Here is a 143,585-nt window from a genome sequence, read left to right as displayed (position 1 = left end):
TTTGTGTATGTGGCCACGTCAGGTGCTGGCAGGAGAGGCTGGTTAGCTTCCATTAGGCTCCTTATAAAGCCACCTTTACCTGGGAAGTCACCTTGGCACAAAGCCTTGTTCCCAGCCTAGTGGTCTTAAAAAGTGATTTTGTCAACGCTGAGAGTGCCCTTATTTCACTCACAATGAGCTTTCAATGTCCAAACTTGCAACAGCTTGTTTTGCAAGCTATTTGCCAGCTGTTCATTGGCAAAGAGAAAATAGACCTCCTTGGGGACTGGACCTTTGCTTCTAGTCAGTGTCCCCTCTTTTTCTCTAGAAAAACCATCAGGGAATCCAGGTTGTAATCAGAAGGTTGCTTGGTGAGCTTGGAATCAGAAGAAGGAGAGGTTGATTTATGATGGTGGGGTTTGATGGCAACAGGTCTGATCAGCCATTCCTCTCATGTTCAAGAAGGAGGAAAACCGGCCACTGGAGCTGGTTAGGTTTAGGCTTTGGATCAAGGAACTGACTCTCTTTTGGGTGCCTCTGAAAGCAAACCCTGAAAAGAGGATTTGCATGCAAGTAGTTTATTTGGGAAGTGGTTACAGGAAACAATGGTGGCAGAATAGGGAGGTGAAACAGAGAAGGGAGGAAAGCCAATACAAGTGTCTTTCCAAAGAAGTTATCATCATGGGCAACTGGAACTTAACCTCACAGTGTACAATATGCATCTCAGTGTTAACCTAATGCACCTACCCCCCGGCAAGAGAGCTTGACTCTTTATCTACCAACCTTCATAAATCACTGGCTGAGTGTTGATGCTGACCACAGTCTTGGGTTGAGTAGTTAATTTGCCAACATATCCATCCCACTGCCTATGTAGGCAGAATGGACTCCAGTGGTCAGAAAAAGTCCTTGGGTCAAGAGACACAGGTATACTGGTTAGAAGACAGTCTGGTGGACACCAAAATGAATAGGGTTGAGGGGATAGATTTGGGGTCCCAGGGAGCATATGATACACCCTCTGTCTGTCCTCATATTGTGGATACTATCTTTGTTTCTTTTCATGTTCATCCTTTTTGACGGTACTTGCATCACTGACCAATACCCTTTATGATTGCTTCATTCTTTTTATCTTTAAAGTAAGTTTGTTAAATCCAATAAATTAGATTTTGCTTTCCCTACTTCTGACCCCAGGAATAGTCTAGGAGTATTGCCTTTTATATGTTTCTATTTTTATTTAGAATGTGGGAGTTTTAATAGTTTGGTTAGAATTTTGGGAGTGCCTTGCTAATGACCGTATGTACTGCTTCCAGGAGGTGGAGGTGGGGTCGAGGAGAAGTGCATCAGCAATCAGAAAAAGAGGAACATTTAGAAACAGATTATTTGATGTGTTCTGAACTTTTTATGGAAGTTGACCGCTAACTCTTGAGTTCATCTGGAAGAGAAAGAACACAAGCCTAGCCAAGAACATTTTGGAAAAAACAATGGTGAAAAATTTGCCCTATCAAATATCAAAATATACTATAAAGCTACAATGATTAAAACATTGTGTTTTGGGCACAAGAATAGTCAATTCAGTGGAACAGAATACAGTCCAGAAATAGAGTCATCTCTGTGTGGGAGTTTAGTAAGTATATGATGGAAATGGTATTTCAAATGAGAAGCTAATGGGAAGGGAATAAGTGTGAATTATAAAATGATGTTATTAGATAGTCCAAAGATAATTCTTTGGAAAAGAATTGAGTTAGATTTTTATCCCACACATATATGAAAATAAAATTCAAATAGATTTAATACTGAAGAACAAACTAAAACAACTTGGAACTAAATATATGAAAGTTTTTTTAATCTCATGGGGGGAAGGCCATTTTAAGTAAGATGCAAAAATTTAAAAGTCTGATAGAGGCTTGGAGATTTGATTGCCTAATATTTTTGTGCAAGCCAAAACAGCATTAATGAGTTACAAACACAAAAGAAACTCTCTGGAATTCTGTCCCCCTCTCTCGAGTTCTTGTCTTTCGATACTTCCTAGTCCCTGGCCACCTTCCCGAGTCCTGGGCTCTTCCTCTCCAAGGCTCTCCCTCTTCCTCCTTGGGTCCCCCTGCACCCTTCCCCACTTCTCGTCTCTGAGTTTGTCTCTTAGTCCATTTCCTTGAGAAACACCAACAGGTCCCAGACAGACAAACAGTAAAAGCATAGACTGAGAAAGCAATAAGAAAAAAAAAGTTGGGTGGGGGAAAGATTTGCAGTAAATACATAACAAAATATTAAAATTTTCAAAGTACTATGGCAACCATAAATCTATAAGAAAAGCTAAGGTGTTAGAAAATCAGGATACAAAGGAAAGGATCTTCATAGGCAATTAAAAGTTAGTAGCTTGGGGGTTGCACTGGTGCACCACCTATCCCTCCTTCAGAGCAGGACACCCACCTTCCAGATTTTGGGACTCTTGGCGCCTTGTGGCTTTCAGCTGATTTCCCCTACAGGAATTGTCATGTATTTGGAACAACAAGACATTCTGTGGTTCCTAGGACAGCAGTGACACAGAAGTCTGACATACATGAAAAATGGTGTCATTGCCCGTCATTTATAAATAAAAGTGGTCTTCACAGCTGCCACCACCATTGTCGATTTCCTAAATGTAACTTCAGTCTTTTTAATTTAAACACTGAATTCTCTCCCCAAATAAAAATGTGAATGACCTAATTAACATTTATGTGGATTACATTTTATTGTCTTAAATGAAGCCCCATATTGGTATCTGCTGGCTTTTATGTCAGCCTGTGAGATGATTGGGAGATTTGCCCTGCTTTCCCTATTCTCTTGGCAGGAGATCTGATCCCCGTCTGGGCTACTACATGCTATCATACATGTGGGTACCTGAGGGCCAGGAGTGTGTGGCAGCCAAATGCTTCTCTGGGGTCTGACTGTCCTCAGAACACAACAGCACCCTGGGGACTGGAGCAGAACTGCAGTGATGTGAGTTGGTCAGAGGGAAACGTCCCTGACAACAACAACAGCTGGGGTTGTCATTGTGACTCCTCTGGCTGCCCTTGGGATCCGTGTTCTCATCCTCCCACATCGCCTCCCCCATTCGCAATGTGATAGGATGTTTACTGCCCACCTTAGGCAGTTGAAGTCCAGAAAGGCCAAAGATCTCAGCAAGGAGGGACAATAGCAGGGCTTGAACCCCAATGTCAGACTACACATATTCCTGAAGGAGGGCACGCGCCCCCCTAAAAAGCCCTCCCTTCCTCTGTGCTCCTAAATGCTCTTGTACATTTCCAGTAATTTCAGATCGGAAGTGTTGCTGTAACACTTGGATTATTCCTGTGGCGCATGGGTGGATGTGGGGTGGTTACAGTCCACCACCAGGCTTAACTCTTACTGTCAGGGGGTCATGGACACCTGTAGAGTCCATAACATGCAGCAAAATATTTGCTAATTTTCTCATCAAAGAATTCATGGGTCCAAGCAGAAGTAGCCTTAGATATGGAAATGGGCCTTCCCTTTGCTCTCTTCCCTTCCCTTATGGTCTTGATTCTTTTTTCCACTTCTTGACCTCCTCCAGGGTCTGAACTCCATTCTAGAACTGTTGGCATCCTACCCCAAGATCTTTGGGTTTTAATGTCTTTCCAAATTATTAGATAGAAGCATCCATAAAACAAATGATCCTCTTCCTTGTGTTGATTGTCTTCCATAACCTGGGTTTTTTTTTTTTTAAGATTTTATTTATTTATTTGACAGAGAGAGAGATCACAAGCAGGCAGAGAGGCAGGCAGAGAGAGAGGAGGAAGCAGGCTCCCCGCCGAGCAGAGAGCCCGATTCGGGGATCGATCCCAGGACCTGAGATCATGACCTGAGCTGAAAGCAGAGGCATTAACCCACTGAGCCACCCAGGTGTCCCTAACCTGGGGTTTTTATGCTAGCAGAGTTTCTGTTCCTCTACTGGGACTATAACCAGCTTTCCCCACAAGAGATGGTGGGGTTATGTGTACGTAAGAAGTGGAGGAGGGGGAAGGAAAACCTCATGCTGCTACTATATCCCTTGGGGTGGTCTCCCCGCCGGATGGTGGGCTTCTTGAGGGCAGGGATGTGTCACAATCTCTCCTATTCTGCACGAGTCATGGAATCTGCTGCAAAGTGAAAAGTTCAACGAACATTGGATGGCTAGAGAGAAGCAGACCCCAACAACATTCTGGAACCCACACCTCCTCCACATGTGGCTGAGTTGGCTCCTTTTTCTTCACCCATTCAGCAACATTAATAACGCTCTTCACCAGCTCAGGGTCAGAGAGAACAAGGCTCCATCCTTTACCTCTAGGAGCTTCTGAGCTGCCCTGGCAGGAACCAGGTTCCAAAGTCAAACAATCACAATGCTATTTTATTATTCCCAGGACTGGGGTTGACACAGGACATGATGGGAGCTCAGAGGAAGGGTCTCCATCCAGATGGGGCAGGGGGAATTGGGGAAGGTTTGACATTCTTTCTAGAAGCTAAGATCCTGGCCAGAGATGGGGAGGGCGAGGGGAGTCAGCAGAGAGGGAGCTGGCCAGCAATGGGGCCAACAAAAAACTTGGCTAGTCCAGGAAGGGGAGTGAGAAGCCTCAAATGTAGCTTTGACACTGTTTTTCTTTCTTCTGGAGAGCTGCCACGTGCCGCCACAGAGAGAGCATTTCACGGGTAGATGCATATTATTGCAATGTGTTTATCTAGGAAACCAGAGCCCAGCTCCAGCATCTGGTTTTCAGCACAATCCTGAATGAAGTCCAACTTTCCAGTTGGGTTAATGAAAATAAAACTTGGGAAGTTGTGGGCTGGCTGCAGCAGGGGCCGAGTCCCGGGCTCACGCAGGGTCACGGGTTGCAGTGCCGGAAGGGCTTGGGCAGGTCATGGATTGGTTGCGGGTTGGCCCTGAGGCCGGCACCGGAGACAACCTTGCGCAGGGAGGGAGAGCTGCCTGGACTGGCCCCGAGGAACACGCCTCGTGCAGGAATGGCTGTTTGTGGATTCTATCTGTCCTAACCCAACAGAAGTGGACAGATTGGGGCCAAAGGACTGGGCTGGGTGGTGCAGTGGGGGTGAGATGCCCACGTGAACTTGAGCCTGACTCTATGCTGCTGGAGCACAGAACAGTGGGGGAGAGGCCCGAGCAGACAGAGCAGATGGAGCTGACCGAGGAGAAGGATCTGACGACAGCCCCCGTCAGCGCTCACCACTTGGAAGTTGTCAGGAGGCTTGGGCTCAAAGAGGGACCTGTTTTTAAAAGCCAGCTTCGAAAGAGATACAGCCAGGCTTCAGAGAAACCTGGAACCCACCCCTGAACGTCCCCGGGCTCTGCCGGCCTCTCCTGTCAGCAGGCTTGCCCATTTGCTTCCTTGTCCTGTCTCGCTGCAGACTGGGTTTCTCTGCTCTCCAAACTGTGTGGCAAGGAAACATGATTTCTCCATCACTCCTGGATTCCCATGAGCCTCCTCCTCTCTTGCTCTCTATTCCTTCCCCAATTTCAAATTCCCTGGTTATGAGAGGCTCACTCTTGGTAAAAATCCGCTGTGGCTAGGGAGCAGCGTCACATCTGTAAATGTTGCCAAGGGGAGCCCAACCTGAGATCCCACGCCCATGGCTCTTTATCGTGGCAAAGTCCTTACAGTAAGAAACAAATCACAAAGAGCTTCTCCTCTGACCCCAACTCTACCTTCGTGAGGGAGACAGGGCAGGGAAATGGAAGCTCTCCTGTTAGTGTCAGCAACAGGGCTGGACCCATAGCTCCTAACTCCCAGCCGTGCTCTTTCCACTACACACTGTTCCTTCGGTCCTGATGTCAAGCCAGCAATTGTGAAATAGACTTTGCCTATGCAGTTTCCCCTCGGGAACAACTGCAGAATGAGCAGTGTTGATTAGAGAGAATGTTGTTGGCGGATCTTGGAGGGAGCTTGGAGCCAAACACCAGTGGTATGGCTAGTTGTGACCCAGAAGGTGTGTGTGTGTGTCATGGGTTCTTGATAGGGTGACCTCACACAAGGATGGCCCCTTGCTCTTATCTTCTTTACCTGGACACTGCTTCTGCAGACAGAATGTAGGAAAGGCCAGGGCAAGACATGGAGGAGGGGCCTCTTTCTCCTGAGTCCTGGCTCAAACTAGGGCATCAGAGAGTCATAACATGGCCTTTGGTGGACAAGCTTTTTCCTGAGGCTACAGAAGAAAGTCTTCAAGCCAAGCCTGAGAGCTAGCTCCTGAAGGACCCCAAGGGGAAGGAAATTTGATGTCTCCTCATCGTCCTTCAAACCTCCCGGCAACATTTTTTTTTTTTTTATTTCACCTCTTGCTGTGAGAAGTAATGCTCAGGTTCTCAAGGAAGCTGTCAGTTTTCGTGTACATCTCGCTGCTCCTGCTTGGATCTCTCCAGAATGTCATGATTGCAGCCATTGATGTTACCATTTCCAGGCCCGAGCCCATCCCAGGGCCCAAGCCAACACTGATGGGAGCCTCGGTTCTCATTCATGGGGCTTGAAATCATTTTCTTATCAGTGGCCTGGGTGTGGGGAGCACCAGGCTGCGCCCCTGGTTGGGTTGTTCCAGCCTTACGGTGTTGGTATCTCCATAGACTGGTCTGCTCCCTTGGTCCCTTCTTCCTAATTCACTTGGTTGTACTTTCCTGAGCCCAAACTGCCTGGGGTGTATACTCACTTACAAACTTAGAACCTGCTGTCCATTCCTCTGACCACTGATGAATGAACTTCTGTGAGCCACGAGGCAGCTCTGCCTGGTTCCATGTTCCTCTCATCTCTGGCATCTCTGCCTACTGGACAGGCTGTCTTTGATGCTAGGGCCAAGTAGCAATGCCCTCTGAACTGTGCAGTCACCCATTTCGTAGCTGGGCTGGAACCTCCCGCCTCAGCATTAATGAGGAGGCTCTTTCCCTTTTCTCCTGTTCCTCCCCGTGGCCCTGCATACTTCAGTGTGTCCATTCTAGTGACACTTGGCATGGGCTGTGCTTCCTCTCCCACTGGTTCCTGCACTGATCATCTCTCCTTTCCATTCATTTCTCTTCTGCTGGTGGCAAGGGTTGCTGGGAGTCAGTGGATAGCAGACCTTCTCCATGAGACAGATCTCCTAGTGAACCAAGGATCAAGACTGTCATATAAATATGTCCCAGGGTATTATGGCTCATCCTACATCAGCTCATCGACTAACAGGATTAGCCTGAATATGAGTAGCTCTGCTCAAGGAGAAGAAGGAGAAAAGCAGGCTATATTCTTCATTCTTTTGATTTTAATTCTTCCCATGATGTGGGCAGGTATCACCTGAGCACACTCACGGTTGACCTTTCCTAGCCTCTTTCTCATTGCAGGTACTAAAATGACATTGTTTACATCTTTGAACTTGGGTCTAATTAAGTTTCCTGCAGGTGCAGGGTCTGTTCTGGGTAATTACTTCCCCTTTCTTAGACATGGTTTCTATAGCTTTTGCCCAAGGCTGAAAATCCTTCATTCACCTACCCATCCACCAACCCATCCATCCAGTCTTTCAATAACTGCTTCTTGCAAATTCTGTGCAAGACAATGAGAACACAGCAACAAACAAGCCATTGTTTCTTCCTTCTGGGTGCCCTGCCTCTGTCTCCCCAGGGCCTCTCAGCTGGAGTCACTGATGTGTCTACCTCCAGGCCTGGGCTCATTCTTCTGGGGATGAGAGACAAAGGTCAGAGAGATGGATTATAAACATGTACACAGAGAATTAACTGCTAATTGGGGAAGCATTGTGTAGGAAATAAACGGGACAGCGAAAGAAAATAACAGAGAACGAGAGGGAGGACCTATTTAGAAAGGATGTAGAGAGTAAGCCTCCTGAGGAAGTGACCTTTAAGCTGAGATCTGAAGGATATTGTAGAGGGATAAAAATGTACATGCAGCAGGATATAAAAAAATGCCAGGGCCATGAGGTGGGAAAGAAAATGTGTTCCAGAAATGGAAAGGCTGTGTGGTCCAAGTGTGCCCTACAAATGAGAAAGTGGCATGAAATGAAACTAAGGGGCCAGGGAGGAGGCATATCTTTTTGGCTATGGTGAGGAAGCTGGAGAGAGAAATGGCTTAGATGAGGATTGATATGATCTGGTTTACATTTTTAAAATGTAAATTACAAAATATGAATATAAAATATAAATTAAAATATAAATTACTCTAACTGCTATATGGAAAATAGATTGGAGAGGGATCCTGTGGCAACAAGAGACTAAGTAGGAACAACCATAGTCTTTTAGCCGAGAGGTGATGGTGCCTTGATCTGATGTCCTGCATTGAAGACGCATTTTGGATACAGAATAAGAAGATCAGATGCGGTAGGTGAGGGAGACTCCACATACGGCTCCTATGTTTCTGGCTTCAGAAACTGGGTGGATAGTGGTGCCATTAACTGGGAGATATGGAGACAGCATATGGAGACAGGAGAGAAGCTTCAGAGACTCGGGGAGGAAATCCAGAGTTCAGACCTGGGCATGTTGAGATGTATTTATTTATTATTTGATGGGAGGAGGGACAGAAGGAGTAGGAGAGAGAGAGAATCTCAAGCTGACTCCCTGCTGAACGCAGAACCCAATGAGGACCTTGATGTGGGGCTTGATCTCATGGCCCTGAGCCAAAATCAATAGTCAGATGCTTAACTGACTGAACGACCCAGGTGCTCCAGATTTGGGCATGTTAAGTTAAGATCTCCAATAGATATCCAAGTGGGTCAAGTAAGCAGTTAGATAAATGAGACCATCACTCACTCAAGAGTTAAATAAATCATAATTGTCAGAATATGGAGAATAGACAAAACAGGAGGGACACTTTCTGATCTGCTTTCCTGGGAGCTTTGCTCCAGAGCAAATATCTTTCACGCTGTCTTGAGGAAAGAGGTCAGGGGTGGGGGTCCCAGAAGACCCTTCTAATAGAAGTAAGAGCTTCTGGGTCCCTGCAGGGCCAGGACTATGCAGAATGATGATTCAATTGGGGCAGAGGAATGTTCTCTTCTCCACTGGGATAAGCCTTTCCTAGGATTGTTCTAAATTCCATTGATTATTTTTTTGCTTTGCCCTGGAAACAACACTTTTTATGTAAGCCCTCTCAGAAAGTGACAAATCATGGAAAAATTCTCTTGAATTTGGATTCAGCCAAGGCAGAGATGGCACATCTCACTCTGTGGTGTGGAGGACATCCCGAGGATGGGCCACAGGCAAGAGAGCTGGGAAGTGGATGCAGGTGGCCGGGCTGAGTCATCGAAATTCTTCACCCCTGAGAAACCCGTGCATAGCTTCACGCAATGTGGAGGGATGGCGGGGTGGGGGTGGGGGGCACTCGGACATGTCTGATATTCAAGGCAGGAAGGAAAGAACTAGAAAGGAAGGAGAAAATGTTTTCTGTGGGACAGAAGGACATGGTGTGCTTCTCTAGCCTCCAGGAGGAATGTTTCCTGGCTGGGGCTCTCGTCTCTCCCTATGGCTGAGCCCTCTGGGACAGAAGACTGCCTGGACCTCGGGGAACCTCTAGTAGAGGTTCCTGCTGCCATCCTTTTTTTTTTTTTTTTTTTTTTTTAAAGATTTTATTTATTTACTTGACACAGAGAGAGAGCAGGAGAGGGAGTCCGATGTGGGATTCCATCCCAGGACTCTGGGATCATGACCCAAACCGAAGGCAGATGCTTAATCAACGGAGCCACCCAGGCGCCCCCTGCTGCCATCATTCTTAACTTTAGAGGTCACATTTGGGAAAGCAGAGGTTCCCGAGCGACCTCTTCGGGGTGAAGTCTTTAACTCCTCCCTCCTGCTCTTGCTCCTAATTTCTTTGATTTATTTCATCCTTTCTTTCTGTTTCTTATCCCTTCTTATTGTTTCCTGACTCTTCACCTCATAACGGAATGAAGTAGTGTGTAGGGGGTGATAGAATGACCATAGCTATAGAATATTGACAGTGGGAACCGAAAGGGAGGAAGGAGAGAAGCTTCTGTGTGCCCTGACCGAGGAGGAACTTACTCAAGCCTAGAGGCTGTGCGATACTCAGTCATCAAGGAGGAGACGCAGGGTGGAGAGGAACACTCTTGGTGAGCAGGGAGAAGGGGAACAGCTGTCTCTCTGGCCACATTTGCTACAAGACAGTTTTTGTTTTTAAAGATCTTATTTATTAGAGAGAGAGAGAGAGAGAGAGAGCGAGCGCATGAGTGTGGGTGGAGAGAGAGAGCAGACTCTTGCTGAGCAGGGAGCCCGATGTGGGGCTCGATCCCAGGACCCCAGGATCACGACCTGAGCCGAAGGAGATGCTTGACTGACTGAGCCAACCAGGTGCCCCTGGAAGAGAGTTTTCAAGGTGGGATGTTGACATGACAAGATTATAATGAAGAAAGTTAGTGGAAGCAATGTTGAAAGCAGTGGTGTAACCTTGTAGAGAGGATGGTCAATGTGTGGCCCCCTGGTGGTCCTTCTCCCTCACTACCCTTCTCCAGTTGCCAAGTGGTTCTCCCTAAGGTGGAACCAGGTCCCATTTCTGAGAATAACCAGGTCCCATTTCTGAGTCACTGGAGGCAAAGCAATGGGGCGTCGAGAATTCAGTCACAGAGGTGCCCAGGAAATGCTGGCACAGAGCTCTGGACAGTAAAACCAGCTCTCCCCTTTCCTTTATTGTCCACCTCTTCTGGATTTTATGGAGTTAATACTATCAACTCTGGACAAACATTCCACTGGCTTCTTCTTCTTTCTCAGAGTAAAGTTTAAAGTTCTTATCACAGACTTATGATCCTATCTGACTTGGCCTCCCACTACTTCTACTATACTCTCTCTCGTTCCCTTTACTGAGCCAGACTGGCCTTCTTGCTGCTCAAGGATGTCAGCACGCCGTGCCTCAAGGTCTTTGCATTTGCTGTTCCCTCTGCTTGGAAAGCTCTTCTTTCAAAGATCTGCCTGGATCACTCCCTCACTTCCTTCAGGCCTCTGTTCAAATGCTACCCTCACGAAAAGACTTTCTACAAGCATTCTACATAAATCAGACACCTCCCTCCTGGGCTTCTCCACTATCCATCCTCTTACCATGCTTCATTTTTCTTGCTAGCTCTTGATCTTCCTGTAAAATATTATACCTATCTGTTCCTTGTCTGTTTTTCTATCCTTGAATGTAATTTTTTTAAAATTGTTTTTTGGTTCACTGCTGCATTCCCAAAGCCTAAAATAGTGTCTGGAATGTGTAGAAATTCAATAAATATTTGTGGAGTGAGTGCATGAGTGACTAAATCTGATGAGACCAGAGGTTTGGTGACTCTTCAGCATTGATATGTAATCTGCAGAGGGAATGTTTGTTACACTTATCAACATTTTCTTTAAATTAGATCCATTTTCTCATAATCTTGTCTCATCAGTACAAGGGACCTCCTCAGTGTTGGGTCACGAGCCAGTCTATTCCTGGAAGGATTGCATGGAGCAGGCCAGGCCAGGAGGGTGATGCTCAAGTTGGATCCTTGGTGCCAGAGAAGAAGGCCACAGCACCGCCAGGATCTCCACAATGATCTCACACTTACTTGAATTTCCCCAGGAAGGCAGCCTGGGCCATGTCCCTCCCTGGATGAACTGGAGAGAAGGGTTGTATTAGTCAGGGTTTTCTAGAGAACAGAGAGTCAAGAGGATACACACACACACACACACACACACACACACACACACACCTGTATGAGTCTATCTGTCCATCTGGATCAGAAAGCTGGGTGAAGCAGGCACAAGACCTGGCTAAGACTGGACAGGGGGAATCACTTATGGGGGAAAGAATGGGGGATGAGAGAGGTACAGATTTGAAGGAAGAGAAATTGACAGAGTGCCTGTAGATTGACCGCCCCATCCGTGGAGGAGGTGGAGAGGATATTCATAATACTGAGATTGGCAAAGGATGATTTGGGGGCTTGAGGGGAGAAGTGAAGGGCTGCTATTTGGCTAGAAAACTGGGGAGACCTTGGAGGCTGAATGAGGGTTTTCAGGAAGGCTCCCTGGTTAATGGAGATCCTGACTCCACAGTGGAGCTGAACTTCTGTAAGTGACCTTCTTGCAGTCCTCACTGGCAAAGGGTCTGAGATCAGGGAAGAGGGGACTAAAAGTCAGGCAAGCCAGAGGGTGCATGACGGACCTGCCCTGGGAGAACTGGGAGAGGTCCAGAGCCTGGAGTTCACCGGGACGCTCAGGGGCAGGCTGGTAGAAATAAAAAGTAGGGCTGGAGGCTGTGTTCTGGAAGGAGGACTCCAGAGCCGGTGGACATGGCAGGTTTTCTCATGGTGACTGTGTCCCCTCTCCCTGTCTGTGCTCTTTCTCAAGCTGAAACACCCCTGGCACTGACATATCCTGGCAGGAGTGATGTCATGCTCCCCTTCTTCCCTGAACTCTCAAGGTGCATCCAGTCACCTTGACTTGTCCCCTCCTGGCACTTTTCAGGCTGGGTTGAAGGTGACCTTGTCTTGTCTACGCACCCCCCCATTCCTCATGGCCCCCAGCCTCGAGATCTGTGACTTTTTGGGGGGACAGGCGTGAATCTTGCTCATCTGTGGGGCTTCTGAACCTGCACAGCTTGTCTCCCACAGCCCTCTGTGGGTGTTAAATAACTGTGTTCTGAGGGGGTTCCCCCGACCATGGATTTATGAAGGGGCTCCCAGACTGGACAGACTGAGGGGGAGGGGAGGGGCTGTGCTGTGGGGCTGGGTGTCTCTTCACCGCCTCCTGCTTTCCCTTTTCTTTCTTTCCTGCCTTCCTGGTCTGGCTTTTCCATTCTCTGTTCTAGGGAAAGGTGATAGAAAGATCTAGACAGGATAGTGGCCTCAGACATGCCCAGGCAATCCCTGATGCCCAGCACCCGGGCACATTCAAGCCTGGAAAGGCCTGCAGTGAGGGGACCCGAGGATCCCCGAGGAGGTGGCAGTGGCAAGCAGCCCAAGGGCCCACATGGGATGCCTCTACCCCAGGAGGTCCAGGACTGTGTTCAGAGTCCTCAGCATCACGGTTGGGAAGTGGACCCCAGAGGACAAAGAAGCTGCCTATGGTCAGTTCACAGGATGAGAGGAGTCCCCGTGGCTTGTGCTGCCACTCCTCAGCTGTGTGATCCAGCTACCCACAATCTTACTTGTCACATTCATAAAATGGGGATAATAGTAAGATGATTAAATGTAAAAATGTTCTGAAAGTGCTTTTTCGTATCTGTCCCTGAGAGATCCTGAGCTGTCCCTAGGAGTTAAACTTCCTGATTTCCAGCCTGTTACCCTTTGCATCCATCCAACGTGTTTGGTGGAGCTAAGGTACATGTTCTACTTGGGGCGGGCTACCGCTCATATGGTAAGTTCTCAATGAACCACTGTAAATGCCGTGGACTTGACTCCTGCCAGGCCTTTGTATCAGGTGGTGGGGGTGTGGTAGAGAGGGGATTGTAGGCAGCAAAAAGGGAGAAAAATTACTTCCCCCAAACCTTATGGAGTCCATTATTTACTCAACAAATATTTATTGAGCATCTATTATGTGGTCAGGCTCTGTTCCAGGCACTAGGGAGTACGGTGGTGAGATAGATGCTACGTTCTTACTCTTATGGAAATTTTGGATCTCTTTTCACCTTTGAAGTCTAGATTTATCCTGCCTTAGATTAGTTTCAGGCTCCTCTACACCAGGGGCCAGTAGGCTCTTCCCACCACCCGAAATCCCAGTCCCTGGCCTCTTTAATGGCAGCCTGTGGGGAGCTCTGTGCCTGGTGGAAAAGGCCAGGCTCAGCAGGAGAAATGCCTGCCCCCCATCTCTCCCAAAGCTTCTTCAGATATTGTACCCCTGTAAGGGTGTGTGGTCTGAGCTTCGTCAGACATGGGCTGTTCTCAGAGTCTGGACTCACTCAGAACAAAATGTAGCTGAGCTGTGGGCTGGTTCTCTGCCCATCCTCTATTTCACACCCAGAGAATTCACTCACTCAAATTCCCTAGCCTAAGCGTTAAGTGCCAGCTTGTGCCTTCCTGAAGTTTCCCAGTTGCTGGTTCCTGCTGACTGTGTCCAAGTTTCCAATCCCTAGGCTCCTGCTCTCGTTCCAAGGTCAGGAGCACAGGTCTAGGGCCCCTGAGACATGAAACTGTTGGCTGATAATCTTCAGGCTTTCCAAAAGGCCCTGCTGGGATGGAGGCAGCTTGGACCCCAGGATGGACAGAAGGAGGCCTGGAGTTTGGTTCTTTTCCTCCTACTTGTTTGCTGTGTGATGTAGGGCAAGTCACTTTCCATCTCTGGGCTAGGTTACTTGTTTGTTCACCTATCCATTATCCACTCAACAAAAACTTTTGAATATTGTCTATCTGCTGGGATGGTTGGATAAAGTCTCAGCTCCTTCAGCATGGCCTTTGAGACCCTCCATAGTCTGAGCCATCTGGAAGGAAGCTGAGTGCTTCTTGTACTGCTCTTATTTGTCCCTGAATTCCCAGTCCTTCACCTACCACACCTGGAGCTGTAGCTGGTCTCCTGGGCCAGGGGGCATCTCAGGGCATGGAGAAGCTCTGTCTTTCCCAGAATTTCCTGGGAATTCTGGCTGCCTGCTGCTAAAAGACCCAAGTGTTTTAAAAAAAGTGCTCCCAGTCCCCAGTCTAAATTTGGAGGTGGTGAAGCAGGTACAGAGAAGTAGATAATGAAAAGCAAGGAGGTTCAGCTGACCTGGACAGGCTTCCTGGGGTAGGCCCCTGGGTGGATAGCCCAGCAAAGAGAAGGAAAGATAAGAGGATAAAGAATTCTGTAGAAATGGGGACTTGACCCCAGGAAGTAGTCATGGACAGGTTGTCTTGACCCAGAATTTGGGACTTGAGTTTGCTGCCGCCTTAGAATCCATATTTCAGGGGGGGAAAATAACCTAGACATCCTGAGCTCATGTTTGGTTCCATCACCTGATGATAGTGTGCAGCTCAGGAGGGCTCCACAGCTATCTAGCGAGGTGGGATTCCAGGACTGGAGCAGGAGCTTTGGGGAAGAGACTTGTTCTTTCCCCACTGGCCTTTGATCTGGGAAGATGAAGAGCTAAAGTTGCTAGCAGTCATTCTCCCTTAGATGTGAAATCTGAGATTGAAGTCAGCAAGGAGAGCAGAGCAGAGGCAGAGGAGACTGGATAATGCCATCATTTGAGCCCTGCGATGAGATGCCTTGCCTGAAGTTAGCCATTCCTGGACTTTTCAGCTTCATGGGCCTTCTTAATGCTTGAGTTAGTTAGAAATGTGTGTGTGTCTGTGTGTGTGTATATGTATGTGTGTGTGTGTGTGTGTGTGTGTAGGCCTAGCGGGTCCCCGCTAATCCACAGACTGGCAGCCAGTATGTGTGTGGGGTTCTCAGGAGAGCTGCTTTATGGCTTCAAGTGAGTTATGCCCAGAGCCAGCCCACCTGGACACAGTTGTACCTGCCTTGTTGTGCCATATGTATTTGTGACTAGGAAGAGATGGGGCTGATTACTGTCCACCTGCACAGCCCAAGGCAATTCTGCTCACAAAGTCTGGGGCAAAGGGAATTATTAGACATCAAGACTGGGATTTAATCTCCTGGAAAGAGCACTTGGGTAGGGAATGTGTGCTTCTGAAGGTCCCACTAAGAAGCAGAGGCTGGGCAAGAAAGCCTGTGGCCTTCTGATGCCCTTCCTCACAGCAGTTGTGAAATTAACACTCCCTCTTCTTTTTCTTCTTCTTCTTTTTTTTTTTTTTATAGATTTTATTTGTTTATTTGACACAGAGAGAGAGATCACAAGTAGGCAGAGAGGCAGGCAGAGAGAGAGAGGGGGAAGAAGGCTCCCCGCTGAGCAGAGAGCCCGATGTGGGGCTCGATCCTAGGACCCTGGGACCATGACCCGAGCTGAAGGCAGAGGCTTAACCCACTGAGCCACCCAGGCGCCCCAACACTCCATCTTCTGACAACACTTCCCAAGATGGACTTCTGGGTCTCAGCCTGGAATATGGGGGCGCTGGGAAAGACAAGGAGCCAGGGCCTCTGGACTTCAGAGGTCTCCAAATGGATCGGAGACTAAAGATGGCTCCAAAGACGGAGTTGGGCTGGAACCAAATACCAGTATGTGTTATGTGGAATTTGTAGTTTGCTGGATTTTGCGTTCACAGTATAACTGAAATAACCCCAGCAGTCAATGGTAGTTCTCATTTTATTTTATTTATTTATTTATTTAAAATTTTTAAAAAGATTATTTATTTATTTATTTGACAGACAGAGATCACAAGTAGGCAGAGAGGCAGGCAGAGAGAGAGGAGGAAGCAGGCTCCCCGCTGAGCAGAGAGCCCTATGCGGGGCTCGATCCCAGCACCCCGAGATCATGACCTGAGCCGAAGGCAGAGGCTTAACCCACTGAGCCACCCAGGAGCCCCTCATTTTATTTTTTTTAAACTTACTTTATTTTGGGTGCCTGGGTGGCTCAGTGAGTTGGGCCGCTGCCTTCGGCTCAGGTCGTGATCCCAAGATCCTAGGATCGACTTCTGCTCCGGCAGGGAGCCTGCTTCCTCCTTTCTCTCTCTGCCTGCCTCTCTGCCTACCTGTGCTCTCTGTCAAATAAATAAATAAAATATTTTTTAAAAAAACTTACTTTATTTTTTATTTTATGTTATGTTATTTTATTTTTTCAGAGAGAGAGACAGAGATAGCAATAGAACTAGCAAGAGAGAGGAAGAGTGAGGAGGAGAAGGAGATGCAGCATCCCCACCGAGCAGGGAGCCTGAAATGGGGCTTGATCCCAGGATCCTGGTATCATGACCCGAGCCCCAAAGGCAGATGCTCAACACTCTGAGCCACCCAAGTGCCCTGGTAGTTCTCAATTCAGATGAGCTCTGCTGTCCTCAACAAAGTTTTTGCTACTTGCAAAAATTATCCTCAACTTTTATATGCTCCAACTTTCATAGAAGTTTTATGTAACTTACCTTGATATCTTAAAACTGGTACTTTATGTATCAGTTGATGGATGATGATTCTGTGCTTTTTCTTGGTGACCACTTGCTACCTGCTGCTGCTAGGGCATAAAAGGCCAGGTCTCCACTTAGGCGATGGGGTGGGCGTGCAGGAGTGTTATGGTGGAACTGGCCGCTTTTTCCTCAGTGTGCTGAGGGGATCCATGAATCCTCTGGCTACCTGACCCCAGGAGCTTGCTTGTAGCTATCAGACTGCTGGACAGAGTGGGTGCTATCTGTGGGAGTGGGGATCTGGGGGATGGGAAGGGGTCCCGAGGCTGGTGGTTCTAGGTGATGGTAAGAGGGGGTCTTCTTGCCAGCGAAGGTAGAGATATTCCTTATGCTGTAGTAGTGGAGGAGATGAAGACAGAGGGAATGGAAGCATCATGGAATACGAGACCTCTCCTGGCCCCATGCAGCACCAGGGGAATGCCATGAAGGCTTTCACCTGCCAGGACCCAAGGCAGGCATACTGTCTGCATGATAGGGATGATATCTTTGCAAATATAAAGCCATATATTGAATAACCCTTTACGTCACTGTTTTACTGTGGAGACCCAGCCATAAAGATCATCACTAGAGGGCAGTAGAGACTGCTTTAGCAAAACAAAGGCTTCCAACCCAGGCCACCAGAGTCCGGGGCTGTGCTGCCTAATCATTTTTTTCCGGTCACAGCTCTCCTGGAAGATGAGAGTATGTGTACGGAACCTGGAATAAACTGAAGGGGACTCGGGGACACGTATATGGGGCTTAGCGAATGCATAACATTTCTTCATGTTATGTGATTACAGTAAGGTACGAAGTAAAAGAAAATATTAACATTGAATTTGTGTAAAATCCTAAATAAAATAATTTCAAATATTTTGTTGGCAAACATAAACTTCCTTGCATTAACATAGCATTTTTTAAAAAAGTTTTTATTTATTTATTTGCCAGAGAGAGAGAGAGAGTGTGTGTGCACAAGCAGAGGGAGTGGCAGACAGAAGGAGAAGCAGGTTCCCTGCTGAACAGGGAGCTCGATGCAGGACTCCATCCCCGGAACCTGGCAACCACTTAACGGAGTGGTTAAGTCTGAGCCATCTAGACGAATTTCAGACTGAAACGGCAACATAAAACTTCTGATCAAGATTTTCAATAATTTCTTCAAATTCTTGCTACCTGCTGCAAGATGATTGCTGGAGGGAAAAATTTTATTAGTACAAGTTGGTGATAAAAAATAAAAAAAATTCTTTATAACCACTCAAAAATGTATAGTAGTTGAAGATAATATATTTAAAGAATATGTTTCTTTATTTGTCCTTTGACACATGCAGTGTTGAAGTCTCTTGTGATAAGGCACTGGCTTTAGCATTCATCACCCTCCCCCCTTTTTTTTAAAAGGATTTTACTTGTTTATTTGAGTCAGAGAGAGAGAAAAAGGTGGGGAGGAGGAGCAGAGGGAGAGAGAGAAGTGGACTCTGCGCCGAGCGTGGAGCCAGATGTGGGGCTCAACTTCTAGGACCCTGAGGATCATAACCTCAGCCAAAATCAAGAGTTGGATGCTTGACCGACTGAGTCACCCAAGCAACCCACAACCAGCTTAATTTTGACTCAAAAAGTTTCCATCTTTTTGCAGAAAAGATAGAAACTGCGCACATACATAGAGTGGCCATTGTCCTGACCTGTCCTGAAGGTTCTGACTTACGCCTTATGACGTGACATGACTATTCACAGCACCTTTCACTCAAAAAAAAAAAAAAAAAAAAAAAAAAAAGTACATCAGTTTGGTGTTGACACATAACATGGATGAATCTTAAAAACATTATCCGGAGTGAAAGAACCCAGATGCAAAAAAGTACATGCTGTATGATTGATTCATTTGTTTGAAATTCTAGAACAGACACAACTAATTTGTAGTGATGGAAAGCAGATGAGTAGTTGTCTGGGGCAGTTGGGGGCGCTGGAGGGATGACCACAAAGGGGTACACAGGAACTTTGGGGGGTCATGGCAATGCTTTTTACCTTAGTTATAGCCATGGTATACTGGTAGATAACTCACTCATCGTACACTTTATTTAAAATGGGTACATTCTACTCTATGTAAATAATACCTCATTCAAGTTGATTTGGACAGAAAAGACTGCACCCATTTGGACAATAAATTGTATGGTTCTATACATATGTGTGAGGAGAGAGCTTTAGGACTGCCGTCTGATGCTGCCCTCCCCCTCCCCCCAGGAGCTCCTTCCAGCTCTCTCTCTCTTGCTTTACCCCTCTGGGTCCGTGCTCTGCCCTACCTGGAGAACACAGAACACACATATGCCTCCTTGTCCACAATGGGATGGAGGGAGCTCATTGCAGCTGGCTGCTGAAAGACATGTCCCGGGGTGGGGGCCTTCCTCACTGCTTGGGGGAAGATCATTGTCCTGGCTGCCAGAGAGGTCACCTTCTAAGGAGCTGTAGGTGAGGTTTCCCTCAGGAGTCAGAAGCTCTTGTGCTCCAGTTGCCCCCTGGGGGAATGGGGAGGGGAGGGCCTCACCACACCGCCTTGCTGCAAACCGGTGACCCTTGGAGGCACGCCCGTGAGAAAGCTCTGACTTTGGGAGGGTTCTTCTGCCTGTCCCTCCGCTTACTCGTGAGGCTGGAGTCAGAAAGGGGCAAGATCTTACGTAAAGGAAATGACTAAACACCCACTCCTTGGTCCCAAACAACTGCAGGAGGAATAAGGAGAGGGAGAGGGGAAATGAGGTGGGGAGGAAGGGGAAGAGGGAAAGAAGACAGATCTAGGGGTCGTAAATTTCTTTTCTGGACTTTGGTCTACAGTAGGTGTTGGCATACCTTTCTGCAAAGGGCTGGAGAGGGAATATTTTAGGCTTTTGGGTAGTCCCTCTCTCTTACACTTAACTCTGCATCTTAGTGTGAAAGCAGCTGTGGGCGATACAGGGGAATGAAGGGTCTTGTATTCCAATACAACTTCATTTTTGGATGCTGGAGTTTGAATTCATGTAATTTTCATGTGTCACAAAATATAATTCTTCTTTAGGCTTTTTTACCTAACCACTTAAAAATGTAAAAACCATTCTTAGCTCCCAGGCTCCCAGTTACAAAACTGGTAGTGGGCTGGGTTTGGCTGGCTGGGCATAGCTTGCCAACTTTCTAGGGATCCTAGGGGCGGGGCAGGACTTTTGGAAAAGGATGACCTTTGGATTTCTGAGTTTCAATGTAATTAAAGAAGCCATACCCTTCAGCTTTACTGAGATGGTATTCATTTCTATTTTTTTTTTTTTTTAAAGAGAGAGAGAGATCACAAGTAGCCAGAGAGTCAGGCAGGGAGAGGGGGGAAGCAGGCTCCCTGCTGAGCACAGAGCCCGACTCGGAGCTCGATCCCAGGACCCTGAGATCATGACCCAAGACCCTGAGATCATGACCCGAGCCGAAGGCAGCGGCTTAATCCACTGAGCCACCCAGGCGCCCCTCTATTTGTTTTTTGCTCGGAACCCAGAAGTTCTCCCAGTCCCTGAAGGGGCTAATATATTTTAACTTCCTGTGTTTAACCCCCATCAGTAATATACAAACCTGTTATTTGATTATCAGTAATTTGAGTTTGACTTTGAAATCCTTCAGCATGACATCAGATAAAATAATGAATGAAGGCCATACACTGATATAAAAATGCAGTAAGGACCGAAGGTTATGAGTAATCAAATTCTGTGTTTTGAGGTCTATAAAAAGGTATGTGTGAAGTGAGTACCTGAGCAAAGTCTAGGGCGGGAGCCTCTTCAGAGCCCACTTGACCTTGGTTGAGTGCTCACTCGACCTTGGGTGGAGAGTCCATTGCAGCCACTCTGGTGGTCCCCAGGGGAGGGAGGCCGAGTAAGCAGCATCCCCCACCCCCCATCGGGAAGGGCTGAGGAGGCCTCTTTCAGGGCACGTGTGATGCTCAGCCCCTGCAAACCTGTAGCGCACGCTGTGTTCAGTTATCCCCGGCAGCTCAGCCTTTGCTTCCTGTCTCCTCCCCCCAGACCCGTGTCACACCCTCCTCTGTACCTGGCCTCCTCTCCTGATTCTCTCTTCTTCCTCCTTGTCACCATGCACAGTCTTGTTGGTTTTACTCCTGGGGCTTTGTGCTGAAATCTGGAATCGGTACCCCAGGATGGGGTTGTGCAGAGGTTTTGGCCCTCCCACCCTGGACACTTGGGGGACTCTCCTGGGCCCACTGTTTGTGAATTGAACAGGGAATATGGCTGTTGAGCTTGGGGAATAGTGAAGCTGGAGAGTCTCCTTGGTTCCCTTCACTAGCACCCCTCTCGGAAGGCAGGCTTCAGGGTCCTACTCCTGGGGTGGGGTGGCTACCCTGATTTCTTCTCTGTTCCCTTCCCTTGCCTCTTCTGCCCTTCCCACTCATTAGATGTCTTCCCTGTGTGGTCAACAGATTGTAACTATGGGTTCTTATGCCTTCCTCCCTTCAGGGGCTTGGCTGGGCTGTGTGTGTCCCTCCAGGACCTAGAACAGGGCCCAGACCAGAGTGGGCCTTGATGATATCTGTTGGCTGGAATCGAAGCAGCAGCTCCCTAGTGGGATGAGCTGTCTGGCTGGAGACTGGGAGCTCTAGCCAGCCCCTGCTGCCATGTCCTCAAGGGCCCTTGGCCACTGAGGGTGCCTGCGGGTCACTGTATTCCAGAACACTCTGTGGTGTTTACCAACAGGACATTCAGGGGTGGAGAGGCTGGGGATCAAGGAGGGAGTCCTGGAACAGCACAAGGAGGAGAGGGATGGAGACAGGAAGAGGAACAAGGTTAGAGTTACAGAAAGGGACTTTGGCAGGAATGTTGACATGGGATAGGGACAGAACGAGCAGGAAGGAGAGTGAAGGGGGAGTGTGATTTGGGCCCCAGCCCAGGTTTCCTGCTGGGGACCTGCCCTGCGGGGGAGAGAAGCTAGCCGCCTCTCCTGGGAGAACATGCTTCTCAGTGGGGGCGTGGGAGCTCCTTCAGTTTCCCGGGGGGCCTAGTTATGGAGGCCCAGAAACCCAGGCTTCCCCTCCTCTGGTGCCTGGGCAGAGAAAGAGTTCAATCCCCAGTTTTCTTCTGCTGGGGGCTCCAGAGGGTAACTGTGGTAGGAAAGGGCAATTTTGGGTGGCAGGAAAGGGACTTCTCTAAGGTCCAGTATCTTGTGGATCGAGTGAGGCCCTGTGAGGCCTTGGAAAGTTGGTGGTGGATCCGCACAGCGTGGCCCTCTGTGGCCGCACTGCCCCAGTTGTTGCGGCTGCTTTCCTCTTTAACATGTGTGTTCCTTCCTTCACAGGGGACATGAAAAAGAGATCTTTTAGCATCATATCCGTGTCAGGTGCAGACAGAAAGCTCAAAGCCTGGAAAGTGGATGGGGATAGGGGAGAAAGCAGCTGACGGGTCAGGTGACATACAGTTTAAGAGGGAACTGTACAAAATGATGGGGAGGCATGGGAGGTGCTGTCTGATTCTGCCTGGAGGTGGGGCTCTGGAGGACACTTTCCTAGAGCAACTGGTGCTTTTGTCCGTGCAGGGTGGGAAGGCAGGAAGATGGTCATTTCAAGTAGAGGGAACAGTATTTGCAAAGTCATGGAGGTGACAGAGAGCTCTGGTCCCTCCCTTTGGGCAGGAAGCTTTGACACCAGTGCTTGGGAAGGTTACCCAGCCTGGACTCCCTCCCAATACACACACACACACACACACACACACACACACACACACCCCTTCTGCTTAGAACTCCCAAGAAGCCCACCATGTGAGGTATGGTCAGCATTTCTGAGGTGTGGGGAGGGCCTGAAAATGTTAAATACTATGGCTTTCCACTAGAGCCTCCAGGAAAGGAGGCCACTGGCTGTCATGCCCTAGACATGCATCCCACTATTCCATTCCAGGGGGCCTCTGCACTTCCCCATCTCCCAAAACTCCTCCACCCTAAGTGCAGCCCCTAGAACAAGTCTTGGAGTATGAGAGAGAAGCTCGAAACAAGGTTCTCAGGTGCACCATCATGGTAATGGCTGTCACTAGTCTTTGCTCGTCGTTGTCTCTTGGGAACAGATCAGTCTGAAGGAGTGTGGGCCTGGCTCCTACTTAACTGGTCTGGTCTCACAGCTTCAAAATGGCTGCGTATGCACCAGCATTGACCCTCTGAATCTTGACCACAGCTTCGGTGTTGATTTCTGTTCTAGGAATGGATGGTTTGGGGGATATTGGCTCCCATACCGGCCAAATGGAGTTGGCACTTGTTGAAGTTTGCACCATTTTAAAGAACTTTAAGAGCTGACAATTTTCCTAAGCATTCTTGTCCCAGGCTTCTTGAATCCGGATATGTAATGCTATGCCGAGGACAAGCAATGTGGGAATCAATATGGATCATCTTCCTGAAACATCGGTTTGATGTGAATTATCCGTGGGGGATACTGCTGTTACCCATGTTAATGTTAAAACAAATATACATATAGGAATAAAACCTCCAAATAGCATAAGTGTTTAAATGAATGGGGAGCCCTGTCAGAAGCGTAGTCAGACTATCCTCCCAGGCCCTTGGAATCTGCTCCTAGTACTGTCACTTTCCCCACATTTTACACGTGAAGAAATAGGTCCCGAGAGGTGGTCAGTGACCTGCCTAAGTGATACCACAGAACAAGAGGAGGGGGTGGGACTAGAACTCATCGCTGGACTCTGCACGCGGTGTGTTGTCTTCTACACGATGGGGACCCTAAAGTTTCATGTTTTAGTGGTTTGATTTCAGTCAGGCCATGGGAATAACCAAATCCCACCTGTTACAGTCATCTTTGAGCACCGTGGGAGGGGCCAGTGGGGCCGGACCAAGAGTCAGGGACTGAAAGTCGGGAGCCTATACATTTTACTCCAAGCATTTCCTGCAATTATTAAGCTCTGGGGCTTTAGGCAAATTGTTTAACTCCCCTGTGCTTTACTTTCCACTGTCTGTAAATGGTTGGCTACACAAATATTTTCAACAAGCTGGCCTTTTTAGGAGTGGGGTCACTGCCTGCCTTCCCAGAACAACCAGAGCTGAGCTGGGCAGCTCCTGGCCGCGAGTCCCTGAGGAAGGGGTGGCAAGAGATGGGCACCTCTGAGTGCCAGAGACCAAGGAAGACAACAAATGGAGCTCGGTCAGGGTCTGGAAAAGCAGCCTTATATAGGTGGCCCCTCATCGTGTTGGAGGAGCATCTGGTTACAAGGGGGAGGTCAGGGCTACTCAGGCTGTTGCTGGAAGGCTGTTTGTGGGAAGGACACACTGGGCAGTGTCACAGCCAGGGATGGGAAGAACTGCCTGCTCCTGGCCTCACGATGAAACCCAAAACTCTCCCCATTTCCTGGGGGGGGAGGCAGCATCCGTCATCTCAGCTGCTTTCTCCTCCTCTCATCTTGACCGCCTTCCTTTGCTTGCACACAGCCAGCCTGGCGTGGGCATAGTCCACCGCTGCTCAGCTGGCCGTGGAGAGAGAGCGAGCGAGAGCAAGAGCACCAGCTGTGAGTTCGGCTGGCTGATGAGCCAGGGAGGGTGAGAGCAATCTCACCACTTTCTATGTGAATTTTACCTAGCTGGCTTTCAGGACAATACCTCATTTTTACCTCCCTGGCTTTCAGGACAATACCTCATTTTTACCTCCCCCGTGCCCCTCTGTCTCTTATTCTCAAGTCTCTCTGGATTAATTTCTGCAGACACTAAACCATTGATTTCCCACCAGGTTTTGGGGGCGGGACTCTGGAGGAGTCAGTGCTTCCTCACAAAGACTTTCTTATCCTCCTGTTCTCACCTTTGCTCAAAGTCATGAGCCTTTCTGGGCTTCCGTGATGGGAATCAGCCTGCCTCCTGCTGGTTCCCCTTCCGCCCCACCTTTGCAGTCTCTTGGTTCCGCCTTTTTCTGTGTTGCTAAGTTAGTTACCATTACCCAGCTTCTTACCTCTTCCAGGGGTTTATGGATTTCTCTGGACCTCTGCCACCTTTGCGTCACACGCATTGTTGTGGGCTCGTACCTCTGTATTTCATCATGTTGACTTTAGTGAGTGTTGGGAGGGGATGGAGATACACCTGTGTTTATTTTTAAATTTTTTATTAATCTACTTTTTAAAAGATTTTATTATTATTTCTTAAGATTTTATTATTATCTTTTAAGTAATCTTTACATCCAATGTGGGACTCAAACTTGCAAACCCAAGATCAAGAGTCGCATGCCGTACTGACTGAGCCAGCCAGGCACCCCAGTTACACCTGTTTAAACTTGATGCTCAGCTGGAAGTCCCAGTCACCATTCAACTCATCTTCTCATCTCCATCAGTTCTTTGAGACTCTTCTTGTCAAAGATACATTATTTTCATGTCACCAAATCTAATGATCACTTTGCTGTCCTCACAGGACTGTCTCTCAGCCCAATTTCTCATCTTTGATCACAGCCTTCACCAATAACTTGCTTCTCTCACCTTTATGGTAACCCGTTCTAATGATTGGTCCACTTTGTCTGTGGGCTACCTTCATTTTCTTTTGCTCACTCTGGGAATTCCTGTGAGCGCCTTTCTTGGACCCTCTCTTCTCTTTCCATACACCCCCATTGATCTGAACTAGTCCTGGGCCCTAATTACTTCCTAAAGGTCTCTCACCCCCATATATTCAGCCCTGATATTTTCCTGGGATTCCACCTTCCTGGGTATCCCCATTTGGATACCTAACAGGCATCTTGAACTTAACACCGATAAATCAGAACTCTTGATTTTCTCCTGAATGTTTTCCTTCCTAGTTTTCATCATCAAAGTAAATGACATGTTCATACATCCAGTTGCTCAAGACCAAACCCAAGATCATGCTTCCCTCTGCTCTTTCCTTCTCTGCTCCCATTTACTGTATCAGCAAAATCCCGTCAGAGTCTCCATAGTGTGCTATCCAGTCCACTTCTTTCCAACTCCTCTGCTGATTATCCTAGTCAAGGCTACCCTCATGTCTTGCTTAGGTGATGCCGATTACCTCCTGATTGATTTCCCTGCTTCTGTCATTGCTCCCCACATTCCATGATCCACATGGTAACCCAAATGATCCCATTAACAATGTCTATCAGGGGGGCACCTGGATAGCTCAGTGGGTTAAAGCCTCTGCCTTTGGCTCTGGTCATGATCCCAGGGTCCTGGGTTGAGCCCCGCATCGGACTCTCTGCATGGCAGGGAGCCTGCTTCCCTTCCTCTCTCTCTCTGTGTGCCTCTCTGCCTACTTGTGATCTCTATCAAATAAATAAATAAAATCTTTAAAAACATAAAACAAAAAAATAAAAATGTCTATCAGGCATTTACCGATCTACCAGTTCATCTAAAACAGGAGACCAGAAACTGCAGCCCCTTGGCTTAATCTGGCCTGCTACCTGTTTTTATGTTAACCACAAGCCAGGAATGGTGTTTTCTTCTTGGGAAAAAAAACAAGGAGAAGAATACTTCTTGTCTCTTGAAAATCATATTAAATTCACATTTCTGTGTTTATAAATAAAGGAGTGCTGGAACACACTGTAAGCGGTTGCTTGTGTGTTGTCCACGGCGGCTTTGCACGGCAATGCCCGATTTAAGAGCTTGTGACAGAGAACACCTGGCCTCACAGCCTAAACTATTTACTACCTGGATCTTTACAGAAAAACCTTTTTGACCCCTGACCTAATCATAAATACTGTTCAGTACTTAGATTATTTAAAATGTGGTGTTAGGAATATATGGTCAGCTTGTATTTTCCTCCGGAGAGTTAAGAAATTCTTGAAGTGTTTGTCTTATTGGGAGAAACTCCAGAGTTGGGCTAAATTTACCACAATTCTAATTAAAAAAAAAAAAAAAAAAGGCAAACAGATTCTTTTTTTTTTTTTAAAGACTTATTTATTTATTTGACAGAGAGAGATTACAAGTAGGCAGAGAGGCAGGCAGAGAGAGAGAGGAGGAAGCAGGCTTCCTGCTGAGCAGAGAGCCCGATGCGGGACTCGATCCCAGGACCCTGAGATCATGACCTGAGCCGAAGGCAGCGGCTTAACCCACTGAGCCACCCAGGCACCCAGCAAACAGATTCTTGTATCTCCTTTGAAATCTAGGAGCCAAGATGCACTACTTATCAAAGGTAGCTTGGGGTGCCTGGGTGGCTCAGTCTTTAAGCAGTTGCCTTTGACTCAGGTCATGACCCCAGGGTCCTGGGATGGAGCCTGGCATCCGACTCCTTGCCTTGCTCAGTGGGCAGCCTTCTTCTTCCTCTCCCACTTCCCTTGCTTGTGTTCTCTCTCTCGCTGTGTCTCTCTGTCAAATAAATAAATAAAATCTTAAAAAAAAGGTAACTTAAAAGTTCAAACCCAGGGGCGCCTGGGTGGCTCAGTGGGTTGGGCCACTGCCTTCAGATGGGGTCATGATCTCAGGGTCCTGGGATCGAGTCCCGCATTGGGCTCCCTGCTCAGCAGGGAGCCTGCTTCCCTCTCTCTCTCTCTCTGCCTGCCTCTCCATCTACTTGTGATCTCTCTATCAAATAAATAAAATCTTTAAAAAAAAAAAAAGTTCAAACCTAGTCTTACTAAAGGAGTAGGGTGAATAACTCTAACCTTTCTATATTTCTTTTTTTTTTTAAAAGATTTTATTTATTTATTTGACAGAGAGAGAGAGAGAGATCAAAAGTAGTCAGAGCAGCAGGCAGAGAGAGAGGGGAAAGCAGGCTCCCCGCTGAGCAAAGAGCCCGATGCAGGGCTCAATCCCAGGACCTGGAGATCATGCCCTGAACTGAAGGCAGAGGCTTAACCCAGTGAGCCACCCAGGCACCCCAACCCTAACCTTTCTTGTGAGCATCTTTTAAAAAGGATTAATTAATTAATTAATTATTAAATTAACTAAATATTTATTATATATAGTAAGTACAAGCAGGGGGAGGAGCAGAGGGAGAGTGAGAGAGGAAATCCTCAGGTAGACTTCCTGTGAAGCCTGGAGCCTGATGAGGGGCTCTACCGCAAGACCCCAAGATCATGCCCTGAACCAAAATGAAGAGTTGGATGCTTAACTGACTGAGCCACCCAGGTACCCCATCTTGTAAGCTTCTTCTTAATTTAGAAATATGTGCGCATTAGCAAATAAAATATGAGAGTTTGTATTAGAAAAATGTCTATCGGGTTACGCCATTCCCTTGTTTAGGATTCTGCAGTGATTTCCCATTGCCTTTAAAATAAAACTGGAGCTTCTCACCAAGACTGTGGTCTTGGTAAGACCCCACACTCCCCACCCCACCCTCCCTTGCTATATAGGCTTTAGCCACATTGGCCTTCCTGTTGCTTTCCCGTTTCCACCCAGGACCTACCCACCTGTTCTTCCTCCTGCCCGCAATGGTCATTGTAGCCACAACTCTTCCTTATTCATGCACAAGGCAATTGCGAATGGTCAGTGAGCAGAGGTAGAAGGGTAAAGGTGAAGATGAGGAGTGAGGCGCTGGAAAGGATTGTGTTCTGTTCCTCTGCCCTGCTAAGCAGCAGTTTTTCATTGTGACATTCTGTAATTTTCCATGAAACTTTCCTGCACAGATTTTTTGGGGGTAATTTTCCATAAGGTCAGTCAGCTCTATCAAGGGTAACAGTGCGGAGGGGGACTGAGAATGGCCGGGAGGCGCTGAGACTGTCAGAGGCCCCTAGTGTTGTTGGCGCCTGTGTTGTTGATGCCTAGTACCGACTCCCAGCTCTCCTCAGTGTAGAAGAGTCCAGGAGGGTGACAGGCTGGATGTCCCTTTGTGGCTCTTTTTCAACAGAGTGGTTAAAAGAAGCCCATTCTGCCTTCAACTTAAAACTGAGATCTGTGGGGGCAGTTTTAAGCTGAAGGCAGAATGGGTCAGTCAGTTAAGTATCTGCCTTTGGCTCAGGTCATGATCTGAGGGTCCTGGAATCGAGTCCCGCATTGGGCTCCTTGCTTGGCAAGGAGTGTCCTTCTTCCTCTCCCTTGACTGCTCCCCTTGCTTGTGCTCTCTATCTCTGATAAATAAATAAGATCTTAAACAAACAAACCCCCCAAATCCCCAAACTGAGATCTGTGGTCTGCAACTCAGGACCAGATGTTAAGACAAACTCTTCCCAGGAGTTTGGGCTGTAGTCTGGGAAGTGACTATTTATCACAATTTCCTTTCCTTTGTGTTTCTAGTGGTCCTTGGAGTTTTGGTTTGGGGAAAAACAAAAATAAAAATAGCAACAAATATATTTATTAAAAAAAAAAAGAGAGAGATGGAGAGAGAAAACTTCAACCGTTTGAAGAAGGCAAAGAGAGAAGCCAGGCACCCGAGCGTGCTGCCTTTACGAGTAGTTGAGGCTTGTGACTGAGGCTCGAGAGGGCCGAGAGTGCTCCTGTGGAGTCTCTGCAGAAGCACGGAGTGGGTGGGCCAAGCTCTTGAAGCCTGGGCATCCTCCCCTTGCTGCTCTCAACTTGGGCCAGGCACTCCCCAAAGGTGAACTGAGGGAGCTGCGGGGGCCATGGAGAGCATAACCCATGTGGAGCCCCTGCCCCCCCCGCCCCCGCCCCCGTGGGCTTCCTCAGAGGACGCCCTCCCTCCCACCATGGCTGCTGTCCTGGGGCCATGACGGTCCCTCCCTCAGCAGCACAGGAAGAGGCAGCGAGAGAAAAAGGCTCAGTCATCCTCCAGAGACGGGGCATCTCCCAGCAACGCGTTCTTATTGACTTAACAGCGCAGCTGCCTGGCAGGTTCTCAGGGCATGTTCTCAGTTATCTGAGTACTTGTTGTTTCTTGGGCCCCTTCATGTCTGACCCAGTTCTTAGTCCTGACCTTGCTTCTTAATTAATCCATGTGCTTATGTAATGTGGGGCACACCCACATAGTAATGAGGCCTGTTCAGGCCTTGCTCTCGAATGGCCTGTTCTACAGTTTCTGAGGAGGTGAGGTGGCGAGGGGTTACCTTCTCCTCCATCTGGGCACTAGGATCGAAGTGGCGACTGCCTGTTGGAGTCTCCTTGTCCAAGGTGTCTTTCTATAATAACCAGTGTCTCTTATGTTCCAGCAGTGTCCCGGCAAGGCCTTGCCCTCAGAGTTCTTCAGGGAAATGAGAACACAAAGGCTGGTTGAGCTGACACGAGGGGAGGAAACCCACACAGTCGGACTGAAGCAAATGTACACACACAAGAAACCACAAGGGAGATGGAAGCGTTGTTTGCTTCTTGATGCTAATCCCTCTTTGCTAGGGGACTGTGATAACCAGAGCCAGATGGGGCAGAGGACAACATCTGTGTCCAGAATCTGCTGTCCTCCCCTTCATTTGTTGTCTTACCTTTGCCTGGTTTTCTTTCTTAGTCCTCTTCTGCATCTGAAGCTGTCTGCATACCACATTCCCATACTGAAACCACTTACTTCCTTGAAGTCCAGTATCACAAGCAGAGAATTCCCCGGCTCTCCAACAGTTGCTCAGAGTTCACAGTAAAGGAGTAAATCTTCAGTGACTGTGTTTTTGAGTTTTTTTGTGTTTCATCCAGTCTGCTGACTCTGTGTGAACTCCTTACGATGCCAGCAACTGCCTTTGGGCAGTGGAGTCATCACCACGTTAAAACAGGTCCCTAAAACATGCCTTCTAGTCCATGACTTTGCACACGATCCTCTTCTGACAGCACTGTGTTCTGACTCACTCCTGATCCTTCTCATTCCTGACTTGGCATTTTTTCACCTTTGACCTCATTTTACCTCTTTGCCCCTGCCATTTGGTCCAGGCTTTTGGGCCTCGCCCTGCCAGTGGCCACCTGGGTATAAACTTTCTTTCCAGCCTTGCTTCCAAAGCTCCTCACTGGCCCACATCCCTCTTGGCAGCTTCTGCCAGGCTTGTCCAGTGGAAGAGGAGGACCTAGACCCATCACAGTGTCTGTCAGCTTCCTGCTGTGCCCAAGGTTGCTTCTCCTTGCCAGTGCCTCATGCTGGGCCAGGGCATGAGCACAGGGTCCAGTGACAGAGGTGTATGCTGACTTGCAAAATGCTTCTTACTGCCAAAATCATTGATTCCCCATCCTCTGCTCTCCTACCATTAAGCGTCTCCTCTTTGTAGCCACTTGGGGTTTTGGTGTTTAACCATTTCATGACTATGTGCATGAGCCACGCGTTTACATTACCCTCCCGAGAGCAGCCTTTTGTAGTTAGTAGTCTTTACATTTGTTCAGTGACTTATGGTCAAGAGGGTACTGAGTATATTCACATATTCATTTCCATACTTTTTATTTTCTTTTGCAAACATGACTCAGGTTCATCTCACCTATTTGGCACATTAGGGCCAAAAATTTTTTTTTTCCTTTTCTTTTGAAAGATTTTGTTTACTTATTTGAGAGATAGACACAGTGAGAGAGTCTCAGAGGGAGAGGGAGAAGCCGGGTCCCTGCTAGCCAAGAGCCAGAGGTTGGACTTGATCTCAGGTGCCCTGTTTTAGTTTCTATTAAAACAACAAAAAGGGACACCTGGCTGGCTCAGTCAGTGAAGCATGCCACTCTTGATCTTGGGGTTGTAAGTTTGAGTCCCACATTGGGTGTGGAGAAGACTTAAAGATAATATCTAAAAAAAAAAAGAACAAAAATAAAGAATATAAAAATAATATATAACAAAGAAACCAATCTGGATTATGTTTACCTTATACCAATCCATTCATAAAATGCAATTTTAAATATCATCTTATAGAAGAAGTTGTTCATGAAGGCAGAAGTGTTTGGAACTCATGAAAGGCATAATGTGGGCCTGATAGGACTGCTGTTCTACACTTGGCACCAACATTGACTTCTTATGTAAATTTGAAAAAGTTTCTTAACATATTAGCTTTTTCCTACCAAAAAAATGAACAGAAAAATTTCTGCCGCTAATCACTTTCCAGGGCTTTTATTAAGACAAAGGATATAACTGGGAAAGTATCTAAACTTTTTAAAAGAAAGGCTTATATAATGAAGGACTAACTCAGCTGCAAGTAACAAGTATCCATCTCAAATCAGCATAGGCGGGGTGCCTGGGTGGCTCAGTGGCTTAAAGCCGCTGCCTTCGGCTCAGGTCATGATCCCAGGGTCCTGGAATCGAGCCCCACGCCGGGCTCTCTGCTCAGCAGGGAGCCTGCTTCCTCCTCTCTCTCTGCCTGCCTCTCTGCCTACTTGTGATCTCTGTCAAATAAATAAATAAAAATTAAAAAAGAAAATCAGCATAGGCAAAAAGAGAGCATATGGGCTCCAAGTTTCAGCTTTAGGCATAGGTGGATCAAGAAACCTTCAAATTCACTTTGAATCCATTTCTCTATTTTCCTCTGTCTTTTGGTCTGGCTTCCTTCTATTTTGGGTTTCTTTCCTAGCACATTTTCCCCACATGTTGAAAGAATCTCAGAGATTTCAGGCTTTAATTATCCTTAAGTTTGTGACCTTAAAAGAAGAGAGATTATTCCAGTAACTCAACTAATTCTACAGAAAAACTCTAATTGGTCTTTTTTTTTTTTTTTTAAAGATTTTATTTATTTATTTGACAGACAGAGATCACAAGTAGGCAGAGAGGCAGGCAGGAGTGGGGGAAGCAGGAAGCAGGATCTCCACCGAGCAGAGAGCCTGATGCGGGGCTCAATCCCAGGAACTTGAGATCATGACCTGAGCTGAAAGCAGAGACTCAACTCACTGAGCCACCCAGGCACCCCTCTAATTGGTCTTTGCTTAGGTGTTTCGAGTTTTCTTGTGGCCAGGGAATGGTGGGCTCTTTGACCCACTTAATCAGTTGCCTTTCCATGACTTGATTGACAGTCTTATAAGGCTCCTTTGGGAGAGGGAGAGAGCAGTTTCCAAATGAGGAAACTCAGACAAAATATCTTGACCATGTCTGCACTGTATCAGTCTATGATATTGTTGTTACTGTTGTTGTTTTTAATTTTTAGTAATTTATTTTAATTAATTAATTAACTTTTAAGTAGCCCCCATGCCCATCATGGAGCCCAATGTAGAATTTGAATTCATGCCCCCAAGATCAAGACCCAAACTCAGATTAAGAGTTGGATGCTTAATCAACTTAGCCGCCCAGCACCCCAGTCTGTGGCATTGTTAATATTATCTCTCTTGTAGGACATTAGAACTGGCTGAGATTTACCCAGGTTAACTTTCCAGACCTGAGTCCTATGGGAGCCCATCAAGTTTCATAGAGACCACATGGATTCATTTAATTTTCATAAATTCCGTGGAGCGATTATTCATTCCACTTTTTTTCCACTTTAAAAAAATTAGTAAGCTTCATTTTCTAGAGAGGTTTTAGGTCCACAGAAAAATGAATGGAAAGTGCAGAGAATTCCCATATACCCCCTGCTGCCACCCATTTCTCCCACTATCAACACCCCCCATCAGAGTGGTTCATTTGTTACAACTGATAAACCTACATTGATGCATCATCATCACCCAAGGCCCATAGTTTAGGGTTCACTCTTGGTGAACCCCACTCTATGGGTTTTGACAAATGTATAAAGATAGGTATCCACCATTATAATATCATGCAGAGTAATTTCACTGCCCTGAAATTCTTCTATGTTCTCCCTCTGCCCAAGCCCTGGGAACCACTAATCTTTTCATTGTCTCCATAGTTTTGCCTTTTCCAGAATGTAGTTGAAATTATATAGTGTATAAAGCTTTTTCAGGTTGGCTCCTCCAGTTAATAATATACATTTGAAAAAAATATGCATTTCCAGGGCGCCTGGGTGGCTTAGTGGGTTAAAGCCTCTGCCTTTGACTCAGTTCATGATCCCAGGGTCCTGGGATCGAGTCCCGCATCGGGGTCTCTGCTTGGCAGGGAGCCTGCATCCCTTCCTCTCTCTCTGGCTGCCTTTCTGTCTACTTGTGATCTCTGTCTGTCAAATAAATAAAAATTAAAAAAAATTAAAAAATGCATTCCTCCCATGTCTTTTTATGGCTTAATAGCTTATTTCTTTTTAAAGCTGAATAATATTGCATTGTCTGGATGTATCACAGTTTACTTATACGTTGATCTACTGAAGGACATCTTGGTTGCTTTCTAGTTTTGGCAATTACGAACAAAGCTGCTATAAATGTTTGTGTGCAGGTTTTTGTATGGATAGAAGTTTTCAGCTCACGTGGGAAAATACCCACAACTACTAGATTGTATAGCATGAGTATGTTTAATTTTGTGAAAATCTGTAAACCATCTTCCAAAGTGGCTGTACCATTTGGCATTCTCACTGGCAATGGATGAGAGCCCTGATTGCTCCACGTCTTTATCAGTGTTTAGTGTTTGGATTTTGGCCATTCTACACATGTGTAGTTGTACCTCACTGTTCTTGTTTTTGTTTTTAAAATATTTTATCTATTTATTTGAGGTGAGGGGAGCACAAGGGGGGAGTGAGAAGCATACTTCCAGTCAAGCAGGGAGCTTGATGGGGAACTCGATCCCAGGATCCTGAGATCATGATCTGAACCAAAATCAAAAGTCAGTTGCTTAACTGAGCCACCCAGGCACCCCTCATTGTTGTTCTAATTTGCAATTCCCTGATGAAATGTGACTTTGAACACCTTTTTATATGCTTCTTTGCCATCTGTGTTTGGTGAGGTATTTGTTAACATCTTTTACCCATTTTTAAATTGGGTTCATTTTCTTATTGTTGCTGGGATAACAGTGCTTTATCAGATACGTCTTTTGTAAATATTTTCTCCCAGTCTGTGACTTGTCTTCCCATTCTCTTATTAGTTCCACTTTTATAGATAATAAATGCTACAAATTACTGGGAGCTTGCCATACACTAAGCATTATGCTAACCACGCCACATATATTACCTCATAAAAATTCTATGAGGTATTGTGTTTATTGAGGTTCTTTGGAATATAAGCAGCAGAAACCAACTCAGGCTTGTTAAAGAAGAAGAAATATACTGAGAGGATAGATAATAGGATATCTCATGGGATAGGAGGAAGAGTTGAACAGTCAAAACTTGAAAGGATAGGATCTCACTCTTGCGTGGTTTTGTAGGCTTTTTAGAAGGTGGATTTGGGGATAAACCTAGTGCAATCCTATTGGTTTCTAGTTGCTGCTGTGTTTCAGAAGCCGCATTTTTTTTTGGAGGGAGAATCTAATTGGCCCATCTTGAGTTAGGTGTCTAGCCTTGAACCAGTCGGGTTGAAGGGGACACGTAGTACAAGGTCGACCACATTTGTATATGAACAGTTCTCAAACAGAGAGACTCACTGTGAACCTGTTAGCTGCCCAAAGGTATATCTACTGTAAGCATGTAGTTGTACCAGTCAAGGTCCCGCACTCAAAAGTGGGCAATTGAAGAACACTTAATAAGGGGGTTAAATAGGAAGAGTTTAGGGAAAGCAACAAGGGATGTTAGAGTATCCTGGGGCTAGTGATAGTGGGGAAGTGTTCCCATGCCAGGCCTGAAAAGGAAAGAGGAGGTGGTGGTTTTTGGAACCTGTGGAAACAGCTATAAGGAAAAGGCTTCCTGGTAAGTAGCTGTGGTCTTTGGGAGAGGGTTACAACCGGCCTGCAGCAACCCAGCGGTGTGGGATGTAGGGGAATGATACCAAGATTTCACTCTCCTCCCACCTGCACATTTCTTGGACCCAACCAGAAGCCAGAGAGCAATGGAGTCCCTTGATTCAGTTGTTACGGGCCAGCCTCCTAGGACGTAAGTCAAGGTGTGCCGGGGCAAATAGAAGCCAACCAACAAAATAACATAAATACCCGCTTATGGATAAAAACTTGTAGGTGTAGAGGAGTTAGTGACTAGTTTAGGCTCACACAGCTAATGCAGGGTCGGAGATGGAGTCTGACTCCTGAACCTATGCTTTTAACCACGGGGCTCTACCACCTCGCAGATGAAGACGCTGAATTCAAATATGGGATTGACCACACTCGGCTCAGGTCAGTCCTTTATTTCTCTGGGCTCCTTGAGGATTCACCTCTGCTGCAGCTGCAACAAGAGTCCATAATCCAGCCCCCTCAGAGGGAAGTGGATAGAATCACACTCGCTGGGCTCCCTCTGGTCCCTCATTCCGAGCTTGGCTGAGCCATGGGGTTTGGAGTATCAGAGGTAGTTGAAGTGGAGTCCAAGTTTCTTGCCACTGTGCTGGCAGCTCTGTTCTTCGGGGAGGGTTGCGATGAGATTTAAATTGTACTCCAATTAAGCTTTTCCACTTTAAGTCCTCAGGGAGCATTCACAAGCTTGGACCATGCACTTGTAAGAGCTAATACCATTATCAGACGCCTGTTCATCTCATATAAATAAGCCCACTAGTGCCTCTTCTGTCTGGCCACGTACTTTCCTGCCACTGCGTGGAGCCTTCAGACAAACACATTTCTGATCAGGCAAACAGAGGAAAATATGAACAACAATAACATTCACTGTAAGGTTTTATTTCCTGTCTCATTATTTTCCAGCTTTTTAACTAATAATCGGTAACATCTATTACATACTGACAGCGCTGTTTTACATAGTTTGTCTCATTTCACCTTGACAGTAGATCTTAAAGGTAGGTACTACTTAATCCTCACTTTACAGATGGGCAAACTGAAGTTTACAGGGGTTAATTTGGTGCCTTTGGTGATGTAATTATATTAAGTAGTAGATTTAAGATTTGAACCCAGACATCCTATCCTGACTCTAGAGCCCACACCACATAACCATGATACCAACTTCAGTTCTGGATGGACTAATTTATAAAATAGTGGGTTCTGATCATGCTTCTCCCCTTTCAAAGGTGAAGTTCTGGTATGTTTAGGGAACAGGAGTATGGTAGAGACTACTGGCAATTTTCAAATATCGATGGGTTCCCATCAAATTTTCATCTCTGTTGCAACTGAGTTGGGGACATGTGACTATGTCCGGCCCATTAGGTGTGGGCTGAAGGGATATGTGTTATTTTTCAAGCCTGGCAATAACCCCCACCCCCACCCCGCACTATTAGCCACTCTCTGTGTCTCATAATGGGTCATAATGAGATGGTAAAATTGCCACCTGTAAGTTGCTCCTTGCTCCTTGGAGAAAGCCATGTTGGACAGTTCCCTGACCTGCATTGATTGGATGGTGACATGAGTAAGAAATAAACTTTTGTTAGGTTGGACCACTTAAATTTTGAGGTTTATTATATTGTATCTTATCATACTCCAAATAATGTAATTATTTTACAGAAGGTTCCTGTCTTATGGTGGTTCGACCTAGAATTTTTTGACTTTACGATGGTGTAAAAATACCACCATACTTTGGATTTTGAATTTTGACCTTTTCCCAGGCTAGCAATATGTAGTACAATACTCTCTCATGCCGCTAGGCAGTGGCAATGAACCATAGCTCCCAGTCAGCCATGCAGTCAGAAGGGTGAACAACTGATACACCAACAACCATTCTGTTGTTCACTTTCAGTACAGTATTCATTAAATTATATGAAATATGTAACACTTTACGGTAAAATAGGCTTTGCGTTAGATGATTTTGCCCAGTTGTAGGCTAATGTAAGTGCCGCTAACAGTCGGGGATGAGAGAAGAATTAGGCACGAACCAGTCCGCTGCAAGAGATTAGGAGCAGGGGACAACAGTCGAAAAGGACGGCTGCCCCGAGCATCGCCACAGTCTCACTTTTATTGGATAGAAAACAATAGCCAACAGAAGGATTGATGAAGGTCAAACGTTAGTCCTGTCTTGCAGACAAGCAAGGAGGAGGGTCAAGTTTATGGTTAACCAAGCACATTCAAAGGACTCGTCTAACTAACAGCGGGCACTTCTGGGATGAGAAAGGAGCGATAAGGGATAAGGGAAGCAGGCGGTTTTCGGTTTTCGTTCCACCCTGAGCTGACCGGGCGTTCCCGGGTGCTCGGCTTCCCTGAAGCAGGCGGCGTTCTGCCCTGGGCGGGCCAGGCGTTCCCGGCTGCCCGGCTTCGGTGAAGGGGCGGCCTTCCGCCCTGAGCGAGTCGGGCATCCCCAGCCGCCCAGCTTCACGGTCGTATATCGTCCTTCTCCCCAAAGACCTGTTGCCAGTATATGTATTTCTTAAGGCCATATCTAAATGTGCTTGGTAACTAGTAAAATCCTCCAGGGGTTACAGTTTAAGTAACAAATTGTTCCGAGGGGCAGCAGCATGTAAGTGTTCTGAGCACATTTAAGGCAGGCTAGGCTAAGCTGCGAAGTTTGGTAGGTTACATATAGGACATGCATTTTGACTGATATTTTGAACCTACAATGGGTTTATTGGGACAGAACTCATTGTAAATTGAGGAAGATCTGTAAGAATACACAAAGTGGTATCTCTCAGGCCACTGCTATAACAGCTTATTGGTCTGAGAGGAAAACTAATGTTGGAGACTGGAAATATCTCAATGCATGCTCTGTCTTAATAAATAAATCAAACTACTTTTATAAAAGTAGTTTGATTTATTTATTTATTACAAATATTTTATTTATTTTACAGGAGAGACAGCAAGAGAGGGAACACAAACAGGGGGAGTGGGAGAGGGAGAAGCAGGCTAAGCCACCCAGATACCCCTAAAAAAACTACTTTAAAAAAAGAAGGATAGGGGCACCTGGGTGGCTCAGGTGGTTAAGCATCTGTCCTTGGCTCAGGTCATGATCCCGGAGTCCTGAGATTGAGTCCTGCATTGGGCTACCTGCTCAGCAGGGTGCCTGCTTCTCCCTCTGCCTCTGCCTCTCTCTCTGTCTCTCATGAATTAAAAAAAAAAAAAATCTTTTTTTTTTTTTAAAGAAGATATAGGGACTTGAACAACAGCATAAACAAACTAAGCCTAACATAATAGCAAAATATCTTCCACTCAACAACATCAGAATATACATTCTTATCAAGTGCACATGGAACATTCTCTATAATGGGCCATATGTCAAGCCATAAAACAAGTCTCAATAAATTTAAAGGTTTAGAAGAATACACATTCCCTGGCCACAATAGAATGAGATTAGACATCAGTAACAGAAGGGAATTCGCAAATATGTGGAAATGAAACATATTTCTTCTGAATAGTCAATGGTCAAAGAAGAAATCAAAGGGAAATTAGAAAATGATTTGAGATGAGTAAAAATGAAAACATAGCATACTAAAGTCTTATGGGATATAATGAAAATAGCGCAAGGAAAATTTACAGCTATAAACACCTTTATTGAAAGAGAAAAAAGATGTCAAATCAAGAACCTAAGCTTTCATCTTTAGGAATTAGAAGAAGAGCAAGCTAAACTCAAAGCAAGCATAAGGAAGGAAATAACAAAGATTGGATCAGAAATAAATAAAATATAAATAAGAAAAAAACAATAAAAAGGGGCTCCTGGGTGCTCAGTCATTAAGTGTCTCTGCCTTCAGCTCAGGTCATGATCCCAGCGTCCTGGGATCTAAAAAAAAATAAAGAAAATTAACAGAAAAAAAGGTGGTTTTTTTTTTAAGGTTTTATTTATTTATTTGACAGAGATCACAAGTAGGCAGAGAGGCAGGCAGAGAGAAAGAGGAGGAAGCAGGCTCCCTGCTGAGCAGCAAGCCCGATGCGGGACTCGATCCCAGCACCCCGAGATCATGACCTGAGCCGAAGGCAGCAGCTTAACCCACTGAGCCACCCAGGCACCCTGATTTGTTTTTTAAAGATCAACAAAATCAACAAATTGACAAGCCTCTACCTGGAATGACAAAAAAAAAAAAAAAAAAAAAGAAATAAAACTCAAATTACTAAAGTCAGGAATGAAAGAGGGGTCATTACTGCCCACCTTACAAAAATAAAAAAGAATATAAAGGAACACCATGAACACTTACATGGCAACAAATTAAATTACCTAGATGAAATGAACAAATTTCTAGAAAGGCATAAATTACTGAGAACATCTCAAGAAGAAACAGAAAGCAATTTTTAAAGATTCATTTATTTATTTGAGAGAGAAAGAGCACATTAGCTGTGGGGAAGGGCAGAAGGAGAGGGAGACAATTGCAAGCAGACTCCCCATTGAACACAGAGCCTGATGAGGGTCTTGATCCCAGGCCCTGAGATCATGATGCTGAGCCGAGATTGTGACATGAGCCAAGATCAAGAGTCTTAACCAACTGAGCCACCCAGGTGTCCCAAAAAGAAATAGAACACCATAATAGACTTCAAACAAGTAAAGAGATTGAATTAGTAATTAAAAAACAAAACGAAACAAAACTTGCCACATAGAAAAACAGTGGACAGATGGCTTCACTGGTAAATTCTACCAAATGTTTAAAAAGGGGTTAACTTCAATACTTCACAAATACTTCCAAAAAATATAAGAGGAGGGAATATTTTCAAAGTCATTTGATGAGGCCAGTATTATTCTTAAGGCAAAGGCAGAGTAGAGTAAGGTATTCCAAGCAAAGAAAACTACAGACTAATATCACTTATGAATATAGATGCAAATATCCTGAACAAAATGCCAGCAAACTTAAACCAGCAGTATGTACGAAGTATTATATACCAAGTGGGATTTATCTCAGGGATGCAAGATTGGTTCAACATACCAAATCAATAAATATAATATACCATATTAATAGAATAAAGGACAAAACCCATGTAATCATCTTGATGAGGGAGCAGGAGGCTGGCTGAGGACAAAGCAAAAGCTGGCGCCTTGCACCCCCTCTTCACCCGCTCCCCTCCATATGTGTAGCATTCCTCAGGCACCCCTGATCGCCATAAAACGATAAATAGTTAACTTGCAGGGATCGCAATCCTGCAGAACAGGAATCTCCCTTGCTCTACAAGATGTCCTAGAGACCTAAACAGGGAGGTTACCTTATCAATAGCACAAATTTCCAGAGGCAAATAACTCTTGGCTCCTGAAGCCCTAATGTCCCCCTCCCACCATAAACTGGAGGAGACTGGGGTAGAAGGGAATGTAAATGATAGCCAGATCATAATACCCCACCAAGAATCCCCCAATTATCTTGATGTTAGTGCCTGACCTAAAGATGACATTGATCAAGCCATAAGGGCAAAGACTCCCCCCGGCACCTTGTAGGCCCTCCCTAGGATGTGAGAACTCTGTCGAAATCTCCCATTCCTTCACCACCTCCCCCCAACCGTGGGGTATATAACATGCCCACCCTCACAACCCGGGGCAGCAGCTCTTCCTGCCCACGGGTCCTGTCCCCGTGCTTTAATAAACCACCATTTTGCACCAAAGATGTCTCAAGAATTCTTTCTTGGTCATCGGCTCCGGACCTCAGCCCACCAAACCTCACCTAGGTTCTAGAACTTCATCAATCTCAACAAATGAAGAAAAACATTTGACAAAATCCAACACTTTTACATGATTAAAAATGCTCAACAAACTAAGACTAGAAGGGAATTTCATAATCTGTTCAAAAGCACCTACAACCCCCCCCCCCACTGCTAACACAGTACTTAATGGTAAAAGAATGAAATCTTTATCCTTAAGATCAGGAATTAAAAAAAGAATGTCCACTCTTGTAACTTTTATTCAACACTGTACTGTGGGCTCTAGCCAGGGGACTTAGTCAAGAAAATGAAATGAAATGAAATGCAAAGCATCTAGATTTGAACAAAGGTAAAATGATCTCTGTTTGCAGATGACATATTCTTGAATATAGAAAATCCAAAGGAATCCACAAAAAATCTCTAGAATATAGGGTATAAGATCAATATACAAAATTAGTTTGTATTTCTATATACTAGTAATGAAAAAATGAAGTTAAGAAAAATGAAATTAAGAAAACAATTCTGGGGTACCTGAGCGGTTTTAGTTGGTTAAGCATCGAACTCTTTTTTTTTTTTTTTTTTTAAAGATTTTATTTATTTGGGAGATAGAGAGAGAGAGTGAGCAAGAGAGCTCTTTGGGGCAAAGGGACATAGAAAGAGGGAGAAGCAGGCTCCCTGCTGAGCAGGAAGCCTGATGTGGGGCTTGATCCCAGGACCATGAGATCTTGACCTGAGGTAAAGGCAGATGTTCAAGTGACTGAGCCACCCATGCACCCCAGTTATATTTCTTTTTGGGGTGATGAAAATATTCTGAAATTAGATAGTAGTGATGGTTGCACAACTCTGTGAATGTACTAAAAACCACTGAATTATACATTCTAAAATGGGGAAACATTACTGTATGTATAAGATTCGAGAAGCATATCTCAATTTAAAATGAAAAAAGAATGTATTTGGCTGTTTTGTCAGCAGAAATTAAATGGTATAGACAAAGTTCAGAATACTGAGGTCAGTCAACTTAGAAAAGCTGGCCGTGTCTAGGTCCCAAATAGTAAGAGATGGAAATTTAAAAGGCTTTGCGTGACAAAGGCCCAAGAAGATGTTTCAGCTGATTAAAGTGAATCATGGAAAATATCTGATTAAACGTGTGTTCTTTATTTTAGCTAGCTTCAAGAAAATCACTATCACGTTGAAAGAGAGAGCCTGGGGGCAAGAAGGCATAAGAATAAAGCAAATTCGAAGATTGAGTGTTACAAAAGAACACTGAGTATGGATATGGGCAAATGGAATGGTCTGGATGCCAACAGACTAGAAGCTTTACAAGTTTTTGAGAAAATTGTATTGTTAAAGAAACCCAAGTTTGTGTGAAAAGCCTGAATTTGTTAGTTAAGCCTTAAAACAACCTCTGGCAGGAAGTTGCACAGTCCCTAGGGACAGCATTCTCCCCATCTCTCTCTTTAGATGTAGCCAAGGAGAATAAGGGTCCAGGAAGGAGCCAAGGATCACAAAGGATGAGACAGCTCGTGCCCCAGGCTAGGCAGCTTTGATATCTGCCCATTGGTATTTCAGAATTTTAATACCAGTGTGTCTGTGGAACAGTGACCTCTGTAGGTCTCTCAGGCAACCCCTGCCCTTTTCGTTTTTTTTTCATTTTTTTTAAAGATTTATTTATGGGGTGGGGTGAGAGTACGTGTGCATGAGTTGGGGGGTGGTGGTGGAGGGGCAGAAGGAGAGGGAGAAGATACTAATACTGTACTAATACTGTACTGTATTAGTACAGAAGATAATAGGAAACACTGATAAATTTAACATGCCTCCCCCTCCCTTTCCTAAGGATTTTTTCATTGTCTTTTCAGTCTGACCCTGCCCTGTTGTCAGGTTTTGGGGTTCCCTTCTCTGTTTAGACTCTTCCCATCCCTCCTATTTCAGAGCACCCCAAACTCTCCAACTTTTACATATAGCTTTTCCTTACCTTGGATAAAATAAAATTCCTAGTAATGGTGTCTTTTCTACTGATCAAGGCACACCCAGAGGTCTGGGACAGAAGTGTGGCTGGGGGCCGCCTGACAGAAAATCAGAAAGAGGCACTCTGAGTTGAGAGGACTTTCCCCCAGAACCCAGAGTTGTATTTAAAAAGGTTTTCTTGGGGTGTCTGGGTGGCTAAGTGGGTTAAGCCTCTGCCTTTGGCTCAGGTCATGATCTCAGGGTCCTGGGATCAAGCCCTGCATCAGACTTTCTGCTCAGTGGGGAGCCTGCTTCCTCTTCTCTCTCTCTCTGCCTGCCTTTCTGCCTACTTGTGATCTGTCTGTCAAATAAAGAATAAAATCTTAAAAAAAAAAAGGTCTTCGGGGCGCCTGGGTGGCTCAGTGGGTTAGGCTGCTGCCTTCGGCTCAGGTCATGATCTCAGGGTTCTGGGATCGAGTCCTGCATCGGGATCTCTGCTCAGCAGGGAGCCTGCTTCCCTCTCTCCCTCTGCCTGCCTCTCTGTCTACTGTGAACTCTCTCTGTCAAATAAATAAATAAAATCTTTAAAAAAAAAAAAGGTCTTCTTACCACCTTTTTTTACATGCTCAAGTTTTTACTTATTTCATTTGTTTTATTTTTCACTTAGTTGAAATCCTGCCCTGCACCCTACTTTTATGACTTAATGTTCTATCATGAGTATTTACTGTATTACTATATGATCTTGGTAAACATTATTTTACATTCACATTTTTTTCCCATTTAAAAACCCAATGATCAGTCCTAAAGGGCGTAGGCAGGAATTGCCAACTTCCTGAAATCCCAACCACTGGACAGAGAGCATTTAACAAATTGGGCTGCATGACTTTGGCACTGACAGCTGATCAGAAAGAATATTAGAAAGTCTGTGGGACAGGACACCTGAGTGGCTCAGTTGGCTAAGCCTCTGACTCTTGGTTCCATCTCAGGTCATGATCTGGCAGTTGTGAGATTGAGCCCTCCATCCAGCTCCTGGTGGGACAGCCTGGTGTCCTGAGAACCAGGATTGCCAGATTCAGATGCATCCGGGTATTTCTGGAGCAGTTTTTTTTGGCGGGGTGGGGGGTGGGGTGGGGACCAGGCAGCAGTCTGTTGTCAGAAGGGTTTCCCTAGGAACACCCGGGAAAGGGTCCAGCTTGTGAATGTGTCTTGCATGGCCCTGACCCCGCCTCAGAGGCAGGGGCTCTATAATGGTGAGTGAATAAAAGCAGGGCAGCTTCACTGAAATTTCTGTGGGGGTATCAAAACTTCTTCCTTGGCGTTCTCTGCAAAAGTGACACACAGAGGAGGGAAGGGATGGTGGAAAGATCCTCCACCCCCAACCCCCACCCCCTTGATGGATAAGCCTGGGACACAGGCTTATTGGACACAGCTGCCGAAGCTGTCAACGGAACCAGCCTATGGAAAAGCAGGGTCTCTGAAGAGTTGCCTTAAGAACTGGCAGGATAGGAGTGCCTGGGTGTTTCATTTGGTGAAGCATCTGCCTTTGGATCAGGTCATTATCTCAGGTTCCTGGGATGGAGTTCCCCACTAAGTGGGGGAGTCTGCTTCTCTCTCTCCCTCTACCCTTCCCCCCTAGCTCATGCTCTCCCTCTCTCGTTCTCTCTCTCAAAGAAATAAAATATTTAAAAAAAAATCAACCAATCAAAACCAAAACCAAAACCAAAACAAAAAACCAACTAACCAAACTGGCCATGACTTCCAAGTTCAGTCTGACTGAGAACCAGTCACCAGCTAACCAAAAGGCAAGGGAGGTCAGAGGACCAAAGTGGTAACTTAGCACCATTCCCAGATCCTCAGCTGAGGAGGAGAGAGAACCTGGGAGGGGCAGGTGGGCTCAGCCAGGTGCCTGCGGCCATCAGGTTCATAGGAAGGCCTGAAGTTAGAGGCAGGAAAACCCCCGTGCAGAAGAGGAGGGGTTTAGCGAGGGGTCTGCATACATAGACACGGCTGTGAGGAGGAGAATCTGGCTTGGAGTCTGGCTTTCCTGGAAGCCTGCCATGTAATTAGTGCCTCTGCTCTTCAGACTTGTTTTTTCAGGCCCAGGAAGGTAACACCTCTATTAAATTATCTCTTAAATCAATTATCCCAATATGAATGTACCATCCATTTGCTACTAGGACACTACTGATACAGGGCTATTCTGTTGATGGCACTGGGAAGGCCCCCTGGGACTCTGGTTCTCAGCAACCAGCTCTGGAGACAGGATGAGGCCGAGGTTTAAGTGGTGGACCCCTGCAGGGGAGTTGTGTGAGGAAGACACAGCGGGTAAGGAGAGAGACTGATTTCATTGTCATACTCCAGAGATCCCTGTTAGGAATGGAATTTGGCAGTGCAGTTAGGCAGGACACATCGGGATAGGTAGAGATTAGATAGAACCAGTTGGAAGCAGGGTGAGGTGGTGCTATTAAGAGGCAGTGTAACCGTCCCTCAGAACAACGTACTGCATAAAATATAACCCATGAGAAACTATACTAGCCATCAAGCATGCTTAGATTCAGCCTTAAGAAAAACATGTACTGGCAACAGGCCTCTGGGGGAGAGGACGATAGAAAAGCTAATGAAGCAAGACCACAGCCCAGGATCACTGGTCACCCAGATTTTATTCCACTTGCTCTCTGGAGAAGAGCTGAGCAGAATGCTAGACTTGGGTTGGATGAGTGATTAAAGTTAGAGCTCATGAGGAAGGAGTAGGGTGGGTTGGCAGCTCCCTGACGGGGTCTGGCACTCGTGGGCCCCTCTGCAGATTTGGCAGAAGAAATGAAGATGCTTAGGGACACCTGGTTGACCCAGTTGGTTAAGCATCTGCCTTCGGCTCAGGTCATGGTTCCAGGGTCCTGGGATTGAGCCCTGCATCTGGCTCCCTGCTCAGTAGGGGGTCTGTTTTCCCTCTGGCTGCTGTTCTCCCTTCTTGTGCATGCTCTCTCTCTCTCTCTGACAAATAAACAGATGAAATCTTAAAAAAGAGAGAGAGAAATGAAGATACGTACAAAACAGCATAGGGAGGACATTCTTCTCCACTGACTACAGAATATACTCTCATGGAGGAATGTTTGAGACAGTTACTGGAAATACTCAGAAAACCCAAGGGGTTGGGGAGGGTGGGCATGAGGAATTTTAAGACAGCTTTGTTATAAATTTAATAAATGCTGGAAAAGTGACAGGATTTAGAAAAGTTAATTAAAAAAAACCACCCTGGAGCACTAAATCTGGTTTTATTTACCCAGGCCATGTGGTACTTCCCTTAGTAAACTAAAGTATTTATAGACATTGGAAATTGAGGTTTTATTGTGTAAACTTAGAACATGCCATCATGAATACATGACAGAAATAACATGGGGGGAAATGTCTGCAGTATTATTCCCTTAAATTCTCCCAGGGGCCTTTGCACATGCTGTTCCTAATGTCTGGAACCTTCTCATTCCTCAGGTCAGGGTTTCTTGTTATGCCCTGATATAATTCTTATACTTTTCCTTTACAGAACTAGCACTATTGGAAGTCATGCTTTTTCTTTCTTTTTTTTTTTTTTTAAGGATTTTATTTATTTGCACCCCCCCCACACACACACACAGCACAAGCAGGAGGAGCAGCAGGCAGAGGGAGAAGCAGGCTCCTTGCCGAGGAAGGAGCCCGATGCAGAACTTGAACCCAGGACCCCAGGATCACGACCCGAGCCAAAGGCAGACGCTCAACCAACTGAGTCACCCAGATGCCTGGAAGTCATGCTTTCATGGGGTTGTTTGATCAGTGGCATTTTTTACTCCATAGTCGATAGCCTCCAGGAAGGCAAGGGCTGATCACCATTGTTGCTCTAAAACCCAGAGCCTGACACCTGCCAGATGCTTAATAGGTATTTCACAGATGACTACCTGAAGAACTTTTAAAGCATGCCAAGTTAAGATGGGCTTCCCAAGTAAGAGAAGGTAAAACATAACATAATTTTGGTAACCTGGGCCTATGTTGTCTGCATTTGTCCATGTAAAGACATTCTTCTGACACCATACTAGTAAAATGGGAGCATTTTATACCAGCATGGTAACTGCCTACATTGGGACTTGATGAGGTGAGGGTAGAATCCTGCCCTTGTAGCATGAAACACAAATAACTCCTTTGATTTCCCCCAAATTGCCAAAAGGCTTTCACTTGACTCAGAGGTCTTGGATCTTGGAATGGCTGCCACAACTATGCAAACATCATGGCGTCCTGACTGACCCAGAGAAGTTCTGAGGTGGTGAGGAGATCAAACTGCACTGTGTTGGTACGTTTCCTGCTTTCTTTGATGTGAGATTTTAGGCCTGTTATCATCTAGTTAATCACGAAAGTCTATGGCAGTTATATTTGGAAAGGAAGGCTACGCCTGGGCAGAGTTGTATGTGAAAGAAGAAGCACCAGGGTCATTGGTCAGTGATGCTACGAAGCTGCTCAGTGTGGCCCATGGGAGTTAAGTGGACGTGTGATATGGTGGCTTCATTAAAAGACATTTGGCATATGCCTTCTGACTTTAACTCTCCCTTCCTTCCGTCTCCTTTCTCTTCTCTCCCTCCTTTCCTCCCTCCCTCCCTCTCTCTCTTTCCTTCTTTCAAGAACACTTACCATGAGATTTACAGTCTTGACAGGTTTTTAAGTGTACAGTACTATTATCTATAGGCACAATGTTGAACAGCAGGTCTCTAGAATTCTTCTGACTTGCATGAAATTTTATATATGTAGTATTTGTCCATCTGTGTCTGGCTTATGTCACCCAGCCCAGTGTCCTTAAGGTTCATCCATGTTGTTATCCATTTCAGAATTTCCTTCTTTTAAAGGCTGAGTAATATTCCAGTGGATGTGTATATCATATGTTCTTCACCCATTCATTCCTTGATGGACATTTAGATTTTATCCGTATCTTGGCTATTGTGAGTATTGCTGCAGTGAACATGGGAGTGCTAATATCTCTTGAGATACTGATTTCAATTATTTTGGATAAATATGTAGAAGTGGGATTGTTGGATCATATGGTAAAAAACTTAATAACAACCCCCTCCCTCCTACCAATAACCTGATTTTAAAAAGGGAAGACTTAAATAGACATTTCTCCAAAAAAGACCTCCAAAAGGCCAACTGTAAAATTGCTCAACATCACTAATCATCAAGGAAATGCAAATCAAAACTGGGGGGATTCTCTGGAATGTGATGGAGACATGAAATATGCAGATGGGCCAGTGACTGGGACTTCTCTTTCAGGGACAGTTGACAGATGATAGATACTGGTGACTTCCAGATGATTTATTTTTCTTTCTCAAAGGCTCAATCTTGAGAAAAATCACGAGTGATGGGAACTTCTGCCCACCTTGAGCCGTAAGGGGCTTGTCTAGTAATGTGTCCCAAGATTTCTGAAGGTTTCTGGGAAGAGCTTCTGTATCATAATGACCTTTGGATTCTCTTTCCTTGTTATGTGATAAGCCTTTTTTTCTTCTGACAACTGCCTTCCTTTGTTTTCTGGGTTCTTTCAGGGTGGAACAGAACTCTTCCTTCTTTGTTCCCTCAGAGATTAAGCAGCTTTGCCTGAAGATTTGTGGAGTCAGATAGCTGACTAAGAGCCCTTTGCCTTGTTCACACTTAATGATGCAAAGCTGTGAAGTAACAGTTTTTTTAAAATTCAATTTTTGATTTTTTTGTTCTTTCACCTAGTTTTTCAACTATCTTTTATTGTAGTAAAACATATAGAACATAACATTTGCTATTTTTAACATGTACAATTTGACATGCATAATTCAGTGGCATGAATTAGGTTCACAGTGTTGTGCAACCATCACAATTTTTAAAAATATTTTATTTATTTATTTGACAGAGACACAGTGAGAGAGGGAACACAAGCAGGGGGAGTGGGAGAGGGAGAAACAGGCTTCCCGCTGAGCAGGGAGCCTGATACAGGGCTCAGTCATGGGACGCTGGGATCGTAACCTGAGCTGAAGGCAGAAGCTTAATGACTGAGCCACCCAGGCATCCCAACGATCACCAATTTTTAAGTTATTGATTTCCCAAATCAAATTCTTTTCTTTGGAAGATTTATTTATTTATTTGAGAGAGAGAGAGAGAGAGAGAGAGAGAGCACGCAGACGAGCAGGAGGAGGGGCAGAGGGAGAGAATCTCAGCAGACTTCTTGTCCCACTTGGGGCTTGATCTCATGACCTGAGCTGAAATCAAGAGCCAGTAGCTCAACCAACTGAGCCACCTAGGTGCCCTTCCAATCAAATTCTCATACAGAGTCCTCCTTTCTCACCCAAGGTGTTATTATCCCTAGTGAGATCATAGTTAGGCTCATTCCAATGACAGGAATTCAGGAACTGGAAAAATCCCTATGCTTCCCTCTGATAAAATTTCAGCTACTGCCATTCCTCCAGATGTTCCTGGTAGCACCCACGGAGCTGAGGGTGGATTGGGTGATGAGTACTCTCTGGAGTTTGATGCTTAGCTGGTAAGCAGACATGGAGGGAGAGGATAGCTGCACACTTGTGCTCCCGGCTCAGCCTTTGACCCTGTCACTCACTGAATGGTTGGGCGGGCAGTTCCAAGCCAGGGATTGGGAAGGGGACAGCCTGAGTTAGCAGAATGCTAGAAGCTACAGGCAGGAGGGGTCTTGGGAATGAGTATGACCTAAAGGGTGTGTGTGTGTGTGTGTGTGTGTGTATGCATGTGCAGGGGGCAATGGGGAAGTTGTATCTCTGGGAGACAGAGGTCACAGCCTCATCTGAGACTATTCTGCCCACCACCATCTTATCCTTCCCAGATAATTCTAGAGGACCACAGTCATGCTAGAATTTGACATTTGACTTTCAAATTATAAGGTAAAAGATGAAGGGAGTTGGGGGCAGATGATTTGGGGAGTTCCGACAATGGGTTAAATGTGCAAGGCTGTCTGAGGCTCTGACTTTCACTGTAGAAGTTCAACTGCAGAGTCTCACCAGAATGGTGTTATGGCTCATGGGGGAGTTTTGGAGAGTATGAAAGACACACGACATGGGAATGAGCTAGGGGTGAGCTGGAGCAATTGCTTAGGAGTATCTTGTACAGAGTCTTGGAGAGAAGGCAGAGACAACAGGCCATTCTTAGATGGGGAAGGGAACTGCTAATTGCCAGAGATCATGTGTCTATGAGCACATAGGTGTGTTCTGGGGAGTGTCATCCCCCTGACTACTGAGAGAGAGAGAGAGAGAGCATTCTGTGGCCATATGCTGGGGGCTCGCACCTCAAACATCCACTAACTGACCCTCCTTACTGCAGTGCCAACAGGAGTGACTCTAAGCCCAAGGTCTCCAGTCACCCCCAGACTCAACACCAGTCCCACCCCTGAGCTCTCCTCTCTCCCTCTGCTTCCTGTCACAACAGCTCCATTTCCACGACTGAGTACATGTGCTCTGGGTCCAGGGCCCAGCTCTCATTCACACTAGTTTTTTGAAGTACTCAGTTTTGACTTTCTCCTTTCTAGAAACCCATTTCAGAAAGAAGGAACCAGCTGTTAACTGTAAGGGGACTGTTCTGCCAACTGTCCATCTCCAGCTTGCTCAGGGCTGATTGATGTCCAGAGACTTAAATTCTTGGGGGAAGGATATGAACCTCAAATTGGAGCGAGAGGCACTGGCACGACACTGGCAAGGGGCCACAAGCCCCTTCTGTGCCCAGAGCCAGGAGAACTGCCTTGGGCACTCTTCTTCCAGCCTCCATGTACTCCTGATATACCTATTTCTGTCCGTTGTTAGACCATATGCCATGATTTCAGTCCACTCAATGAGTAGTAGGAATGAGCTAGGGGTGACGCACTTGGTTTGAAAACTGGGTGTATTTGATGAGGCTCTGTTAACACACTCAGAAGCAAAGCCCCTTTCTCACTGTCCCCTGGGGGGAGGTTTTGGCTTCTATAACCCAGGAGACTATAAAATGAGGCAGAGAAATTGGGTATTTGGAGGCTGCTACGGCCATCTTGGATGTGGGTGTACGTTATGTAACAATCACCCAGAGGAGAGCATTAGTGGGGGTGGAGGGTGGAGCCAGATCCCAAACACCTCTGGGTTGCCAAAAATGCTCGAATAACACCCACCCCCCAGTGGTATTAGGACTCAGAGCACTGTTGGAGGTAATCTGCAGCTCTGATCCCAGTGCTCTCCAGGACGTTCAAGTCTGAATGACTGGAGCAGATGGGAAGAGAGCAGGAGAGGACTCCGGATGTCTGCCACTGGTGGCAGAAGCATGGAGAGAGACTGGTGGTGGGTCTGCTAGGGATGGGAGAGGGGGCTGTATGGGCAGCGACTAGTTACGTGGTATTCACATGGAACCGAGGCAATGGCAGGGATGGATTAAATCAATGGTCTTCAAAGTGGGTGTTAGGATGATCCACTGGCATGTAAAAGAAAAATTAAAGCTTCTATTTATATTTATGTTTGAGACTCAAAATAAATAAAGGTTCACCTATACTTACTATGTGGATTGACATAGGGGCCATAACTTATCCCTTGCTTCCGGTGGTGTCCACATCATGTAGTTAAGGTGTCCTCAGGGAAGAGGGGGGTTCTATTCCCCAGGGGAAGAGGTGACTATGGTGCTTTCACTGGTTCAGTTGCTTTTAAGTGAATCCCGAAGTATGATGAATTATTTGTATCCCAGGTGGTAGAAAGATAGATTATGTCATCTAATTATCATTTAACTAAGTTAATTCTCACAAAAGGAACAAGTGGCTTGAGAAGAGTACTGCAAAGACATTCACAGATTGAAAATAACATGAACAGGGCACCTGGGTGGCTCAGTGGGTTAAAGCTTCTGCCTTCGGCTCAGGTCATGATCCCAGGGTTCTGGGATCGAGCCCCGCATTGGGCTCTCTGCTCAGCAGGGCGCCTGCTTCCCTTCCTCTCTCTCTGCCTCTCTGCCTGCCTGTGATCTCTGTCTGTCAAATAAATAAATAAAATTTAAAAAATAAAAAAAAAAAAAAGAAAATAACATGAACAGTGTGAGCGAAATCAAACTCAAAAACATGGCAGGGCTAACAGTTTCCAACTACTCCTATGAGATCCATTATGATATATCAGAGAAGGGAGTAGACCAGAAAAAGCTGAAATTTATGAAAGAGACTGCTTGGAATACTGATCTACATCACTGTGATTAACTAACCTAAGGGTGTATTGGGCCCTGAGGTATCGGCTAATAATATAAATGCTCCATTCATAATCAACAAGATGTGTGAATTCTACGTGACCAGAGCTTGAAGACAAATCTCTACAAATTAAAAAAAATTTTTTTTTTAAATTTATTTATTTGACAGACAGAGATCACAAGTAGGCAGAGAGGCAGACAGAGAGAGAGGAGGAAGCAGGCTCCCTGCTGAACAGAAAGCCCGATGTGGGGCTCGATTCCAGGACCCTGGGATCACGACCTGAGCCAAAGGCAGAGGCCTTTTAACCCACTGAGCCACCCAGATGCACCATAATCTCTACAATTTTTTGAGGAGGAATATTCCAAGTCCTGTGGCACTTAGTTGTGTACTTTGTGAGCTATCATTAAATGCAATAAACATGTCTAAAAATCTCTTTTGAGCAAAATCCCTTTTACTTAATAGTAAAAGGCAAAATGTCAGTTAGTGTCATTGGGAAAAACCTCTGTTGCATTTGCCATTGTTAAGGGGGATGGAATTAGTACAGAGAGAAGAAAGTGATACCAAAAGATGTGTTCTGTTGAAAGACACACAAGAAACACTATTGAAGATTTGAAGAAAAGGTTTAGAACACATGATGTGTGTACACATTGCTGACATGTTTCTCCTTACCCTTTTGCCAGACTTTTCAATGATGATATTCATAAAGAAATAAGTTTTGTAACCTACTAAAGGAAAGATGTTTACAACCTGAATGGCTTAGAACATGCTGTGGGTTTTTTTTTCTTTTAAAGATAATTTCTACCTTTGAGAGAGAGAGAGAGAGAGAGAGAGAGAACCAGCAGGGGGAGGGCCAGAGGGAGAGAATCTTCAAGCAGACTCCCCACTGAGCCCAGAGCTAGAAGCGAGGCTCAATCCCAGGACCCTGAGATCACGACTGAGCCAAAATCAAGAGTCAGATGCTAAACTGACTGAGCCACCCAGACGCCCAACATGCTATGGGTTTTATGTGTAATAGGAACCACTGAGGGAGTGGCTGCCCTGACTGGAATACAAAACTGGGAGTTGGGAGCAGCGAGGGTCTACACACGAAACTCATCCACTGCATTACTCATTCATAAATTCTTGATTGTGGGGACGCCTGGGTGGCTCAGTGGGTTAAAGCCTCTGCCTTCGGCTCAGGTCATGATCCCAGGGTCCTGGGATCGAGCCCTGCCTCGGGCTCTCTGCTTGGCTGGGAGCCTGCTTCCTCTTCTCTCTCTCTCTGCCTGCCTCTCTGCCTACTTGTGATCTCTGTCTGTCAAATAAATAAATAAATAAATAATCTTTTAATAAATAAATAAATAAATAAATAAATTCTTGATTGTAATTGAATTTGAAGGGCACATAATACTATATGATGTCAATCACATGGCTAATTTGAACAAAATATGTATTTTTTAAATTTTATTTATTTATTTGACAGAGAGAGATCACAAGTAGGCAGAGAGGCAGGCAGAGCGAGAGGAAAGGAAGCAGACTCCCTGCTGAGCAGAGAGCCCGAAGCGGGACTCAATCCCAGGACCCTGAGATCAGGACCCGAGCCAAAGGCAGCGGCCTAACCCACTGAGCCACCCAGGCGCCCTGAACAAAATTTTAAGTACAGTAGCATCTTTACAATACTTCGTAATGAAATATGGAATGAGACTATGAAATCCTTCATATTACTCAAAGGTTTACTGATTATCTCAGGGTGAAGAACTTAAACACTGTGGAATTTAAGATGAGCTTAACAGAAGGACCAAGGATTCCAAATGTGCTGACCTTTGACGTGTGCTGGCTTGTGACTGTCACAGATACATGCATACACATACACACACAGAGTGTATCGTTTCAGATAAAGGTGATATTTTTGCCGTGAATATAATTGTGTTTGAAAGGAATCATGTTATAGGGAAAGAGTTTTGAAAACTGATGTTTGGAACTGTTTCCATTGTCATGTGATTTTAGTGCGTCTACTTATCTTTTGAGCTATCTTTTTTGGGGGGGGCAACAACAGCATTAGGACTAAGTATTGACATTAACTGAACTTAAGAACATACTTTGTAGATTCACAAGATATTAAACTAAGATTTATTAAGACCATTTTTAATCACGTTTCTCTCCCTCAACAGATTTTTGCAAATAACTTTAAAGTGAAAGGAAAAAGGTCTATTGTACCATTCATTAAACATGAAGTATTTTTTTTTAAACATGAAGTATTATCTTAACCACATTGTTTGACATCCGTTTTAGGTATGCTGCATAATATTAATACAGTTGTATGTGCATATAATTTATAAATAAGTAAACTGTAAATACCAGTCTGTGGGGGAGAAGGAATAAAACTGGATGTTTAAGGGAGGCCACTTAGTGACAGCAGTTGGCACAGGGAAGACACAGTGGGTGCTAATGACTAATGACTGGTTCCATCTCCTCCCTTGGTGATAGGTTTGATGGGAGAGATGATAAGCAGGGAGTCAAGGATGGCTCCCCGATAGGGCCTGGAGAGGAAGGTGGTGCTATCATTCACTAAGACTGGAAACACAGGAGCAGGAGCAGGTTATGGCACATTCCTGGGCGGAAATTGGGAGTTTGAGTTTGGGACTACAAATCTCCAGTGGAGATGGCCCCCAGGAAGCTGGATTTGCCACCTGCAGCTCTAGGACGTTTTGTGTTGGAGGTGAGGCTCAAAAGTCATTAGGCAGAAGGAGGTTGCTGGGGAGGCCTGCAGAGTGATCGAGGGGACAGGCTGCGCAGGTACCTGGCGGAACACCACAATGAAAAGCTGGGCCACCAAGGCCGAGAAGTGTAGTCACCAAGGTATGTAGGAAATTTGGAGAGAAAGCGGTGGGCGCCAACTCTGGAAACTTTTGTACTTCAAGCGATCCAGAAAGGAAGGCGTGGTCAGCAGGCTCAAACCCTGGAGAGAGCAGAGGGGCTACAAGGCACCCGCTGGATTTAGCAACTAGGAGGTCAGTCGGGACTCGGAGGAGCAGGTGTACAAGCCGGAGAGCAGGGGGAAGGAGTGAGTATGGGAGTGTGAGGGCGTGTGTGTATTCGCGTGTGTGTGTGTGTGTGTGTGTGTGTGTGTGCGCGCGCGCTCCCGGGCGCGCGCGTGTTGGGAGGGGCAAGAAGGTGATCCAAGGAACTAGGCTGACACCCGGCTGATGCTTGCGGGTTCGTTCAGCTACAGGGAGTAAGTCACCTGTTTGGGGGCCGTGACCCCAGACTCTCACCTTGGGAAACGTCATGGTGAGGGAGGAGGCTCGGGCAGGTCCAACCACCGCGGCGAGCGCTCTCTGGGCCCGGCGTGTGGCCGCGGAGGCGAGTTCGAGGAGCCGGGCTGGAGGCTGACCCCGGGCTGCGGCGGGCGCGCTTCCGGCCGGCGGGGGGACAGGGCGGCCACCGCGCCCCCGGCGCTCTCAAGTTTCCTGTTGGCAGCGCCGCCCGGGCGCCTCAGGTAGCGGCGGGCAGGCCTGGTTGGTGGGTGGCGGGCAGGCGGACCTGCGCGGCTGCGGCGGCCCGGCCCGCGCCCTTCTGCTGCCCGCTCGTCGCCTCTCGGCTCCGCGCCCAGGTAGGGCACCGACCCGGGCGGCGCGCGGCTGGCGGGCTTCTTCTGCGAGGAGGCGGCTCACCTCTTCCCGGCGGGCCGGCCGGGGGTTCAGGGGTACGGGGGTGCGGGCGCTCCGGCGCCGCGGCGCTGAGCCGGCAGAACACTGGGTCCCCGCCCCCGCCGCGGTCTGCACGGCCAGCGCCCGCTCAGCTGGCTGGGGGCGCGGCCTGGCCCCGGCCGGGCCCGTACTGGCTGCGGTGCGGGGCAGCCCCTCCGCGGCGCTTGCGGTGCGCCCTGCCCGGCGTGGCCAACTGCCCTCCAGCCCCGCAGGCCGCCCCCTTCAGGCCCACGGCTGGGCCCTGGCCCCGACCCCGGAGCCCATGAGTGCGCGCGATGCTGCATTGCTGACCTTGGGCCAGCGGCCCGCGGCCCCTGCTGCCCAGGACGGGAGCCCGAGCCCCCGAGGTCGGAAACTTGGCTCTGGGTTTCCCAGGCCACCCTGGCGGCGGCGCCAACCCCGGACTCAGCCCTGTCCTGGCCCTTCCCTGTGCTCCTGCTGCTGTCTCTGCGGTGGCCTGGGCTCCAGACGCGTCAGGTGAGCCAGCCTCATCTCAGTTCCCTGGCGGCCTACGTTGGATTTGAGAGGTTTATAGAAATTGAGGGACCTGAGACAAGCTGCCCCTTAAGGTCCGGTACAAGTTTCTAGGTGTTTGACGTTCAGCCAGATGCCCACTGCTGAGGTCGGCTTTCCACCTAAAAGGCAGGGGGATGGACAGAATGACAGGGTGTGGGTTCATTTGAGGCCTTCATCCTTACCTCTTTGGCTGCCTCCCAGCATGGGAGGTGTACTGGCCTATGAAAGTCTGCTTTCTGCCCTTGAACTTCCTGGTAGCTGCTTTGCTAGCAGAGTTCCTAATGGCTCCTCTCCCCTGGCAGAGGCCTCTGGGGGAAGTTTTGAGAGACCCTGGAGTAGGAGAGGCTTGCTAACTACAGTGTCATTACCCCAGACTTTAGGTCCTTGCATGTGTCTGGAAGCTTGGGGGTGACAAGTTAGCAAAGGAGCCAGGTGAAAGCTGGAAGGAAAAGAATTTAGCATGGTCCTGAGCCTATGATGTGGTGGCTGACATTTGGTCAGCTTCAGGGAAAAGCTGATGGTGGCTGAAGCCCTCGCTGTGAAGCATTTTGGCTGAGTGGTAGTTGAGCTACTGAGTCAGAAAGACAGAGCTCCTATTAGCTCTCACCTCTCCGAGTGTTGGCTGCAGGTTTGGAGTCATAAGCCTGGGCTGGCTACTTCCCTGGGTGAAACTCTGAGGGGCTGGCTTGCTGTGTAGTTAATGGAACTGGGCTGCCCTAAGAATCACGGAGTTTGCATGAATGGGTTCCTGGGAGCCTCTTGGATCTCTTGGCCCCAGCCTCAGCACACCTTTAGTCCTTTTAAGATCCGAGATGATGGATGAGTAGCTTTCAGCTAGGTCAAAAAGTTCTTTGAGAGGTGAGGCCTCTTTTTCTTGTCCTGACACTAGGTAAATACATAGCTCTTCAAATGGCCTCAAAGTCAAACCCAGATCGTGAAAATATCACGGGCAGATAAAATATAGATAAAATATAACCATGGGATGAAGCAGGAAGATACCTTTTCTCCCCTAAAGCTCATTGGCCTTTCTGGTTCTTCTCCCAAATATATTAATCCCTTAGATCTTCTGTGTGCTGGCTGCATATGGAGGAGAGGAGACCCTGTCTTTGGGCTTTGATATATAAGGGGCCTGGGGCGTAGAAAGAGGGGCTCATGGCCGGAACACTGGCCATGCAGAGTCAGCAAGAAGTATCAATCATGGAGGAGAAGGCTGTTTCTCCTGATCTGGTTTCACATTTAAATATGGTTTCTCTCTCTTTGCTCCCAAATAGGAGCTTGAGAGAGTGCCTGGCACATAATAGTGCTCCATAAGTAATATTGAATAGAAGGATTCAGTGCCTAGATGAAACTTCACTTTTGGTTACTTGTACCTGAAACCATGATGACGATGACGTTGATAAATGATACTTATAAAACATATACTATGTGCCAGGTACTATTCTAAGCCTATTCTAGCATATTTGCACATGCTAACTAACTTAATTGCCATGGCAACCTACAAGGTTGGTACTGTTATTATCCCCATTTTATAGGGAATAAAACCGAGCCAGAGAAACTGAGTAACTTGCTCAAGGTCATGCAACTAAGCCGTAAGATAGGACTCAAACCTGGGTAGTCTGGCTTGAGCCTATATACTTAACCATATACTGTACTGACTCTTGAGATTGCTATAGATAGATTAATCACTTAACTCATTCACTCATTCATTCATTCAATGATTATATTGATACCTACTGTTTTCTAGGCAACAGAGAGATATAATAGTGAATGAGGTGGTCAGGGTCTGCCATGAAGCTGGTATTTGGCCATTAAGCCCCTTTGTCCCATTCCCATGAGAGTCATGCACACCTCAGAAAGATGAGAAGGAAAAATGAACCCTTAGAGGCAAGCCCAAAGCATCCTTTCAGAGGAAGGGAGAGTACTATCTTTCTCGGTGAGACACAATTCGATTCCAGCCTTTCCTGTCCTGGTGTTTGTAAGGGGTACGTAAGCGGTAAAAGTGAATGCAGTCTGGTTTCCTGGGCAGGAGAATACAGGCCCTGGGCCTGGTTATCACATCTTGCCTTAATTTTTGTTCAAAAAGGAAATAAGGCTTTGAGCTTGGGACCCGTGCTCCTTAGTCCAAGGAGACTTCTAGGCCACATGTTGGGCTCAAGATGGACTTGTGAGGTCATGAGCGTAGTTTGCCCTCCCAAGGCAGAGAGTCACAGTTGGCGCCTACATTGCCACAGTTCTGGAAGCTCTTCTATCTCTTTGGCTCTAGCAGGACCCTTGGCCATTGTCCCAACCTCTATTATCTTTTTTTTTCTTTTAAGATTTTGTTTATTTATTTGGCAGACAGAGATCACAAGTAGGCAGAGAAGTAGGCAGAGAGAGAGGAGGAGGGTGGCTCCCTGCTGAGCAGAGAGTCTGATGCGGGGCTTGGGATCATGACCCCAGCCGAAGGCAGAGGCTTTAACCCACTGAGCCACCCAGGCGCACCCTAACCTCTATTATCTTGACTGAGCTGCTGCCCATCTCTGTCCAGACCTGATGGTGTGGATCGCACATCCATACCTGAGTGTCAGGAAGGCAGCTTTCTCTATGCCGGAAAATGAAGGCTCAGGTGGAAAGCATTTTCCAAAGTCTGTGCCACAGATATTAATAGGTCTTTTTTCCTATGGTGGCAGTAGTGAGAGGCTCAAGTAAGTATGTTGGGCTCAACAGAGTCAAACAGCTTGCTTTACTAAAGGACTTCTGATGTTCAGAATCTGCTAGTAGAAATTGTGCATGAATCCCAATAAGTGATCATGGTATGCAGTATTTTCTAAGCCTTCTGACCTTATATGTTCTACACACCACACTTTGGAAAGTGCTTGTTTAGACTGAGGCTGTCCACGGTCTGGTTACAGGTGCAGAATAGAATTCCCTGAACTGAATCCAGGTAGATTCTCAGATGCATGGGCTAGAATGCTCCCACTGCAGACCCCTGTTGTACCTTCCCCTCCCCAAAACATTTCAGCAGAAGGACTCACTTGCCCTTCTTCCCTTCTGGCAGAACCGTACTAAGGACCTGGATGTTTTTCCCATATGCTTTAAGTTCGTTTAATTATCTAATGAATAAATATTACCCTCCCTCTAGGTTGCTTGTAGCTTGCTGATCTCACTGTTTGTGAAACAGCTGTGAGGACAGGTGGGTTGTAATCTCTGGGTAGCTAAAGCCCAGCGGCAGCCCGAGGATCATGTGTCAACCCTGTAATCCCACTCTGCACACACAGGAATCATTATGTGGGCTCAGGAAGGCGCAATCTCAGGATTGGACACGAGGAGGTGACTCAGGTCCAAGTCAGGGCTAGCACTAGCCTCCTGGTAAACAACTGACCCATCCTTTCTGGGCTCTTGTCCCCAGGATGTCAACAGCATCACAGAAATAGCTGTTTTGCTCACGGTTACTTCTCAGACCCACACCATTTGTCTAAGTCACGGTACCGTTCTAAGCCTTGCTTTCAGGGGACTGCTTCTGTGGCTTGCCTGAGGCCACACCACCGTCCCCAGGGAGAGTAGCAGCCACGGTGGCCAGGGGGTCGAGGGCAGCCAGTGCCCAGAAGGCTCCTCAGAGCTGGAGGCCCACGTGGGAGTCAAGAGTGGCAGTAAGAGGAGGAGGACGGGGTGGGGGAAGCAGGTGGGTCAGGAAGGATGGCCTTCCGTTCTGGTGCGTGCGTATGTGTGTGTGTGTATGTGCGTGTGTATGTGTGCGTGTGTGTGTGCCTGTGCACACGTGCGCTGCTGCACTCATGCTCTGGTAGAGCCTGTTAGGCTGCCCAGTCACCTGGGACGTCAGGTCCTTTCAGGGAAGAAAGGAAGCAGAGGGACAAGGCATGCCAGCCTTTCATCCTAAGCCTGCTCCTGTACTGAGAAGTCTCCTCTCCCAGAGTCCCTGTCCTTTCCCGGGAACCAGGGAGCAGGTCAGAGTCCTCGGCTCTTTTAGAGGAGCAGGGGAAGGAGGAACTCTGTTGGCAGCTGGGCTCAGCACCTCCCCGTCAGTCCTGGGGTGCTTTCTGGGAGGTTCCCTGGGGGGGCCTTCTGAGGGAAGGCGGGGCAGGTTGTGGCCTAGGCCATCCCTTGGGTAAAATGAACCTGGTGGCCAGGCCAGGCCTGCCGCGGGGTTCGAATGGAATCAGCCGAGGGGACGGTACGGCCGGTTCCTGCCGGGCTGTCAGGGGTCTGGTCCGCAGAGGGAAGCTGTGGCTTCTGTGCTTGGTCAGGAAGGCCAAATGTTCAGCTGGGTCGGGCAGCAGCGGCTTTAGCTTCTGGCTCCGGAGAGGGGCACGAACCCCGCCAGGATGCCGCACGCCGCACGCAGCCGCTGAGGAGAGTTGGCATCACTTGGGCCCTTTAGGACCTTTGGAAATTTTCCACTTACATTTCGTATTCATGGAAGAATTTCCAGCCCGGATGTTTCCTGCTCTTGCTCAAGGCTGCGCACAGATATGCAAAGCAGAGACCTCCCACCCCAGCCGCGGCAGGCAGGATAGGCTAGCTGCTGTCACACTGACTCAGCTCAGCCTCCCGGGTGCACACGGCCCATGGCCCGAGCGTGTCGCCCGTGTGGCATCCTTGGGGCCAGCCATGGAGACTCCAGCAGCAGGCTCAGGTCTGTGTCATGGGTGCTGACAGTGGGAATATGGCAAGAGCAAGAGACGGCTTCTTTTGTCAGGAGGGGACTTAAGGGGTCCTGTGCTTCCTTTCTGAAGGGGTTGTAGAGCCATGAAAAAGCTGTTTCTTGACACTGGTGGCATTCTATAGCTTTCTAACCTTGGGCCACTTCTCCAAGCCCATCAGAGGGTGTCATTTGTAACAACGGGATAAGCTATACCCTAGCTGATTGACTTCACAGTTAAGCCTTCCAAGCCGGTGGCTTCAGCTGACAAATGGTTGACAAACGGTTGAAAACCAGGCTTGAAGAAGCAGCTGTAGCTGAGCCTCTGCTTAGCATCAACACAGCTGGCTTTTCTGGGCATGTCTGCCCTGCCAGGTGTCTCTGGGTCTGCGAAGAGAACGAGCCATGGAGGGAGGGGTCAGCAGGTGGGAGCTGTCTGCCCAGGATGTCCAGAAGACAGGGTTATAACTGGCTCCTGAGGCCCACTGACTTAGCCTGGCACCCCAGCTGGGTTCCTCGGTCCATACTGTGGTACAGAATGAAGTCTCCCCCACTTATTTAAGACACTGGTAGTAATTCTTCAGGAGATGGTTATGGGTTCTGCGACAAAAGGGATCTAGATGGGGAAGTGTCCTCGGGCCTTTGATGTGTCTTGGGAATCCAGGGTCAGGAACTATGGGATGGAGCATCTCCCTGATAATTGACCACAAGACCTGTTTCACCAGCAACAAGTATCGACTTTTCATGGGACCCACTTTGGAAAAGGCTGATTTAAACTATTTAAAGAAAAAAGAAGATCTTTTGTAGAAAGCTGCCTCCAGGAAAGTATGTTTAATTGACTTCAGCAAAGTCAATTTTGTGTAAAGACATGGCAGGATCTGGCAGAAGAGTCCTCAGACACGAAGAACCACCCCCACCCTAACCCCATTTCTGAGGAGGCCTGGTACGCTGTGGCTGGTTCATGCCTGGGTGTGTTTATAGGGTAAGGGTTAGGGGTAGGAAGGTGGTGGTGGGCAGGTTCTGTCCAGGGAAGAGATGGGTCTCAATGGTATAATTCCCTTAGCTGGCCTGTTTCTGATGTGGGTTAAGTGGGAGAAGACCTTAATTACCAAAACCTGGGATGGAGAAGTTCACAATTTTTTTCCTATTTTCCTTTCTCTTTAAGAAACTCTTTAGGCTATTTTCTCTCTATCTTCTTTGTGTTCGTTAAAATGACATTATAACAGTGTTAGGGGCACCTGGGTGGCTCAGTCGGTTAAGCCTCTGACTCTTGATTTTGGCTCGGGTCAAGATCTCAGGGTCCTGAGACAGAACCCCCTCATCAGGCTCCCTGCTCAGCAGGGGTTCTGCCTCTCCCCAGCCCTCCCCACCCCCTCTCATGCACACACTCTCTTTCTAAAATAAATAAGTAAATCTTTTTAAGAAACGGCATTATAACAACATTAGTGATAAAAATCAGATATTGCCTCACACACAGGCAATCCTGCCATCTGGTCATTTGAGTGTCTCTCCTGCAGCCCTTTATCCTTAAGGGGAGGCATTTTCATATCACTGTACTCAAAGCATGGGTACAGTTTTATGTATTAATTTTTTCATGTACTGTCATTTCATGGCACTTTTTTATGTGATTGCATTTTCCTCATAGTTATAATTTTGGTTGTTTAACTTTTTTTTTTTTCCCAAGTGAGCATGCTCTCATTTGGACATTTTTTTTTTTTAAAGATTTTATTTATTTATTTGACAGCGAGAGATCACAAGTAGGCAGAGAGGCAGGCAGAGAGAGAGGAAGGGAAGCAGGTTCCCTGCTGAGCAGAGAGCCCGATGTGGGACTCGATCCCAGGACCCTGAGATCATGACCTGAGCCGAAGGCAGCGGCTTAACTCACTGAGCCACCCAGGCGCCCTCTCATTTGGACATTTTAAAGCTACATACGAATAGTGCAGGTAAACGTCTTTGCACTTTCCTTCCTGCAGATTCTTTTCTTAGAAGCCATTTCTGGACGTGGGTTTACTCTATCAAATGGCGTAGATACTTGATGGCCCTTGCTGCCCCTTGCCTGGGGCCTGTTTGATGTCTACTTCGGAGATGCCCTGTGAGGTTTTGGAATTCTGTAGTTGACCCGCAGCCTTAGGGTAGGGGGGACAGGGGTCCAGCTTTGTTCTCACCTACCAGTTCCTCCTGGCTCTAGTTCTTTCTCTTCGTCTCTATTTCTCTCCCGTCACCTTCCTCTCCAAGCCCCGTTCTGATGGTTTCCAGCTTCCCTTTCTGTCTGCTATCAGGATGTGGACATCTTCACAGTTAGCTCTGGTCCCCTTCCTCCGTGCAGGTCAGGCCTTTGCTGTTTTGCTTTCTGCCCCCACAGACCGATACAGTTGTGTGCCAACTTCCTTCCTCCTCAGCAGTGCCCTCTCACTGAACCCGCTGGAGGGGAGAGAGGCCCAGGAAAGGCATGGCCCTGTGGGTGGAAGGAAGGAGGAAATTGGCTTCGCAATCAAGGGACCACAGATGTACTTTGACAGGTGTTGCTAGCCTGCTTTCTTCTTCCTGTCTGTATAATGAATGAGGCCCAGTGGCCACAGAGAAGACCAGAGCAGCAAGCCTCCCTGAGCTTTGGAAACCCCTCTGGTACCTAGAAATTACAGCACTTAGAACTGAGAGGGCCTGGGAGACTGCTTAGTCTTTATCTCACAGTGGAGAAAACTGTGAGGCCCAGAGAGTGACTGTCCTAAGGTTGCTCAGTGAGCCCCTCCTCCCCCGTAATTGCTTCCCCTCCTGGCCACACAGCATCTGGGTCCTGCCTTACCCTCAGCTTCCTCTCTCACTAACTAAGCCACCTCTCTCTTTAAACCATCCTCAGAGAAACTGTGGTAATAGGTAGACAGGACACTCCTTGTCCAGAGCTGCTCCTAGTGAAGGGGGCTCGTTGACGGGATGCAGTATTCACCCATTCCATAAATGTGATGCTGGGGACAGTGAGGAGACCTCCCTGACGCCCAGGTGGACAAGGAGAAGCTCCAGGGTGCAGTGGTTAAGAAGACAGACGTGGGAACCAGGTGCCTGGGTTCAAATCCCTGAGCAGAGGCTCAGAGAAGAAAGGGGGCGCGGGGCGTGGCAAAGGCTGAGAACAGCACAAGTCCGCCGGCTTAATGAAAGTGTGACCCGGGCACATTAGCTCTCTGTGCCTTCACTTTCTCATCTGTAAAATGTGAATAATAGGATTAACCGAATGAATAAATAGAAAGCGTTTGGCAGAGTGTACTTAATACGTCCTATGTACCCGTTGAAAGAAAGGAACCACCCAGGTAATTTAGGCCACCTACTGATAGTAAGGAAGTAGTAGGCAGATAAGGCAAGCTTCTTTGAGGAAGTGAGTTTTCAGTTGGGCTGTGAAAGGTAAAGAGTATTCCTGACTCGAGAACTTTCTTTTATTTGCTGTGTCTTCTTCAAAGTTCCACAAAGTCTCGGAGATGGTAGACCCATGGCAGTAGACTGCTGCTTTTCAAAAAAAAGGCCTTTTTGCATGTGAGGAAGAATGAAGCTATGGATTCCCCTGAGCACTGTGGTCATCTAGTAGGACCTTAGGCTAGTCATTAGACCTTTGGGTTTAGTCCTCCCCTCTGTGTAGGAGGGAGTGAAGTTTGGTCATTGCTGTTCCCAGATGGCCTCTGGACCGTCTGCAGGAGGGAGCCTAAACTCTCTTCTCCCTTCCCCGTCGTGGAAACAAAGCCGGGAAAGGTGGGACTGCCCAGGTGCTGTGGGTTCCTTGAGTTCTGGAAAAAAGAAGCGCACATAGACAATTCATTCTTGGACTTCTGAATTTGCTTTCTCATGAAATGTGAGTGGGGCTACCCTCTTCACATCCAATGACTTATGAAGCTAGTTTTTTTTTTTTTTTTTTAAAGATTTATGTGTTTATTTGATAGAGACAGAGAGTGGGTGGAAGGACAGAGGGACAGGGAGAGAGAATCTTAAGCAGATTCCTTGCTAAGCGTAGAGCCCAATGCGGAGCTCAGTCTCATGACCCTGAGATCAGGACCTGAGCCAAAACCAAGGCTCAGAAGTTTAACGGGATGTGCCACCGAGGCGCCCTATGGAGCTAGTTGTTAAAATTGGGCTGTTGAGTTTGTTCTGGGGAATTCCTGAGCAAGACAACTGACCTTAAGGGTCAGGCCCTTATTTTAGTACCTTCTCCTCCCCCACCCCGCTGACTCAGGCCACCCAGGAATTCAGGAAGGTTAACGCTTGTTTCTTTTTCTGCTAGCCGAGATGCCGCGCCAGTTTCCCAAGCTGAACATCTCTGAGGTGGATGAGCAGGTTCGGCTTCTGGCGGAGAAGGTCTTTGCTAAAGTGCTCCGGGAAGAGGACAGCAAAGATGCCCTGTCCCTTTTCACCGTCCCTGAGGACTGCCCCATCGGGCAGAAGGAGGCCAAGGAGAGGGAGCTGCAGAAGGAGCTCGCGGAGCAGAAGTCTGTGGAGACGGCGAAAAGGTCTGTCCCCATGGCCCAGTGCCCGTATGCACAGTTGTGCAGGCCCCTGCAGGCTGTGGGTGTGTGTCCTGAGATGAGCTGGCCACTCCCTGGGAGCTGAGTTTGTTTCTAACCAAGACCACTCAATTTACCACCCATTTCTTGAAGAAAGTTTCAGTGCCTGGGTTAAGTTGGAAAGATCAAAACCGCCATTTTCTCTGCTGCTGTTTGAATAACAAATCAAGTGCCTAAACACACATCATTTGCAGATGATATTTCCACATTCTTACTGGAATTTGAGGATTTCTTGGGAAACACCAATTTCACTTCTTTTCATCACTTGACAAGTGCTGGGCGTTTTTAAATGAGTCCATTTGCTATTTGCCAAGTGCTGTGCTGGGCACTGGGGATCACTAAAGAACAAAATAGATACAGTCCCTGCCCTGTAGAGCTTACAGTTAGTTGGTCTAGACCATAATTAAGTAAGGGGACAAATTAGATAAAATATAGCAAGTTCTGATAAGGGCTGTATCAGTGAGGGTCTAACCAGAAAAAACAGAAGCCATGGAAGTACTGGAAATAGGATTTTAATGCAGGGGATGGGTACGGAGGGGGTAGAGACATGAGATGCTTCCAAGATGGAAGCAGGAGATGCCTGGCTTTAATCCTTCTGGCATCTTCCAGTTTCTCCCAGTGGTTACCATCAGTCAGATCAAGCCAGAAGCCAGCTGACACAATGCTGGAAACACAGGGGAAGATGAGGAGTGGATCTGAGGACAAACAGGCCTAGTGTGGGTGCTATGATGTGGATGAATAAGGAGTTTAAGGATAGAGAGAGACAGACAGACAGACAGAGAGAAGGAGGGAGGAATCTCACGCTGGAGGGAGTGTCAGGACTCAGGTCAGGCTGGCCTTGGGCTCCCTGAGAAGAAGTTTGGATCTTAGTTCAAGGGAGATGTGAAGTCCTCATTCTTTTAGTTTATCTCACCCAGCAGAGTGCGATTGAGGAAGAAAAGAGCTCTGAGAAAGCGTCTGGTGGGGTTATAGCTGGGCGCTTGCCCAGCCAGCAATGGCAGACCCCAGAGCTAACGAACATAGTGGATATTGAGCCCTACCTGGGACCTCATAGCAATCAGGTCCTTCCTAAGATGCCTCCTTATTTTCAAAGGCAAGCCCCTTGCTTTCTTGGTAGCTGAGAATTTCAGTCTTACCTTAATGTGTTGGGAAAGAAGTGAAAAGCTGAGTACTGGTATAAAGGCAAGAACAGAGCTTCACCGTGCAAAAGAAGTGCTTTCCTTCCTCTGAGGGGCTCTGAGCCCCCGAAGTGAAGGGGTAGAGGGTGCCATCTGTCAGCTGTGAGTGCCAGCCGGTGCTGGGTGAGGGGGTGTGGCTGTTGGCCCCGCAGTGTGCGCATCCCAGGAGGGTCAAGAAGAGCAGGACTGTGGAGATCCCCTCCCCCCCTGCACTGGCTTAACAGAGGGCTGGCTCTAGGAACTGAATGGTGTGCAGGGCCCTCTGTGTTTTATGAATCGTGCATTTTAGACCCTTAATAATGAGAAGAGACTAAGTCCTGGCATTTTTTTGTTACTAGGAATAGTGGGTTTCTTTTTTTTTTTTTTAATCTTTTTTTTTTTTTTAAAGATTTTATTTATTTATTTGACAGAGAGAAATCACAAGTAGATGGAGAGGCGGGCAGAGAGAGAGAGAGAGAGAGGGAAGCAGGCTCCCTGCCAAGCAGAGAGCTGGATGCAGGACTCGATCCCAGGACCCTGAGATCATGACCTGAGCCGAAGGCAGTGGCTTAACCCACTGAGCCACCCAGGCGCCCCGAATAGTGGGTTTCTGAGGCCGCTTTCCATTACAGGGTGACATCTGCAAAATGAGGTGGTTCTCTTCTTATGGATGCCCAGCCTAACAGCAAAATGGAAACCTTCTTACTCCGGTCCCCATGGTGCTCCGAAGTTTCCAGAAATTCTTCTGTAGGCTCCTCTCCAGAAATCATGTTCTGTGCCTCCTTACTAGGATCGGTGGTCTCAGTTTGCATCTCTCTGGAAGCTCCTTGAGATTGGCCTCTGGCTCCCACTGTATCCCCAGGATCTACCCCGGGACTTAGCCATGGTGGCGAGCAGTGGAGGGTGGCAGAGAAAAGATGTCCTATTCCTTCACTGCTGCTGCAGATACCACATGAGAGCAGCTACAGCTCTCTGGACTGCTGTGTTCTACCACTCACTAGAATTTTCTGTGACCTTGGAAAATTAGGAAAACTCTCTGTGCTCTAGTCCCTTCCTCTCCTATAAAGTGGGAATGGTAACAGTAGCTACTTCTGTAGGGTATTGTGAGGAATGAGGGGATTGACATGGAAGGGGCTTAGGACAGTGCCTGGGTCACACACAGCAAGCCCCATGTCGCTGTTCACGGCTTGCCTGATTCCCTACCGAGGAGATGATGGCAGTAGATGCTCGGTCCTGGGTTGCTCAGTGGGCTTTGCCTTCTTTAACCCCCACATCAAGCTGATTAGCTGGATGTTCTTACTGACTTCATTTTATAGATGAGGAAACTAGGGCTCAGAGAGGTGAAATTAACCTGCATGAGGATGTATAGCAAGGAAGTGACAGAGCAGGGACTAGAACTTGTGTCTTTGGAATCTAGAACCCCAAATTCGATCACGAGGTTCTTCCATCCTCGGCCAGGGGTGAGGTCTTTGTTTCCACCTATAGGTGCTGGAATGACACTGGGTACCCCTCACCAGGGTCTAATTGCTGGGTTTTGAATGAAAGGAGGGGAAGCTGGGCCAAAGCTCTTCACTGCCCACTGGCTTTTCTCCCAAAGGTTAGACTGGTCCCTGCACTTACCGGTGGGAGAGCCCAGTGGTGTTCAGAGTTGTATGGCCCTAATTCATCTTTCAGCTTGGCTGCTCAGTACAGGCACCGTTATGCAAATACTCATAGGCGAGCCGTCCCTGGAGGAGCTCTCTCCCCAGCTTCCTCTTTCTTTCTGGTGCCTCCCTGACATTCTGGGATATTAATGGTCATATGGAGCCATTCTGCAAGGAGCCCACAGGCCCAGAGCCAGCAGCACATCTCCAGATACCCGGAGTCTGTGGCTCTGTGTTTCGAACTGCGGCATGAGAAAGGGCATCCAGTTCGGAAGAAGCCCTTCCCCATCCTGGCTCCTCCGACAAGCCTGAATATTTCTGGCACTTGAGAAGGCCTTTCTTTACAACCATTGCCTTTTTCTCTCTTATTTAAAAAAGAAAAGAAAAGAAAACAGAAGAAAAGAAAAAAAAAGGACTAATTGTAGGTCTCATGTGAGGGCACAAACTAAAACCAAGACGTAAACCAGCTTCTTGTAAAAGAAGAAAAACTGGACGGTGAGTAGGAAAGATGAGGTGCTGCGGCCTGGAGGCTGACTGTCCAGGATGGCAGCGGCTCTTAAGAGCCGAGCTGGGTTCAGGCATCTCCCTTCTAGGAGGGGGCCGACTCCAGGAGCCAGTGCTCTGGGCTGCTCAGAGAAGCTCTCCTTTTGCCGGCTGGACCGGATGAGGAGAACAATGAGGGCAGCTTGCCACCGGCCCTGCCTCCTCAGGAAGATGACATTGGGACTGTTGGGAGTCCCAGGTCCCTGTTGGGTCTTGGGGGCAGGTCAAGGTGAGATGGTGGGGCGGGCAATCTATGGAATCAAAGTGGGGGGGGCAGAGAAAAGCAGACAGGAGAAGCAAGAGGTACCCGGAAGCTGTCCCTTTGTCCACACGGAATCCTATCATCTCCCTAGTCAGAGCTCACCTACTCAGCGGAAGTACAAAGTTGCAACTTAGGGCAATACTGATGGCCACAGGAAGAATATGCAGCCAAAATGTACATTAGTGCTCCCTAGCTCTCCTGTTTCTTCCTTTTACGCAGCTTTATTGAGATATAATTCCCATACCATACAATCTACCCATTTAACGTGTACAATTCATGCGTTTTATTATATTTGCAGACTTAGGCAGCCATCCCCACAATCCACTGTAGATCATTTTTATCAGCCCCCAAAGAAACCCTGTGGTTTTCAGCCGTGATCGCCCCAATACTCCCATCCCTTCTCCTATTTGTTCTTTACAGAGAGTTCTAATAACCGTGGTTGTCCTGTTTCTTATCTTGTGACAGATTTAAGGGGGGAGATTAGAAGTGGGGAGAGGGATCTCCATGGGCAGGGGCGCAGAAGGGGCATGTGGGGATTGTGAGCTCAGGCGTGGCAGTCAGGCCTGGGAGTTCAGATGACGGCCCTTCTCTGACTACGGAGTGGCCTTGGGGCGAGGCTCTTAACTGCCAGGCCCCAGTTTCCTGATCTGCACAATGAGGATAATAAAGCACCTACTTTGCAAGAATTAAGTGAGCTAATACGCATGACTACTTAGGACAGTGCTTGGAACATCATCAGCGTTCTTGGTTTGGTTTTGTCATTGTTATTACCTGACAGTCAATAGTGAAGGAGGAAGTCATGAAAAGCCACACAAGAATTCGAAGCACAGTAGTCTTGGGACAAAATGCCTCTAAGCTCATGACTAGGTAACACAACGATGACTATGAGTCATCGAGAGAATTTTAAATTGTGTTTAGCATGCACTGATTAAAATATAGGAAATATGAATTTCATTTAAAAAAAAAACCCACACCATAACTGGCTTTTTTTTTTTTAATTGAGTATAAGGGGACTAGATTTCGTTTGAAAAATATAGCTTTCTAGAACAGCTACTTTCCCAAGTCAAATAGATAAACCAGTATTTGTTAGGAATTGAGCGTAGTACAGCTATGGTGTTATTAAATCATTCTGTTTAATGAAATTTCTAAAATCAGGGGTAGGTAACTTTTTAAATTCAGGGCTGTTAACAAAGGAGCTTCATTTATTTTTTTAAAAAGTTTTTTTTTAATTAAATTTTTTATTTTTTATAAACATACATTTTTATCGCCCAGGGTACAGGTATGTGAATCACCAGGTTTACACACTTCACAGCACTCACCTTTCTAAAAATGTATTTATTTGAGAGAGAGAGAATCTTAAGCAGGCTCCATGCCCAGCATGGTTCCCAACATGGGGCTCTATCTCAGGATCCTGAGATCAAGACCTGAGCTGAAATCAAGAGTCCAGTGCTCAAATGACAGAACCACCCAGGTGGCCCAAAGAGCTTCATTTAAAACAGTTTGATTCATTTGTTTTTGACGTTAGGAATAGAGAGTATTAGGCCTGTTGTAAAAGATAGCAAAGATTGTACTTCATTTTGACCTCTGAGGTCTTTTGGGAGGAAAGGCAGCTGGGAAGGACTGGGGAGAGGGAAGAAGGGAGCAGGCAGGCAATGGAGACCCACATTTGGTCAGGAGGGAGCCAAGGGAGACAGTGACAGTTGAGGGCAGGTTATCAGAGGGAAGTGAAGGGAGAGACCGTCTTTATGCCTGACAGGCTTCAAGTGTGCAAACCAAAGCTACGCCACTTGGGCAGGCCACTGGCCATTTGGTGTGTGCAAAGAGTAAGAGCTGTCCACGGGGCCCAAGGGCCTGGCATCCCTTCTCAGAGTGCTCGCCCTCCTGGGCATGCACCAGTATAGTCAACTGTATCAGCTTTCTCTTTTCTGGATAGACCGTGACCTCAGGTCCCAATCATTGCTCCCCTTTTTAGACCATGGGTCCCCACTTCCCCAGGAATCAGTGCAGTGATGGTGGAAGCAATGGGGGACAGTGGGAGATGCCTGTCCACCTAATGGCATTCAGATTCACACTGTTAATAAATCTCCATGTTGTTTGGGACTAAAGGTTTGGGGCCAAACCTTTAAAAGGGTAATTCTCATCTGGAGGGGTAGAGGCTGCCAGAGTGATCTGAGTGTGTGTGGGGAGGGGTGGGGGGGTGGTTCAAACAAGCCTGCGCATTCTGAGTACTCTCCTCTCCCTTTGAGAATGAGGTAGGGAGACTTCTCTGTCCCTGCTGCTTTACTGCTCTCACCCCCGGTCTGACCAGGTGTCTCCTCTGGGACCCCCAGGTCTCCAGCGCATCTCACACACCAGCCATGTTGTGTGATGACAGCCTGTTGAGTGGTCTGGCCATCTATGCCATCATCAGCCAGCCCCCTGGAGTCCAGGGTAGAGTTTCTCTCTGTTTACCCCTGGGGCCTGGCACTTGGTACTTGATTGAGTAAAGTGAGGTCTGCATGTCGCCCTCTGACTCACTGTACACAATTGAGAGCCTTCGGGGAAAGGTTTGTTCTGCTGACTGGCCCTCCCCGGAAGCCCTCTGGACAGACCACACAGGGCATGTGCTTCAGAGGGTCCCTGGAAAAACACTGGCTGTTCTCTAGAAGATTGAGGAGGGCCTTGAGTTCTTAACTTGGGTTTAGCATATGAACCAAATGTTGTTATAGAAAGGTTTTGGGGTGCCCCGAGCTAAGGAGGTCTGGAGAGTGGCGCAGGGTAAGGGATGGGAACACTGTGAACGGCAGGGGCAGCGAAGGGCCATAGAGCTGGGATAGGAATGGTACCAGATAGGTGCTGAGAGGTGCTGTCATAACAGCCCATGTGACCGGTTCACGTCCTTGTGTTGAGGGCCTGTTTGGGCAAGAAGGTCTCTGTGGCCCAGGAGGATCATCCATTTCCAAGAGGACAAAGCTGCTCCTGGCCCTTTGGGCCCTCAGGCCTGGCCTGGAGCTGGTGTCCTCCCAGTCCCACACCCTGCCAGCTCTTTGGTAGGACTGAGTCTCTGCCAGGTGGATATGTGGGTGGGGGAAGGAGGGGGCCTGCCAGCTGTGACAGAGCTGGCTGGCTCTGGTGCCCCAAGGGCTAGCACGAGGTACAACAGATGGGACTGTGGACAGACAGATCTTGGCCCATCGTAAGGAAGTGCTTTCTAACAGTGACAACAGATCATGTTTTGTTCACCTTGTTTGCGTGCTTAGCACTGGCCTGACCCAGAGTGAGTGCTTGGTGAATATATTTTGAATAAATGATTGATGGCTGATGTCTTGTTCAGAAATGTAATGAGCTGTTTGTCAGTGGAGGTGTTTAAGCAGAGGCTGCCTTAGTGAAGAGACTGGGATGTGTAGTTTAAAATCCTTTTCAGCCCAGACCATGGTTCTCTACTTCAGATAAAGCTTATGCCTCCTTCTTTTATTATTGTTATGCATGTGGGGCTTCAGATGGTCTTGAGAGGGAGAGAAAGACAGGTGTGGGGACACACACACACACACACACACACATTCAGTCACACAGTTGCTGCTCTCCACCTTTGTTGGCTGAGCCTTGGTTGGCTGGAATGGATGTTACATATGGGCCTATGGAACAGAATTTCTGAAATGCCCCCGCCATAGATGGTCTTCTCTAATCTTCAGACCCTCTGAACATGATTAGGCTATAGAATACAGCACAGCAGCCTTACAGCCGCACAGAGCTGGTTTCTGCCAACCCCGTGCGTGAGCAGGGAAGTGGCTTCTTTCCTCGAGTCTCCAGATAAGAGCTCAGTGAAGCCAGAATCTTGACTTTGGCCTTTTGATACCCCAAGCACGGAGCCCAGCCAAACCCACCCAAACTTCTCACCTACAGAACTGTGGAGCCAATTAAGGCTTGTGGCGATTTGTCATGCAACAATAGAAAATAAATACAGGTCCTCTCCTTGGTCTCCATTTAGCTTTTCCAGTTTGCTGAGATACAAGCTTTGTGCGTGGCTCTGGTTACTCTAAGCCCTTGCCCCATCCATTGACAAACCCGTCCCTTGCACCTATACAGTCGGGGCTCTCAGCCCAGGGATGTTCACGTGTGACAATCTGGTACCACTTGAAGGCCTAGCGGAGCCATAATGATGTCTTCAAGAAGAGTTCTTTGGGCAGCTAGGGGGTAATGGCTTCCCCACTATGGCAGAAAAATATGGATATTCCTAGGACAAGCCTGGTGGGCTCCTGGCTTAGGCAGCCTTCCAACTTCCTGAACGCAGCAGGCTTTATTACTTTTCTTACCTGTTACTCACCTCAGACGTCATCTTGCTTCTGCTTGGTGAGACCAGCCCTCGGGCGGTGTTGGCTGAGGCATGGGGGTGGGTGGTAGGGGAATGTTGGCAAAGAGATAAAAACCATGAGCTGGCAGGCATGTGCGTGACACAAATGCCAGAGTCTCATGGGATCCAGCTGAACAGGTCAGAATGTTAGAGGGGGCCCAGAGGAATAGCTCTTCCTGTAGGTATGAACGTCCAGAAGTTGCCAAAATGAGAACTTTATTGCTCAAGGTGAATCTTGAGGAAACCACTGAGGAATGATTGACTGGCAAGAGTGGACATCTTCCTTGGGGCAGGATGCTTAGCTCAGCTCTGTGGAATGCGTGGATGGCAGGCTGGAGAGAGCCTGAGCTGGAGGCTCCTGGAGTTAGGCAGAGTTTCTGGAATGACTCAGTGCCTCTGTTGTGCAGGGCCATGGGATGGGCAAAGTACAACTCCGGAAAAGGGGCTGCCTCTACTTTCCAGGTATAAACAGCCTGGCCGCAAACGAGGGATGACAACAGGTGGGAATATAAGGACCAGGGAGCCATGGCAAGTGGTAGGTGTGTAGACAGAGGAGGGCAGTGTGGTTCCTGAAAAATTGGCAGTGGGCCTGTGAGGAGAACTGGCCAAGTGTCAGGAGGTAGATAACTGCTTCCAGGTGACTCATAAGGCCTCTTGGGAGATCAGGCAGTTTCCCCACCCCTTCTGGGTAATCATGGTGTCTGGAGAAGAGAGTGGTTCTATGGGCTCTGATGGGTGTTTGGGTCCTTTTCTGGTGGCTATGGGCCCTGGTTCTCCTGCTGGGCCCTTAGCTCATTCCTGGCATTGGATACTCCTGGGTGGCAGTGTTAGGGGACCGGGGTCATTAAAGACAGAGAAAAAGACAGGGAGAGGGAGTGCTCATGGCTTCGCCTCATTCCTTCACTTTTAACTCCCTTCCTGGGGATCCTAGGGCTTGGGGTGATGTCTTTAGTTAATGAAGAAGGTGAGTTTCATGAATCACTGCAAATAAGCATAAGCTTGTGGCCTTGTAAACCACCTGTGCCCACTTCCCCAAGAGTTGGTGAAATCGTCTTTTTGTGCTAAGGTGACAGGTCCAGAGGGCCCTGAACTTGATGCTGACCACTCTCTTTCCCATAATAGAGATACAGGTCTGTGCCTGCCCGGCAGTGGGAGTGGCTAGGATGGCCCATGTCAGGCTTGAGGAAGGAGCGACAGAAGTGACAGGATGGAGCAAGGTCCTTGGGAGGCTGAGGGCTAGCTGCCACCTTGCCATATGACCTTGAGCAAGCTCTCTTCTATTTCTGGGCCCCTAACTCCTTCATGAAAAAAAGAGGTGGGACTAGTGGGTGGTCATGCTCTCTCCGGGTTGCAGTTTCAAACTTTGTGAACTACAGGGTGGGTGTCACCTGTGACCCTATTCACTGTCCTTCCTGGGGCTGTTCATGTGCTGGGACTTAGAGAGTTTGGGTGACTTGACCTGGTTGTTTGGTGTGAGACCCTGGCAGTGTGGTCTGTCCTCTGTCTCCCAAGACAGTTGCTTTCTCCAGGGTTCTGTGTGCTGTCCAAACAGGCCAGGGCCATGCTCAGTGATCCCAGGGAGGGGTGTCTGGAGGGCTGCTCTATATCTCAGGCGGTGATGTGTATGAGAGGAAGGCATAATTAGCAACTTCTTCATGGTAGGGCCAGCAACCAATGACGAATCAGAGGAAATTCTGCCATGTACATAACAAAGACTATAACTTGCCCCAATTCCTGGCTGATGTTTCCCACTTTTCCTTGTCCTTGGCTTTTAGAAAGAAAAGTTTCAAGATGATTCGGTCCCAGTCCCTGTCTCTGCAAATGCCGACGCAGCAAGATTGGAAGGGCCCCCCGACAGCCAGTCCGGTCATGTCTCCCACGACTCCTGTGTTCCCTGGTGCCACTTCCCAGCCCACGCCGGCGCCCTATGCCATGCCCGAGTTCCAGCGGGTCACCATCAGTGGAGATTACTGTGCCGGGGTAAGGCATCTCCCGCTCCCCACTCTCTCCCTGCGCATGAAGGCCAGTGTGCCTGTGCAGAGGCCAGGGTCCTTGGGCCACCGGGGACATCCCTTGTGCTGAAGCCTGGTCCGCCTGCGGGGGCCTGGGAGGTGGTGGGCAGGAGGCACAGGAGTCTGAAGACAAGGAGGGTCTTAGTGGAGGTTGTGAGGTGCAGGTGTGGCTAGGGCACTGCTCATCCCTGTGAGGGGGGCTGAGGGCTGTGGGCTGGCATGCTGTGCCCGTGGCCTGCAGGTTCCTTGTGTTCTGTGGGTCCAGAAGGCTGCTCTCTGTCCCTGCAAGCCATGGAGGAAGATGCCAGCTTGGACCCTTGAGTGTTTCCAAATGTTGAGTGGACTCCACGTCCAGGCGTTGGCTTGTTCGCGTGGAATCAGTCATTGCCGGTTCAGCTCCTCCATGAGATTCGGCTCAGTATCCTTAAATACAGGCTAGACCCTCCCAACCAGGAAGAGGGCTCCTGATGAGAAAGTGAACATGTAACCAAGTTGGTTAGCTCAGTCACTGAAAATGTGCTAATTTTCCTGGTTGGATGATGCATTTTTATTGCTTCCTTCTTGAAGAGAAGTATCTCTTGGTACAGTTGTAAGTTTGGTTCTCTCTTCCTGGCCCTCAGCCTGCTACCTGCACCTCCCCCTCCCCCCTCCTTCTTCTCCTGCTTCTTCTTCCTCTTCCCCTCCTCCCCGTCCTCCCCTCCCCCTCCCTACCCTCCCCCTCCTCTCCTTCTTCCCCTCCTCCCCCTCCTCCTCTCTTCTCTCCCCCCTCCTCCCCCTCTCCTTCCCCCTCCCCCTCCCCCTCCTCCTCTTTTCTTCTTCTTCTTCAGAGAGGGTGCACACACATGAAAGGTGGGGAGAGGGGCAGAGGGAGAGGGAGAGAGAGTTCCAAGCAGACTCCCTGCTGAGCGTGGAGCCCATCGTGATGCGGGACTCCATCTCACATCCCTGAGATCATGACCTGAGCTGAAGTCAAGAGTTGGACACTTAACTGACCATGCCACGAAGGCGCCCCTGAAATATTTTATTGTTTGAGGCTACCCTTGGTTTTGGTTTTCTTATGTGTATCTACAATTAATTGGGCATGTATAATTTGTTTATCTTTACATAGATGGTAGTTTACTATACACATCATACTGAGTCTAGCTTTTTTCACTTAACAGTACATCTGGGAGATAATGCCATATCAATAGATAAAGAACATCCTTGTTCTTGTTCTTTCTTTCTTTTTTTTTTTTTCACAAGTGCCTAATATTCCACTGTGTGGGTATACCACACTTGAAGTTCCTATCGATGGGAATTTTGTTGGATTGGACACAATGCAGGCCTTCTCTGAAGTCACAGCCTCCTGACCAGGAGTCCTTGGTGTCTATCTGGCCCCTGACATGTGGGCAGGATGGGAGAAGGGGGAAATAGAGGCAGGCTAGCAGCCAGCTGAATGGGATGATGTTGGCCTGGTGCAGTAACTAGCTTCTTTCCATCGGTCCCCTGGCACAGAGCCCCTGAAATGGACAGTTGGCCCCAGAGAGCTATGAGCAATGAGAGATAGGCTGACCTTGCAGATCACCTTGACTCCCAGTGGGCTTACTTCCAGGCATGGGGCCCGTGTATCTATGAGCTAGCTGGTGGCTGCTGGTCCACTGGGATCCTGAGCACCTTTTCTGATGCCTTCAGCCATGGTCTGAGCCCCTTGCCCTGCTGAGTCCATTGGCTCTGCCAAGTGTTTGGCTTTGTCATCGGCAGGGACATATTTTTGTCTAAGGTTCTAAGATGTGTGTGTCTATTCACCTATTCCTGCTGCTCTCAGAAGTCATCCACCAGAAGGTCTAAAATGGAATTAACACGCCCTCATGGGGATACTTGGAAACAGGAAAGGAAAAGCTACTTTCTTTCTTTTTTTTTTTCTTTAAAGATTTTACTTATTTACTTATTTGATAGAGATCTCAGGTAGGCAGAGAGGCAGGTGGGGGAGGGCAGGAAGCAGGCTCCCTGCTGAGCAGAGATACTGATGCGGGGCTTTATCCCAGGACCCTAAGATCATGACCTGAGCCCAAGGCAGAGACTTAACCCACTGAGCCACCCAGGCAATCCAGGAAAAGCTACTTTTTTAACAAAAGCTAGGAGCAACGCTGAGTGAAAGTATAGAAACATGCATGGGAAAGCTATGTACCAACTTCCTTCCTCTGAGCCCGGAGCGGAGTGAAAGAGCGGGGAGGGGAGTGTTTTAGCTGTATCTGTGGTGATTTATTTATTCAAATATATAAGAGGTCTGGAACAGTCATGAAAAACATTAAAAGTTTTAGCACTGGAAGGTAGACACATGGGTGTCTGTTGTATTATCTTCAGTGCTTGTTTGTGTATTTAAAATATTTTCAAACTAAAAGTGATTTTTAATTAAAGCAGTGAGGAAACTGCCAGGAACCCCTCTCCCCCGCCCTGTGCTCCACCCGCATCTTGGACCTCCCTCTGCTGTGGGTCGCTTGTGTCCTGTTATGTCTGTCTGTTTAGCTTCTTGTCTCCCCAGACATGTTTGGGTTTCTGCCACATACCTCCTTCCCAGACAGACGGGGACGAAGGAGCCCACTAGAAGGTGGGCATGTATCTCTCTCTTCCTTCATTGAGAAACAGGCAGCTCCGGGGAGACAGAACATGCTTAGGTGCTGGGAGCCAGTCAGATCAGAATCTGAAGTCTGACTTTGTAACTTCCGGCGAGTGATTTATCCTTGCTGGCTCACAGTTTCCCCCTCAGTAGGATGGGTTGCCGTGAGGACCCAAACGAAATCCAACACTTAGCCATAAGTGCTTGTGGACTGGGTGAATTGGTGATTCACAGACGAAGCAGAGGCCAGGGGATGGCAAAGCAGCAGACTGAGCCCTGCAGAGTTTTTATTTTCATGTCTGGGGGACCCCTGGTTTTTCGCAGATGAAAGTGGTGAGCCTCACCCTCATCAGGGATGTGGTCCAGGCCCTTTTCATGCTCAGGGTGCATCAGCGGGTGGCTTAACCAGCGGGTGGCTTAATCATCTGTGGCTTAACCAGTTGCATTTGATGCCCGTCCTGGGGTTGCAGGCCGGAGCACTTCTGGGTCTCCAGCAGCCCTCATTCTCCACCTGGGCCGGGAGTCCCCGGGCTCAGTCATTCACTAGGAGGACACCTCGGACCCAGCCCAGAGGTGCTCAGGACTAGGATTTATTACAGTGATCAGATGCAGAGTGAAGTCAGCACAGGGAAAAGGTACAGAAAAGGTACAGACAGGAGAGTCTGGAGGAGCCCAGGCGCCTCTCCCGGTGGCATCAATAGAACACACTTCATTCCTTCACCATAGCCGTGTGACATGTTTGAAGTGTCGTCTACCCTGGAAGCTCATCAGAGACTCAGCACCCAAGGTTAATAACCTTGTCTTCCAGACTCCCAGAAAAAACCAGGTGTTTGGCATAAACCGTAGTGTTTGTGCAAACCACTGAGGCCAGATGAGCCGCTCCTGTTAGTCAGTGAGTGGTGGGCATACACCTGAAACGCAAGTTCTCAGCCGTCAGCTGAAAGCCAACTTAGCAGGAGATCTTGCTATGGACAGTCATCTCAGTCCTACTATGTGGACTCTTCTCTGCCCACCCCCTTATGCAGATCACTGTGGAGGACTATGAGCAGGCTGCCAAGAGCCTGGCCAAGGCCTTGATGATACGGGAGAAGTATGCCAGGCTTGCCTACCACCGCTTCCCACGGACCACTGCCCGCTACCTGGGTCATCGGCGGGGAGACACTGTGCCTCCGGAAGAAGGCCTCCCAGGTAGGGCACTGTGGGTGTGGGGCATGGGGGTCCTAAGTGGGGCACAGCTCAAGAGTTGGTCAGGACTTCTTACTGGCTGTATGTATTTGGCCCAGATGGTGTTTTAAGGAGAGGGCCCTGGCTTGGGCTTCCTACACCCATGTTTGCTGGTTTCCCCCAGCATTGCGTCTGCACGCACTGTGTGCTCTGCTCTGGGTAGAACTGAGCTATAGAAGTTCAGAGAGAGGTGAAGGACAGTCCCTGAGCTTGATAGTCCCCCAGAGAGAGGCAGTCTCATCCTGGATATTTACAACAACACCATTAGACAGTAAATGCTGAATTTGCCGACGGAGTGGGATAGAGTGGGGGGGTAGATGCAGAGTGCATGTTCTGGGAGCAGGGAAAGTAGGCTCTGGAGTCGAACACACCTGCATTCTGGTCTTAGCTCCACAACTTTCTTGGGCAAGGTATTTCTCCAAACCTCAGTTTCTCAGTCTGTAAAATGGGACTGATATCTCTGTCCTGGGTCTGTTCTGAGGATTGAATGAGAGAGTGCACGTGAAGTACTTAGTGCAGTACTGGCATGACTGAACACTCTGAGTGAGTGTTGAGTCAATGGTAGCTGCATTTATGCTAAAGAATTTGGAGAAAGAAGAGATCAGAGATAGGCAGAGTGGTTGCTGGGGGACTCTGGCCTGAGAAGGACCTAGGAGCAGTAGAGGCTGTAAGTTGGGTAAGATGAATGAAGACAACAAAAAGCCACCATCTACAAAGTTGGCACCAGAGGACCAGGCAAGGGCCTGCTGGTCTGTGCCTGTGCCCAGGACTCTGGCTGCCCTCTGGGTGTAATAGGTGCCAAGGGGTCTCCCGTCTGGGTTTTCCTTGAAGCTCTGAGACCTGGATGTTGAGCATGTGTGACTTCCTGGGACCCTGATTAAATCTCAGCCCTTCTGGTTCCATTTCCCTGAGGCAAGTCGATGTCGCCTGCCTCAGTCTTGACAAGGGCCAACAGAGTACCCAGGGGGCCTGGGAATGAGTCTGGTGAGGCCGAGGCTGTGTCTTCCTGCAGGATCCTGGTTCACTTTAGGGACTCCTGAGCTGGCCGGGGGCTGTGCCTAATGTGGGCACATGCTTTAGCCCCTGTGATGCCTCACATCTGCTCTGGGGTGGTCTGTTCCGAGCAGTGCCCGGGGGGATACCCAAGCAGGTCACTCGGCCTTGGCTGCTTTCTTTGATGAAGAGTCCCAGGCTTCCCCCTGCCTGGGCTGGCAGCTGAGCAGCTGGACCCTGTGGAGGGTTGGCTGGTGTGCAGAGTCGGAGCCCCCAGATCTATTGCCATCTAGCATAACCTCTGTTCCTTGGCCAAAGGCAGAGCTCATCTAGAGTCAGGAGAAATCATAGGAAGAGTGATGAGAATAATGTTGTCTAATTGATGGGTCAGGAATTACTGTTACAAAGCCCCTCTTATACCGACTTTTGTAGCCTTCACAACAGCTGGTGAAGGCAGGGGGTGTTAGTCTCAGGGGTGGGACCAGAGAGGTGAAGTGCTTTGTTGAGTCTCATAGCTGGCAAATGGCCAAGGGCATTTTTGGTTTCCCATGGGCTAACAGCCCTGGGGACTGAGAGCTCTGTCCTTGCCATTCCCCGCTCTGGGGGGGGGGGGTGGGCTGCCTAGTCTGTGCTTATCTGGGGAGGAGGGGGACCCCCCTTCTATTTAGCCCCGTGGCTGCCCCGGGCTCAGGAAGATGTGGGAGGACAGAGACAATTATTCCCACTGGGCAGTCCCAGGTGCTGCCTGGGACTATTTTATTACGAGACACAGCGGCCCTTTCTAATGTGCCTGGTGTCCCTCTCATCCCCAGGAGGCTGAAGCTCATTTCAGTTAAATTAAAAACATTTATTGCCGTGCCAGCCATGTGCCAGGGACTGTTCTAGGAAATGGGGATACAGTACTAAACCAGACAAACAGATAGGTCCCAGGATAAGTAAGTGGAATTATTGCCCATAGCGGCAAATGCCACAGAGACGATACAGAGGAGCGAGGGCTACAGGTGATGTCAGGGCAGGTAGGGGTGGCTGGGGTGATGAGGTTTTAGCTGAGATGATGAGGATAGCCCTCCCTGAGTAGGTGACTTCTGAGCTCACGTGAGCTCATGAGGTCAAGGGCACGTTGCCATCACTCAATCCTGTTTTGCAGATTTCCACCCTCCCCCTCTGCCCCAGGAAGATCCTTACTGTCTGGACAATGCTCCCCCCAACCTGGGCTACCTGGTTCGCATGCGGGGGGGCATCCTCTTCGTGTATGATAACAAGAAGATGCTGGAGCGCCAGGAGCCCCACAGCCTGCCCTACCCTGACCTGGAGACCTACACCGTGGACATGAGCCACATCCTGGCTCTCATCACGGATGGCCCCACGTAAGCCCGCTCTCCCTGAGTCCACCTCTCTGCATGGCGGCTGTCCTATAGGAAGGGGCTGTCAAAGGCCAATCAGGTCCCCCTTTTACTCCTGGCTTTCCTGCACTTAAATCACCCGCTTTCCCCCGTGCTTTGTGGGTTCCTGTAACAGTTTTCCATCATAAGCTGGCATGTTCTTAGAGTCGGTACTACCTGTCTCTTCTGCATCCTGGAGTTGGAGCTTCTGCTCATCAGGGCCAACCTGTGCACCTTACAGTGACGGTTCTCCCTCTCCCCAGGCAGGGCGGCATCCTTGCCAGGATCCAGCCTAGGGCATCATAGACGGTGGAGGAGAGAAGACTGTTGCTTTGGTTGTTGGGTTTTCTGTGTTTCTGGAGGGGAGAGTGCAGGGAGCCTGGGAGCTTTGTGCCTTGACCCCCAGGATGCTTGCAGGCTCGGCTTGAGCTAAGCTGGCCGGCTGTTGTCTCCCTACATTGGGCCCCTCCCTTCTTGGTGAGCACTTCAGCTCATCAGTAAATGAGGTTTGGCAGGCCTGGCCCCTGAGCCAGGGTGTGGCTGTGCTGAGTGCTGGGCTGAGTGCTGGGTCAAGTGCTGGGCCAGGAGCGGGAAGGGGGCAGGGAAAGGGTGCGGTCACTGCCCAGGAACCTCTCTTGCCCTGCCTTCAGGGTTTGCTGGGAAAGCAGTGATGCCAGTTTCCAAGCGAGGAGAGTGGGTCCCAGGGGGGTGGGCAGAATGGGTCTCAGGCCTCACTGATCTGAGGGCAGAGCTAAGAACCAGGGAGGAAAGAACAGTTTTCTGGAGGCTTGCCTCTGCCATGTGAGGAGGAGCTTTGCTGGGAAGCTTGGGGAGGGATAGGAGGGGCAGGACCCCGGCTATTCCAGGAGGTTTGGTGTGTGTTTGGTGGGGGGGAAGGGTTGTTCTATCCAGGAGGTTGTCCAGGCCAGTCCAGCAGGGAAAGGGACTAGGTGAGATGGCCTTTGAAATCCCTTCTGACTGCATCTTCCTGCTTCCTCTGAGCTCTGCACTGGGGCTTGGCTTGGTCACCATGACGACACTGTCCCAGGGTGGGCAGCTGCTCCTTATGAAAGGCTGAGTGATTTCATGCCAAGAAAGCTGCTGTTTGTTTGGGGGTCACAGGAAGGAGGGTGGCGTGACTTGTGGTTGAAGGTTCCGTGTGGCTGTGGCACATGGCCAGGCCCCTGGGCTGGGTGTGGGCCTGGAGCTGGCCAGGAGCCGTGAGCCTTCCCACCTTTGGCGGCCTTTGCTGGCTGGCAGGAGCATTAGTCCCTGCAGAGGTTTCCATCCTAGTAACAAACATCTGTACGTTCCTCATCTGCTCAGGATACAAACACCTCCTCCGCTTGTCCTGAAACCTCAGAGCTGAAGGGTCTTCAGGTCTCGGGTTTGGGGAAGGCATTAGGTCACAGGATGCTTCCTCCCCATGCCAAGGTGGGACTCGCCTCACAGTTTGGCTGTATTACTGAGGTTCTGGCAGAGGTGGAATTCCTTTTAAGGACTTAAAGGTGGCTGAGGATTGGTGGGAAGACAGAAGGAAGGAAGTTGGATAAGGAGGGAAACCTTTATCGAGCATCCTCTCTGCTCAGTCCTGGGTACTGCCATTTCCATATGTGTTCATGGGAAACAGAGGTTTGGGATAAACTGCCGAAGCTGGAAGTCAGAGAACCTGGATGAGGTCGCAAGGTCAGCTTTGCGATGCCCCGAATGGACTGTCCACTCCTGTCATAGGGCACGTCCAGCTGGGTCTGCCGAAAGTTGGAATGGCCACACCCCTCCCTGCTGCCCCCTAACCTTCCACCTGAGGGCCCGTCCCCACAGCCACCGGAGATCTCCGAACTGAAGAGCTCCGTGAGACTTCTCCTCAGCTGTGGTTTCTCCCCCTTCCCCACCCGCAGGAAAACATACTGTCACCGGCGACTGAACTTTCTGGAATCCAAGTTCAGCCTGCATGAGATGTTAAATGAAATGTCTGAGTTCAAAGAGTTGAAGAGTAACCCACACCGAGACTTCTATAACGTGAGAAAGGTGCGTCAGTAGCCCACTACTGAGAGCCACCCCTCCCGGGTGCCCTCCCAATCCAGTGGGATGCCCTGAGTCAGTCTGGGGCTGGTCCCCTATGTGGCCTTCCTTGGCCAGAAGATTGTGACGTATACGTGTGGAAGCTAGACTGGTGGGTTGCCTGCCTGCTGTCAGGCCATGCCTCAGACCGTACTTGGTATGACTCTAGGTGGGAACTTTTGTCCGTGTTCTGTATCTGTTGCAGTGCACCCTGTGACTTGAAAAATATGGTACAGTCTGTTAATTGCTCGTAAGACTTGAGGCCAGGCTCCTTTTAAGGTGGAGGATGTATTCATCATGGAGAGAAAAGGCTGTTAAAATATCTTTGGATTTGGGAACTTGTGGTTTAGGAGTAGGGAAGGATCCCATGTGCTCCTGTCTTGCCCCTCTGCTAGGGTGCGTGAGCCGTAGCCTGGGCTCGGGTGTGTGTGTTAAATAGTCCTGGCCTCCAGCTTTTCCATTTTCTTACACTTAACTAATATCACTGATAAGCCTGGGGTGTTTGATGTTGAACGGGAGTCACTGCCTGTTCCTGAGAAGTTCCCAGCCCAGTCCTGTCAGTGTGAAGTATTGTGGCAGGAGTGGCTTCCAGGAAGAGCCTAGAACTGAGCCAACTTGAAGAGTGCATAAGACTCAGCCTGGGCAGGGGCGGAGGGCAAGGGAATGGAAGGGATGGCGTTCCAGGCAGAGGGCACAGCCAAAGACTGAGAGGAGAGAGTGCTGTGCCATGGGAGAGGACAGACTATGTCCAGTGGTGTCACAGGAACTCAGGTGTGAGTGACAGTGTGGTGCTGGGCAGTGGGGAGAGCGAAGTGAGAGGTATGTGAGGTTCTGGACCATGTGGGGGCCCCTGGGTTTCTCAGAGGAAGCAGGGAGGGGCCATGGTCATACTCCGGGAGAGAAGCTCAGGGTGAAGGGTAGGGATTAGGCTTTGCCTCATGGTCCAACCTGAGCTGACTCACAGTGGGCTCCTCATCTCTGGAGGGGCCTCTGTTCAAGATGTGACCCTTTGATGACTGCCCCTCCCCAGGGTCAGCTTTGAGAGGCGGGCGTTAGGGGAGGATATGGCTCATCTGTGGAACCCAGGCCTCCCTGACCTGATTGAGAACACTCTGCAGTAATGAATAGACAGCCTCCCCGAGGTAGGCCCCAGGGTCACTTCTGTTAAGCATCATGGGGTCTGGCATGGACTCCCACTTGGAAGGGACCTTAAGAGGGGGAGGTGGCTTCAGCACATGGGCTGACCCTTATGGAAATGTCTCAGGCGTTCCAGGTAGAAGTGAGGGGTTGTGTTAGAAATCAGCCACCTGGCATTCTCACCCCTGAGCACTGTTTGCTCCTTCTCTGTGAGGCTTAGGTACTCAGACAGGTAGGTGCTTCAGGCACTATGCCAACTCCTCTCAGCTCTGCTGAAATGCACTACAGGCCCAGGTGGGTGCCTGGGGAAGCTCCTTGCCTGGCCTGTGCAACCCCGCCCTCTGCATGAACACTCTGGTCCTGGTAGCTTCCTGCTTTCTGGGGCTAAAGGGCTCCTTGCTAACTGCACTGGCTCAGACACTGTTTGCTTCTGAGGTGGGGCCCCCGTGGGTGTTCCTAGGCCCACTAGCTACTTTCTGGCTGTGATACAGGAGTGAGTCCTGGTTATGAACCCCTAGGTGTTCCCTGTCAGTCTGGGGTGAATGTGTTCTCTGGATAGGGATGACCTTGACCCCTGTGCTGTGAATCATTGGCCTGTTCTCTGGCACCACAGCAGTCCATAAACACGGGCCCAGATCTGCTCCAAGTCAGGCCTCCGCCTGCCCTTCCCTGCATCCTGGTTGCTGGCTGCTTTTTCTGGCCCTGGAAGCTTCTTCGGTGAGAAGAGAGCCAGTTTTCTGAAACTCAGGGTGGGCTGCGAGGGTGGCTCTGTATTTCCAAGGTAGCTGTCAGTGTTGGGAGGGCAGGCTGGAGCTGTGCTCGGAGGCAGAGGCTCTGAGTGGCCACGGGTGTGTGGGGCTGGTCTTTGTGAATGTGTCTGTAGCATCACAGCATCACAACACCGCATGGCTTAGGACACCACGTGGCCCAGCCGGCGGGACTGTGTAACTGAGACATTTGTTTTTTGCTCAGAGCTAAGAACCAGAGCCTAGTGTGTTTACTGCCGAGGACTTGGGTAAGATTGGGTTTTCTCCACGTCGGTTTAAGTGTCATATCAAGCAGAGCAAACTGGCTTCATCTTCTGTGCCAAACTCGACCAATCGGCCGTGGCTACTCCCATGGCTTAGTGAAAATGCTGCATTTGGTTACCGATGTCTGACATGGCTGGGGGAATGGCCAGTGTTGGCTCAGGGACCGGGGGCTGGGCAGCCCTGTTTGTAAACTGTCCTGTTGTGAAAGCCGGGACCCGATGTGAAAGCAGGAACACACTGGTATCTTCCGGTGAATTGAAAACACGGACATCCCATGACGGGCTCTTTTGCGTGTTCCTAAAATAATCACCTTGGACCTTCTAAAGTTTGGGTTGGATGCTTTCTGGATTGTCCAGTTGTTTTTCTCCCTCATCTTGTGACCTGTGGGGGTGAGGACAGCCTGCACCCCCTGCCATGTGTCACTGGTATGCGAGAGGACGGAACCAGAAAACCCAGAATGTGCTATGTCATGCCGAGGTGGTTGAGTCCAGCTGTGTCCGGCTGAGCTAAGCCTGGCTGGCTACTTGGGCGTCCCACAAAAGCCCCGCCTGTCCCTGAGGTGACTGAATCCCTACATGGTGTTTTGGGTGATGTTCTGGCTTTTGGTGCTTTGAGTGGTTTTATATCTTTAATGGCTAGTGGTCTGTCTCTCTTGTTGGAAGGGCAGGATGAATGGCAGGAAGGGCCCCGATGAGTCAGTGATGTGGCCAGTGACATGGACTGGCTTGTATAATGTTCACAGAAACTCAGTAGATCAAATGTCCGGTTTGGCATGACTTGGAGATGCTGGCCAGCTGTGGACCACATTCTTTGGCCACAGGTCAGCCGCCTGCCTATCCCAGCCATGGCAGAGTGCCCAGCTGGCTGCAGCAGGAAGGAATAGCACAGTCCTGGCCTGGGAGGCTGTTGCCATCTCCCTGGGCACCTCTCTGAGGCCCCCTGGGCTCAGGCCAGGGGAGTCAGGATGCGCACTTCGACCATAGGCCATCCCTCAGCCTGGCCAGGGCACCACTGCATCAGGGCTACCCGCTGAAGGGAATGTTCCAAGAGGGGTCAGTGGGAAGGATGGCATTTTGTGGGGCATTTGGCGGGCCCTTGGGGTTACATGAGGATGTGGATATCATCATTTGTTCATTTGTCCATCCATTGATTCAACAAATAAGTCATACTAGGCTCTGGGATAGGCGTTGGAGACTTAGGTGCATCAGCTGAAGCCCCTGTGCTTTGAGGCCTGGGCTCCTGGCCTAGTGGCAGAGTCGACTAGTCTGTAGACTGAATTGGGAAGACATGTACGGTAATGGGAGTGTGTGTGCTAGCTTTCCTGGCTGGGCGGGGGAAAAGCTGGTCAGTGTCCCGGGGTGATCAGGACTGGCTTCCAAGTGGAGGAGGTTATAAGGAATCCCACGTGGGTGGATGAGACTGGTGAGGGGCTAGAAGGCCTGCCCAGCAGAAGAGACATGTGGGCCAAGTGACACAGTGCAGAATAGCATGGTGCCTCGGGCCCCTGTTAGTGCTGGGTCATGGCGGGAGCACAGGCTGGGAGCAGGAAGGAGGGAATTAAGGTTGGAAGTCAGCCCCAGGTGAAGGCATTTGGTCTTTCTCTTGGGGAGACCTGGGGGCCAGTGATGACTCGTTAGCAGGGGAATGGCCAGATCCAATCTACATTTTAGAAAGATCTCTGGCGAGGTCGAGAGGGCAGCAAAGCTAGAGGGAGGACAAGTTTCAAAGTCTAGAGGAGACTCTGGGGGGAGAGGTGCAGGTCCAGGTATCGGCGGGACTATGGGTGCTGAGGTTTCGCACACGACTTTGAGGCTGGGACTCCCCATCTCCTTGCCAGTGGGCGTGGGGGTGGGGCTGGCTCATGGCTGGTGGCGCTGTGCTGCAGGTGGACACGCACATCCACGCGGCGGCCTGCATGAACCAGAAGCACCTGCTACGCTTCATCAAGCACACGTACCAGACCGAGCCCGACCGGACCGTGGCCGAGAAGCGGGGCCGCAAGATCACCCTGCGGCAGGTGTTCGACAGCCTGCACATGGACCCGTACGACCTCACCGTGGACTCCCTGGATGTCCATGCGGTGAGTGAGCCTCCCACCATCCTGGGTGGGTGTCCTGCCCCCAGGAAAGCGGCCCAGTGGCTGTACCTGGCAGATGCTGCGGCTCTGTGGCTTCTAGGCATGGAGAGGTGACAGGGAATTTGGCCTCAGGGAATCACAGGGCCATGAGACAGGGGAAAAGGGTATGCGACGGGGGGTCAGACAGGTCCCAGTTCTAACTCCCCTCTGCCAGCTGGGAGTTATAGGCCCTTAAGCAATTCACTTACGCTTTTATTGCCTTGCTTATAAAATGGGGAATGCCATGTGCCTTGTTGATGGGACGGTTATTAAAAGACTAAATGATGGTGCAGAAGACAGTATGGAGTGTCCTAGGAAAAAGTTAAATACAGAATTGCCATGTATTGCAGCAATTCCATTCCCAGGAATATACCTCGAAGAACTGAAAGCAGGGACAGACACACATACATGCACACCCAGGTGGACAGCAGCATTGTCTCCAATGGCTGAAAGGGGGAAACAACCCCAGTGTCCATCACTAGGTGAAAGGGCAAACAAGATGTGGTAAATGCGTACAATGGAATATGATTCAGCCCTGAAAAGGAATAAAGTACTGATACTCTGATATGGATGAGCCTTGAAAACATGACGCTAAGTCAAAAAAGGTAGACAGAAGAGGACATTTAATGTATGATTCACCTGTACGAGGCACGAAGAGTAGGCAAATTCATGGAGACAGAAAGGAGTTTGGTGGTTACCAGGGGCAGGAGGAAGGAGTCATGGGCCGTCATCGTTTAATGAGCACAGGGTTTCAGTTTTACGAGAGAGAGAGTTCTGAAGACGCATGGTGGTGATGGTTGTGCGATGTGATGAATGCATTTAATACCATTGAACTGTACACTTAAAAATGGTTAAGATGATAATTTTGCGTTAGGTATATTTTACCACAATAAAAAAAAAAATCTTTGTTAAACAAACAAAAAAAAACATGGAATGAGGTGATGTGGAGAAGGTGCCTTCCGAAGTCCAAGCAGGAACAGACACACTGTTCAGTCGTCTGGTGTTTTCTGCTCACTCAGCCAGCTGGGCTCCTAGCCATGGTGCCTTGGAGCACGAGGTCCCTTGGTCCCCGCAGAGGGCCCCACTCGAGGACTGGCTCAGTGAGGACAGGCTGGCTGAGTGAGGACACGCGGCCTGGCTCCGGGACTTCCCACGGGCTCACGCAAGAACGGACAAAGAAGACATTGGTCAGCGCGGCTGCACATAAGGCCACCTCTTGAAGGCCTGGAGGGGGAGACGTGCGTGAATAGGAACAATATGGCGACCTGCCTGGTGGTCTCCTCTCTCCAGGGCCGGCAGACCTTCCATCGCTTTGACAAGTTCAACTCCAAATACAACCCTGTGGGGGCCAGTGAGCTGCGTGACCTCTATTTGAAAACTGAGAACTACCTGGGAGGAGAATACTTCGCTCGGATGGTCAAGGCAAGTGAGCCCTGGGCCTCTTCAAGCCTCCCCACTGACCCAAGATGCTGGATAGCACCTGCCTGTGGAGGGTGGGGGCGCTGCAGGCCTCCTGTTTTCCCCTCCCCGAATCCCTGCGGGTCCACCATCCAGCGCGGGCAAGGCCCAGGTGCCTAGGGTGCCCTGGCTACCAGCTCCTGAGCACAGGCGGGCTGGTGCTGCAGGTGCCCACCGCAGGCCGCAAGAGGGCAGGGTACTCACAGTGTCCAGGCTCACCGCCCTGTCTGTCTGCAGCCTGGCTTTGGCTGGGGGCATCTGGAGATGCTTCTGCTGCCTGGCCTGGTTATGCACAGCACCGTGCAGAGGCCTTCCCTCCCCCAAGAAGGAGCCTCTCCTTCCTGGGGTGGAGGAGCAGTTACATGGCAGCTAGGGGATACAGATCAGGTCTCCTCAGCCTGGGAGCTGGTGACGGAGGAAGCTGCTGGATCCAGCAGCTGGCGTGCTCTTGGGCTGACCCGAGCTCTTCTTGGTGCTAGGAGGTGGCCAGGGAGCTGGAGGAGAGCAAGTACCAGTACTCAGAGCCACGGCTTTCCATCTACGGCCGCAGTCCTGAGGAATGGCCCAACCTGGCTCGCTGGTTCATCCAGCACAAGGTCTACTCGCCCAACATGCGCTGGATTATCCAAGTGCCCCGGATCTAGTAAGTGAGGTGGCTTGCTGTGTGCTGTGCCCTCTGGGGACACAGCCCATCGCTCATGGGCTGCTGGGTCTGCACTGTTCTGGTGGGGCTGGTGCTGGTACCGGCTTGGGCCTCTCCTCCCTAGACATTGTCCCATAGCAAGGGGTAGTTGGCAAAGCTCCTTGCGTCACTTCAACCCTTGTTTGTTGACAAACAAGCCTGTGCAAGGCCTAGTAGGAACCACTACCCATCTTCTCACTGGGGTTTGAGGGTGGGTGATCCTTTTGCCTGAGACCCTGGGTGTGAGAAGCTTAGTGGTAGCCTACACTGCTGGCTCTCTCCATGGCTATGATTCAGACAACCACTGGCTTCTTCCATCTGGCCGGTGTGGAGCTCATGGTCCCTCAGTGGGCTGGGATATGCAGTGTAGGGGAAGTGAGCTGAGGGGCAGAGAGTCTGGATCACTGATAAATTGGTGAACTCGTCTCTTAGAGATTGAGTCAGCCTGAGTCCCCAGACCCCACTCCCAGCATGGTCTGTAGCTTGGGAAAGCTCTTGGATGGGCAGGGGTGGATGTTGAGCTTCAAACCAGTGCTTAGTGTTGCAGACCTTGCTGGGAGCTAGAGAGGAGAGGAAGGACCTGTGTTCAAGCTGCATCTCTCGCTCTGCTCTGGGTGTTTCTATGGGAACACAAGCTGCTTGAGCAAAGGATGGGGCTGTCCTCCCGTAGGCCAAGGGGTTCACTTTAATTAGCAAGTCTCTGTTTTCCCCCAGTGACATATTTAGGGCAAAGAAGCTGCTGCCAAGCTTTGGGAAGATGCTGGAGAATATCTTCCTTCCCCTCTTTGAGGCCACAATCAACCCCCAAGATCACCAAGAGCTTCATCTTTTCCTCAAATATGTAAGTGTGGGTGGTGCTGCAGGCGATGTGCACAGCGGTGGATGGGAGAGAGGATTCCAAGGGGGCTGGGTCAGGCTTCCCTTCTCAGATCCTCTCTCTCATGTGCTCAGGAATGGGCAAGAAACGGAATTTCTAAAATAATGAGTTTGCTCCAGGTAGCGGAAGTCCCCTTCTCAGCCCTGGGGTGTGGGTAGGGTGTCAGGGAGACAGCAGTAGGCAAAGACTGGGGTGGAGTTGGTTCCTGGCCCGGTGGGGCTGGAAAGACTGGTTCCTGTGCCCTGCAGCACCCAGCAGCTGCCCCAGGTCTTTAGAAATGCAGACATTTCAATGGTCCTGCTTTTACCTTGAAATAATGATCCTCCCGGCTTGTTTGGTTGAGTACCGGTGACGGACAACATTTGTTTTTCTGACTAGTTACGGGAGAGGGAAAGAAGGAATGGAGAGGATACCCAGAAAAGGTATGAGTGGAGCAGGAGCTGATCCCTCCCAGAGTGGAGGTGGCTGTCACAGTGAGAAGTGAGCCCAGAGTTCCATGGAGGTTCTGGGCGTCTGATGGGGAAGAAGGAGAGAAGATTCCAGAGAGCTAAGTGGATGGGGGAGGGCTGTTGAGTCTGTGTTTGTGTTGAGTCTGCCAGGAATGGTTTACGAGACCAGTGCTCTAACCCCTGAGCTACGGAGCCCCGCTGCCAGGAATGGTTTAAACAGGCCGGGGGACATCACTGAATTTATGTTTTAGACAAACATCATTCTGGCTGTTGTGTGGAGAAAGGCCTGGAACAGAAGCTGGCTGGCGATGGGTGGAAAGGGGCAAGAGCAGAGTCAGGGGCCCCACTCCAGCCCTGGAGAGAGATGCTGGGGGCTTCTTGCCGCGATAGCAGCTCATGGTTGTTGAGTGCTTGGTGCCTCCTCCTGGGGTCCTCGCTACAACACGATCTCATTTCAGTCTCAGGACAACCTTATGTCACGTCCTTTTGTTGGTATTAGTGCTAAACGGAATCCTCACGTGCTTGCTCTGTGATAAGCACTGTTAAGCGCTCTCCATGGACTGTCTCATTTAATTCGCACAGCAGTCCTGTGAAGCTACCAGCACCCGTTCACACAGGAGGAAGAGACATGAAGCTAGGAGCTGGCCGAGCGGGCATTCGCAGGCGGGTGTCTGATCCCGAGCAGGGTATTGTCCATGTGCTACAGGGCCTCCCACGTAGGAAAAGTGAGGCACAGGCGGATGGCAGGCTAGGGCCTCTGGGCACGAGGTGGGCATCGCTGTAGTATTGACAGGGCCTGGGCGAAGCCTGAAGGTGGGCTGGGGGAAGAGTCCAGGGTGCCTTCGGGGGTCACTACCACAAGTGGGGAAGAGCAGGCTCATGGAGCAGGAGTTGGGGGTTGGACATATCTTGTGCTTGGGGACACTGCATCTGTGGGATACAGAGCTCAGGAGAGGGGCTGATGTTACCTCCATGCCAGGTCCTGGAGAGTCCAGATAGGGCATGGGGCTAGTGAGGGCAGGGGGGGGGCTCCCCTGGCCTCCCTGGCCCCCAACCCCATCCAGGCTGTGCTGGGAGCTGTGGTGGCAGTCCTCTTATTGCCTTTGACACGTGTTTCTATGACAAAGAAGTCTCTGCCAAGCCCTCATAGGTCCCTTGTTCTCGAGGCCCCTCGAATGGGAGGGACTGGCAGACCTGGCTGGGGCTCCCCAGTTTGGGCCAGCTGTGGAACAAGGTGGACAGTCTTCCAGAAGCCCCTTCAAAGTGCCGCTGTGGCTGAGAAGCTACATCTTTTGTGGGTTCACTATGGTCAAGGTCTGGGACCAGGTGACCAGGAAGCCAGTGACTAAAGGCAAAGTTCGGGCCCCAGCTGAGGAGCAGCTGCTGTGGAAGGACAGAGGGCTCAGAAGGCAGAGCGCCTCCCTCCTGAGGACCACAGCTCAACCTTCCACGGCGCCCTCTTGGGTGGGACTTGTCTGTGAAGCATTTAGACTGGTTTCCTGTGGGCCCAAATGTGCATCACAGGGGTGTCCTCGACTTACAGCCCCAGAGTCTAGACCTGGAGCCCATTTAGGCTCAGAGCCCGGTTGTCTTGTGAGGGCAAGATCCCTGAGCATTTTGGGCCTGGTTTGTTCACAGGCAAGACCTCCCTCACAGGGTGGCTCTGATGGTTACATTAGCTGTTGTGTGGTAAGTGCTTAGGGCCTGGCGTATAGTAGGCTGATGGGAAACACCGGTCCCACTCCCCTCATAGCCATGCTGCTGATGACTGTTTCTGCTAGCTACCCTGCGGTGCTCCTCCTTGGCACAGCAGAGAGGTGGGTGGTGGGCATGGCTTCCACTGGTCACTTGGTGCAGCCCGAGTTTTCCCTTGCCATCACCATGATCACACCAGGGCTTGGTACTCTCCAGGCTGGCCTCCTGGGCCACAGAGGGACGGACTGTGGGCTTGTGCCCACTCCCTGTCCTGGGATGACATGGCCTCAGGCTGCACAGTCCCCAGCTAAGGTATGAGCCTGGGATGCCAGGACTTCAAGGCCTCTGGCAGCTCATCGGCCTCAGCTCGAGACAGGACTGCTCCTCCCGCCCAGGTGACAGGGTTTGACAGCGTGGACGACGAGTCCAAGCACAGCGACCACATGTTCTCAGACAAGAGCCCCAGCCCGGATGTCTGGACCAGCGAGCAGAACCCGCCGTACAGCTACTACCTGTACTACATGTACGCCAACATCATGGTGCTCAACAACCTCCGCAGGTGGGTGGGCCTGGCACGGCCCGGCCCCGTACAAGCCCGCGTGCCCCTCGCCTCACACCCGTGATGCGCCCGGCACACGACATGGGACTGCGAACACAATCGTACACAGTGTGGCCAGGCTGTGCCTGTACACACGGGTGCATCCGTGTGCCCCCCAACTCCTGTGTGTACCTGTCTGTCTCTGGCCTCTGACACAGACACGGGACGTGCCAACACACGCCTGCGTTCTTTCCACGATACCGGCGGTGTTCATGCACGTTGTGTGTAACAAGTGTGTACCTTCTATGTGACAGGCACTGTCCCAGGCCCAGGACATGGAATAGGGAACAACACGGACTAAACCCATGCCCACATGGAGCTCCCGGCCAGTGGCCTCACCTGTACAGTCTCCCACCAGTGCACACACACACACACGGGGCGACTCTGGCAGGAGTTGGGAGCCCGGGGCAGCCCACACGGACCTGTTCATTACCCCCTTGCAAGTCTAGCCTCCCTCCTGCCCCCTGCTGGGCCATGGGGCCTCGCTGGCTCAGGCTAACCCAGTGTAGTCTGTGAGTAGGAAGGTTCTGGATGGACCGGGATTGAAAAGAGATGGCCTGGTATGGGGGAGGGGCAGTCCAGACTGAGCTTCTGGAGGTTGGGGCTTGAGTTCTAGCTCTGCTGCTGACCTGCCTAGGGGTTCCTAATGCCTGACTCCACCCTCTGGGTTTAACCAGTTTTATGACCACGAAGTGGGACTTGATGGTTTCTCATGGCCCTTGCTGCTCTGAAGGTCTGTGAGAGCCTGGGCTCCAAGGCCTGGTGAAGAGCAGAAGGTGAGGAATGAACGGGGACAGAGCAGGGTCTCTTTCCACCATTCCATCCCTTATCTGTTCCCCAGGGGCAGGGGGAGGGAGGTGGCATCCCCTGGTTCTGAAGATCCCTGGACCTGGCACTCTATATTTTGGAAGAGGTGGTTTCCAGAGTGCCTGTGATGGCTGTATTGACTCTGCCATGGGCAAGTCTCTCCCCCTGGAGCAGGCCCTGGGCTAGGGGTGCAGGCCTCAGGCCTGTGGGTTCCTAGTAGGGGCCCCTAGTAGGTTGAAGCAGGGGGTCCTTGCTGACCAAGTGCCTCACTTCTGCAGGGAACGGGGCCTGAGCACTTTCCTGTTCAGGCCTCACTGTGGGGAGGCTGGCTCCATCACCCACCTGGTGTCTGCTTTCCTGACCGCTGACAACATTTCCCACGGGCTGCTCCTCAAGAAGGTAACCAGGCGACTCACGGAAGCATACCCTACAAGTCTGGCCTCCCCCCGGGGAGGATTGGGATCACCTGGGTTCCTGTCTGCCCCTGAGAGGCTCTGGCCAGTGACGTTAAAAGGCTGGGGCTTTTTTCTGGGTCGGGCTGTCCATCGTCATCTTGGTTTCATATTTAATTATGAAAGGAATATAATCAAACACATTGCAATTTGGATTTTCCAAGAGATGGAGAAATGGGAAAAAAATCCTTACTGCTATTACTTCAAAAGAAATAGCTATTATTAGCTTTTTGGTATTTAGAATTCCCATCTTTTTTTACCAAAGCATATTTCTTTCTTCCTTTCTTTTTTTTTTTTTTTAAGATTTTATTTATTTATTTGACAGAGAGATCACAAGTAGGCAGAGAGGCAGGCAGAGAGGGAGAAGCAGGCTCCCCGCTGGGCTTTGAGACCGATGCAGGGCTCAATCCCAGGACCGAGACTATGACCTGAGCTGAAGGGAGAGGCTTAATCCACTGAGCCACCCAGGCGCCCTCCAAAAGCATACTTCTAACATGCTTGTTATTATGAGCACAGGTTTTTTGTTTGTTTCTGCTCTTTGAATAAGCATTTTTCTGTGCTGCAACATAGTACTTATGTTCATTCTAAAGGCGGTTAGAAGGATGGCCCACCGCTTGGACAGTTTATAATTGATTCAACTAGTCTCCAGTTGTTGAACAGAGTCCATCCAATTTTTCGCTTGTGTAAATAATACAGCTACGAACTCTGCCCATTTGGTCTTCTCCATAGTTTGGATCACTTCCATAAGAAGGATGTTTGCTCAGACTCTTCTTGTGCCCTGATCCTGGGGAGGGGGGTGTCCCAGTTCTGTGAGGGGCAGGCAGTACATCAGAAAACCACTCTAGCCTCGTCAGGCCTGCCCTTCCCATCTCTGAGGAGCTGGAGTGTTTACAGACTCAGCCTGTATGTTTGTGGTCAAAGCAGGCCGACCCACTGGGGGAAGTCCTGGGGGAGGAGGAGCAGAGTGTGGGTGGGCTGGGGGCAGCCTGGGGCCTCTCAGCTGCCTTCCTGCCCTGAGCGGGATCTTGTTGGCTCCCAGCAACTGGGGCAGAGGGCAGCCCAGGAAGAGAGGGGCACGAGATGAACTTGCAGGGAGGGAGGGGTGGGTGGGGTCTGGGTGCCCCGCCCTTGGGGAACTCTGGGCTTGGTGAGGGAATTGCACAGATGCTACCCAGACCCCGAGGCTCCTGCTCGCCCTTCCTCCCTCCCCTCTCTGGCACTCATCACTGAGTTTGGTGGTTCTTTTGCAGAGTCCGGTGTTGCAGTATCTCTACTACCTTGCTCAGATCCCCATTGCCATGTCTCCTCTTAGCAACAACAGTCTGTTTCTTGAATATTCCAAAAACCCTCTGAGGGAATTCCTGCACAAGGGACTGCATGTTTCTCTCTCCACCGACGACCCCATGCAGTTCCACTACACAAAGGTGAGGATGTCAGGCGCCCCAGCAGGCCCCAGTCCTGGCCCGTCCCCCACACTGCAGGCCCTGGAGCGCAAACTCAGTTCTGCTTTTGGGGTGGGGCTTGGTGCCCAGTGAAGGCAAGAGGTAAGCTCCTGGTGAGCAAAAAGTGTTCCTTCCAGGAGCCCTGTCTTTGGAGTTCTTGGACCCTTGAAGGCACAGTTTAATTTTTTGCCCTCTCAATTTTCCCTTTCTTTAGCATTTACTATCTCTGTGATCTTGGTTAAGTTACTTGATCTCTATCTTATTCTTCTTCATCTGTAGAACAGGGATGCAATTGTCTCTATGTCTATCTCTATTTTATTGTGAGGATTCATAAGATAATGAACCATAGTCTGTTTAATAGAGTATCTGAATATAGCACATACTAAAAAAGCTAACATTTGGTTAACACTATTATTATTAGAATACTTGGGATCTGCAGGGCAAGGGAAGAGGAAGGGAGAGATGAGGCCATGCCTGCGGACCAGCCATTGACTAGTGAAAATAGAAGTGCCTCACAGGCTCTCCAAGCTTTGGGGCTCAGGACCCCTTTATACTCTTAGGACCTTAAAGATCTTCAGAAAGCTGTTGATTACATAAGTTATATCTAGTGATTTTTAAGTGTATTATAGAAACTAATGCAAAACTGAAAAATATTAACTCACTTAAAAATAGCTTTAATAACTCTATTACATGGTAACATAAATAGCAATTTTTACGAAAATTAGTCACATTTTCCCAAAACAAACAAACAAACAAACAAAAAATGGCATTGGGAATGGCATTGTTTCACATTTTTGCAACCCTCATTAATGTCTGGCTTAATAGAAGACAGCAGGATTCTCGTCTCTGCATCTGCATTCAATCTGTTGTGATGCCTTGTTTTTATCAAAGCATATGATGAAAATCTTGCCTCACAAAGATAATGGTTGGAAGAGGGATGTCCTTTTTCAAAAGGCCTTGGGGACCCTGGATCTCACTTTGAGAACCACTGCTCTCGGTTACAGAGGCAGTGGGGTGTCCAAGAGCTTGTGACCAATGGCAGACATCTCAAATCCTAGGGGATAAAGTGAAAGCACAACTCAAACCTAAATCCCCTTGGATTACTGTCTCACCGCCTGATCATTTCTCATTCTCTACTTGTCATACTTTATTCAGATTAACTTTGATTTTTGGACAATCTTCAGAAAGTGATGTGAAAAAGCAAAGCTACAGAGCACGTACTTAACATGTGCGTGGCCAGGGAGACTGTCGCAGGAGAGCAGAGGCAGGCATCCCCAGGCCTGCCCCAGGGCTTCAAGGATGTGCCGGTCAACAAATCCACGTGGAGGCATTCTCTAAGACATCTCTCTCGGGAAACCTGCGAATCTGCCAAAAATGCTCTTAGGAATTCATCATTTAAGGGGGCGGTGGGGTGGGAACGTTGTTTGGTTATCCAGGTGCCAGACTTTAAAGAAAAAGTAGAGCTGCAATGTCTGTCTGATGTTTCTAGCTTTGGAGATGTGTGAAGGATTGAAAGGGGATATCCTACTGTCTAATACATTTCCTTTCGGGGGGGGGATCTAGGAAGCCCTTATGGAAGAATATGCGATTGCAGCTCAAGTGTGGAAGCTGAGCACTTGTGACCTGTGTGAAATTGCCAGAAACAGCGTGCTGCAGAGCGGACTGTCGCATCAGGTATGGGCAGTGACAGTGCTGTCCTCCATCCCTCCTGTCCAACACACATTTGGTGGGTGCCCGCGGCAGGCCTGGCACTTTCTAGGCGCTGAGATTCCGTGAAGACAACAAGCAGTGTGTCTGTCACACTGAAACTCATGTCCTAGAGAAACCTGGGGAGACTTCTGAATTTTCAGGGCAGCTCTCCTCAAATTTTCAGACCTCTCCTCAAACATGACCTCCTCTGAGAGGCCCTCCCCGGCCACCGTTCTACAGTAGCCCCATACTTGCCATTAGTCTCTATCCCTTTGATCTGGTTTCCTTCAACATTTATTACTACTCACATCGTAATATGTAGTTACGTGTTTTGTCTTTCCTTCCAGAAGGTGAGTTCCATTATAGTAGTTCCATTGGACTGTTTTGTTCAGCATTATATCCCTAGGGCCTAGAATAGGCACATAGTGCACACAGAAGACACTTGGTCTTTCTTGGATAGTGAATAGTAGTACCTAGTGAATAAAAAGTTGTAGGGATGGAACCTGGACATCAGCATTTTTACAGCTCCTGAGGGGATATGATAGGGAGCCAGGTTTGAGAACATGGTGTCTTAGGCTCCCGGGGCCCTTCCCTGCGTGACATCACTGGTACAGGAAGAAGCTGCTTTGGTGCCACTCTTATCGGATGCTGATGCAGAGAAGAGCTAACGGTTCAAGATTCAATTGTGCAGGCCTGCTTCCTAAGACCGGGCCTCCCCAGAAACACCTGTTTGGCCCCATCAGCTCTCAGGAGGGACTGAGTCTTCATGCCTTCATCTTGCCTTCTTAATTGCCAGCAGCATTGGGGGGAGCGTCTTATTTTTGTCTCCTGATCAAGGAAAGCACAGTCAGAAATGAAGGGAATGAATGTGGGTGTCGGGGTGACATCCTTGAGGACACAGAGGCCGGGAGAATTTTTAAGAACCTCATGGGGAACCATGTCCTGGCAGAGGATTGGCTTCTGGGGTACTGGTTTCATTTGGCATGGCCAATGTCAAAGCTGCCATGTGGTTATAGAAATCAAACCTAAGGTTTATGGTTTCATTTGTACTTTTCTGGTTCCACAGGAGAAGCAAAAGTTTCTGGGACAAAATTATTATAAAGAAGGACCTGAAGGAAATGATATTCGAAAGACGAATGTTGCTCAGATCCGGATGGCGTTCCGATATGAGACCCTATGCAATGAGCTCAGCTTCCTGTCTGATGCCATGAAATCAGAAGAGATCACGGCTCTGACCCAATAGGTCCAGCAGTGGACATGCATCTTAACTTTTTGGTTTAATTTCAAGTCTGCTGTGATTAACAGTGGTCAACATTTTACCAAACTAGGACCGCCCTCCACGGAGAGGAGGCCTCTAAAGAACTTTCAAACTAGTGATTTTGGTTGCACCGTTCACTTTAAGATCTAACATGCCCACTTCTGTTAGTATTTCTGAGTAATAGATGGTGACTCCTCCTTGGGGATATGGGAGCTGGACACTTGTCTGTACTCATTCCAAATTTTCCAAATATTTCTCTTGAAACCGCTAGTGCTTGCACTGTTGGGGCCAGGATCTTCCAAGGTCCAGTGCCTACTGACATGAGGTCTGTGTGGTTTTCTGCCAAAATCCTCTATAGACCCTGCAAGCTGGTTGGTAGTTGTTCATTTCAGCCTCTGGCTGGCTGGCTGCCTTAAACAAAACCAATTTCAAAGCTCCCTTTCATAAAGGAACTACTTTGAAAGAATGAAAATAGAAAACTTCCTTCTTGACAATTTGCATTTTTTATGAATTTCGTACACTGTTTTCTTTAGCCCTCCACCCTCCTTTCTATTTAGGAAGCCAAATGTGCACACCGAACCAATCGCTCCTATTCTGTGTCTTGGTTTTCTTATCTGAAAAGTGAGGGTTTGGACTAGATGAGTCGTTTTCAAATGTTGTTATGTGAATCCCCTCCAGGGCTGGGGGAGGTTCTGGGTGCTGCCTTCTTCAAAGCAACTCTGCTGTCATCACTTACACTGGGCCTTCTACATATTTTCATTTGAACTCAGGACTGTGGAAGACATAGGATTAGATGATCTCGGTTCCAGTATTCTGATGGTAGCCCAATTACTATTTTACTTAAGAAGAGTGAGGGCCAGGGAGGTGAAATCTGTTTGAGGTCACACAGATAAGTAATAGGAGCAGAACTAGTTTCCCCACTCCTTATCCAGTCCTTTCCCCACTACTCCATTAGATCTCACAGATGTTAGAGTTTTTTAAATCACTATAACCTCTGCATTTTTTTTTTTTTAAGGTAAAATGTCTCCCTTCTCTAACATACAGACTTCTTCAGAAGACATAGGTGGTCCCAGGGGCCAGGTAGAAAGCACTTCTTCTTTTTTTTTTTTTTTTTTTTTTAAATTTAAAATCAATTGATTAACATATAGTGTATTATTAGTTTCAGAGATAGAATTTAGTGATTCATCAGAAAGCATTTTTTAAGACCAATCTGAATTTAAGCTTTACCAATGTACTCTTCATCTGTGTTACTAGTGCCTGGTACATAGTAGGTGCTCAATAAATGTACATTGAATGAATTTCTCTTTTGGCAACTTTTTAAGGACATGTGCTCCAAGTATTCAACAAGCTGCTCAAAGACCTTTCTGTCTATTTCTGTGGGCAAATGCAGATTATGATAAGCCCTTCTGAATTATTATAGACTTAGAAGAATTCTATTTTTGCTTGTGAAGATGCTTCTTTGACTTTAGATTGTCTTGTCCTGTGACTTTATAATGCTCGTCCCTTCCACTGGTTAACTTAGCATACAGAACAGTAAATGTAGTCTTTTTATTAGGCAGACATGTGTGCTCTTCCAGCTAATGATGAAACTGACTGAAAACCTAGCATTTACCTTACACATTATTTTTGAAAAACCCCCATTTGTATACATTTGTCCTAACATAGCAATTATTGTACAGTTTTTCATTGTCATTTTATCTGTACCAAGTATTTATTTTTAATTATTAAATAAAGTCTGTTAGGACTGTGGCTCAATAATTTAAAGCTATTTCAAGTTAATACTATTTAAAGCAAAACAAAACAAATGAATAAACAAACAAACAAACAAGCAGAATCAGACCATTAAATACAGAGAACAAACAGATGCTTGCCAGAGGGAAGGGGTGGGAGGGTGGGTCACACAGGAAAGGAGTGTGGGAGATACAGGTTTCCAGTTACGGAGTAAGTCACAGGAATAAAAGGCACAGCATAAGGAATATGGTCAGTGATACTGTAATAACATTGTATGGTGACAGATGGTGGCTGGCTGTACTTGTGACAAAGCATAATGTACAGAGAAACTGAATCACTACCTTGTACACCTGAACTAATGTAACAGTGTGTGAACTATATTGAGTAAAACATTAGAAAAAAGGGACATCATGAAAAGTTACCAGTAACTACTAATTTATCTTTCACTAAGACTCAGACATGGATGACTTTCACAGTAAATACAAATTTTAAACTGAAGTTCACTAGACCCATAAGGTAAACCTTTACCATCTTTCTCACTCAAACGTCAGCCCTCTTAACAGTTCCTGAGCAAAGCCACATGTGTTCCTTTCCCCTGGATATTACTTTAGTCTATTCAGCTAACACTTGTTCAATTTTACCTGTCCTACAAACTTTTCAGATTACCTTTTTCCATAGCACTTTGCATTTTTATCACATCTTTATACCTAATTGGCCTTTTTTTTGAGGGGGGGGGTAAAATCCCTACTTTCTTTTGTGTTCACAGTTGGAATCAAAGGCAAGTGTACACTAGCTCATATTTCTAGAAGAACAAATTTTGAGGCATGTATCCCTTACTCTAACAGGCTCAGGTTCATGTATGTGTTCCTTCAGACTGCACTGTTTGAAATGATTGAGGATACTGCTCTTTGCCACATGAAAACAAATCACAGCTCCTGGGTTGGTATGTACCAAGGCCTGTCCTGGCCTTTACTTCCTCTTAACCTGGATTAAAACAGAGTTGCAAGCACATCCTTCTGGCTTCCTCTTTATTTGTTTCTGAGCGCTGCACTGGTGAAACAATATTCATCTTTTTTGGGGTTTTAGACACGACTCAAAGTGGAATGTTGGTAATATACCTAAGCACTCGATGCCTGACTATGACTGTTACAAAGGACAAGTGTAACTAACCGCAATGAAAGGAACACTAATCAAAAAAACATAGTTTCTTGGAAATTTTAAAATCCTCAACCTTTAAATAAGCATTTTATCAGAAAGATCAAGGATGCCAGAGAGTAAGGCTATACAGAGCTGCAAGATTATCAATATATTTCTGAGGAGGCTTTTATGTCTCTTGATACCAAAATGTGTACTTCTTCAAGATGATGTACATCAGCAAATTCAATTATAAACTACCATTCCTTCTTATAAAAGGCTTTCCTCTTCTCAGTACTAAGATTCTACCTTGCTTCTCTAATGATATTCTTTATAATCATTTTGAAAGTGATTTTACAAGGTAAACATTAAAACTAATTCACAGTGGAGTATTTTATCTATAATTTTCTCTGTCCTACAGGGAAAAAGGTATGAGCGCAAATGAAAGTCTGTTGCCAACTATTTATATTATATTGTCATTATGTTGCCCATCATAATGTGGGTGATCAGCTGACTTCCCTCATCTCCCAACCAGTTTTTTAATTCCTGGGTAGATAAAGTAAGCCTGTCTTACTTTCTCTCATGAAGAAAAAAAACAGTTAAAAATGCAAATTCTTCAGACTGCCTTTTAATGAATCCAACTTTCCAATGTTAAAAATCATGGAACCAAAAGATATTTTCAAGCCGCCTTATAACCCAGATATATATTAGGTGTAAGGAAATTGAATCCAATTTGAAATGAATTTTAAAACATAGCACACAAACATTACAACTCCCCAGACCACAATACAAAACGGTCCTCTAAGAAATATAAACATTTAGTATATAAGAATGTGAAACTATGTAAGAAAAAAGTCTCTCCAGTAAGCTAAAATTTACTTGCTAAAGACTATTTATTGCACAATATATCAGTTTGTTCTAAGAATAAAGCAGATACTATTATTCTCAACTTCTAAATTCAGTACCTAGTCAAACTAAATTTTCTCAAACTAAAGTTCTATAGCATTACAGTATGAGTAAACTTCTTGTTACTGAGTTAGGATAGGGAAGACTTCATAACTTACAAAACAAATTCCTTACAGTTCATGAAAACATTTCACAGATCCTACAAGGCACACATCATATTTCCTATCTTAGTAAGTGCATTTAAATACTTCATATTTGGAAAAGACAAAGCTGTACAGAATACAAAAAGTATACATTTCATCCATTAAACAAATTTACAACTTTTATGATTAGTTATAATAGTAGAACCTACCTAACATTCACATCTAAAGAATTATCACCCAGTTTAATGGAGTGAGCAAAAAACTGTGCTCATTTATTTAATAAGACTAATAAAAACACTTTCTATTTCACAGTAGATCAGTTAGTATCCTGGAACTCATATTGGAAAGTAAAAAGGTTTGGGCAACATCAAGTCACTGGGCTTAGTGCTAAATAATTCCTAGAAAGGTGAAGGATTCTGGGGGATAAGATCATTGGCTATACCTGGAAAGATCCAAAAACACGTACAGCAACTTTGTTCATTTTCAGAAACATTCTTTAATTAGGCAATCTGAGTTAGACTCAGCAAGTCTAATCCAAAAGGACAGTTTAGAATCTTAGAGCTGGGAAAAGATCTCAGACAACATCTACCCTAAGATTTTCAAAATATGTCCCGTGGAATACTAAGACTTCATTGAGGAGAGTCAAAGTTCTGCAAATCTGACTTGAATTTAATTAAAACAATTAAAAAAATAATTTAAAAAACAACTCCTATCATATGACTACATAACTCACTAAATTTGAATATCCTGGATATTGCCAATGCATTCATAAATGTTTTTATCGGTTGACTTTATAATATTTATTATGGTATATAAAGTTTACATAAGGAAATTTTTATCAATAAAATATGACTTTCATATAGAGGGGTGGTGTGTGTGTGTGTGTGTGTGTGTGTGTGTGTTGGGGGTATAGCATGTGTGTGTAAGGCTTCTGAGTAAGATTTTATCTGAAAAAAAAAAAGAGGCTGTACTTCTGAAATAAAATAAGAAAATACTACAGATGAAATCTTAGTTTCTAAAGGAACCTACAAACCAGCAGAAGGGACTTTTTTTAAGGTCACACAAATTATCAAGTGCATTGCCAGGTTGGTATGCTAGAGTCCCTGGTACGCTGCCTGTATACACATCCATAGTGAGTGTTCAGCTATTTGATACTGAGCTGTCCCCATCATAAATGTCAACCAATTATCAATATTTTTTGGGTAAAATCAAGCTACCTTTGTCAGACATTCTGACATTAAATAAATGAATTATTTAATCTGCATGCCTATTAAACCCCTAGTATCCAAAAATTCTGCCATCAATAAGCAGCAACTTAAATTGCATACTTTGGTATTTTGGAAAATAGTATCACAACTTACCAATAATAAGTCAGAAAAGTTACATGGAATTTAACACACCTTTTAAAGGAGACATCAGGTTCTAGTTTCATTATATGCTAAAATGTTAATGCTTAACATAAAACAAAGATTTTACCTTATAAGCAGAATTTAGTAAAAAAAATGAAGTGTCACTGAAAATCATAATCCATTATGACTGTACTCTCTGAGTATTTCAAAGTACCATGAAACAGCAGAAAGCCAATTTATCTCCTCATTTTCTCCATGTTTATGGTACATATGTTTAAAAGCCTACACCCTATTTTCTCTCTTAATAATATTAGAAATTTGAAGACTTGCAGACCTCAGAAAGATGCCTTCAAGTTAAGAAAATAAAAGCACCATGAACCAATATTGAATGATTTATCATAATTTGGAAATACAAAATTCAGGATCTGAACTGAAGAAAAATTTCCTTCTGAAACTCCAAGGTGCATGAGCATTATCAAAAGCTACTTAGAACAGTTTCCCCGCTGTGGGAAAGCATTTCCAGAATAGCCAAGAAGACTCCCCAGCAGAAATCCATTTACAAGGCAAAATCACGCCTCACCCAAATTATACAGCATGAAAAACAAACAAACAAAAAAGATTTGAGTAACAAACATGTAGTTCCAAACACACTGCTAAAGTTATGAAACAACTGTGGATCATTTCAAGTAAAAATTATTAAAGGAGCAATAATTAACCACAAGGGGGCACACACACTCCTTAGATTCCAGCAGAAAGACTAATTTAAGTAGTAACATGCACTTTGATGTAGTCTACATTTTCAGTCACTTCAAATTTTCTCTCAGTTGGCTACAACTTTTTGACATTCAAGGTTTATTTTAAACCTAACTAAATAGATTCCAGAATACTCCTGCCCTGAAAAATAGTGTTTTAGAAGTCTCTGGAAATGCTGCTGTTACCTCAGCAAAGAATTCAAGAGCTATTAGTTCTAATATATATTAGAACAGATAAATAATAGAAAAATATGGTCTAAAACAGTAGCAAATTTTAGTTTACTATAAATGGAAGACATGGAAAGTTTATCAAAAGAAATGGAACAAATCGTCAGAATAGCGAAAATAAGAGGGAAGGGAAAATTGATTTCTCTGTGTCTGTACCACAATATCCCTGCATTCTTCTCCCATGACCGAAACGTTTGTAGCTCATAATAGCAAAAGAAGACCTTCACCCCAAGGTCATGGCCTATGGGGCTGGCCTGCCTCATCGGCCATGTTAAGAATATAGTTAGCCATATCGTCTTCAGTGGGCGCATCTGACACCACCCAAGATTCATTTGCTCCAGTCATCTGCAGGCGACAAATAGGGCAATTCCTGTGTCGATCACTCCTATCAGAGAAGTCAAATAAAGAACAGTTTGTTTTCTTTTTCTTCTTTTTAAAAAAACCGGTGTGTTTGAAAAGTAATACATGTACAATGTACATGGTTTAAAAAAAAGTGGTTTAAAAAAAGTGAATAGCAATAAAAGTATACAGTGAAAAATAAATCTCTTCTTTCCACCCCGATCTTTAATTCTTATCCCCAGGGGCAACTACTGTTAGTAGGTTCTTACATACTCTTCTAGGAAAAGACTAAGCATATGTATATATATATATATATATATATATATATATATATATATATATATCTGCTTTTTTTTTTTTTTAAACTTGTCAATATCTCTTATAGGCCATTATGTAGCAGTACATGTTAGAGCTATCTGTTCTTTTTAAACATAACACTGTACGGACAAGCCACAATTCATTTAATTAGTCTCCTGCAGAGGACATTTCAGTTTTCCCCTATCTTTTGCAGCTACAAATAAGGGAATGGAAGCATTCAAAGTTTAAAATAGAAGATGAATCTTTTTTTTTTTTTTTTAAGATTTTATTTATTTATTTGACAGACAGAGATCACAAGTAGGCAGAGAGAGAGGAGAAAGCAGGCTCCCTGCTGAGCAGAGATCCCGATGTGGGGCTCGATCCCAGGACCCTGAGATCATGACCTGAGCCGAAGGCAGAGGCTTTAACCCACTGAGCCACCCAGGCGCCCCAGAAGATGAATCTTAAATGCAGAATAATTATTCCAATAGGGAAAGAACTTATATATGATCACTTGAATGAGATTATGTTTTCTGAAGGGATTTTTTTTTTGTCTTGACAAATATTATTTTGGAAATTTCAAAAATACCACATTTGAGCCAGAAACATGTCATGCAGGGAAAATGTTTTTCTCCTCATTTCACAGTGAAATCTGAGACCAAAGTAATTAAATTATATCAATTGCTTTGGCTTTTGTACAAAAATTTAGAAATCTGTTCCAAAAACTAAATGTGAAAGCTAGAGCTGGCATATATTATTCAGATTCATTTCTGGTTCCTCAGAGATATTTTATTAAGATAATTATATGTTCTTCTCTGTGCATAAAAGTCACAATTTTGATGGTTAACTTTTGCTTCTGGCCAAAAGGGACCAAATTTATCTTCCCAATTAATTAAAACACTGGAAATAAACATGAAACAAGACTTTCAACACTGGACATCATCAACAACACAGGACAGACATCCCTGAGGATGAGAAGCAAGAAGGTGAGCCCCAATCACTAACTTATTGCCTTGAGAGTTTTTAGGCTGTGGAGCAAGCAGGAGAAGCCCAGATGAAGCCTGGCAGACTCTCTGAGTTGCAGAGACACAGCTGAGACTCTCAGGAGGCCAAGGCAGCTAGAGTTCATAGGACAGAGTACTGAAGTACTTAAGTGCAGAAAGCTGCACAAAGGGAGAATTCTGGAATCTACTGAAGTTCCCCCTAGAGTACATTTGCATGTAAGGAAACTACTTGAGGCTCAGGAATCATCCAAAAGGACTTGAAGGAAGAGTACCCAAAACTCACACAGGGTTTGGGATATTGCCTTCTCTCACCAGACAGACTGGAAAGCTTCCTAACTCCTGGAGCATTGAGCAGAGTGACTCTGAAGGGTCCTGCCTCGTTAGTGGGGCATAAGTAGCTCTCAACTAAACACTATTCTGGTCCTGCCTAATGAATCACAAAAGCAAGATCCAAAAGGATCAAACTGTTTCCAAGTTACTATATTCAAGAACAAAGCTCAAGGATATTTATAGGAATACAAAAATACCTAGTACCCAAAAAGGTAAAAATCACAATGTTTGGTACTCCGTCAAGAACTACCAGGCATAAAAAGAAACAGAAAAATACAACCCCAAATAAAGAGGAAAAAAATCAATCAAAACCAATCCAGAGCAGATACAGATGTTAGAACAAGCAGGCGAGAAAATTAATGGTTATCATAACTGTATTCTCTGTATTAAAAACACTGGAGGAAAGACCCAACATATGAAGTAGAGACATGGAAGATATTTTAAAAGCTCAAATCAAACTTCTTGACATGAAAACTATGTCTGAAGTAAAAAATAGACTGAATGGAACTAATGACAAGTTAGACACTGCAGAAAAAAAGACTGGTGAGTTGGAAAAGACAGACCAATTGTAACTATTCAAAATGAAATACAGAGAAAATGACTTCAAAAAGGAAAATAGCAAGAGTGAGTTGTGGGACAACTAGAAATGGTCTAATATATGTGTGTAACTGGAGTCCAAGAAGAAGGGAGAGGACAGAAAAAAAAATTTTAAGAAAATAATGGCTGTAAATTTTTCAAAATTGGTATTACAGTAAACCCACCAATCCAAGGAGCTCAATGAACCCTATGCACAAGGAACACGAAGAAAACTACTGAAAGGCATATCATAATTAAACTGCTCAAATCAATGATAAAGAAAAAAGCAGCCACAGGAAAAAGGGCAATATTAACAGGAGTGCCAGGATGGCTCAGTCAGTTAAGCCTCCAACTCTTAGTTTCAGCTCAGGTCATGATCTCAGGGCCCTGGGATTGAGCCCTACGTTGGGCTCTGTGCTCAGCAGGGAGCCTGCTTGTCTCTCTCCCTTCCCCTCTGCACCCCCATGATTTCTCTCTCCCAAATAAATAAAATCTTAAAAAAAAAAAAAAGACAAGATTACCTACAGAGGAAAAAAGATTAGTGTGATAGCATATTTCTCATGGGAAACAAGGCAAGAAAAATGAGGGTGGAGCAACATCATTAAAGTACTGAAAGAAAAACATTATCAGTCTAGAATTCTATATCCAGAAAAAATTATCTTTGAAAAAGGATGTTCAGACATTCAAGAAAGTCCTATGAAATCTACAGAAAAGCTATCAGAACTAGTAAATGGACTTAGTAAAAGTTCGTAGAATACAAGATTGATACACAAAAGTCTAATGTATTTCTATACACTAGCAACAAATGATCAGGAATTGAAATAAAAAATATATTTAAAATAGTATAAAATTCAAAATAATTAAGGATAAATCTGTCAAAGATATGCAATACTGAAAACTACAAAAACTGATGAGAGAAATGCAAGAAGACTTAAATAAATGGAGATGTATACTGTTTGCAGACTGAAAGACCCAATATTGTTAAAAAGTCAATACTTTCCAAATTGATCTATTTACTTAATGCAAAACCTTTACAGGTTTTTTTGGTGGATACTGAGATTGATTCTAAAACTCATTCTGAATGCAAAAGAATCAGAATAAAATGACAAAGAAGAACAAACTAAAGAAGAACTCACAGTCCCTGATTTTAAGACTTAGATCCAGAAAGCTACATTAATCAAGGTAGTGTGGTATTGGTATGAAATAAACAGATCAATGGAACAGAACAGAGTCCAGAAATAGACCCATGTGTATTTCAACAACTGACTTCCAATAAAGGTGAAGGGGCGATTTAGGGAAGAAAAGAAAGTCTTTCCAACAAAACGTGCTAGAGCAACTGGATAGCCATAGGCAAAAAAAAGAAATTTAATTGGTACCTCAAGCTATATACAAAAAAGTAACTCAAAATGGATCATAGACCTAAATGTAAAACCTAAAACTATCAAACTTCCCAAGAACAGAAGAAAATCCTTATGACCCGGGTTAGACAGATTTCTTAGATAAATCACTGTGCATAAATCACAAACTGATAAACTGGACATCATCAAAATTAAAAACTTTTACTCTTTCAGAGACATTCTTAAGAGAATGAAAAGACAAACCACAAAGTGGGAGAATATATTTGCTGGTCAAATATCTGATAAAGGACATGTATTCACAATACAGAAAGAACTCTAAAACTTAATATGAAAACAATCCAATAAAAAAATGGGCAAAAGATGTGAATGGACACTTCACCAAAGAAGACATACAGATTTAGCATATACGATGATGCTCAACATCATCCGTCTGTAGGGAAAAATAGACTATAACTATCATGAGACAACACTACACATCTATTAGAATGGCTAAAATTAAAAGGACTGACCATACTTACCAGAGAGGTATGGGTGGGGAATGGGTGAAATGGTGAAGGGGATTAAGAGCACACTTATGTTGATGAGTACTGAGTAGTATATGAAACTGTTGAATTGCTATATTGCACATCTGAAACTAACACTGTTATTAACTATACTGGAATTAAAATTAAATAAAAATAAAGAAAAAAAAAAAAGATTGGGGCGCCTGGGTGGCTCAGTGGGTTGAGCCGCTGCCTTTGGCTCAGGTTGTGATCTCAGGGTCCTGGGATCAAGTCCCGCATCGGGCTCTCTGCTCTGCAGGAAGCCTGCTTCCTCCTCTCCCTCTCTCTGCCTGCCTGTCTGCCTGCTTGTGATCTCTGTCTGTCAAATAAATAAATAAAATCTTTTAAAAAAATTAAAAAAAAAAAAAAGAAAGAAAAAAAAAAGATTGACCCTATTAAGTATAGGCAAAGTTGTAGAACAATTAGAACCCTCAGACATTGCTGGTGGGAATGCAAAATGGTACAACCACTTTGGAAAACAGTTGGCAGTTTCTTAAAAAGTTAAACATATACCCACCACATGATCTAGACATTCTACTTCTAAGAATTTAACAACAACAACAACAACAACAAAACAAAAACAAAAACCCCAAAATAAATGTCCGTAAAAAGACTTGCCTACAAATGTATATAGCAGCTTCATTTGTAATAGCCAAAAATCGGAAACAACCCAATGTCCTTAACAGGTGACTAGATAAATAAACTGTGGTATATCATACAATGAATATTACTCAGCAACAAAAAAAGGGAGCTTCTGTGGGAAACCTGGGCGGCTTAGTCATTGAGCATCCAACTTTTGATTTTGGCTCAGGTTGTGATCTCAGGGTCATGAGATCGGGATTCTCTCATTTTCCCTCTCCCTCTGCCCCTCCTCCCACTCATGCTCTTTATCTCTCTCCAAAAATAAATAAATAAAATCCTAAAAGAAGGGGAAACTACTGGTAACATGCTACAACGTGGATAAATCTCAAAATAATTACACTGAATGAAAAAAAAGAGCACATGCTGTATGATTTAATTTATAAAAATTCTAGAAAATCCCAATTATTTTTGTAGTGACTGAAAGCAGATTAATCCTTATCTGGGGACTGGAAGGAAGGGCTGGGAAGGAGACTTTACAGTGAGGCACAGAGTCACTTTTGGGGTGATGAATTTGTTCATTTATAGTTGTGATTTTTTTTTTATGGGTGTGTACATGTGTCAAAATGTATCAAATTATACTTTAAATGTATGTAGTTTATGGTATGTCAATTATAAAGTCATCTAAATGCTTCATTCTTATTTTATAAAATAATGAACTTGACTAGCTGATCTCTAAAGTTCCCTCCCGGTCCAATAATCAGTATTCAATGATTCATATTATTCCTTTTAATCAAAGATAGAGGAAAAATACAGAAATGAGGAGAAAAACAAAGAGGGAAATTCGTGATTCTAGACTCAAGTCAGGCACAAATCTTTTTTTTTTTTTTTAAAGATTTTTTTTTTTAAGATTTTATTTATTTATTTGACAGAGAGAAATCACAAGTAGATGGAGAGGCAGGCAGAGAGAGAGAGAGGGAAGCAGGCTCTCTGCTGAGCAGAGAGCCCGATGCGGGACTCGATCCCAGGACTCTGAGATCATGATCTGAGCCAAAGGCAGCGGCTTAACCCACTGAGCCACCCAGGCGCCCAAGTCAGGCACAAATCTTAGACCAATAGTAAACTGCCAAAGCTAAGACACATTGCCAAATTTTATAAACTTTAAATATAAAAGTATTTTTAAACAAAGAAGGAAGCATGTCATACAATTCAAAGTACTAAAGAACAAAATCTTATACTTAAATACAATATTTTTGTATTTTTTGGAGTTTATTCATATACACTTTCTCGTTTGACCTTTGCCTATCCCATGACAGCAGCAGATAACTTACCATTTATCAATGCATTTCTGACAAAAGCTGTGAGCACAGGGCAGGATGAGGTCAGCTCGACCATCCATGCAGATACAACACTCCTCCTCATCAGTCAGCTGCTTCACCCTGCAATGTGAAAGCATAAATCTTCTCTGTTGTCATTATGCTTTAACTTTGTCTCCAATGCCTTAGAAAGCATTATCAAAAACCAATGTAACCCTCAATATAAAGCAAAACATGACTCATGCAAAATCAGACTAAATTTTAGGGTTAACAAATATGTTTAGGGAAGAAGTACTAAGAGGGACAAATTTCATAAAGAAAGGCTGGGTCATAAATACTGTGAAGATCAAAAAGAATATACAAAGAAAAACTGGAAATACTCGTCTTTCTGAAAATAATAGTCCATCTTAATCATATCACATTTATATAAATGAACTCAACTGTCAGAAGACTTATTTGCCATGCAGAATACAAAGCTCTCTAAAATATGAACTTTGCCCTTGGACATTACCATGCTGATGCTGATAATGGGCATATACATGAAAGAATAACTTAATCTGAATAATTGGGGCTATAGGAAATACAAAAGATAGGAAGTTTGCTTCCTATCTTTCTCTGTCCTTAAGGAGCTCTTTCATCTTGGGAAGAGATATTGAACCTTCTATTCCAGCCCCAGTGTTCAGCAGCCCCAAGTCAGCAAAGTGCCTTTGCATGTGGTATTTCCTTTTCCTGGAATACCCCTGTGAGTCTGGTAAACTCTAACCCAAGTAACTCAGCTCAGAATATCTTCTCTCCGCTCTCAAAACCAATATTTGCCTAAATTAAAGGACTTTAAAATATTGCATTAAAAAATATATTGCATTTTAATTGGCTGCTAATTGGTCTAGCTACTAACTCAAAGTTCTTTGAATACAGACAGTTTGTCTTAGGTTCTCAATAAATGTTTCTTTTTTTCTTTTTATTTTTTTGACAGACAGAGATCACAAGTAGGCAGAGAGAGAGGAGGAAGCAGGCTCTCCGCGGAGCAGACAGCCCGATGCGGGGCTCGATCCCAGGACCCTGAGATCATGACCTGAGCCGAAGGCAGAGGCTTTAACCCACTGAGCCACCCAGGCACCCCTCTCAATAAATGTTTCTTAAAGTGATTTTAATCTGCTTTTATCCTTCATGTTGTTCTACAGTTTTTAGGTTTTCTTTATCAAGCATGTATCACTTTCATAAGTATGCAAAAACGAAATGTTTCAAAGTATAGTCACTAGACTATAAACTTCTTAAAGGCAGAAGGTATCTCTGACGTTTTGATTCCCCGCTGTGCTTGTACTACTATATACAAGACATTGAAATACCACTGTAGTTGGTGGGAATGCAAGCTGGTATAGCCACTCTGGAAAACAGTATGGAGGTTCCTCAAGATGTTAAGAATGGAGCTACTCTACGACCCAGCAATTGTACTACTAGGTATTTACCCCAAAACCACAGAGGTGGTTTAAAGAAGGGGCACAGGTACCCCAATGTTCATACAGCAATGTCCATAATAGACAAACTGTGGAAGGAGCCAAGATGCCCTTCAACAGATGAATGGATAAAGAAGAGGTAGTCCATATACACAATGGAATATTATTCAGCCACCAGAAAGGATGAATACCCACCATTTGCATCGACATCAGTGGACCTGGATGGGATTATGTCGAAGTGAAGTGAAGTGAAGTAAGTCAAGCAGAGAAAGACAATTATCGTGTGGTTTCACTCATACGTGGAATATAACCAATAGCACAGAGGACCACAGGGTAAGGGAGGGAAATCCAAAGCGGGGGGGGGGTGGTATCAGAGAGGGAGATGAACTATGAGAGACTATTGACCCTGAGAAACAATCTGAGAGTTTCAGAGGATAGGAGGGTTGGGGGAGGGGATAACAGGGTGATGGGTATTGAGGAGGGCACATGCTATGATGAGCACTGGGTATTATACTTAACTGATGAATCACTAACACTACATCAAAAGCTAATGATGTATTATACAGTGGCTAACTGAACACACACACACACACACACACACACGAATTACCACTTTAAAATTTGTCAATTTGAACATAAGAAAGAATATAAGCAAATGTCAAATATGCAAGTAGTAAGTGCTAACTAAGAAGGAACAAATGAGTATTAATGAGCATTTCAAATCTGTTGGAAAGATGAGGTTGAAAAGTGACATACCTTTGACAGAGGACATTGTGGGTGAATAAAAGTTGGTGAGGTAGGAAAAAAAATACTTCTGGAGTATATATGTAACAATCTGATCCCTGAATGTCAAAATATGCTTAAACTTATTCTGATTGGCAAACTAGAATCAGAGTTTGATCAAAAGAAAAGTGAATCCCCACTGAAATAGTATTTAGGAAGACTAATTGGGAATGCAGTATGGGACATTCTAGAGGGAGGAAAATCATTCAGATCCTTACTTCAGCAATTCACTTGGGAGATAGCGACCAGTAAAGGGACATTACAAAAGACAAATCGTTAGGATGTGGGTGATAGGTTAAACCTCCAGGCAAAAGAAGGAAGCCCCTGAATCAAAGTGGGGAAACTGAATGAAATGTAGATGGACACACACCTCATTTTCTAGATCTATTCGGTTCAATGTTTCCGTATCTCTTAGGTGCTACATTCTGGACCAGACCCAGATAAACTGGGGTCTCTGCTTTTGAGCAGCTTACAATTTGGCTAAGGATGTGTCAGTAGCAAAGACTTAACTGAATCCAAAAAGAGGGACAGAGTTCTGAAGGTTAGAAGGCTGTGAAGAAGAGCACTGCTCTGGACAGAAGTAAAAGAAAGCACAGGAAACACAGAAGCAGCCAGCAGAACCTGTACAATGTTCACTTGATTTCTTGCTACCTTCCTAGCAGTACACGAACTAGAAGAAGGAAGGAGAAAGGGTCTTGCTCTAGTTGTCCTTGTTACACTGCTTGTAGAATGGAATATTGAGTTCTATGCCCTCTACCCTGAAAGATATATTGACAGATAAAGGATTTTCCAGGAAAGCTTCTGGGATAGGAAAGAGACCCAGAGAACAAAGGCCAAAGGAAGTGGGGGTGCTCATCCTGCAGAACAGGGGACCAGTGAGAATTTGATTAATGTTTTCAAATATTTGAAGGGCTGAAGAGAGAACAGATTTGTTTGGTGGGATCCAGAGGGCACTGCTACTGAAATAAGAATACAGTAGTAAATTTAAAATAATGAAAAAAATAATAACAGTGAACTCTTACATATTATTACATGCCAGGCCCTGTTGTAAGCATTTTTCATATCTTGACTCACTTAGTTCTCTCAAGAATCCTATGAAGCAGGTATTATTGTTATCATCCTCTCTTAAAAAAATGAGGGAAAAGAGAAAAAATTGCTCAATAACTTGTCCAAAGTCACACAGGAGTAGAGCCAGGATTTGAACACAGGCAATTTTGTTCTAGAGTCTGTGCTATGCTGCCTTGAGAGAGTCAGATTTTAGCTGTCCTGAGGAATATAATGCGAAAGGGAACATTTCACAGTGATTAGTGCTTGTGTTTGTGTGGCACTGAGTCCCATATACCTTCAGATGTTCAAGTAGAGCTGGACAAAATGTGACAAGACTACTACTCAAAGTCTTACTGGTGGATCAGCAGCAGTGACTCCATGTGGGAGCTTGACGGACTCTCCAGCTCCTCCTCGAAACCACTGACTACAAAGTTTAAGAAGCTCTGTGGTACAGTCTTTACTCATTAGAGAGTAATAATGCAGAGGTTAGGGGCATGGTTGTATTGCCAGCCTCATCTGAATGTGACTCTCAGCTAGGTTAATTTCTAGCCAAGTCATTTATTTGTCTAAACCTCAGATTCTCTGAAATGGGCCAGTAATTGTATCCCCATGGGGTTGTTTTGAGGATTTAATGAGTTTATATGTAAAGCACTCATCAAAACGCTCAATACACTGTAAGTACTCAATAAATGTACCATTAACAAACACATGTATGAGATAGAAGACTAAACCAAATAAATATCCTTTAAAACACCTTCAACTTGAAAAGTCTGTTTTTCTATGAACTAGAGTATCAGGGTAGAACTCAAAACCAAAAAACATACAAAGGCAAGAAGCAGCCCTAATCTACCAATGAGGCACTGAGTTTCCAGGGATAACACCCTTACCTCTTTCATTGAGATGACTACAACAAGAAAAAAGTATTACTTTCATTTGCTACCACACAATTTAAATATCCTGGTAAGTCCTATTCTCAGCTTTCAAGATACTTAAAACAAAACAATAACAACAACAACAACAACAACAACAACAACAACAAAAACTGCCATTCTGAACAGGGAGAGGAAGAAAAGCAGAAAATCAGACACCTGTCTGTGAAAGATTAACTTTACAAAATACAGAAAATTAAACCCTAAACACTGCCTATCATGTTCTAAAACTCACTTGGCATTTCAGTACCACTTGTACAGCCCAAACCCAGAAAACCAAACAATCCTATAATGATAAACAGAAAATAACAAATGAAGATATAGATTTACCACAATATAGTTTTGGAAACCAGTTGGCTAAGAATGGACCAGAAAATGCAACTGTAAATCAAGCAATAAAAGAGAAATTCTTGCTAAGCATATTCTTAATTTTAAGGTAAAAAATACTGTCAATACAGATTTTTGCTGTCCATTCAGTATGACAATAAGACAGGATGTCAACATGTTTGGACCCACGTAAGACTTTTTCCAATGAGGCATTTACAATTTAAATTATGGTCATGGTTGTCAAATGGCAACAGGTGGAAGCTTTCACATGCCAAGAGCATTACAGAGAAGGAAAAGAAAGTTTAGATAGAACAATAATACATTAGGCCTGAGTAAACAAGTGCCATCAAAGAAAACTCTGGCTGATTTCATTTCCTTCTGGTAATTCAGTATATGCAGTTCATACACCAACTTTTTCATTCCTGAATGGTCTGCCAATATTTACAATTTTTAATGCTCCAATTAGTCAGATATTTTAAAGGAAAACTGGAATGATTTTGCCAGATTCTTAGACCTAATTCCCTGAAAAGCTTTGACTGTCTAATAACATAAATACCTATTATAAGAGAGATATTAATATCCTCTGTTATTAAATTCAAGCATGTAGAGTGGAGAGTGCATTCATGGAAACTGGATTAAAAGAAACATTAGCTGGTGTGAGCCACTTTAATTTTTCTTTAATTTAGCATTCTAAAAACATCCTGAAGCACAGAATAATCCAAAAGCTTATCTGGGATACAATACAACTGAGATAAAAAGTAATGTGATTCAGAAATCACAAGGGGACCAGCAAACGTATTACTGCAATTTCAGTAGCTTGTGTATTAGAAAACAAGAGAAATATGGTTCTTATGCATTCTATACCTTCCCATCCAAAGACTAGCCTGACAAGATGTTACAGATGATGAGTTTTCATCTTGGTCTTCAGAAGTGGAGCTCTGGGCCAATACTCCTGATGCTTGACTTGTGATGTCTTTATAAAGCTGAATAAACTGGTACAAATTCATGATCCGTGATGCTTCTACAATGCCAGTGCTTTTGTTGATCTAAAAATAAAATTAAAAAAAAAAGGGAAAGAAGAAAAAAAGTTCATAATTTCTCTGGCCATTTTTTAAAAGTTTTTATTTAAATTCCAGTTAGTGAGCATACAGTGAAATATTAATGTCAGTGTAGAATTTACTACATACAACACCTGGCGCTTATCGCAAGTGTCCTCCTTAATCTCCATCACCTAATTCACCCATCCCTCTTCTCTGGTCAATTTTTCCCCAAAAGGGGGAACAAAAATTTAGTCAATCACCGTAGGAAATAAAAGTTTTCAAAGTTTGCAAATTACCTAACAAGAGAAAGAGTCTGAGCAAGTGAGTGGAGTTCAAAGTACTTGCACACATTTATCTCATTTGATACTCAAAATAACCCTGTAGGGTTGATTAGGCATCACTCTGTTTAGAGTTGATGAGGTCAGATAACTCTCCCAGACCTAAAAAATGAATTTGAGAGATCAGTATTGACAATTCTTTTTAATTTCTTAAAGAATTTAACTAAAAGATTTGAATCCAACACTCACATGCCATTCTACTATACTTGAAACTACTAGTTTTCTTGAATATCATAAGTTCTAGTTTTTGCTAGAATTTCCAAACTAAAGCAAGAAAATTACATTAAAGTAAATATTAACAAAAAGTGGTTGAATTCTTCCCAGGAGGCTATTTTGCATTTTGGCAAGCACCCCTCTTTGTTTTGGCAAAAAATTCATTTAATACGAAGTAGAACCAGTGGCCTACAGATTGTACCTCTCCTCACTTGAGCTTACATTCTTTTTTTTTTTTTTTTTTAAGATTGTTTTTATTTGACAGAGAGATAGAGTCAGAGAGCACAAGCTGGGGGGAATGGCAGAGGGAAAGGGAGAGGCAGGCTCCCCGCTGAGCAAGGAGCCCAATGCAGGACTCAATCCCAGGCCCCTGGGATCATGACCTGAACCGAAGGCAGACACTTAACCAACTGAGCCACCCACACAAATCCCTGGAGCTTACATTCTTAATGTGAGGATATATTTGGGGCAAGTGTGAGGTACAAGGTAAGGAGAGAAACTACTGCTTTCATAAGACTTCGGGAGTCATAGAGTGGGTCATATATTTTCTTTTGAAGTAATCAAAGTAAATAGGGTTGAAAGGGGACTGTTCTTGGAAGAACCTGAAGTAATCAGTGACAGGCTAGAGATGTTAAAGACTTTTTTTTTTCATCTATATTATTACATATAGTATGCTTTATTCTCCTTGCTTTACAATATTCCATTGTGTAAATATACTTCACTTTACTCATTATAATATTCAATTTCATATATATATGTAATCTATTATTATAATTATTCATTTTAGCCATTCATCATGTTATTTTATTTTCTTAGTTAACTCACTACTTATGATCTCTACTATGTTATTTTAGTAACTGCTATATGGTTTATTGCTTTATGCTTTATAGCTATGCATCTTTATCTCACCAGTCTACATTGATGTGATGGTATGACACTTCAGCTATGATAGCCTTAAACAGTACACTTTCATTCTCCCCCCCTTTACTTTTATGCATTTGTTGGCATGCATTTTCCCTTTGTGCAAGTTATAAACTCTGAACTACATTCATATTATTTTTGTTTAAAAATCAATTATCTTTCAAAGAAACTTTAATAACAGAAAATATTCTTAAATTTTTGACATAGCTAACATTTCTAGTACTCATTGTCCATTGTGTAGATATATATTTCCATCTAGTATGATTTTTCTTCTGCCTTAAGGACCTCCTTTTAGATTTCTTGCAGTGTGGGTCAGCTGGTTATGGGTTCTTTCACCTATTATATGCCAAATTTAGTCAAATTTGGAAAATTTTTGGTTATTTCTTCTTCAAATATTTTCTGTATTTTTTTTAAGTGTTTCTTTCTTTCTTTCTTTCTTTTTTTTTTAAATTTCTCTGCAGCGTTAACAGTATTCATTGTTCCGGTGGTGGGTATTAAGGAGGGCACATATTGCATGGAGCACTGGGTGTGGTGCAAAGACTGTTTTTTTAGCACAGGAGATAGTAAGGAAGACTATGGGAACAGAAGCAATGAAATCTACTAAGTACATATCAAAGTTAACAGGACAAACAATATCAGAAAAAATTTACAAAGAAATGAATGCAAGAAGAGGGGGAGAAGGCCTTAAAATTGTGCAGAGTAGGTTTTTTTTTTTTTTAAGATTTTATTTATTTATTTTACAGAGAGAAATCACAAGCAGATGGAGAGGCAGGCAGAGAGGGAGAGAGAGAGGGAAGCAGGCTCCCTGCTGAGCAGAGAGCCTGATGCGGGGCTCGATCCCAGGACCCTGAGATCATGACCTGAGCCGAAGGCAGCGGCTCAACCCACTGAGCCACCCAGGCGCCCCCAGAGTAGGTTTTGAAATGTGTTCATGGAACTGGGCATATAGGAAGGTGAAGTAGATAGGTTACATTTTAAAAAAATTATATCAACATTTCAATTTGGAGTGAAAATAATAATAGTTGTAACTAACATGTATCACCTGTTTATTATTTGAGAAGGCAGTGAGAAAAAAACTAAGAATCAATTATGAGTCAGATTCCGTACTGTGAAGATAGTGGAACAATCTCTAAAACTGATGACATTTTGGGAAGGTAAAATTTATCTGGAGATGCAAATATGTAAGATTCTTTGTAATAAAAGATTATATGTGAGATAGAGGACAAGAATAGAGAATCAAAGGTGACAGGAAATCATAGAGGCCATTACAACCGACTTTCAGAGCTGAGGAAAATAGACGAGACCTCCTTTGGAACTGCAGAGTTTGGAAGAAATAAGGGAATAATTCCTATAAACTTGGTATTTAATAGCAAGATTGATCAAACTAAGCTACTATAATCATAGGATTCATGCAACGAATATTTACTAAGTACCCATTATATGGATATTATGCACATAACTATGTACTGTGTGCACTGTTCTAGGCACTGGTGGCCTACTGTGTATAAACAAAATCTCTGCCCTAACGGAGGTTACACTATAGGCAGGAGAGACAAAGTACAGATCAGATGAAATGGAAATAAGTGTTATGGAGGAAATTAAATGGAGAAGATACACTGAAGGGTTGTAGGGAAGGCCTCACAGAGAAGGTGATATTTAAGAACTGGAAAAGGAGCAGGAATGAGTCATTTGAGTATCGGGGGAGAGATCATTCCAGGTTGGAAGAATATTTCGAAGTGCACAGAAGTGCACTAGGTGAGGAACACGAGGAGTCCAGCCAGGAGTGCAGGGGGGCTGGACTAGAATGAGAGAGGGAATGAGAGTGGTAGAGGATAAGGGTAGGGAATGAGGTGAGACAGAACATATAGGACTTCACTAATCATAGTACTAATTTTGGTTTTTATTATAAGTGCATGGAAAGTCACTGGAGAGTTCTGAGCCAAGGACTAATATGATTTGATTTCATTTCAGATTATATGTGGAACAGACTGGTTGCTGTGCTGAGACTAGACAGAATTATGGGGGCAAGGGCAGAAGCAGGGAGACCAGTTAGGGGGTTATTAGCATAAGCCTTGTGAGAGATGATGGTTGCTAAGAATAGGGCAGTAGTAGTGGAGATAGTGACAACTGGCCAGATTCTGAATATATTTTGAAGAGAAACCCATCAGGATTCATTTATGGATTGACTGTGGGATAGGAGAAAAAAAGAGAAGACAAGGATGGCTGGCGCCACGGTTTTGGTCTAAGTAACAAGATGGATGAAAATAGTATAATTTATGAAGTTTCTTAATAGCCATCTTCGTCTATAATTTTAATTAACCCATTAATTTTTCTAATATTATTCCCACAAAATATTTCATTCAAACATCATTTAGATTATTTTTTATAATGAATTAAATATTGTTTGAGGGTAATAATGATAGCCGATGACAGTAAAGAAAAGGTCTTTTTGTAAATACAGAAGGTTATAGTACAATTGTTTAGTTGCTTAAGATTAAGAAATTAGAAATTTCCTCTCAATCAGGTTTTCCTATAGGATTTCAATTTTTTTCCTAATGTTAACATTGACTTCTCATAGATTCTTTCATTAAGAACCTAGGGAATGCAAATAAAACACTTCTTTGGAGTAGATCTAAAAATCAAAAAAAATTACACAAATGAGAACTCTGCCTGCCTACTGAGGGAGAGAGAATCTCAAGTAGACTCTGTCAGCGTGGAGCCTGATGCCGGGCATGATCCCATGACCCTCAGATCATAACCTGAGCCGAAATCAAAAGTCAGATGCTTAACTGACAGAGCACCCAGGCACCCCTGTATAGGTCTTTAATATTTGTGCTTTTCTATTTAGAATCTTAGGGAAGATGTTTAAGTGCATACAGATGTAATGGTTAGAGATACTGAGGTGACAGGAATTTGACTAACAGTAAATTAACATCTTAAATATTAATCCTATGTTTGCCAAAGAGGAGTAACAGAATACCAAGGGTTCGGAAGCCTGATATTCATATTCCCACAGTTATCTACAGTTTATACTTGCGTCTTCAACATGAGCTGAGTACTTTATGAGGTAAAGATGGAGAGAGAATGTAATTTAGGTATTGTACTGTATCAATCAACAAGGAAAACTTCAGCCTATCTCAGTCATTTAAAATGAGAGTACTTCTACAGATTTTTGTTCACTCAACATATACTGAGTTCCTACCAGATGCAAAGCAGTACAGGCCATAAGAGATAAAAGGATAAATCTAGACAGAGCTCCTGCCCTCGGGAACTTACTGTTTACTAGGGGAGCTTAGAACCTAAATAATTTTATTCTTAATGTAGAATTTAGTTTATGAAGTATAATAAAATGCTATTGGAGTTTGGAAGAGGCAAGAGAATTTCTATTGAGGAAGACTTTATGGATGAGATGGTATTTGAGTCGGACCTTTAGAGACATTAAGTCTAACCATGCAGGAATAAAAAGATGTGGGAGAAACTATCACCTGATTACCCACAAGCCATTCCCACTTTTCATTGCCAGCAGAGCCCTGATTTTGTTTTTGTGTCTCTCACTCCCTGAAATGACTCAAGTCAGTCCTTGTTAGTCTAACCTAAACCAATCATGGTAATTGTAGCTCTTGGGTCAATGTATAAGAAGGGGACACGAGCTGATAGTGATCCAATAAACTGAGAAGAGGGATCTGCTAGGTCTTTGAATTAACCAATCTGGGAGCCACTTTGTATAAGGATTTCTTAAAAAGTGAGAAAATACATAGTGTTCTTCTTTAAACTAGTGTAACAGGAGTTTTCTGACTTGTAACCAATAGCAATTTAAATGAGAGAGGAATGGACTTTCTAGCTGAAGGAACCAATGAGCAGAGGCTCATTTCCCACCGGGTGGGAAAGTAACAGCTATACAACCTTCAATTAGTTAACCCTGGTGAGACTGGAGTGCAAAAGGTGATAGTGGTAACTGAAACAGAAAAAATAGTCTAGGTTGGTAGATTGTTCAGGACCTTGAATGTCAGGTCAACAAGCTGGGACTATTTTGTCGCCAGTGAAGAACTGCTGCTGAGTTTTAGCCAGGAAAGTGATCTGATGAGAGCTGTGCTTTAGAAAGGTTATCTTAGAATTAAGAGAAGAGTCTGGAAGTCTGGTGATTAATCACAGAATCTAAGGTAATCTGGATGAGAAGAGAAGCCTGAACTATAGTTACAGCCCCCTACAGGGCATGGAATCTGTTTTATGGATAATCTGAAAGTGAAACCTGGTAGAGAGAAAATTGACAAGATCAGAGAGCTAATTACTATGGATAAGGCAAGAAAAGGAGCTAGAATGTTTGTTTTTCAGAAACAACCTTTACGGCTAGAGTTCTTATAAATTCACCCTTGTGTCCTTTGAAGTTTACTTTCATATAATCCTGAACATTATGTGCCATGTAAATTTGCAGCTGTGGGATGATGGGAGTATGGAAGATACTGAGCCTGTCTGAATATACTTTACAGGTTTTTAGCTCAGTTCTTCATTTCTTCTTTACATTATTCCTTTGCAAAGTCAAAAGCTGAGGATTCCCAGAGTTCTTTAGAGAGTATGTGAATTAATAACACTGTAAAAAGAAAAAACCCTAATGAATTTAATATAAATATAATATAAACCCAATAACAAAAACAAGCAAAAAACCCCAGAAAATGGACATAATATGTGGTTGGTATACAAGTTTTGAGTCTAGGAATCCAAGTATAAATAGCAAACAGGATGTTGGATCAAGTTGTCAGTATTTCAGTGTGAGTTCTGTTACTATGATTTGTAACATATTATACACTGTATAAAGTTACACTGCTGCCCACACTAGTACCACATTAGCTACCTCTGTAATAAATACAAAAATTTTTAATGATGGTTCTCTGACAGCTATCATATTGTTCTTTAACATTTGGATTTAAAAATAATCAACATAAGGAAAACAGCATGGCAGTTCCTCAGAAAGTTGAAAACAGAGCTACCCTACAACCCAGCAATTGCACTACTGAGTATTTACCCTAAAGATACAAATGTAGTAATCCGAAGGGGCACGTGCACCTGGATGTTTATAGCAGGAATGTCCACAATAGCTAAACTATGGAAAGAACCTAGATATCCATCAACAGATGAAAGGATAAAGAAGATGTGGTATAGATATACAATGGAATACTATGCAGCCATCAAAAAAATGAAATCTTGCCATTTGCGATGACATGGATGGAACTAGAGGGTATTAAGGTTAGCGAAATAAGTCAATCAGAGAAAGACAACTATCATATGATCTCCCTGATATGAGGAAGTGGAGATGCAATGTGGGGAGTCTAGGGAATAGGAAAAGAATAAATGAAAAAAGATGGGATTGGAGGGAGACAAACTGCAGGAGACTCTTAATCTCACAAAACAAACTGACGGTTGCTGGGGGGAGGGGGGTAGGGAGAGGGTGGTGGGGTTATGGACACTGGGGAGGGTATGTGCTATGGTGAGTGCTGTGAAGTGTGTCAACCTGGTGATTCACAGACCTGTACCCCTGGGGCTAATAATACATTATTTGTTTATAAAAAATAATCAACATAAGTAAATGTTTAGTGTGGATAGACCGAGCTAAATGGTATTAAACTATGTTGTGTATTCTCTCTAAATCAACTGTAAACTTTAACAAGTGCCATTCACTTTCAGGCACTTAGCCAAGTATGGAATTAACATCTCTCTGTCTTTGCTTCTCTAAACTCTTTAAAGTTCTTTTACTACTTAAGTTGATTAGAACATCTAATTTGATCAAATATCCTTAATCAATCCTTCTACACTTAAAGCATAGTACTGGCAATCGACCCACTGGGAAAACATGGCATATTATTTGGGTAACCTCCAGGGTCCATGACACTAAAGAAAAAAAAATGTTCTTACCCAGTAGTTCTTTACAGATTGATCAGGAATGGAATTCAGGGCACTCATGAATGCTCAATTTATTATTTAAATGCATATGGGTGGTTTTATTGTTGGCTTTAGGGCAGGAGTTGGGGTAGGAAAAGGCCTAATAAAATGCATTGCTTCATTTTCAACAAAAGGTTTATGGCCTCAAAAAGATTAATTACCACCTCTCTAATCTACCCATTGGTGGATGAGTCTTACTCATACTCTATGACAGCTGCTATTATGTTTTTTTAGCAATACTCAATCACCTAAGATTTAAAAACCAACTAAAAGACAGTACACTGATGGTGAAAAATCCAGTCTGTAACTTAAATATTTCTAAAAACAGAAATGAAAAATCACACAAAAACTATTCTTCTTAAAAGAAATGATCTCCCAAGGTAACTTTAATTTTTAAGGAGTCATCTTAGAGCTAAGTAGGGTATTACCTTAGGATTCCACAGCCAGCTAAAATCCGAAAAGAGAGGTAGTAAGTTACTACCACCTCCTTTGATTATAAAAATCTCTGCATATGGCAACTGTATAACCAATGAGATTCCAACAGTTAACTGGGAAGGCAATAACACTAACAAAACTGTGTTTTATAGAGTTTTACAAATAAATGTTAATAATTAACAAATTATTAACATTTACTTCTAGTATACTACACTATTAAATGTGGTTCTAATCACCAAAAGAATTTAAGTTCAGAGTTGGAAGTCTCTATCATTCTCACCTTGGTACAGACCACACGTACAACGACTTTCCAAAAGGCAGAGGAATCAGACCCAGGTTGTACCTCAAAGAGAAGATGTTTTTCCTGGCCAGAAGCCACTTTAGCAGTTCTGCAAAGAGAAAACACATTTGCTAATTTTATGAAAAGTCTTATAAAACAATGGAGCTATGAAACCAGACTCAAGAAACACTTTAAAACAGAGAAAAAAAATTTGAAGAAAATACAGAGACAGATAACAATAATGATCATAGTAGATTCTTAAACACTGGGATGGAAATGTTTTGATTATAAACATACAACTAAGTTTTTAACATCAACAGCATAGCTGACAGGATATTTACAAATCTTTTTATGCCCTTTCTTAATGATTTTTACTTTATTTATTATTAATTATTATTATTTAAGATTTTACTTATTTGAAAGAGAGAGAATGAGAAAGACAGCATGACACCAGGTAGGGTCAGAGGGAGAAGCAGACTCCCTATTGAGCAGGAGGCCAATGTGGGACTCGATCCCAGGACTCCAGGATCACAACCTGAGCCATAGGCAGTTGCTCAACCAACTGAGCCACCCAGGTGCCTCTCTCAACGGCTTTTTAAATGTTTAACAAAGACATCTAGAAAAAACATGTCCAAGGAATCAGGTACTTAAAGAAGAAATTTAGCTAGTTTCACTTACCTACATTTTGACTATTGCCTTAGATGTATAAAGTGTGAAAAAATCTTACTCTTGGTTGAGTCCTAATTTAAACAACACACACCACTCTGAAATTTTTTTTTTACAATTTGGGACTGGATCAAAACAAATGATTTTGAGACACCTTAAATATAGCTTTGCTGTTTTCCTCTAGCAGAGTAATTTTAATTTAGAGAGCCATAGGATTCTAGCATAAAAATATAACTTTTAGAAGATGATTCAGTATCTTCTTATTAATGCCAATTTAAATTAGATCAAATATATACTTAAGTATTGTGGCTCCCTTTTATCATTAGTCACATTTCTCGTTGAGCACCAGTGGCGATATCACCTTTGAACTAAACGATGTACAGCTAACTAGAGGCCACTGACAATGAAGCAACTAGCCCTAGGTAGCAAAGTCTGCCAGTGGAAGTAATTTATCTGCGCTAGTACCCAGCTATTTCTAGCTATCAAGCCATGCTTTTTCTTTTTCTTTTTCTTTTTTTTAAGCCATGCTTTTTCTGTATAGATTTAGCTTTATAATTCTCAGGCAGCACTGCCCTTGTTGAAATGCCCAAATATGACCCATGGAAATCAGTTTTAAGAACTAAATCCAGTCAAGGTCCTATGCTAAATAAATAAAAGGAAGATATTCTTTACCGTCATTTTTGTACTACACAGTAAGCTTACCTTGTGTATCCTTTTACATGACATACTTACCTGGCATTTAAAGCCAAAAGGCAAAAATTTAAAGAACAGATGGTTTACGTAGATAAGTTCCAAAACTCTAAAGGGATGGCAAATGTCATTGACTACTCTTCATCAGAATCAAAACAATAAACTTAAAAAAGCATTCCATTCACGATACTATTAAATTCTTAATCCATTTTTACTCCTTAAGAATATGGTCCCAGAAGTAATGCCTCAAATATTACCATTTGGATAATTTAATAAATAAATAAAATGCCAGAGTTTTATGACTATATTTTTGTTATAAAAGATCAGACAATACATAATTATACACAGTAAAATGTACAATCTCCCTTTCCTGCCTCCCTTTTCACCAATTTCCCAGAAACTTAGTGTGTATACTTAACAGTTCATTTTCTAGGAATTTATATGTATATTCATACAGGATCCATCCATATATCCATACAGGATTTCTTTCTCCTTTTTTTTTTTAAATGAATGATATCTACTGTTTCTTTTTATTTTTAAAATTCTTTTAAAAAAATTTAAATTCAATTAATTAACATTAATGTATTATTAGTTTCAGAGGAAATCTGATGTTTCTAAAAGAAACTATCTTCTAAGATAACTAGCTTTTAAGACATCCTTTATTCTTCATGACTGGAGAGTAACAGTAGATTCTATTTTAATAGCTTCTATAGAGATCAGTATAAAAACTGATATAATAAAGGAAAAATTCACAAAGAAAAGGCACAGTTCTATTAGATACGTACTTTTAGAAGGCAGAGAAATTTAAATTCCATCTTAGAATTTAAATTTCTCTGCCTTCTAAAAGTGTTAAAATCTCTTTAAGTGTTAAAGAGATTTGAAGATGGTATAGCTAATTAGAAAATATTAATTAAAAATACCTTATTCCTTGGTGGTGACAAATGAATTATTACTACTTATGTGTTTCTCTGGCAAAAATAATGCTCAGTGAACAAACACAGAAGATTTATTAACTAGATGAATTGGCTGATGTATAGAAACCTGAGTGCCCTTTGACTATACCTGGAAGCTTTTTCTAGAGTGGCTAATTGGCTTATTCTCTTCTATTTTGCATACCTTTAGTGCTTTCAAATAAGAATCAATTTATAAGCCTGTGTTTAAAAGGGTTTTGAAGTTTGTTTTGTTCATTGATCCTATATATGTTTTAAAATAGCCACATAGCAGGTCTTACAGTAGGTACTCAATATATAATTGCCTGTTGCTACTGAACCATTCAGTCTTACCAATCAATATTTCTGGTTACCTCTTACACAGTAATAGCATGTGGGGCATGTCAGGTAGAAAAAATAAAATGAAAAAGAGCAAGCCTTACATATCATTAAGTTCTGCTACTCTCCCAAGAAATTCTTCATAAGTTAAGGAGCCACTTTCTCGAACCAATATGACATGTTTTGCTACTTTTTCTGGTAACTTGTTAAGAACCAACTGTGTCTGATCTGAAAATTGCTGTCCCATGATGAAAGGATGTCTTGAAATCCAGAAACAATGTTGCTTCACATAGTTATCTGTCAAATATATACAAAAGTTACTTTTATATACACTATAAAAACAGCAATATACTCATCACTTCAAGAAAATAAGAAAAACTAGGAATACCTTTAAGTGAGAGTTCGGTAGACTTAAATGTGTCTAAGGTGGGATTTATTTAAATGACTATATTTTTATTTTTTAATGATTTTTAAAACAAATTTTATTTACTTGTTTGACAGAGAAAGAGAGAGAGTACAAGCACAAGCAGGGGGACTGCAGCGGGAGAAGGAGAAACAGGCTTCTCTTTTTTTTTTTTTGGCTTGAACACTAATGACCACAACCAGTGTTTATTGAACACTTGCCGTGTATCAGGCAGCCCTCGCAGCCACATTGAGAGGTAGATGCTATCCCTCTAAATGTGGAGAACTGGGTGTAGAGTGTAGGAAACCCACCCAGAGCTGCAGAGAGGAAGTGGCACAGCAGGAACTCCCACCCAGACAAGGGAGCACCTTGCATTGGCAGGGGAACTGGCTTCAGGGGGGGAAGCTCTTTCCCCACTCCAAGAAAAGCATAAAGGAGGTATCTTCAGATATCTGCAGGCACGGGGACTTCCTGCCTCCTGGGGATAAAAGGAGAGGCAGCTCTGAAAGCAGGTGCCCCAGGTCTAACCTCATAGCCACTGTTGTTTTAAAGAGATCACCTCCAGAAACCCCCTCCACCCCCACCTCGCCCCAGGCCTCCCTCTGGGGCTTGATCCAAGGATCATATTATGACCTGAGCAGAAGGCAGACGCTTATTGGACTGAGCCACCCAGGTGTCCCTAAATGACTATATATATGTATGTATGTATATATATATTTATTTATTTTAAAATGCACATATATATTTTTAAATTAACATATAATGTATTATTTGTTTCAGAAGTACAGGTGATTCATCAGCCCTCACCACAGCACATACCCACCCCAATGTCCATCGCCCAGACACCCAACCCCTCCCACGCTCCTCCACTCCAGCAACCCTCAGTTTGTTTCCTGAGGTTCAGAGCCTCTTATGATTTGTCTCCCTTGCTGGTCCCATCTTGTTTCATTTTTCCCTCCCTTCCTCTATGATCCTCTGTCTTGTTTCTCAAATTCCTCATATCTGTGAGATCATAACTGTCTTTCTCTAACTGACTTATTTTGCTCAGCATAATACCCTCTAGTTTCATCCACATCATTGCAAATGGCAAGATTTCATTTCTTTTGATGGCTGCATAGTATTTCATTGTGTATATATACCACATCTTCTTTATCCATTCATCTGTTGATGGACCTCTAGGCTCTTTCCATAGTTTGGCTATTGTGGACAATGCTGCTATAAACATTGGGGTGCACATGCCCTTTCAGATCACTACTTTTGTATCTTTGGGGTAAATACCCAATAGTGCAATTGCTGGGTCATAGGATATACTGTTCATATTCTTGACCACTATGATATATGAAGATATATAATCATATATAATTACATCAGCCAGATAACATTTATTGTTGAATTACTTTATTTGTAAATGTGCAGCTTACTTTTGATTGTAAAATATATAAAATTAAACAGGTTTTTGGTTTGAAAACCAAAGAAAATTAAAAGATTAGGTAATTTATTTATTTATTTATTTAAGATTTTATTTATTTATTTGACAGACAAAGATCACAGGCAGGAAGAAAGGCAGGCAGAGAGAGAGTGTGGGAAGCAGGCTCCCCACCGAGCAGAGAGCCCGATTCGGGGCTCAATCCCATGACCCTGAGATCATGACCCGAGCCGAAGGCAGAGGCTTAAACCACTGAGCCACCCAGGTGCCCCTAAAATATTAGGTAATTTAACCACCTCCCATTTTCTGCTTAGGATAGAAAAAAAGACCGCATTTTTGCTTTTCAACTTTTCCAGGTGTTTTAAACTTTGAGTTTATAAAATTTGTTTTCTAAGTATGAAGGTGATATTCTAGTTAAAAGGCTAGATTACTACTTTAATAATCTACTATCAATATAGATCAATAAGTTGTTGAATTAACTTAAAAAAGTAATCACAAAACATTTATTGAACAACTAAAGTCTTGAAAGATGTAAGTCTATGAATTGTGGCTAGAGAAGAACTGAATGTGTTTATTCCACAAAGTTTTTTCCTTTGGTAAATAATGATTTATCAGAATATTAAGTATTGAGAATATGGTTAAAATAGAAAATAAAGTTTAGTACTTTTGTTTATGCTGACTTATTCTGTAACTTAATATGAAAATCCCTGTTCATCACAAATACTACTACTAATAGTAAAAGCTAATACTTTTGATCACTCCCATTGCGGATCTTCTGAAGAGACAATCTTCTAAGCACTTTACATGTATTCATGAACAGTCATTTAAATCCCCATAATTACCATTTCATAGATGAAGAAACAGGATAGTTAAGGAAATAAGCTCAGAGAGGTTAAAATAACAAAGTCACATAGCTGATAGGGTTTTTTTGTAATATAAAGTTAAAAGATGAAAAAAGCAGGAGTGCTTGGGTGGCTCAGTTGATTGAGCTGCGACTCTTGATTTCAGTTGGGGTCATTTTCTCAGAGTGGTGAGATCAGCCCTGCTCCCCAGCAGGGACTCTGCTTGAGATTCTCTCTCCCTCTGCCCCCGCCCCTGCATGTTCGCACGTGCATTATCTCTCTAAAATAAATAAATAAATATTTTTAAAAAGAGAAGAAAAAAGAATTACAATTAAAATTATCTGATTCCCCTCCCCAAGAAATTCCATTTTATCTACTCACCAAAAACTATCATTTTTATTGCACACAAATTAATGCTCATATAAAGCTGGTTAAATAGTAACAATTTTATAGGAAAAGTTTACCAGGAAATCTGTGTTATTATTTAATTAAAAAATAATAAAGGTCTAACTCTTTTTAATACCTATTCATATTTTATTGATTTATATTTTTATTTATATTTTATTTAGTTACAATAAGTAAATAAAATTTATTTATTTATATATTTTATTTATTTATATTTATATTTTTATACATATTTATGAAATGTGTTTAACTCTAAAATATAAAACCATTTACAATAAGAGTTTTCAATAACCATAAATATGTAAATTTGCTTTTGGTATTAAAATTTAAGTTACTGTTCTTGAGATTTATTCTTTCAGTCACATTAAATAAAGGAAAAGTAAAATTATACCTAAAAAAGAAAACCCAACAATTACTGTTTTGAATCTGAACCTACTTGGCAACAATAAATATTACATTACAGAGTTAAATGAAAGGAAGTCATTGAGGAAGACCCATGTCACCAAAAAAATCTCTGAAGGCGAAATTATGTATTTTAAATATAGCCAAGTGTATCCAAAGAGAAAGATCTTAGTTTAGAGATGGTCTCTAGGGTATTCAACATTAATTTCTGGTTTCATAGTCTAGTAAAATACCAAAGTCCCATGGTTTACACATTTATTTTTATTCTCAGTAAAGACAATTTCCAAAAATAGACAAAATACCCCAAAACTTAACAAAAAACTTAAAAAGAACCATTTATAATTTGGAAAGTAGAAGAATGTTAAAATAAGTCTTTCCCAAGAAGGCAGTAACTTCACACTGACATATACCACACATATACATGTACATTTTGTCATTATTTTTCTTGTTCTAATTTCAAATGTATAAAATATAAATGTATAAAATGTGTTAAAACATCATTAGGAGTTGGGGTTGTAAACTGGTGTTGGTAAATGGCCTTTTTAAGGCCATGGAGATACAATAGTGAGAAAAAACAAACAAACAAACACGGTTCTTGCCATCATGGAACATATGATAAAGCAGGGAAGAGACAACAATCACACCAATAAATACATTATAAGATGAAAAAAGCTAAGCCAAACAAGTACAGGGTGCTACAAAAGCCTATAAAAGGGAGGTCTGACCTAGTGTTTTGTCAGGGAAATCCTTAAGTAAACATTTTACTTGAGATCAGTTGGCCAAAGAGGGGCAAAAGCAGGGAGAGGAAAGGACATTTTAGGCAGAGGTTATAGGCAGAAGTCTAATGTATGAAGGAGCATGGTGCCTGAGAGTTAATAAAAAGGGCTAGAGTGACTAAAGCAGAGAGAGAGGGAGACTGGTACCAAGAGATGGTTTACCTTTATACTGACGACCTGAAACAAGCCTGCAAGCCTGTCCATCAAAGTAGATGGCTAAAATTGGTCTGAATGAATAGTGTCCACTGAGTCCTAGGATCAAGATTGAAACTGATAATGATTTTCTGAAATGGAATAAGTTGTGTCATATATGACTAAAAGTTAAACCCTGAATGTTTTGAAAAGTCAACTGCACAAAAACACACAGATAACATGTGCTTAAAAGCAATTAAAATATAAAGTCTGAAGGTTTCAGTTAAAATAAGTCAGCAGTAAAATAAGGACAAGATGATGTTAAAATAGCCCTAAACTTTTGCTAGAAGCAGATGTCCAGATCAAGACCCTAGTCCTATTGTGCTCTGTAATGGGTCTACTACAGTGAAGTACTGTAATCAGCTCTAGACAGTTAAAAAATTATTTATTTATTTCTAAGGCAGGGGCAGGTGAGGGAGGGACCAAAGAGGAGGGAAATCTTTTTTTTTTTTTTAAAGATTTTATTTATTTATTTGACAGAGAGAAATTACAAGTACACTGAGAGGCAGGCAGAGAGAGAGAGAGAGAGAAGGAAGCAGGCTCCCTGCTGAGCAGAGAGCCCGATGCGGGACTCGATCCCAGGACCCTGAGATCATGACCTGAGCCGAAGGCAGCGGCTTAACCCACTGAGCCACCCAGGCGCCCCGAGGAGGGAAATCTTAAGCAGGTTCCATGCCCAGTCCACAGCCTGATGCAGGGCTTGATCTCACAAACCTGAGATCATGACCTGAGCTGAAATAAAGAGTTGGCTGACTGGGCCACCCCAGGCAGTCACATTTTTAAAGGACATTAATCATTTTAACATAATTGGAAGAGTATACAAGATGCTATGGATCTAGAAAAGGGGGAAAAAAGTGACTTATTCTAGATAATAATTCAGTAACAACCAATAGGTTTGTTCTAACATTTGGAGATATTTCATGTAGAAGAGGAAGAAAGATTTATTTTATATAGTTACAGTGAAAAGAATGGCAAGTATGAATTAGGCAAATTCAGGTCAAATAAAAAGTTCCTATCATCCACAATTATCCAAAGGTATTAAGGGCCCTCTTGTATGTCAGTTTGTTTTCATTGGAAGTGTGGAGGTGTTTAAAGATTAGAAGTTCATCTAATAAGAAAGTTTTAGAGAAGATTTTTGCTTGGGTGAGAAATAGAGTAGGTGACTTCTAACCTAGTATTTCATTCCCAAAGTGAAACTTAAATTCTCTCCAGCTTTCATGTACGAATCCAATCCAGATGCTGTAAAAAATTCTAACTAACTAGACTGAAAATTTTAAATTACACCTACACACTTAACAAAGAAAAAAATTAAACTTTTGAAATACATGATCTCAATATTTAAGAAAACATGTAATAATTTAACCAATGTGCCTACCAGACAGATATTTAAAAAGAAGCCACGGTCACTTATTTATTGAGTTAGAAAATGATTCCTTTGTTTCTGCATTGTTTTGATCTGATGGTCTAACTTTGAATAAGGTTTAAAATCTGAGGCAGCATATTAACTTTTTATCCTGTAATTGCAGTTGGTATCTGGGAAACCTAATCACTAACTCCTTTGATTAAAAGGTGACACTATTTAGACACTAAGAGAGCCTTGGCAATGGTTCTTAACCTGCTTCAGTGGACAGGGTCTGGATTTACAATTCATTTTGAATACCATACAATAATGATAATGATTAATTTTAATATGTATCACTAGCATAAAAATATGGCTCTGTGATCTATATGCATTATAAAAACAAACCAAGGGGGCATGTTCACAAAAACAGTCTGTTGTGGCCACCCTCTAGCCACCCGCCACAGGTTTTTCAGTGCCCCTCTTTGGTGACTCGGCACATTCTTTTATAAAAGAGCACATATCATCAGTTAGGTCACTTGACCATCCCTCTCTGTGGGCTTCCTGAGGACAGAAGCTGTGTGCTCTCTTCTGGTAGATACATAAACATACAATAAATGTTTATGAACAGATACAATAAATATTGTTGACAGTTTTTTATTATTGTTCACTTAGTATTCTTTTGACTTGCTAATTTGTTCATTCATCTATTAATCAGTTGGAGAAGTTGAAATTTTAAAAATATAAGAAAAATATAAAATTGAAAAAATATATCACTAAATTAACATGTATATAAGTTGAGAAATATTCATTATTTGATATTATCAAATAATTACCTCTAGATCATGCAGCAGATCATGCTATACAGAATAGGAATATAATTTGCCAATTACTGACATAGAATTCAGCAAAAGATTAATCTCCAGTAAAAAGATTCAAAGAACTAGCAGGTCTCATACTACTATGCCACCTATAATTTTGTACTTTCTGGCAGGATATAAAAGCACACCTTGCTTTACTGCACATGGCTTTACTGTGTTTCACAAATATTGCCTCTTACTCCCCACCCTAAAATTAAAGGTGTGTGGCAACCCTGCATTGGGCAAATCTATTTGGAGCAAAAGCATTTGCTCACTTCATTTCTTGTAACATTTTAGTAATTCTTGCAGTATTTCCAATTTTTTCATTATTATTATATTTGTTATAATAATCTGTGATCAGGGATCTTTGAAGTTACTAATGTGACTGTTTTTGGGTGCCATGAACTGCACCCATATGAGATAGCAAACTCAATTGATAAATGTTATGTATATCCAGACTGCTCTACAGACTAGCTGTTCCCCCATCTCTTTCCTTGTACATTAGCCTCCCTATTCCCCGAGACACAACAATATTGAAATTAGGCCAGTTAATAACCCTACAACAGCCTCTAAGTGTTTAAGTGAAAGAAGAGTCACTTGTCTCACTTTAAGTCAAAAGCTAGAACTGATTAAGCTTAGCAAAGAAGGCATGCCAAAAGCTGAAATAGGCCAAAAGCTAGGCCTCTTGTACTAGTTAACCAAGTTATGAATGCAAAAGAAATGTTCTTGAAAGAAATTAAAAGTGCTACTCCAGGGAAAACACAAACGATAAGAAAGTGAAACAGCCTCAATGCTGATACAGAGAAAGTTTAAGTGGTCTAGATGGAGGATCGAACCAGCCACACCATTCCCTTAAGCCAGAGCCTAATCCAGAGCCTAACCCCCTTCAATTCTACAAAGAAGGCTGTGTGTGGTGAGGAAGCTGCAGAAGAAAAGTCTGAAGTTAGCAGAAGTTGGTTTGTGAAGTTTAAGGAAAGATGTCATCTCTGTAACATTAAAGTGCAAGATAAAGCAGCAAATGCTGATACAGAAGTTGCAGGGAGTTATCCAGAAGATCTCAGATAAGTCATGAAGGTGGCGGCACTAAACAGACATCCAGGGTAGATGAGACAGCCTTCTCCTGGAAGAAGATGTCAGCTAGGACTTTCATAGCTAGAAAGGAGAAGTCAATGCCTGGCTTCAAAGCTTCAAAGGACAGGCTGACTCTCTTATTAGGGGCTAGTGCAGTTAGTGACTTTATTTACTTTTTTAAGATTTTATTTATTTATTTGAGAGAGAAAGAGTACAAGAAGGTGCAGCTGGCAGAGGGAGAGGGAGAAGGTCAATCCCAGGACTCTGGTATCATGATCTGAGTGGAAGGCAGATGGTTAACCAACTGAGCCATCCAGGAACCTCTGTAGTTGGTGACTTTAAATTGAAGCCAGTGCTCATTTACCTTTTCAGTCATCCTACAGCCCTTAAGAATTATGCTCAATCTACTCTGCCTATGCTCTAAAAATGGAACAATAAAGTCTGGATGGCAGCACATCTGTTTACAATATGCCTTACTGAATATTTTAAGCCCACTTTAGAGAGGTACTGCTCAGAAAAAAAGATTCCTTTCAAATTATTATTGCTCACTAACAAAGCACCTGGTCACCCAAGAGCTCTGATGGAGATGTACAGTGAGATTAATATTGTTTTCATGCCTGCTGACATAACATCCATTCTATAGCTCATGGATCAATTAGTAATTTCAAGTCTTATTTGTTAACATTTTGTGAGGCTATAAGACAAGACACCACAAGACAGCAATTCCTCTGATGGATCTGGGCAAAGTCAAATGAAAACCTTCTGGAAATGATTCACCAGTCTAGATGCCATTAAGAACATTCATGATATGTAGAAGAAATAAAAGTATCAGTGTGAACAGCAGTTTGCAAGAAGTTGATTCTAGGGGCGCCTGGGTGGCTCAGTGGGTTAAGCCACTGCCTTCGGCTCAGGTCATGATCTCAGGGTCCCTGCTCAGCAGAGAGCCTGCTTCCTCCTCTCTCTCTGCCTGCCTCTCTGCCTACTTGTGATCTCTGTCAAATAAATAAATAATAAAAAAAAAAAAGTTGATTCTAAAGGTCAGGGATGATTTTGAGGGGTTCAAGCCTTTAGTGGAGGAGATAATGCAGATGTGGTGGAAAGAGCAAGAGAACAAGAATTAGAAGCAGAGCCTGAAGATGTGACTGAACTGCTGCAATCTCACGACAAAACTTCAATGGATGAGGAGTTGCTTCTCATGGGTGAGCAAAGAAAATGGTTTCCTGAGATAGAATCTGTTTCTGGCGAAGATGTTGTGAAGACTGTTTAAATGAAAACAAAGGATTTAGAATATTACATAAACTTAGTTGGTAAAGCAATGGTAGGATTTGAGAAATCAATTTGAAAACTGACTCCAATTTTGATAACATTACAAGCTAGAGAGAAATCATTCATGAAAACAAGAGTCAATCAATGAGCAAACTTCATTACTGTCTTAGTTTAAGAAATAAACTATTTCTTAGTTTAAGAAATAGCCATAGCCATTCCAACCTTCAACCATCACCTTGACCAATCAACCACCATCAACACTGATGTAATACCTTCCACCAGCAAAAAAAAAAAAAAAAAAATTATCACTAGCTGGAAGCTCAGATGATGGTTAGCGTTTTTTAGCAATAAAGTATTTTTTAAATTAAGGCATATACTTTTTTTTTTTTAGACATAATGCTGTTGCACTTAATAGACTATAGTATAGCATAAACGTAAGTTTTATATGCAGTGGGAAACCAAAAAATTCATTTGACTCGCTCTACTGCAATATTTGCTTTACTGTGGTGGTCTGTTACTGAACCTGCAATATCTCCAAGGTATGCCTGTAATGTGCTTTCAAAAAACCAGGATTGAAGGATTTTCTAAGTAAAGAATAAATGTTATTTTGAAACTCATAAGAATATCAAGAATTCCAAAAATGCCACATTCTCTAGTGGGTGGTAAAATACACTTAATCACTTCTTTTTCTAACAAATGAATTGTTGCAGTTCAAATATTCATTACAAAGATATAAAAATCACATCATGGGTAACTGGCAAAACAAAAAAATGAAACAAAGCAAAAAGCTCCATGAATGTTTAAACCATATCCATTCATAAAAGGATTAAAGCAAAGCTAAGAAGCCTGAAAGTACAGTAAAATGACTAGATGACAAAGTATTGTAGTATTTAGAAAACCTCTCTGAAACCTGTTCTCCATGAATTTTTGTATCTACTTCTTTACTCACAAAAATGATATTTATAATTGAAATAATCATCAACTACATTCATTGTTAAGTTAGCTTTAACATCAGTGGTAAAAACTAAGTTCTAAAAACTAGATCCTTAAGGGTACTATTTATTTTACTACTCACTGCTTAATCAAATTCTAGATCTGTAACCAGATATTAGCTGGTCTGCAAGACAAGAAATTAATAGCAGCTATTAACAGGTTCATAAGGAAACAATTAGACCAGTTACTATAGGAGCTGGAATACTTGTTCTGGGCTCAAAGATTTTTTTTTTTTAAGATTTTATTTTTATTTATGTTTGTGTGAGAGAGAGAGATCACAAGTAGGCAGAGAGGCAGGCAGAGAGAGGGGGAAACAGTCTCCCCGCTGAGCAGAGAGCCCGATGAAGGGCTCCATCCCAGGACCCCGAGATCATGACCCAAGCCAAAGGCAGAGGCTTAACCCACTGAGCCACCCAGGTGCCCCTCAAAGATCTTAAGAAAAAAAAAAAATTAAAGAAAGAAAAACTACCAAAAGAGAGTACTTGAGATTAAGACTATGGATTTTTGATAGCATTGCTGTGCTTGCTAAATACATTTCATATTTAGAAAAACACACTAGCTACACTTGTAAGAACTTTCTCTGGACCTCCCCTGCCTTTTTGGGAGAAGGGGAACAGAAGGGTGTTAAGTGTTTAGACATGAAGTAAGAAGGATCAGGATCAGTTTACACAGTTCACTTACACCAAACGACAAAGAACACATTTTGAAACCTAGGATCATATTCTGGAGGAAACCACTTAGAAACCACAGTCAGGGAGAATAAAAGGGAAGAACAAAAATCCATACTACTTTTGAGTTTTCAATTCAGAAAGCATCATTTCTTAGGAGTGACTTCAGTATAGAGGTTACTTATTTAGGATTGTTGATCCATGGCACCTCATAGCCCAGGTGAAATTCTGAATGGACAGACAAGAGCAGAAAAATAACTTTGCAGAAGATCTAAGACTTACAAACCACAGTAAGTGTTAAGGCAGCTTTATAAATATACCAGAGGAAAGAACTAAATCATTTGGCAACATGAAATAGGACAGGGCTGGAATATGAACGTAGACTGTAATTTAATAAAAGGGCTAGGGATAAATTTGAGTAACAGCAGTAAATCCACATTTGGTAACACAATACACATAAAAGAATAAATCACTGCAAACGCTAACACAGAAGGCTTCCTTTCCAAGAATAGTTACTACAATTATTAGCAAGATAACTTTTTGTCTCCTATCGGGCCAAGGTAGCCGGTTCGATCAGGCAAGCCCTTTGGGAGGACGGGCAGTGTAAGGTAATTTAGCAACCGGGGACCGGCTCCGCAGACCCACCTGGCCATTTCTGAGCTATCGCCCGAGGCAAGGGTTTCTAATCTGGGGTGTCGAGTGCGGCAGGGGCACACAGGTTTCCGCAGCATCGGTGTGTTTGCTAAGTACACCCGCCACCCTCTGGCCATCCTAGCCGCCTGTGCCCCTCCGCAAGCGCACCTGCACTTTTAACCAACAGCTACGTCCGCTGGCCCATTGACTGCGCCGGCGGCAATATTCAAAAGCGGTTCCCGGCTCGAGGAGGACACACTCTCTCCTGGTTCCCCAGAATCACCCTTCCTACCGGACAAGACATCTGCAGCCCCGGTCACTGGAAACTGGTTGGGGACATAGCGTCCACGGAAGGGCCTCCCAAACCAGCGCTGCGCCCTAAGCCGAGGCCTAGGAAGGGTGGCGGGGCCAGGCCTGTTTCCCCAGTGAAGCGCCTCCCGGCAGCAGAGGACGGGCGGGTGTCTCTCTTCCCAGCCCTAGGGTCTTGGAGCAACAAGGAAGGGAAATGGCGAAAGGACGGCTCTGGGCAGCTCACCCCAGGTTCAAGGCATCGCGCTTCCGGCAGTGGCAGCTCCGCCTCAGCCCGCCGCTCAGACCCGCAGGCGGCGGCGACTCCCCCTTGGCCCGCGACCCGGTCGCACCTCAGTGACGCAGCAGCTCTGCCCCGCCCCCCCCAGCGTGTTGCCTGGAAACGGTGGCCAACCTCTCCCGACAGTCCTTGGCTCCCGCTCTCTCGTGCCGCTTTGTCTGAGAACCTTCGACCCCCGAGCTCCCTGAGGCCGTCTGAGTGGGGAGGGTGGCGGCCCAGGAGGGGGCGGGTGAAGCCTCGCCTGGCAGGCTCCTTGAGGCGCGGCCCTGTGAGGTGGACTTGCCTCTGGCCTGGCCGGCTGCCGCCTCTCCTGGAGACATCGCCCCCAGCAGCTGTCGAGGGCCCAGCTGTTGACAAAGGCCGCACTGTAAATCCCGGGTTTGGTCCGGGGTTGGAGTCCAAACCCCGCCTTATTAGGCCTCCAACCTCCCACTGGTCATAGCTACACAAAGGTAATCTTGTTACTTGACCCGGAGTGGGCCGGTTATACTCACCTAGCTGCAGTTAGGAAGCGTAGAAGACTAGAAAAAATTAAAATTCTAGAAAATCCAATTTATACAGTAGAAGACTGTATGGGAAGTAATTAGCACAGGGTCCCCATCTCACAGATGGCATCTCATAGGTGGCAGCGATTGTTATGAACACATGCTGGTGATACTGTCGCTGTCCGTTAAACATGTATAGTATGTGTGTGTGTACACACACACACACACACACACACAGTGTGTTGTGGGCCACACACTATATACTAGGTCACCTTCCAGGCATTGCTCTTGTTTAAGTAGTTTGCTCAAAGTTACATAGCCAGTAAACAGCAGAGCAAGGACTTAAACTCAGATTTAAACTACTTAAGGTAGATTAAACTAAATTAAGCTACTTAGCAACTAATTTAAACTATTTATAATTCTTAATGTTTGGGCACCCGTCCTTCAGTCATTTGTAGATTTATCCTGTGAAGAATTAATCCTGCCCTCTAATAATGGATAATATTTATTGATCATTAGAACAAGACCTATTCTAAGTACTTTAAAGGTATTAGTTTAAACCTCATAGCAATCCTATGAGGTAGGTATTATTAATACCTTCATTTTACAGTTGAAGAAACAGGAATATCAAATTCTCCAAATTCTAAAACTCATAGACAACAGTATAAGAAAAAAAAAACACAGTTACTTTGGATTTGGCAAAGATTTCTTAAATATGGCACAAAAAGCATAAATCGTAGAAGGGAGAAATTAACAAATTTTACTTTATCAGAATTAAAACTTCTTTTCAAAACATGAGTAAAAAGGCAAGCCATGGAGTGGGAGAAGGTATTTGCAAGGCATATATTTGATGACTTCTATCAGAATATACAAAGAACTTGTAATTATAAGTCAGTAAGCAAAGAACCAAAATTTTAAAATTGGCCATCAAATTTAAACAAGACACTTCATCAGGGCACCTGGATGGTTTAGTGGGTTGAAGCCTCTGCTTTCGGCTCAGGTTGTGGTCTTGGGGTTCTGGGATCGAACCCCACATTGGGCTGTCTGCTTGGCGAGAAGCCTGCTCCTGCCACCCCGCCCCACCTGCTTCTCTGCCTACTTGTGATTTCTGTCTGTAAATAGATAAATAAAATCTTTTTTAAAAAAAAAGACACCCCATTGATGAAGATATATTGATGACAAACACATGAGAAGATGCTTAACATCATTAGTCATCAGGGAAATGCAAAGTAGAAGTACCATGAAGTATCACCATGCACCCTGGTCACAGAATGGCTAAAATTAAAAAGGCTGATCATACAAATTGTTGACAAGGATGTGGAACAATTGGAATTTTTATATACTGCATTTTAAGAATATAAAATCATGTAACTATTTTTGGAAAGTCAGACCATTTCTCAAAGTGGAAATTTGGCCATTTCTTTAAAAGCTAAAATAAACATAACACCTACCATACGATAAAGCCATTCCACTCCTAGGTATTTACCCACAAAGACTATAAATACTCATTTCAGCATTATTTGTGATAGGTCCAAACTAGAAACAACCCAAATACCCATCAACTGGTGAATGGAAACAAACTGTGGTACATCTATACAATGGAATACTACTTGACAATAAGAAGGAATGAACAAATGATAGACTCAGAATAGATTTCTGAGTGAAAGAGGCCAGGCAAAAAAGAATAATACAAACTGTGGGATTCCTTTGATTTAAAATTCTAGAAAAATCCAATTTATAGTGATAAAAGGAGATCAGTGGGATGGGAGGGATGAAAAATGAGGTGTTGGGATGGGAGGGAGGGCGGAATCACAAAGGGGAAACATTTTGTAACGATGGACATGTTAATTTTCTTGATTGTAGTGATGGTTTCACAGATGAATACATATGTCAGAACTTCTCAGATTGTATATTTTTATCATACGCAGTTTATTATATGCAAATTATACCTCATAAATTTGGGAGGGAAAAACAGCCCATTTAAAGTTTAAAAGGCTTTATGTTCCAGCCTAATCTGAGCCTGGGAGTCAGAATATCCCTGCATTGCTTTAAAATTCAAGTAGTCCTTTTTATATTTCATAGAGAGTATAGTGAAGATTGCACTATAGGAGAGATTACAAGATTAATATATTTTAAAATTAGTATTATTATCAACATCTCTAGATAATTTCTTCTCATCATAAGAGCTTTTCCCCCTGAATTTGCCAAAGCATAATGATTTAACTAAAATAATAAAACCTTAAGAGAGTAATAAGGATTATCTTAAACATTGTAATAGAAGAGATTAGAAATTCTGAGATAGGAATTACAAAGTCATTTTGTAGCAAGCTAAGGAAACCTTTATTTTTCCTACATATAAAAAAGGTATAGGAAAGTGTTTGTAGGGAACTGTAAATATGAATAGCAAGAGTTATGGAAGAAGAAACCACTAAGTTAATTCTTTTATAAGAGGAGTGGATCCTTTTGCAATGAATCTTATAATTTGTAATATGTATTCATATTTTACACAGGTATTTATCCATTAAAATACAGAGGCTTCAGGATGCCTGGCTGGTTCTGATGCCTTCGGCTCAGATCATGATCCCAGGATTCTGGGATAGAGTCCTGCATGAGGCTCTCTGCTCAGTGGGAAGCCTGCTTCTCCCTCTCCCTCTGCCTGCTGCTCTCTCTTCCTCTGCCTGCTGCTCCCTCTGCTTGTGCTCTTTCTCTGTCAAATAAATAAACAAAACCTTTAAAAAAAATATAGAGGCTTCAATAAAATTGTAGTAAACACAGCCCTGTAGTGAAGACCAGGAAAATCTGAGAGACTTTTGAAACTCTTTTTCTAGGAAAATATGTTGAATGCTTCCTGCTTT

At 45.0% G+C, this 143,585-nt stretch overlaps 2 protein-coding genes across 9 annotated transcripts; one reads left to right on the top strand and one right to left on the bottom strand.

The window, feature by feature from the left end:
- Nucleotides 1-55,305: 55,305 nt before the first annotated feature.
- Nucleotides 55,306-102,213, top strand: AMPD3 (adenosine monophosphate deaminase 3). Of its 6 annotated transcripts, none has more exons than XM_045065840.1 (16): nt 55,306-55,406; nt 65,298-65,523; nt 75,288-75,492; nt 79,146-79,308; nt 81,485-81,704; nt 83,618-83,747; nt 87,834-88,028; nt 89,355-89,486; nt 90,002-90,165; nt 90,919-91,045; nt 93,169-93,219; nt 93,621-93,784; nt 94,909-95,029; nt 96,333-96,506; nt 98,088-98,198; nt 99,280-102,213. In XM_045065840.1, exons 2-16 carry the CDS (start codon nt 65,303-65,305, stop codon nt 99,454-99,456), a joined length of 2,355 nt encoding a protein of 784 aa, XP_044921775.1. In that variant the 5' UTR covers nt 55,306-55,406; nt 65,298-65,302; the 3' UTR covers nt 99,457-102,213. The 6 variants fall into 6 exon arrangements, with proteins under 6 accessions (XP_044921775.1, XP_044921774.1, XP_044921777.1 ...); XM_045065839.1 differs by having other exon boundaries at nt 55,329-55,670; XM_045065842.1 differs by lacking the exon at nt 55,306-55,406 and adding an exon at nt 55,679-55,784.
- A 735-nt stretch (nt 102,214-102,948) lies between these two features.
- On the bottom strand, nt 102,949-140,300 carry RNF141 (ring finger protein 141). 3 transcript variants are annotated; one of them, XM_004751982.3, is made up of 6 exons: nt 140,192-140,300; nt 128,485-128,677; nt 125,757-125,865; nt 117,460-117,641; nt 112,071-112,178; nt 102,949-106,099 (listed from the first exon to the last, which is right to left on the bottom strand). In XM_004751982.3, the coding sequence occupies exons 2-6, from the start codon at nt 128,625-128,627 to the stop codon at nt 105,949-105,951; spliced, it is 693 nt and encodes a 230-aa protein (XP_004752039.1). In that variant the 5' UTR covers nt 128,628-128,677; nt 140,192-140,300; the 3' UTR covers nt 102,949-105,948. The 3 variants fall into 3 exon arrangements, with proteins under 3 accessions (XP_004752039.1, XP_004752040.1, XP_012911271.1); XM_004751983.2 differs by lacking the exon at nt 140,192-140,300 and adding an exon at nt 139,949-140,185; XM_013055817.2 differs by lacking the exon at nt 140,192-140,300 and adding an exon at nt 139,825-139,936.
- Between the last annotated feature and the right edge of the window lie 3,285 nt (nt 140,301-143,585).

The sequence above is a fragment of the Mustela putorius genome, unplaced genomic scaffold, assembly GCF_011764305.1.
Source record: "Mustela putorius furo isolate JIRA1106 unplaced genomic scaffold, ASM1176430v1.1 tig00003859_pilon_pilon_pilon, whole genome shotgun sequence".
Lineage (NCBI taxonomy): Eukaryota > Metazoa > Chordata > Mammalia > Carnivora > Mustelidae > Mustela > Mustela putorius.
Note: the sequence above shows the minus strand (reverse complement) of the source record. Positions and strands in the feature narration are given on the sequence as shown.

Excerpts from the sequence above, each read along its gene's own strand:
- RNF141 (XM_004751982.3), bottom strand. The coding sequence starts at position 128,627 with ATGGGACAGCAATTTTCAGATCAGACACAGTTGGTTCTTAACAAGTTA. Across the intron at positions 125,866-128,484 it reads GTAGCAGAACTTAATGATAT|AACTGCTAAAGTGGCTTCTG; the intron begins GTAAGGCTTGCT and ends TTCTCTTTGCAG. Across the intron at positions 106,100-112,070 it reads CAGAAATGCATTGATAAATG|GAGTGATCGACACAGGAATT; the intron begins GTAAGTTATCTG and ends CTTCTCTGATAG.
- AMPD3 (XM_045065837.1), top strand. The coding sequence starts at position 60,508 with ATGAACCTGGTGGCCAGGCCAGGCCTGCCGCGGGGTTCGAATGGAATC. Across the intron at positions 65,524-75,287 it reads TCTGTGGAGACGGCGAAAAG|AAAGAAAAGTTTCAAGATGA; the intron begins GTCTGTCCCCAT and ends CTTGGCTTTTAG. Across the intron at positions 90,166-90,918 it reads ATCCAAGTGCCCCGGATCTA|TGACATATTTAGGGCAAAGA; the intron begins GTAAGTGAGGTG and ends GTTTTCCCCCAG.